Below are 144,179 nucleotides of genomic sequence, written 5' to 3'. Positions count from 1 at the left end.
TTTTGGCCACAACTGTATAAAATAGAATCCTATGGATAATCCTTACAATAATAAGTTCTGATATACTGCACTAGCATTTTCCATGTTATACAACAACAAATAAAATCATCATCTCCTTTTGTGGGGACATCCCTTCAGTAATATGTATTATTTCACAATTCTGAAATGTACCATTAGGTCACTTTTGTTCCTAGGATATTGGCCCTAATTTACACATGTACAACTGAGACCGCATGCTTAAAGGAATGCTCTACTTTGAATTTTCCCTAATTATCAGTAGAGTGTCTTGACAATAAAGTAATCATTAAGGGTCCCCTGCTGGTATCTGTAATGACAGCAAGGTGTTACTGGCGCTGCCCAGGGGGCGCTATCATGGGGCACGTGAATGAGCACAGGCAGAAGGCACACAGTGCACAAGGACCTTAGACTAGAGTTGAGCGACTTTTAGTTTTTTAGGGTCGAGTCGGGTTTCGCGAAACCCGACTATCTCAACAGTCGAGTCGAGTGGAATCGGCCGATTATCGCGAAACGTCGGGGATCGACCGAAACACGAAACCCAATGCAAGTCAATGGGGGAGCATAGTCGGCAGTGAGTGGAGGCCAGGAAAACATGTACAGTGCCCATTTTAATGGCAAAACATCCATTCTTGTTACTGAAGCTTGTCAATCTTAATTTACCTTATAATAATAGTAAGGCATTGGAAACTGGGGGTCATTTGGCTAAAGTTGTGGGGTGTAGGGCTGGTTCAAGTATTTAGTGGGCCCAGGAAATCTGGACCACGTCACAGCAGTGGAGCAGGGAGAGGTAAGTATTTCAACTTTGCAAGTGCTATGATCCTGAGCAAGCAGGGGGGGCCCACTCGTTGGCATTGGCACTGGCACAGGGCCCCTCAAAGTACGGCGGTGTGTTTGCACGGCGGGGGCGCCTCCCACCGGCAGCGACACTTTTGCGTACTATGAGGGGCCCTGTGCCAGTGTCGTCGCCGAGTATTCCTCCCCCCACCTGATAAAGGAACCTGCACTTTCATCTGCACCTTCCTCTTTGTCCCCGTGTAAGGTGGTATGGTATGCGGGAAGAGGAACCTGACTTTCAGCAGGGTCACAATCTTGCTGTGTAGCGTGCACGGGGAATGTTGCATTATGGGTTAATGTGCAGGATGAGGAGGAAACACAGATATAGGCCCAAAGAATAAAGTGGGCTAAATGCAGTTCAAAATTGGTAACAGGACTAACCAGGGGGCATTGCAGTGGAGGACAACTGTAATGAGAGGCTGACACAGAGAGTATGCCCAAATCAGTAAGTAGTCTAAATGCAGTTCAAAATTGGCAACAGTAGTAAACAGGCGGCACAGCTTTGTTCAGTGGAGGAGAACAGCAAGGAGCGGCAGACACCGATAGTAGGCCCCAACCCAACTAGTAGGCCAAATGCAGTCTAACATTAACAACTACTTAACGAAAGTCTGAAAATGGAATTTCAGGACAGGAAACCAGGAGAACAGCAAGGAGCGGCAGACACTGTTAGTAGGCCCCAACCCAACTAGTAGGCCAAATGCAGTTGTACCATTTAACAACTATTTAACAAGAGCCTGAAGATAGAAGCTCAGGAAAGGCAACCTGGAGAACACCTTGGAGCGGAAGACACCGTCTCTACAACCCAGACCCAACTTGTAGGCCTAATGCAGTGTTGTTTCAACAACTACTTAACGAGAGCTAGAAGATCGAAGCTATGGAGAGGCAACCTGGAGAACTGTTATGAAAGGTATTTCAGTACCACAATGGACATAGAGGTCAGCGCACATACAGTGACCTGGCAATAACCCAAAAAACAAGAACGAGCTCTGAGACGTGGGAACTCTGTTGACCGCAATCCCTAATCCTCTCCAACCACACTAAAGGCAGCCGTGGATTGCGCCTAACGCTCCCTATGCAACTCGGCACGGCCTGAGAAACTAGCTAGCCTGAAGATAGAAAATAAGCCTACCTTGCCTCAGAGAAATGCCCCAAAGGAAAAGGCAGCCCCCACATGTAATGACTGTGAGTTAAGATGAAAAGACAAACGTAGAGATGAAACAGATTTAGCAAAGTGAGGCCCAACTTTCTGAACAGAGCGAGGATAGGAAAGGTAACTTTGCGGTCAACACAAAACCCTACAAAAACCACGCAAAGGGGGCAAAAAGACCCTCCGTACCGAACTAACGGCACGGAGGTACACCCTCTGCGTCCCAGCAAGCAGGAAAAAACAAATTGACAAGCTGGACAGAAAAAACAGCAATCAAAATAGCAAAAGAGGAACTTAGCTATGCAGAGCAGCAGGCCACAGGAAAGATCCAGGAGGAAACAGGTCCAATACTGGAACATTGACTGGAGGCCAGGATCAAAGCACTAGGTGGAGTTAAATAGAGCAGCACCTAACGACTTCACCACATCACCTGAGGAAGGAAACTCAGAAGCCGCAGTACCACTTTCCTCCACCAACGGAAGCTCACAGAGAGAATCAGCCGAAGTACCACTTGTGACCACAGGAGGGAGCTGTGCCACAGAATTCACAACAGTACCCCCCCCTTGAGGAGGGGTCACCGAACCCTCACCAGAGCTCCCAGGATGACCAGGATGAGCCATATGAAAGGCACGAACAAGATCGGGAGCATGGACATCAGAGGCAAAGACCCAGGAATTATCTTCCTGAGCATAACCCTTCCACTTAACCAGATACTGGAGTTTCCGCCTTGAAACACGAGAATCCAAAATCTTCTCCACAATATACTCCAACTCCCCCTCCACCAAAACCGGGGCCAGAGGATCAACAGATGGAACCATAGGTGCCACGTATCTCCGCAACAATGACCTATGGAATACGTTATGTATGGAAAAAGAATATGGAAGGGTCAGATGAAAAGACACAGGATTAAGAACCTCAGAAATCCTATACACACCAATAAAACGAGGTTTAAACTTAGGAGAGGAAACCTTCATAGGAATATGACGAGAAGATAACCAAACAAAGTCCCCAACCCGAAGTCGGGAACCCACACAGCGTCTGCGATTAGCGAAACGTTGAGCCTTCTCCTGGGACAAAGTCAAATTGTCCACCACATGAGTCCAAATCTGCTGCAACCTGTCCACCACAGTATTCACACCAGGACAGTCCGAAGATTCAACCTGCCCTGAAGAGAAACGAGGATGGAATCCAGAGTTGCAGAAAAACGGTGAAACCAAGGTAGCCGAGCTGGCCCGATTATTAAGGGCGAACTCAGCCAAAGGCAAAAAGGACACCCAGTCATCCTGATCAGCAGAAACAAAGCATCTCAGATATGTTTCCAAGGTCTGATTGGTTCGTTCGGTCTGGCCATTAGTCTGAGGATGGAAAGCCGAGGAAAAAGACAAGTCAATGCCCATCCTACCACAAAAGGCTCGCCAAAACCTCGAAACAAACTGGGAACCTCTGTCAGAAACGATATTCTCTGGAATGCCATGTAAACGAACCACATGCTGGAAAAACAATGGCACCAAATCAGAGGAGGAAGGCAATTTAGACAAGGGTACCAAATGAACCATCTTAGAGAAGCGATCACAGACCACCCAAATGACTGACATCTTTTGAGAGACGGGAAAATCCATAGAGATATGTGTCCAAGGCCTCTTCGGGACCGGCAAGGGCAAAAGCAACCCACTGGCACGAGAACAGCAGGGCTTAGCCCGAGCACAAATCCCACAGGACTGCACAAAAGTACGCACATCCCGCGACAGAGATGGCCACCAAAAGGATCTAGCCACTAACTCTCTGGTACCAAAGATTCCAGGATGACCAGCCAACACCGAACAATGAACCTCAGAGATAACTTTATTCGTCCACCTATCAGGGACAAACAGTTTCTCCGCTGGGCAACGATCAGGTTTATTAGCCTGAAATTTCTGCAGCACCCGCCGCAAATCAGGGGAGATGGCAGACACAATTACTCCCTCTTTGAGGATACCCGCCAGCTCAGATACACCCGGAGAGTCGGGCACAAAACTCCTAGACAGAGCATCCGCCTTCACATTTTTAGAGCCCGGAAGGTATGAAATCACAAAGTCAAAACGGGCAAAAAACAACGACCAACGAGCTTGTCTAGGATTCAACCGCTTGGCGGACTCGAGATAAGTCAAGTTCTTATGATCAGTCAAGACCACCACGCGATGCTTAGCTCCTTCAAGCCAATGACGCCACTCCTCGAATGCCCACTTCATGGCCAGCAACTCTCGATTGCCCACATCATAATTTTGCTCAGCAGGCGAAAACTTCCTGGAAAAGAAGGCGCATGGTTTCATCACCGTGCAATCAGAACTTCTCTGCGACAAAACAGCCCCTGCTCCAATCTCAGAAGCATCAACCTCGACCTGGAACGGAAGCGAAACATCTGGTTGACACAACACAGGGGCAGAAGAAAAACGACGCTTCAACTCTTGAAAAGCTTCCACAGCAGCAGAAGACCAATTGACCACATCAGCACCTTTCTTGGTCAAATCGGTCAATGGTTTAGCAATACTAGAAAAATTGCAGATGAAGCGACGATAAAAATTAGCAAAGCCCAGGAACTTTTGCAGACTTTTCAGAGATGTCGGCTGAGTCCAATTATGGATGGCTTGGACCTTAACAGGGTCCATCTCGATAGTAGAAGGGGAAAAGATGAACCCCAAAAATGAAACCTTCTGAACACCAAAGAGACACTTTGATCCCTTCACAAACAAAGAATTAGCACGCAGGACCTGAAACACCGTTCTGACCTGCTTCACATGAGACTCCCAATCATCCGAGAAGATCAAAATGTCATCTAAGTACACAATCAGGAATTTATCCAGGTACTCTCGGAAGATGTCATGCATAAAGGACTGAAACACTGATGGAGCATTGGCAAGTCCGAATGGCATTACTAGATACTCAAAATGGCCCTCGGGCGTATTAAATGCAGTTTTCCACTCATCGCCTCGCTTAATACGCACAAGATTATACGCACCACGAAGATCTGTCTTGGTGAACGAACTAGCCCCCTTAATCCGAGCAAACAAATCAGATAACAATGGCAAGGGGTACTGAAATTTAACCGTGATCTTATTTAGAAGGCGGTAATCTATACAAGGTCTCAGTGAACCATCCTTCTTGGCTACAAAAAAGAACCCTGCTCCTAATGGCGACGATGACGGGCGAATATGCCCCTTCTCCAAAGACTCCTTCACATAACTCCGCATAGCAGCGTGCTCAGGCACAGATAAATTAAACAGTCGACCTTTTGGGAATTTACTACCAGGAATCAAATTGATAGCACAATCACAATCCCTATGCGGAGGTAGGGTATCGGACTTGGGCTCATCAAATAAATCCCGGTAATCAGACAAGAACTCAGGAACCTCAGAAGGGATGGATGACGAAATAGTCAGAAATGGGACATCACCATGTACCCCCTGACAACCCCAGCTGGACACAGACATGGATTTCCAATCTAATACTGGAATATGGACTTGTAGCCATGGCAACCCCAACACGACCACATCATGCAGATTATGCAACACCAGAAAGCGAATAACCTCCCGATGTGCAGGAGCCATGCACATGGTCAGCTGGGTCCAGTACTGAGGCTTATTTTTGGCCAAAGGCGTAGCATCAATTCCTCTCAATGGAATAGGACACTGCAAGGGCTCCAAGAAAAATCCACAACGCCTAGCATACTCCAAGTCCATCAAATTCAGAGCAGCGCCTGAGTCCACAAATGACATGACAGAATATGATGACAAAGAGCAGATCAAGGTAACGGACAGAAGAAATTTTGACTGTACAGTACCAATGGTGGCAGACCTAGCGAACCGCTTAGTGCGCTTAGGACAATCAGAGATAGCATGAGTGGAATCACCACAGCAGAAGCACAGCCCATTCAGACGTCTGTGTTCTTGCCGTTTAACTCTGGTCAAAGTCCTATCGCACTGCATGGGCGCAAGCGTCGACCGATCTGAATGGCCAAAGACATAGACTCATTCAGACCAGCAGGCATAGGAAATCCCACCATGACATCCTTAAGGGCTTCAGAGAGACCTTTTCTGAAAATAGCAGTGAGCGCACCATCATTCCACTGAGTGAGTACGGACCACTTTCTAAATTTCTGACAATATACCTTTATTTCATCCTGACCCTGACACAGAGCCAGCAAATAATTCTCTTCCTGATCCACTGAATTAGGCTCATCGTACAGCAATCCGAGCGCCAGGAAAAATGCATCGATATTACTTAATGCAGGATCTCCTGAGGCAAGAGAAAATGCCCAGTCCTGAGGGTCGCCACGCAAAAAAGAAATAACGATCCTAACTTGTTGAACTGGGTCACCAGAGGAACGAGGTTTCAAAGCCAGAAATAGTTTACAATTATTTTTGAAACTCAGAAATTTAGTTCTATCTCCAAAAAACAAATCAGGAATAGGAATTCTCGGTTCTAACATAGAATTCTGAACCACAAAGTCTTGAATACTTTGTACTCTTGCCGTGAGCTGATCCACACATGAAGACAGACCTTTAACCCCTTAGCGACCGCCGATACGCCTTTTAACGGCGGCCGCTAAGGGTACTTAAACCACAGCGCCGTTAATTAACGGCGCTGTGGAAAAAGTCCATAGCGCCCCCCAGAGGCCGATTTTCTCCGGGGTCTCGGCTGCCGAGGGTAGCCGAGACCCCAGAGAACATGATTCGGGGGGTTTTTAACCCACCCCGCATTTGCGATCGCCGGTAATTAACCGTTTACCGGCGATCGCAAAAAAAAAAAAAAAAAAAAGCGATCTCTTTTTAATTTCTCTGTCCTCCGATGTGATCGCACATCGGAGGACAGAGAAAAGGGGTCCCAGGTGGCCCCCCAATACTCACCTAGCTCCCCGATGCTCCTCGTGTCTCCCGGTGGGCGCCGCCATCTTCAAAATGGCGGGCGCATGCGCAGTGCGCCCGCCGGCCGGCACCGAGAGAATCTTTGGGGTCTCGGCTGCCGGGGGTAGCCGAGACCCCAAAGAGCACGATCGGGGTCGGTATTACCGACCCCTGTTTTGCGATCGCCGGTAATTAACTGTTTACCGGCGACCGCAAAAAAAAAAAAAAAAAAAGTAAAGTGTAATTCTCTGTCCTCTGATGTGATCGCTAGTGTTGAGCGATACCGTCCGATATTTGAAAGTATCGGTATCGGATAGTATCGGCCGATACCCGAAAAATATCGGATATCGCCGATACCGATATCCGATACCAATACAAGTCAATGGGACATCAAGTATCGGAAGGTATTCTCATGGTTCCCAGGGTCTGAAGGAGAGGAAACTCTCCTTCAGGCCCTGGGATCCATAGGGATGTGTAAAATAAAGAATTAAAATAAAAAATATTGATATGCTCACCTCTCCGGCGGCCCCTGGACTTCACACTGCTTACCGGGAGGCTTCTTTGTTTAAAAAGCGCGCCTTTCGGACCTGTGAATGACGTCCCGGCTTCTGATTGGTCGCGTGCCGCCCATGTGACCGGCACGCGACCAATCAGAGGCCGCGACGTCATTCGCAGGTCCTCAATTCCTATAATTAGCAGTTTTGTGAATGAGAATGACGTCGCGGCTTCTGATTGGCCGCGTGCCGGTCACATGGGCGGCACGCGGCCAATCAGAAGCCGCGACGTCATTCTCATTCACAAAACTGCTAATTCTAGGAATTGAGGACCTGCGAATGACGTCGCGGCCTCTGATTGGTCGCGTGCCGGTCACATGGGCGGCACGCGACCAATCAGAAGCCGGGACATCATTCACCGGTCCGAAAGGCGCGCTTTTTAAACAAAGAAGCCTCCCGGATAGCAGCGTGAAGTCCAGGGGCCGCCGGAGAGGTGAGCATATCAATATTTTTTATTTTAATTCTTTATTTTCCACATCCCTATTGATTCGATACCGATACCCGATATCACAAAAATATCGAATCTCGGTATTGGAATTCCGATACCGCAAATATCGGCCGATACCCGATACTTGCGGTATCGGAATGCTCAACACTAGTGATCGCACATCAGAGGACAGAGAAATAGGGGGATTCGGGGACCCTAGCATACTCACCTAGGTCCCTGGATCCTCTTGCTGCTCCTCCTGGCCGCCGGCAGCAGAACATGGCGGACGCATGCCCAGTGCGCCCGCCATCTGTCTCCATCTGCCGGCCGGCAGGAGAACAGCAGTTGGGGCTAAAATTAGGGGTAGGGTTAGGGTTAGGGTTAGGGGTAGGGTTAGGGGTAGGGTTAGGGGTAGGGTTAGGTTAGGGTTAGGTTAGGGGTAGGGTTAGGGGTAGGGTTAGGGGTAGGGTTAGGTTAGGGTTAGGGGTAGGGTTAGGGGTAGGGTTAGGTTAGGGGTAGGGGTAGGGTTAGGGGTAGGGTTAGGGTTAGGGGTAGGGGTAGGGTTAGGGTTAGGTTAGGGTTAGGTTAGGGGTAGGGTTAGGGGTAGGGTTAGGGTTAGGGGTAGGTTAGGGGTAGGGTTAGGGGTAGGGTTAGGTTAGGGGTAGGGGTAGGGTTAGGTTAGGGGTAGGGCTAGGGTTGGGGCTAAATTTAGGGTTAGGGTTGGGGCTAAATTTAGGGTTAGGGTTGGGGCTAAACTTAGGGTTAGGCTTCTTTCACACTTACGTCGGTACGGGGCCGTCGCAATGCGTCGGCCCGACATACCGACGCACGTTGTGAAAATTGTGCACAACGTGGGCAGCAGCTGTAGTTTTTCAACACATCCGCTGCCCAATCTATGTCCTGGGGAGGAGGGGGCGGAGTTACGGCCACGCATGCGCGGTCAGAAATGGCGGATGCGACGTACAAAAAAACGTTTCATTGAACATTTTTTTGTGCCGACGCTCCGCCAAAACACAACTGATCCAGTGCACGACGGACGCGACGTGTGGCCATCCGTCACGATCCATCGGCAATACAAGTCTATGGGCAAAAAACGCATCCTGCGGGCACATTTGCAGGATCCGTTTCTTGTCCAAAACGACGGATTGCGACGGAATGCCAAACGACGCAAGTGTGAAAGTAGGCCTAGGGTTAGGGTTGGGGCTAAAGTTAGGGTTAGAGCTGGGATTAGGGTTAGGGTTTGGATTAGGGTTCGTATTAGGGTTAGGGTTGGCATTAGGGTTACGCTTGGGATTAGGGTTAGGTTTGGGATTAGGGTTAAGGTTAGGGTTGTGATTAGGGGTGTATTGGGATTAGGGTTAGGTTTGAGGTTAGGGTTGAGATTAGGATTAGGGGTGTGTTGGATTTAGGGTTTTGATTAGGGTTATGGTTAGGGTTGACAATAGGGTTGTTTTGGGGTAAGGGTTGTGATTATGGTTAGGGTTAGTGATTAGGATTATGGATGAGGTTGGGATTAGGGTTAGGGGTGTGTTGGGGTTAGGGTTGGAGCTAGAATTGGGGGGTTTCCACTGTTTAGGTACATCAGGGGGTCTCCAAACACGACAGCCAATTTTGCGCTCAAAAAGTCAAATGGTGCTCCCTCCCTTCTGAGCTCTGCCGTGCGCCCAAACAGTGGGTTACCCCCACATATGGGGCATCAGCGTACTCGGGATAAATTGGACAACAACTTCTGGGGTCCAATTTCTCTTGTTACCCTTGTGAAAATAAAAACTTGGGGGCTACAAAATCTTTTTTGTGAAAAAAAAAATATTTTTTATTTTCACGACTCTGCATTCTAAACTTCTGTGAAGCACTTGGGCATTCAAAGTTCTCACCACACATCTAGATAAGTTCCTTGGGGGGTCTAGTTTCCAAAATGGGGTCACTTGTGGGGGGTTACTACAGTTTAGGTACATCAGGGGCTCTGCAATCGCAACATAATGCCCACAGACCATTCTATCAAAGTCTGCATTCCAAAAAGGCGCTCCTTCCCTTCCGAGCTCTGCCGTGCGCCCAAACAGTGGTTTACCGCCACATATGGCGCATCAGCGTACTCGGGATAAATTGGACAACAACTATTGCAGTCCAATTTCTCCTGTTACCCTTGTGAAAATAAAAACTTGGGGGCTACAATATCTTTTTTGTGGAAAAAAAAATATTTTTTATTTTCACGACTCTGCATTCTAAACTTCTGTGAAGCACTTGGGCATTCAAAGTTCTCACCACACATCTAGATAAGTTCCTTGGGGGGTCTAGTTTCCAAAATGGGGTCACTTGTGGAGGGTTTCTACTGGTTAGGTACATCAGGGGCTCTGCAGACGCAACATAATACCCGCAGACCATTCTATCAAAGTCTGCATTCCAAAACGGCGCTCCTTCCTTCCGAGCTCTGCCGTGCGCCCAAACAGTGGTTTACCCCCACATATGGGGTACCAGCATACTCAGGACAAATTGGACAACAACTTTTGGGGTCCAGTTTCTCTTGTTACCCTTGTGAAAATAAAAATTTGGTGGCTAAAATATCTTTTTTGTGGAAAAAAAAAATATTTTTTATTTTCACGGCTCTGCATTATAAACTTCTGTGAAGCACTTGGGCATTCAAGGTTCTCACCACACATCTAGATAAGTTCCATGGGGGGTCTAGTTTCCAAAATGGGGTCACTTGTGGGGGATTTCTACTGTTTAGGCACATCAGGGGCTCTCCAAACGCGACATGGCGTCCGATCTCAATTCCAGCCAATTCTACATTGAAAAAGTAAAACGGCACTCTTTCTCTTCCAAGCTCTGCGGTGCGCCCAAACAGTGGTTTGACCCCACATATTGGGTATCGACGTACTCAGGAGAAATTGCACAACAACTTTTGTGGTCTAATTTCTCCTGTTACCCTTGTGAAAATAAAAATTTGTGGGCAAAAAGATAATTTTTGTAGAAAAAATGCAATTTTTTTTTTTCACGGCTCTACGTTATAAACTTCTGTGAAGCACATGGGGGTTCAAAGTGCTCGCCACACATCTAGGTAAGTTCCTTAAGGGGTCTAGTTTCCAAAATGGTGTCACTTGTGGGGGGTTTCCACTGTTTAGGCACATCAGGGGCTCTCCAAACGCGACATGGCGTCCAATCTCAATTCCAGCCAATTCTGCATTGAAAAAGTCAAACGGCGCTCCTTCACTTCTAAGTTCTGCGGTGCGCCCTAACAGTGGTTTACCCCCACATATGGGGTATTGGCGTATTCAGGAGAAATTGCATAACAAAATTTATGGTTACATTTCTGTTTTTACACTTGTGAAAATAAAAAAAATGGTTCTGAATTAAGATGTTTGCAAAAAAAGTTAAATGTTCATTTTTTCCTTCCACATTGTTTCAGTTCCTGTGAAGCACGTAAAGGGTTAATAAACTTCTTGAATGTGGTTTTGAGAACCTTGAGGGGTGTAGTTTTTAGAATGGTGTCACACTTCATTATTTTCTATCATATAGACCCCTCAAAATGACTTCAAATGTGATGTGGTCCCTAAAAAAAAATGGTGTTGTAAAAATGAGAAATTGCTGGTCAACTTTTAACCCTTATAACTCCCTAACAAAAAAAAATTTTGTTTCCAAAATTGTGCTGATGTAAAGTAGACATGTGGGAAATGTTATTTATTAACTATTTTTTATGACATATCTCTCTGATTTAAGGGCATAAAAATACAAAGTTTGAAAATTGCAAAATTTTAAAAATTTTCGCCATATTTCCGTTTTTTTCATAAATAATCGCAAGTAATATCGAAGAAATGTTACCACTAACATGAAGTACAATATGTCATGAAAAAACAGTCTCAGAATCAGCGGGATCCGTTGAAGCGTTCCAGAGTTATAACCTCATAAAGTGACAGTGGTCAGAATTGCAAAAATTGGCCTGGTCATTAAGTACCAAATTGGCTCTGTCACTAAGGGGTTAATGTCCATTGCTACACCTGTGTTCTGAACCACCCAAATGTCTAGGGGAAAAAAAAGGCAAAACAGTGCAAAAAAAAAAAATGGTCTCAGAACTTCTTTTTTCCCTCTATTAAGAATCATTAGTACTTTTGGCTTCCAGTACTGTTATGAAAGGTAATTCAGTACCACAATGGACATAGAGGTCAGCGCACATACAGTGACCTGGCAATAACCCAAAAAACAAGAACGAGCTCTGAGACGTGGGTACTCTGTTGACCGCAATCCCTAATCCTCTCCAACCACACTAAAGGCAGCCGTGGATTGCGCCTAACGCTCCCTATGCAACTCGGCACGGCCTGAGAAACTAGCTAGCCTGAAGATAGACAATAAGCCTACCTTGCCTCAGAGAAATACCCCAAAGGAAAAGGAAGCCCCCACATATAATGACTGTGAGTTAAGATGAAAAGACAAACGTAGTGATGAAATAGATTTAGCAAAGTGAGGCCCAACTTTCTGAACAGAGCGAGGATAGGAAAGGTAACTTTGCGGTCAACACAAAACCCTACAAAAACCACGCAAAGGGGGCAAAAAGACCCTCCGTACCGAACTAACGGCACGGAGGTACACCCTCTGTGTCCCAGAGCTTCCAGCAAGCAGGAAAAAACAAATAGACAAGCTGGACAGAAAAAACAGCAATCAAAATAGCAAAAGAGGAACTTAGCTATGCAGAGCAGCAGGCCACAGGAAAGATCCAGGAGGAAACAGGTCCAATACTGGAACATTGACTGGAGGCCAGGATCAAAGCACTAGGTGGAGTTAAATAGAGCAGCACCTAACGACTTCACCACATCACCTGAGGAAGGAAACTCAGAAGCCGCAGTACCACTTTCCTCCACCAACGGAAGCTCACAGAGAGAATCAGCCGAAGTACCACTTGTGACCACAGGAGGGAGCTCTGCCACAGAATTCACAACAGAGAACACCTTGGAGCAGAAGACACCGTCTCTACAACCCAGACCCAACTTGTAGGCCTAATGCAGTGTTGTTTCAACAACTACTTAACGAGAGCTAGAAGATCGAAGCTATGGAGAGGCAACCTGGAGAAAACCTTGGAGCAGAAGACACCGTCTCTACAACCCAGACCCAACTTGTAGGCCTAATGCAGTGTTGTTTCAACAACTACTGAACGAGAGCTAGAAGATCGAAGCTATGGAGAGGCAACCTGGAGAACACCTTGGAGCGGCAGACACCGTCTCTACAACCCAGACCCAACTTGTAGGCCTAATGCAGTGTTGTTTCAACAACTACTTAACGAGAGCTAGAAGATCGAAGCTATGGAGAGGCAACCTGGAGAACACCTTGGACCGGAAGACACCGTCTCTACAACCCAGACCCAACTTGTAGGCCTAATGCAGTGTTGTTTCAACAACTTCTGAACGAGAGCTAGAAGATCGAAGCTATGGAGAGGCAACCTGGAGAACATCTTGGAGCGGCAGGCAGACACTGTCTCTACAACCCAGACCCAACTTGTAGGCCTAATGCAGTGTTGTTTCAACAACTACTTAACGAGAGCTAGAAGATCGAAGCTATGGAGAGGCAACCTGGAGAACACCTTGGAGCGGAAGACACCGTCTCTATAACCCAGACCCAACTTGTAGGCCTAATGCAGTGTTGTTTCAACAACTACTGAACGAGAGCTAGAAGATCGAAGCTATGGAGAGGCAACCTGGAGAACACCTTGGAGCGGAAGACACCGTCTCTACAACCCAGACCCAACTTGTAGGCCTAATGCAGTGTTGTTTCAACAACTACTTAACGAGAGCTAGAAGATCGCAGCTATGGAGAGGCAACCTGTAGAACACCTTGGAGCGGAAGACACCGTCTCTACAACCCAGACCCAACTTGTAGGCCTAATGCAGTGTTGTTTCAACAACTACTTAACGAGAGCTATAAGATCGAAGCTATGGAGAGGCAACCTGGAGAACACCTTGGAGCGGAAGACACCATCTCTACAACCCAGACCCAACTTGTAGGCCTAATGCAGTGTTGTTTCAACAACTACTGAACGAGAGCTAGAAGCTCGAAGGTATGGAGAAGCAACCTGGAGAACACCTTGGAGCGGCAGACACCGTCTCTACAACCCAGACCCAACTTGTAGGCCTGATGCAGTGTTGTTTCAACAACTACTGAACGAGAGCTAGAAGATCCAAGCTATGGAGAGGCAACCTGGGGAACACCTTGGAGTGGAAGACACCGTCTCTACAACCCAGACCCCACTTGTAGGCCTAATGCAGTGTTGTTTCAACAACTACTTAACGAGAGCTAGAAGATCGAAGCTATGGAGAGGCAACCTGGAGAACACCTTGGAGCGGAAGACACCGTCTCTACAACACAGACCCAACTTGTAGGCCTAATGCAGTGTTGTTTCAACAACTACTTAACGAGAGCTAGAAGATCGAAGCTATGGAGAAGCAACCTGGAGAACACCTTGGAGCAGAAGACACCGTCTCTACAACCCAGACCCAACTTGTAGGCCTAATGCAGTGTTGTTTCAACAACTACTTAACGAGAGCTAGAAGATCGAAGCTATGGAGAGGCAACCTGGAGAACACCTTGGAGCGGAAGACACCGTCTCTACAACCCAGACCCAACTTGTAGGCCTAATGCAGTGTTGTTTCAACAACTACTGAACGAGAGCTAGAAGATCGAAGCTATGGAGAGGCAACGTGGAGAACACCTTGGAGCGGCAGACACCGTCTCTACAACCCAGACCCAACTTGTAGGCCTAATGCAGTGTTGTTTCAACAACTACTTAACGAGAGCTAGAAGATCGAAGCTATGGAGAGGCAACCTGGAGAACACCTTGGAGCAGAAGACACCGTCTCTACAACCCAGACCCAACTTGTAGGCCTAATGCAGTGTTGTTTCAACAACTACTGAACGAGAGCTAGAAGATCGAAGCTATGGAGAGGCAACCTGGAGAACATCTTGGAGCGGCAGGCAGACACTGTCTCTACATCCCAGACCCAACTTGTAGGCCTATTGCAGTGTTGTTTCAACAACTACTTAACGAGAGCTAGAAGATCGAAGCTATGGAGAGGCAACCTGGGGAACACCTTGGAGCGGAAGACACCATCTCTATAACCCAGACCCAACTTGTAGGCTGTTATGAAAGGTAATTCAGTACCACAATGGACATAGAGGTCAGCGCACATACAGTGACCTGACAATAACCCAAAAAACAAGAACGAGCTCTGAGACGTGGGATTTCTGTTGACCGCAATCCCTAATCCTCTCCAACCACACTAAAGGCAGCCGTGGATTGCGCCTAACGCTCCCTATGCAACTCGGCACGGCCTGAGAAACTAGCTAGCCTGAAGATAGAAAATAAGCCTACCTTGCCTCAGAGAAATACCTCAAAGGAAAAGGCAGCCCCCACATATAATGACTTTGAGTTAAGATGAAAAGACAAACGTAGAGATGAAATAGATTTAGCAAAGTGAGGCCCAACTTTCTGAACAGAGCGAGGATAGGAAAGGTAACTTTGCGGTCAACACAAAACCCTACAAAAACCACACAAAGGGGGCAAAAAGACCCTCCGTACCGAACTAACGGCACGGAGGTACACCCTCTGCGTCCCAGAGCTTCCAGCAAGCAGAAAAAAACAAATTGACAAGCTAGACAGAAAAAAACAGCAAACAAATAGCAAAGAGGAACTTAGCTATGCAGAGCAGCAGGCCACAAGAACGATCCAGGAGGAAACAGGTCCAATACTAGAACATTGACTGGAGGCCAGGATCAAAGCACTAGGTGGAGTTAAATAGAGCAGCACCTATGGACTTCACCACAACACCTGAGGAAGGAAACTCAGAAGCCGCAGTACCACTTTCCTCCACCAACGGAAGCTCACAGAGAACCAGCCGAAGTACCACTTGTGACCACAGGAGGGAGCTCTGCCACAGAATTCACAACAGTACCCCCCCTTGAGGAGGGGTCACCGAACCCTCACCAGAGCTCCCAGGACGACCAGGATGAGCCATATGAAAGGGACGAACAAGATCGGGAGCATGGACATCAGAGGCAAAGACCCAGGAATTATCTTCCTGAGCATAACCCTTCCACTTAACCAGATACTGGAGTTTCCACCTTGAAACACGAGAATCCAAAATCTTCTCCACAATATACTCCAACTCCCCCTCCACCAAAACCGGGGCAGGAGGATCAACAGATGGAACCATAGGTGCCACGTATCTCCGCAACAATGACCTATGGAATACGTTATGTATGGAAAAAGAATCTGGAAGGGTCAGACGAAAAGACACAGGATTAAGAACCTCAGAAATCCTATACGGACCAATAAAACGATGTTTAAACTTAGGAGAGGAAACCTTCATAGGAATATGACGAGAAGATAACCAAACCAAGTCCCCAACCCGAAGTCGGGGACCCACACAGCGTCTGCGATTAGCGAAACGTTGAGCCTTCTCCTGGGACAAAGTCAAATTGTCCACTACATGAGTCCAAATCTGCTGCAACCTGTCCACCACAGTATCCACACCAGGACAGTCCGAAGACTCAACCTGCCCTGAAGAGAAACGAGGATGGAACCCAGAGTTGCAGAAAAACGGTGAAACCAAGGTAGCCGAGCTGGCCCGATTATTAAGGGCGAACTCAGCCAAAGGCAAAAAGGACACCCAGTCATCCTGATCAGCAGAAACAAAGCATCTCAGATATGTTTCCAAGGTCTGATTGGTTCGTTCGGTCTGGCCATTAGTCTGAGGATGGAAAGCCGAGGAAAAAGACAAGTCAATGCCCATCCTACCACAAAAGGCTCGCCAAAACCTCGAAACAAACTGGGAACCTCTGTCAGAAACGATATTTTCTGGAATGCCATGTAAACGAACCACATGCTGGAAAAACAATGGCACCAAATCAGAGGAGGAAGGCAATTTAGACAAGGATACCAAATGGACCATCTTAGAGAAGCGATCACAGACCACCCAAATGACTGACATCTTTTGAGAGACGGGAAGATCTGAAATAAAATCCATAGAGATATGTGTCCAAGGCCTCTTCGGGACCGGCAAGGGCAAAAGCAACCCACTGGCACGAGAACAGCAGGGCTTAGCCCGAGCACAAATCCCACAGGACTGCACAAAAGTACGCACATCCCGCGACAGAGATGGCCACCAAAAGGATCTAGCCACTAACTCTCTGGTACCAAAAATTCCAGGATGACCAGCCAACACCGAACAATGAACCTCAGAGATAACTTTATTCGTCCACCTATCAGGGACAAACAGCTTCTCCGCTGGGCAACGATCAGGTTTATTAGCCTGAAATTTTTGCAGCACCCGCCGCAAATCAGGGGAGATGGCAGACACAATTACTCCCTCTTTGAGGATACCCGCCGGCTCCGATACACCCGGAGAATCGGGCACAAAACTCCTAGACAAAGCATCCGCCTTCACATTTTTAGAGCCCGGAAGGTATGAAATCACAAAGTCAAAACGGGCAAAAAACAACGACCAACGAGCTTGTCTAGGATTCAACCGCTTGGCGGACTCGAGATAAGTCAAGTTCTTATGATCAGTCAAGACCACCACGCGATGCTTAGCTCCTTCAAGCCAATGACGCCACTCCTCGAATGCCCACTTCATGGCCAGCAACTCTCGATTGCCCACATCATAATTTCGCTCAGCAGGCGAAAACTTCCTGGAAAAGAAGGCGCATGGTTTCATCACCGAGCAATCAGAACTTCTCTGCGACAAAACAGCCCCTGCTCCAATCTCAGAAGCATCAACCTCGACCTGGAACGGAAGCGAAACATCTGGTTGACACAACACAGGGGCAGAAGAAAAACGACGCTTCAACTCTTGAAAAGCTTCCACCGCAGCAGAAGACCAATTGACCAAATCAGCACCTTTCTTGGTCAAATCGGTCAATGGTTTAGCAATACTAGAAAAATTGCAGATGAAGCGACGATAAAAATTAGCAAAGCCCAGGAACTTTTGCAGACTTTTCAGAGATGTCGGCTGAGTCCAATTATGGATGGCTTGGACCTTAACAGGGTCCATCTCGATAGTAGAAGGGGAAAAGATGAACCCCAAAAATGAAACCTTCTGAACACCAAAGAGACACTTTGATCCCTTCACAAACAAAGAATTAGCATGCAGGACCTGAAACACCGTTCTGACCTGCTTCACATGAGACTCCCAATCATCCGAGAAGATCAAAATGTCATCTAAGTACACAATCAGGAATTTATCCAGGTACTCTCGGAAGATGTCATGCATAAAGGACTGAAACACTGATGGAGCATTGGCAAGTCCGAATGGCATTACTAGATACTCAAAATGGCCCTCGGGCGTATTAAATGCAGTTTTCCACTCATCGCCTCGCTTAATATGCACAAGATTATACGCACCACGAAGATCTATCTTGGTGAACCAACTAGCCCCCTTAATCCGAGCAAACAAATCAGATAACAATGGCAAGGGGTACTGAAATTTAACCGTGATCTTATTTAGAAGGCGGTAATCTATACAAGGTCTCAGTGAACCATCCTTCTTGGCTACAAAAAAGAACCCTGCTCCTAATGGCGACGATGACGGGCGAATATGCCCCTTCTCCAAAGACTCCTTCACATAACTCCGCATAGCGGCGTGCTCAGGCACAGATAAATTAAACAGTCGACCTTTTGGGAATTTACTACCAGGAATCAAATTGATAGCACAATCACAATCCCTATGCGGAGGTAGGGTATCGGACTTGGGCTCATCAAATAAATCCCGGTAATCAGACAAGAACTCAGGAACCTCAGAAGGGGTGGATGACGAAATAGTCAGAAATGGGACATCACCATGTACCCCCTGACAACCCCAGCTGGACACAGACATGGATTTCCAATCTAATACTGGAATATGGACTTGTAGCCATGGCAACCCCAACACGACCACATCATGCAGATTATGCAACACCAGAAAGCGAATAACCTCCTGATGTGCAGGAGCCATGCACATGGTCAGCTGGGTCCAGTACTGAGGCTTATTCTTGGCCAAAGGCGTAGCATCAATACCTCTCAATGGAATAGGACACTGCAAGGGCTCCAAGAAAAACCCACAACGCCTAGCATACTCCAAGTCCATCAAATTCAGAGCAGCGCCTGAGTCCACAAATGCCATGACAGAATACGATGACAAAGAGCAGATCAAGGTAACAGACAGAAGAAATTTAGACTGTACCATACCAATGGTGGCAGATCTAGCGAACCGCTTAGGACAATCAGAGATAGCATGAGTGAAATCACCACAGTAGAAACACAGCCCATTCAGACGTCTGTGTTCTTGCCGTTCAACTCTGGTCAAAGTCCTATCGCACTGCATAGGCTCAGGTTCAAGCTCAGGTAATACCGCCAAATGGTGCACAGATTTACGCTCGCGCAAGCGTCGACCGATCTGAATGGCCAAAGACATAGACTCATTCAGACCAGCAGGCATAGGAAATCCCACCATGACATCCTTAAGGGCTTCAGAGAGACCTTTTCTGAAAATAGCTGCGAGCGCACCTTCATTCCACTGAGTGAGTACGGACCACTTTCTAAATTTCTGACAATATACCTCTATTTCATCCTGACCCTGACACAGAGCCAGCAAATTCTTCTCTGCCTGATCCACAGAATTAGGCTCATCGTACAGCAATCTGAGCGCCAGGAAAAATGCATCGATATTACTTAATGCAGGATCTCCTGACGCAAGAGAAAATGCCCAGTCCTGAGGGTCGCCACGCAAAAAAGAAATAACGATCCTAACTTGTTGAACTGGGTCACCAGAGGAGCGAGGTTTCAAAGCCAGAAATAGTTTACAATTATTTTTGAAACTCAAAAATTTAGTTCTATCTCCAAAAAACAAATCAGGAATAGGAATTCTCGGTTCTAACATAGAATTCTGAACCACAAGGTCTTGAATACTTTGTACTCTTGCCGTGAGCTGATCCACACATGAAGACAGACCTTTAATGTCCATTGCTACACCTGTGTCCTGAACCACCCAAATGTCTAGGGGAAAAAAAAGGCAAAACACAGTGCAAAGAAAAAAAAATGGTCTCAGAACTTCATTTTCCCTCTATTGAGAATCATTAGTACTTTGGGCCTCCAGTACTGTTATGAAAGGTAATTCAGTACCACAATGGACATAGAGGTCAGCACACATACAGTGACCTGGCAATAACCCAAAAAACAAGAACGAACTCTGAGACGTGGGAACTCTGTTGACCGCAATCCCTAATCCTCTCCAACCACACTAAAGGCAGCCGTGGATTGCGCCTAACGCTCCCTATGCAACTCGGCACGGCCTGAGAAACTAGCTAGCCTGAAGATAGAAAATAAGCCTACCTTGCTTCAGAGAAATACCCCAAAGGAAAAGGCAGCCCCCACATATAATGACTGTGAGTTAAGATGAAAAAACAAACGTAGAGATGAAATAGATTTAGCAAAGTGAGGCCCAACTTTCTGAACAGAGCGAGGATAGGAAAGGTAACTTTGCGGTCAACACAAAACCCTACAAAAACCATGCAAAGGGGGCAAAAATACCCTCCGTACCGAACTAACGGCACGGAGGTACACCCTCTACGTCCCAGAGCTTCCAGCAAGCAGAAAAAAACAAATTGACAAGCTGGACAGAAAAAAACAGCAAACAAATAGCAAAGAGGAACTTAGCTATGCAGAGCAGCAGGCCACAGGAACGATCCAGGAGGAAACAGGTCCAATACTAGAACATTGACTGGAGGCCAGGATCAAAGCACTAGGTGGAGTTAAATAGAGCAGCACCTAACGACTTCACCACATCACCTGAGGAAGGAAACTCAGAAGCCGCAGTACCACTTTCCTCCACCAACGGAAGCTCACAGAGAGAACCAGCCGAAGTACCACTTGTGACCACAGGAGGGAGCTCTGCCACAGAATTCACAACAGTAGGCCTAATGCAGTGTTGTTTCAACAACTACTGAACGAGAGCTAGAAGATCGAAGCTATGGAGAGGCAACCTGGAGAACACCTTGGAGCGGAAGACACCATCTCTACAACCCAGACCCAACTTGTAGGCCTAATGCAGTGTTGTTTCAACAACTACTTAACGAGAGCTAGAAGATCGAAGCTATGGAGAGGCAACCTGTAGAACACCTTGGAGCGGAAGACACCGTCTCTACAACCCAGACCCAACTTGTAGGTCTAATGCAGTGTTGTTTCAACAACTACTTAACGAGAGCTAGAAGATCGAAGCTATGGAGAGGCAACCTGGAGAACACCTTGGAGCGGAAGACACCATCTCTACAACCCAGACCCAACTTGTAGGCCTAATGCAGTGTTGTTTCAACAACTACTGAACGAGAGCTAGAAGATCGAAGCTATGGAGAGGCAACCTGGAGAACCCCTTGGAGCGGCAGACACCGTCTCTACAACCCAGACCCAACTTGTAGGCCTGATGCAGTGTTGTTTCAACAACTACTGAACGAGAGCTAGAAGATCCAAGCTATGGAGAGGCAACCTGGAGAACACCTTGGAGCAGAAGACTCCGTCTCTACAACCCAGACCCAATTTGTAGGCCTAATGCAGTGTTGTTTCAACAACTACTTAACGAGAGCTAGAAGATCGAAGCTATGGAGAGGCAACCTGGAGAACACCTTGGAGCGGAAGACACCGTCTCTACAACCCAGACCCAACTTGTAGGCCTAATGCAGTGTTGTTTCAACAACTACTGAATGAGAGCTAGAAGATCGAAGCTATGGAGAGGCAACCTGGAGAACACCTTGGAGCGGCAGACACCGTCTCTACAACCCAGACCCAACTTGTAGGCCTAATGCAGTGTTGTTTCAACAACTACTGAACGAGAGCTAGATGATCGAAGCTATGGAGAGGCAACCTGGAGAACACCTTGGAGCGGCAGACACCGTCTCTACAACCCAGACCCAACTTGTAGGCCTAATGCAGTGTTGTTTCAACAACTACTGAACGAGAGATAGAAGATCGAAGCTATGGAGAGGCAACCTGGAGAACACCTTGGGGCGGAAGACACCGTCTCTACAACCCAGACCCAACTTGTAGGCCAAATGCTGTGTTGTTTCAACAACTACTTAACGAGAGCTAGAAGATCGAAGCTATGGAGAGGCAACCTGGAGAACACCTTGGAGTAGAAGACACCGTCTCTACAACCCAGACCCAACTTGTAGGCCTAATGCAGTGTTGTTTCAACAACTACTGAATGAGAGATAGAAGATCGAAGCTATGGAGAGGCAACCTGGAGAACACCTTGGAGTAGAAGACACCGTCTCTACAACCCAGACCCAACTTGTAGGCCTAATGCAGTGTTGTTTCAACAACTACTGAACGAGAGCTAGAAGATCGAAGCTATGGAGAGGCAACCTGGAGAACACCTTGGAGTGACAGACACCGTCTCTACAACCCAGACCCAACTTGTAGGCCTAATGCAGTGTTGTTTCAACAACAACTGAATGAGAGCTAGAAGATCGAAGCTATGGAGAGGCAACCTGGAGAACACCTTGGAGCGGAAGACACCGTCTCTACAACCCAGACCCAACTTGTAGGCCTAATGCAGTGTTGTTTCAACAACTACTTAATGAGAGCTAGAAGATCGAAGCTATGGAGAGGCAACCTGGAGAACACCTTGGAGCGGAAGACACCGTCTCTACAACCCAGACCCAACTTGTAGGCCTAATGCAGTGTTTTTTCAACAACTACTGAACGAGAGCTAGAAGATCGAAGCTATGGAGAGGCAACCTGGAGAACACCTTGGAGCAGCAGACACCGTCTCTACAACCCAGACCCAACTTGTAGGCCTAATGCAGTGTTGTTTCAACAACTACTGAACGAGAGCTAGAAGATCGAAGCTATGGAGAGGCAACCTGGAGAACACCTTGGAGCGGCAGACATCGTTAGTAGGCCCTACCGAAGTAGTAGCCCCAATGCAGTTTTCAAATTCCTATAGGCTGAAAACCAGACTATTGACGCTCAGCTTTTTTCAGAGGAGGACAGCTGTATTGAGTGGCGCAGACAGACACAGGTAGTAGGCCTTATACAACAAATTTGGCTCAATGCAGTTTAAAAAAGGTTACAGGGGTACACAGGCAGCATTGCTCTGGTCAGTGGAGGACAATTACAATTATGGACCGCAGACAGACTTAGTACGCCTACAATTAAAAAAAGGATGCTCTATGCAATTTAAAATAGGTTGCAGGGGTACACGGACAGCATTGGTCTGGTCAGTGGAGGACTATTGGAAGGAGGGACCGCAGACAGGCTTAGTAGGCCTAACATAACAAAAGTAGGCTGTAGGCACTTTAAAATAGCTTCCAGGGGTACACGGGCAGCAGTGGTGTGGTCAGTGGAGGACTATTGGAAGGATGGACCGCAGACAGGCTTAGTAGGCCTAACATAACAAAAGTTGGCTGTAGGCACTTTAAAATAGGTTCCAGGGGTACATGGGCAGCATTAGTCTGATCAGTGGAGGACTATTGGAAGGAGGGACCGCAGACAGGCTTAGTAGGCCTAACATAACAAAAGTAGGCTGTACGCACTTTAAAATAGCTTCCAGGGGTACACGGGCAGCAGTGGTGTGGTCAGTGGAGGACTATTGGAAGGATGGACCGCAGACAGGCTTAGTAGGCCTAACATAACAAAAGTTGGCTGTAGGCACTTTAAAATAGGTTCCAGGGGTACACGGGCAGCAGTGGTCTGGTCAGTGGAGGACTATTGGAAGGAGGGACCGCAGACAGGCTTAGTAGGCCTAACATAACAAAAGTAGGCTCTATGCACTTGGAATTATCTTGCAGGGGTACACAGGCAGCATTGGTGTTGTCAGCGGAGGCCGATTGTAATGAGTGTCTGACAGTTAGTACTCCCAAAAAATAAATAGATGTTAATGTCTCGCAATACAACAAAACCAAAAAACAAAAGGGTGGCATACTTAGGTACAGGGGTGGGCTCCTCTGCTGTGTTTCAGACCTAGTAATTTGGCGCAAAGTATTTACTGGTGTAAATATAGGACACTGCCCCAGACTATTTTAAGTAGCATCATACATGTCAACACATTGGTATTGTCAGTGTCAGGCATTGAAGGATGTCAGCGCATAGACTAAACATTGGTGGAGCTGTGAGAGATAATTTTGCAAATCGTAGAGCACTGTTTGAGCTGGGGGGGAAACTGTCTTGTGGCTGGCGGTACAGGCCCAGGGCCCCTCATGTTACAACGGTGTGTCTGACGTTGGTTGCGCGCCACCACCGCCAGAGACACTTTATTGTACTATGAAGGACCCAGTGGCAGTGCCGTCGACCAAAAGCGTGCACACCCACCTCTTCAGACAAACGGCACTCTCACGGGTGCTTGCGCCAAGTGGCGAGACCACGGCCCCGTGGGGGGAGTTTGGCCATTTAGGGAGGTGTAAACATGTCGTATGCTGGACAAACAGCTGCTGCAATTACGAGATTGGAAAACTCAGTCAGAGCAGTCCACAAGCAAGACCTTTTCACAGGAAAGCTAGGTGTCAGCCGGGCAAGGTGGGGCAAAATAATTCGAAATCCAGTAGTGGTTCATTTTAATGAAGGTTAGATCATCAACATTTTGGGTAGCCAGACGAGTCCTTTTTTCGGTTAATATTGAACCAGCAGCACTGAATACTCTTTCTGATAGCACACTAGCTGCTGGACAAGCAAGCTCCTGCAATGCATATTCTGCCAATTCTGGCCAGGTGTCTAATTTGGATGCCCAGTAATCAAATGGGAATGACGGTTGAGGGAGAACATCGATAAGGGATGAAAAATAGTTAGTAACCATACTGGACAAATGTTGTCTCCTGTCACTTTTAATTGATGCTGCAGTACCTGTCCTGTCTGCGGTCATAGCAAAATCACTCCACAACCTGGTCAGAAAACCCCTCTGTCCGACGCCACTTCTGATTTGTGCACCTCTAACACCTTTGGTCTGCTGCCCCCTGCAGCTCGTGTGAGAACGATCACCGGCGCTGTGTGCTGGGAATGCCTGAATCAAACGGTCAACAAGAGTTGATTGTTTGGTTGCTAATATTTGTTTCAAGTTCTCATGTGGCATAATATTTTGCAATTTGCCTTTATAGCGAGGATCAAGGAGGCAGGCCAACCAGTAATTGTCATCGGTCATCATTTTAGTAATGCGTGTGTCCCTTTTGAGGATACGTAAGGCATAATCCGCCATGTGGGCCAAAGTTCCAGTTGTCAAATCTGCGGTTGTGCTGGGTTGAGGGGCAGTTTCAGGCAAATATACGTCACTTGTGTCACTCAAAAAACCAGAACCCGGCCTTGCCACGCCACCAATTTCCAGTGGCCCCGGAGAAGCTTCCTCATTAAAAAAATACTCATCCCCATCATCCTCCTCCTCCTCCTGTTCGCCCGCTACTTCATCCTGTACACTGCCCTGACCAGACAATGGCTGACTGTCATCAAGGCTTTCCTCTTCCTCTGCTGCAGACGCCTGCTCCTTTATGTGCGTCAAACATTGCATCAGCAGACGCATTAAGGGGATGCTCATGCTTATTATGGCGTTGTCTGCACTTACCAGCCGTGTGCATTCCTCAAAACACTGAAGGACTTGACACATGTCTTGTACCTTCGACCACTGCACACCTGACAACTCCATGTCTGCTATCCTACTGCCTGCCCGTGTATGTGTATCCTCCCACAAATACATAACAGCCCGCCTCTGTTCGCACAGTCTCTGAAGCATGTGCAGAGTTGAGTTCCACCTTGTTGCAACGTCGATGATTAGGCGATGCTGGGGAAGGTTCAAAGACCGCTGACAGGTCTGCATACGGCTGGAGTGTACGGGCGAACGGCGGATATGTGAGCAAAGTCCGCGCACTTTGAGGAGTGTTATGAACTGGTGATTTAGAACCACAATGGACCTGGTGGTTAAGAGCACACAAAGTGACCTGATAGTTACTAATAACATAGGACGAGCTCTGAGACGTGGGAACTCTGCTGACCGCAATCCCTAATCCTATCACACCACACTAGAGGTAGCCGTGGAGCGCTCCTGACCAGACCTAGGCGCCTCGGCACAGCCTGAGGAACTAGCTAGCCCTGAAGATAGAAAAATAAGCCTACCTTGCCTCAGAGAAATTCCCCAAAGGAAAAGGCAGCCCCCCACATATAATGACTGTGAGTAAAGATGAAAATACAAACACAGAGATGAAATAGATTTTAGCAAAGTGAGGCCTGACTTACTGAATAGACCGAGGATAGGAAAGATAGCTTTGCGGTCAGCACTAAAACCTACAAACAACCACGCAGAGGGCGCAAAAAGACCCTCCGCACCGACTAACGGTACGGAGGTGCTCCCTCTGCGTCCCAGAGCTTCCAGCAAGCAAGACAAACCAATATAGCAAGCTGGACAGAAAAAATAGCAAACAAAAGTAATACAAGCAGAACTTAGCTTATGCAGGGCAGACAGGCCACAAGAACGATCCAGGAGAGAGCAAGACCAATACTGGAACATTGACTGGAGGCCAGGAACAAAGAACTAGGTGGAGTTGAATAGAGCAGCACCTAACGACTTAACCTCGTCACCTGAGGAAGAAACCGCAGCCCCACTCACATCCACCAGAGGAAGCTCATAGACAGAACCAGCCGAAGTACCACTCATGACCACAGGAGGGAGCTTGACCACAGAATTCACAACAGTACCCCCCCCCTTGAGGAGGGGTTACTGAACCCTCACCAGAGCCCCCAGGCCGACCAGGATGAGCCAAATGAAAGGCACGAACCAGATCGGCAGCATGAACATCAGAAGCAAAGACCCAGGAATTATCTTCCTGACCATAACCCTTCCACTTAACCAGGTACTGGAGTTTCCGTCTCGAAATACGAGAATCCAAAATCTTCTCCACTATATACTCCAACTCCCCCTCAACCAAAACCGGGGCAGGAGGATCAACGGATGGAACCACAGGTGTCACGTATCTCCGCAACAACGACCTATGGAATACATTATGGATGGAAAAAGAAGCTGGAAGGGTCAAACGAAAAGACACAGGATTAAGAACCTCAGAAATCCTATATGGACCAATGAAACGAGGCTTAAACTTAGGAGAGGAAACTTTCATAGGAATATAACGAGACGACAACCAAACCAAATCCCCAACACGAAGTCGGGGACCCACACAGCGCCTGCGGTTAGCGAAACGTTGAGCCTTCTCCTGGGACAATGTCAAATTGTCCACTACATGAGTCCAAATCTGCTGCAACCTATCCACCACAGTATCCACACCAGGACAGTCTGAAGACTCAACCTGCCCTGAAGAGAAACGAGGATGGAAACCAGAATTGCAGAAAAACGGCGAAACCAAAGTAGCTGAGCTGGCCCGATTATTAAGGGCGAACTCAGCCAAAGGCAAAAAGGACACCCAATCATCCTGATCAGCAGAAACAAAACATCTCAGATATGTTTCCAAGGTCTGATTGGTTCGTTCAGTTTGGCCATTTGTCTGAGGATGGAAAGCCGAGGAAAAAGACAAATCAATGCCCATCCTAGCACAAAAGGCTCGCCAAAACCTCGAAACAAACTGGGAACCTCTGTCAGAAACGATGTTCTCCGGAATGCCATGCAAACGAACCACATGCTGGAAAAACAATGGCACCAAATCAAAGGAGGAAGGCAATTTAGACAAGGGTACCAAATGGACCATCTTAGAGAAGCGATCACAAACCACCCAAATGACCGACATCTTTTGAGAGACGGGGAGATCCGAAATAAAATCCATAGAGATATGTGTCCAGGGCCTCTTCGGGACCGGCAAGGGCAAAAGCAACCCACTGGCACGAGAACAGCAGGGCTTAGCCCGAGCACAAATCCCACAGGACTACACAAACGAACACACATCCCGCGACAGAGACAGCCACCAAAAGGATCTAGCCACCAAATCTCTGGTACCAAAGATTCCAGGATGACCAGCCAACACCGAAGAATGAACCTCAGATATAACTCTACTCGTCCATTTATCAGGGACAAACAGTTTCTCCGCTGGGCAACGGTCAGGTCTATTAGCCTGAAATTTTTGCAGCACCCGCCGCAAATCAGGGGAGATGGCAGACAAAATTACCCCCTCTTTGAGAATACCCGCCGGCTAAGGCAAACCCAGAGAGTCGGGCACAAAACTCCTAGACAGGGCATCCGCCTTCACATTTTTAGAGCCCGGAAGGTACGAAACCACAAAGTCAAAACGGGAGAAAAACAGCGACCAACGAGCCTGTCTGGGATTCAACCGTTTGGCAGACTCGAGATAAGTCAAGTTCTTGTGATCAGTCAAGACCACCACGCGATGCTTAGCTCCTTCAAGCCAATGACGCCACTCCTCGAATGCCCACTTCATGGCCAGCAACTCTCGATTGCCAACATCATAATTACGCTCAGCAGGCGAAAACTTCCTGGAAAAGAAGGCACATGGTTTCATCACCGAGCCATCAGAACTTCTTTGCGAAAAAACAGCCCCTGCTCCAATCTCAGAAGCATCAACCTCGACCTGGAACGGGAGCGAAACATCTGGTTGGCACAACACAGGGGCAGAAGAAAAACGACGCTTCAACTCCTGAAAAGCTTCCACAGCAGCAGAAGACCAATTGACCACATCAGCACCCTTCTTTGTTAAATCAGTCAACGGTTTAGCAATACTAGAAAAATTATTGATGAAGCGACGATAAAAATTAGCAAAGCCCAGGAACTTTTGCAGACTCTTCAGAGATGTCGGCTGAGTCCAATCATAAATGGCCTGAACTTTAACAGGGTCCATCTCGATAGTAGAAGGGGAAAAAATTAAACCCAAAAATGAAACCTTCTGAACACCAAAGAGACACTTTGACCCCTTCACAAACAAAGAATTCGCACGCAGGACCTGGAACACCATTCTAACCTGCTTCACGTGAGACTCCCAATCATCCGAGAAGACCAAAATATCATCCAAGTATACAATCAGGAATTTATCCAGGTACTCTCGGAAGATGTCATGCATAAAGGACTGAAATACTGATGGAGCATTAGAAAGCCCGAATGGCATAACCAGGTACTCAAAATGGCCCTCGGGCGTATTAAATGCTGTTTTCCATTCATCGCCCTGTTTAATACGCACAAGATTATACGCACCACGAAGATCTATCTTGGTGAACCAACTAGCCTCCTTAATCCGAGCAAACAAATCAGACAGCAGCGGCAAGGGGTACTGAAATTTGACTGTGATTTTATTTAGAAGGCGGTAATCAATACAAGGTCTCAGCGAACCATCCTTCTTGGCCACAAAAAAGAACCCTGCTCCCAATGGCGACGATGACGGGCGAATATGACCCTTCTCCAAGGATTCCTTTACGTAACTCCGCATAGCGGCGTGCTCAGGCACAGACAAATTAAACAGTCGACCTTTAGGAAACTTACTACCAGGAATCAAATCGATAGCACAATCGCAATCCCTATGCGGAGGTAGGGCACTGGACTTGGGCTCATCAAATACATCTTGGTAATCCGACAAGAACTCTGGGACCTCAGAAGGGGTGGATGATGAAATAGACAGAAATGGAACATCACCATGTACCCCCTGACAACCCCAGCTGGACACAGACATTGATTTCCAATCCAATACTGGATTATGGACTTGTAGCCATGGCAACCCCAACACGACCACATCATGCAGATTATGCAACACCAAAAAGCGAATATCCTCCTGATGCGCAGGAGCCATGCACATGGTCAGTTGGGTCCAGTACTGAGGCTTATTCTTGGCCAAAGGCGTAGCATCAATTCCTCTCAATGGAATAGAATACTGCAAGGGCTCCAAGAAAAACCCACAGCGCCTAGCAAACTCCAAGTCCATCAAATTCAGGGCAGCGCCTGAATCCACAAATGCCATGACAGAATAGGATGACAAAGAGCAGATCAAAGTAACGGACAAAAGAAATTTCGACTGTACCGTACCAATGGTGGCAGACCTAGCGAACCGCTTAGTGCGCTTAGGACAATCGGAGATAGCATGAGTGGAATCACCACAGTAAAAACACAGCCCATTCCGACATCTGTGTTCTTGCCGTTCAGCTCTGGTCAAAGTCCTATCACATTGCATAGGCTCAGGTTTATGCTCAGATAATACCGCCAAATGGTGCACAGTTTTACGCTCACGCAAGCGTCGATCGATCTGAATGGCCAAAGACATAGACTCATTCAGACCAGCAGGCATAGGAAATCCCACCATGACATCCTTAAGGGCTTCAGAGAGACCCTTTCTGAAAATTGCTGCCAGCGCACATTCATTCCATTGAGTGAGCACAGACCACTTCCTAAACTTCTGACAATATATCTCTACCTCATCCTGACCCTGACACAGAGCCAGCAAATTTTTCTCTGCCTGATCCACTGAATTAGGTTCATCATAAAGCAATCCGAGCGCCAGAAAAAACGCATCAATATTACATAATACAGGATCTCCTGGCGCAAGGGAAAATGCCCAGTCTTGAGGGTCGCCACGTAATAAAGAAATAATGATCTTAACTTGTTGAACTGGGTCACCAGAGGAGCGGGGTTTCAAAGCCAGAAACAGTTTACAATTATTTTTAAAACTCAGAAACTTAGCTCTATCTCCAGAAAACAAATCAGGAATAGGAATTCTTGGTTCTAACATAGAATTCTGAACCACAAAGTCTTGAATATTTTGTACTCTTGCAGTGAGATGATCCACACAAGAAGACAGACCTTTAATGTCCATCACTACACCTGTGTCCTGAACCACCCAAATGTCTAGGGGAAAAGAAAGACAAAACACAGTGCAGAGAAAAAAAATGGTCTCAGAACTTCTCTTTTCCCTCTATTGAGAAGCATTAGTACTTTGGGCCTCCAGTACTGTTATGAACTGGTGATTTAGAACCACAATGGACCTGGTGGTTAAGAGCACACAAAGTGACCTGATAGTTACTAATAACATAGGACGAGCTCTGAGACGTGGGAACTCTGCTGACCGCAATCCCTAATCCTATCACACCACACTAGAGGTAGCCGTGGAGCGCTTTTGACCAGACCTAGGCGCCTCGGCACAGCCTGAGGAACTAGCTAGCCCTGAAGATAGAAAAATAAGCCTACCTTGCCTCAGAGAAATTCCCCAAAGGAAAAGGCAGCCCCCCACATATAATGACTGTGAGTAAAGATGAAAATACAAACACAGAGATGAAATAGATTTTAGCAAAGTGAGGCCCGACTTACTGAATAGACCGAGGATAGGAAAGATAGCTTTGCGGTCAGCACAAAAACCTACAAACAACCACGCAGAGGGCGCAAAAAGACCCTCCGCACCGACTAACGGTACGGAGGTGCTCCCTCTGCGTCCCAGAGCTTCCAGCAAGCAAGACAAACCAATATAGCAAGCTGGACAGAAAAAATAGCAAACAAAAGTAATACAAGCAGAACTTAGCTTATGCAGGGCAGACAGGCCACAAGAACGATCCAGGAGAGAGCAAGACCAATACTGGAACATTGACTGGAGGCCAGGAACAAAGAACTAGGTGGAGTTAAATAGAGCAGCACCTAACGACTTAACCTCGTCACCTGAGGAAGGAAACTCAGAAGCCGCAGCCCCACTCACATCCACCAGAGGAAGCTCATAGACAGAACCAGCCGAAGTACCACTCATGACCACAGGAGGGAGCTTGACCACAGAGTTCACAACAGAGGAGCAGGTCGGATAACTTTTCAGGAAGCACTGCACCACCAGGTTTAAGGTGTGAGTCAGGCAAGGAATGTGTTTCAGTTGGGAAAGGGTGATGGCAGCCATGAAATTCCTTCCGTTATCACTCACTACCTTGCCTGCCTCAAGATCTACAGTGCCCAGCCACGACTGCGTTTCTTTCTGCAAGAACTCGGACAGAACTTCCGCGGTGTGTCTGTTGTCGCCCAAACACTTCATAGCCAATACAGCCTGCTGACGCTTGCCAGTAGCTGCCCCATAATGGGACACCTGGTGTGCAACAGTGGCAGCTGCGGATGGAGTGGTTGTGCCACTGTGGTCTGTGGACGAGCTCTTGCTTCTGCAGGAGGACGAGGAGGAGGAGGAGGGGGGGCGAACGGCTACAGCCAACTGTTTCCTAGACCGAGGGCTAGGCAGAACTGTCCCAATATTGCTGTCCCCTGTGGACCCTGCATCCACCACATTCACCCAGTGTGCCGTGATGGACACATAACGTCCCTGGCCATGCCTACTGGTCCATGCATCTGTTGTCAGGTGCACCTTTGTACTCACAGATTACCTGAGTGCATGGACGATGCGCTCTTTAACATGCTGGTGGAGGGCTGGGATGGATTTTCTCGAAAAGAAGTGTCGACTGGGTAGCTCGTAGCGTGGTTCAGCGTAGTCCATCAGGGCTTTGAAAGCGTCGCTTTCAACTAACCGGTAGGGCATCATCTCTAACGAGATTAGTCTAGCTATGTGGGCGTTAAAACCCTGTGTACGCGGATGCGAGGATGAGTACTTCCTTTTTCTAACGAGAGTCTCATGTAGGGTGAGCTGGACTGGAGAGCTGGAGATCGTGGAACTAGCGGGGGTGCCGGTGGACATGGCAGACTGAGAGACGGTTGGAGACGGTATTCTTGCCAGTGCCCTAGATGCAGTGTTTCCTACTACGAAACTGGTGATTCCCTGACCCTGGCTGCTTTGGCCTGGCAACGAAACCTGCACAGATACTGCAGGTGGTGCGGAAAATGGTGGCCTTACAGTGACGGAAGGGATGTAGCGTTGCTGACTAGCTTCATTGGCCGAGGGTGCTACAACCTTAAGGGGCGTTTGGTAGTTAGTCCAGGCTTGCAAATGCATGGTGGTTAAATGTCTATGCATGCAACTTGTATTTAGACTTTTCAGATTCTGACATCTGCTTAAGGTAGTTGAACATTTTTGACAGATGACTTTGCGCTGATCAATTGGATGTTGTTTAAAAAAATGCCAGACTGCACTCATTCTAGCATCGGATACCTTTTCAGGCATTGCAGACTAAGCTTCTTTAACCGGATGGCCACGCTGTCCTCCAACTAGTTTTGGCTTTGCCACGCGTTTTGGGCCAGATACGGGCCCGGCAGATGGAACCTGTTGCGATGTTGATGCCTGCTGCGGCCCCTCCTCCTCCGCTTCAGAACTACTGCCGCCTGCACCCTGTTCCCCCAATGGCTGCCAATCGGGGTCAACAACTGGGTCATCTATGACCTCCTCTTTTATCTCATGTGCAACTTCGTCTGTGTTACCGTGTAAGCCGGTGGTATAGCGTTTGTGACGGGGCACCATAGTCTCATCAGGGTCTGATTCTGGATCAGTACACTGCGAGGGCAATGTGGTGGTCTGAGTCAAAGGAACAGCATAGTAATCTGGCTGTGGCTGTGCATCTGTGCACTCCATGTCCGATTCAACTTGTAATGGGCATAGCCTGTTAACTGTTTCACTTTCTAACCCAGGAACGGTATGTGTAAAGAGCTCCATGGAGTAACCCGTTGTGTCGCCTGACGCATCCTTCTCTGTTGTTGTTTTTGCTGAACAGGACAATGGAGCGACTTGTCCCTGAGCGTGAACATCCACTAACGACGCGCTGCTTTTACATTTACCAGTTTCAGAAGATGAGGCAAAAGAGCTAGAGGCTGAGTCAGCAAGGAAAGCCAAAACTTGCTCTTGCTGCTCCGGCTTTAAAAGCGGTTTTCCTACTCCCAGAAAAGGGAGCGTTCGAGGCCTTGTGTAGCCAGACGACGAATCTGGCTCCACAGCTCGAGACTTAGGTGCTATATTGTTTTTTCCACGACCACCTGATGCTCCACCACCACTACCATCATTACCAGCTGGCAATGAATGCCCACGGCCACGACCTCTTCCACCAGACTTCTTCATTGTTTTAAAAACGTAACCAAAGTAACGGAATTTGTTACTGTAAAACAACTTACAAGGTGAACTCAAACTTCTGTAGGATTTAGATATCCCTTTATAGGTGGGTGAGACTGCAAGGAAAATCAGGCACAATGTTACACACTCGGTTTTCTGTGGCACAAAATGAGACAGATGCCACACACACAGGACTGGCACTGAAGCACAAATGCCAATATTAATCTCCCACTATTTTTTTTTTCAGAGAGAATTTAAAAACAAAAAAACAAAAAACAGACAATAGGCTTTCTATGGCCCACAATTTGAGAGAGATGGCACACACGACTGGCACTCAAGCACAAATGCCAATATTAATCTCCCACTATTTATTTTTTTTCAGGGAGAATTTAACCCCCCCCAAAAAAAACAGACACTAGGCTTTCTGTGGCCCACAATTTGAGAGAGATGGCACACACGACTGGCACAGAAGCACAAATGCCAATATTAATCTCCAACTATTTTTTTTTTCAGGGAGAATTTAAAAACCCCCCAAAAAAACAGACACTAGGCTTTCTGTGGCCCACAATTTGAGAGAGATGGCACACACGACTGGCACAGAAGCACAAATGCCAATATTAATCTCCCATTTTTTTTTTTTTTCAGGGAGAATTTAAACCCCCCCCCCCCAAAAGAAAAAAAAACCAGACACTAGGCTTTCTGTGGCCCACAATTTGAGAGAGATGGCACACACGACTTGCACTGAAGCACAAGTGCCAATATTAATCTCCCACTATTTATTTTTTTTCAGGGAGAATTTAAAAACCAAAATAAAAAAAAAACAGACACTAGGCTTTCTGTGGCCAACAATTTGAGAGAGATGGCACACACAACTGGCACTGAAGCACAAATGCCAATATTAATCTCCCAATATTTTTCTTTCAGGAAGAATTTAAAAAACAAAATAAAAAAAACAGACAATAGGCTTTCTGCGGCCCACAATTTGAGAGAGATGGTACACATGACTGGCACTCAAGCACAAATGCCAATATTAATCTCCCATTTTTTTTTTAAAGGGAGAATTAAAAACAAAAAAAAAACAGTATTGCAGACACTAGGCTTTCTGTGGCCCACAATTTGAGAGAGATGCCACACACGCAGGACTGTCACTCTAGCAGAAATGCCAATCTTAATCTCCCACTACTTTTTTTTGTTAGGGAGAATTGCCAAGAAATAAGGCCCAGTATTACACACTAGGCTTTCTGTGCCCCAAAATTGGAGAGAGATGGCACACACAGGACTGGCACTCTAGCAGAAATGCCAATCTTAATCTCCCACTACTTTTTTTTGTTAGGGAGAATTGCCAAGAAATCAGGGCCAGTATTACACACTAGACTTTCTGTGCCCCAAAATTGGAGAGAGATGGCACACACACGACTGGCACTCAAGCACAAATGCCAATATTAATCTCCCACTATTTATTTTTTTTCAGGGAGAATTTAAACCCCCCCCCCCAAAAAAAACAGACACTAGGCTTTCTGTGGCCCACAATTTGAGAGAGATGGCACACACGACTGGCACAGAAGCACAAATGCCAATATTAATCTCACACTATTTTTTTTTTTTCAGGGAGAATTTAAAAACCAAAAAAAAAAAAAAAAAGACACTAGGCTTTCTGTGGCACACAATTTGAGAGAGATGGCACACACGACTGGCACAGAAGCACAAATGCCAATATTAATCTCCCACTATTTATTTTTTTTCAGGGAGAATTTAACCCCCCCCCCAAAAAAAAACAGACACTAGGCTTTCTGTGGCCCACAATTTGAGAGAGATGGCACACACGACTGGCACAGAAGCACAAATGCCAATATTAATCTCCCACTATTTTTTTTTTCAGGGAGAATTTAAAACCCCCCCAAAAAAACAGACACTAGGCTTTCTGTGGCCCACAATTTGAGAGAGATGGCACACACGACTGGCACAGAAGCACAAATGCCAATATTAATCTCCCATTTTTTTTTTTTTAGGGAGAATTTAACCCCCCCCAAAAAAAAAAACAAACAACAGACACTAGGCTTTCTGTGGCCAACAATTTGAGAGAGATGGCACACACAACTGGCACTGAAGCACAAATGCCAATATTAATCTCCCACTATTTTTTTTTCAGGGAGAATTTAAAAACCAAAATAAAAAAAAACAGACACTAGGCTTTCTGTGGCCCACAATTTGAGAGAGATGGCACACACGACTGGCACTCAAGCACAAATGCCAATATTAATCTCCCTTTTTTTTTTAAAGGGAGAATTAAAAACCAAAAAAAAAACAGTATTGCAGACACTAGGCTTTCTGTGGCCCACAATTTGAGAGAGATGCCACACACGCAGGACTGTCACTCTAGCACAAATGCCAATCTTAATCTCCCACTACTTTTTTTGTTAGGGAGAATTGCCAAGAAATCAGGGCCAGTATTACACACTAGGCTTTCTGTGCCCCAAAATTGGAGAGAGATGGCACACACAGGACTGTCACTCTAGCAGAAATGCCAATCTTAATCTCCCACTACTTTTTTTTGTTAGGGAGAATTACCAAGAAATCAGGCCCAGTATTGCACACTAGGCTTTCTGTGCCCCAAAATTGGAGAGAGATGGCACACACAGGACTGGCACTCTAGCAGAAATGCCAATCTTAATCTCCCACTACTTTTTTTTGTTAGGGAGAATTGCCAAGAAATCAGGGCCAGTATTACACACTAGGCTTTCTGTGCCCCAAAATTGGAGAGAGATGGCACACACAGGACTGGCACTCTAGCAGAAATGCCAATCTTAATCTCCCACTACTTTTTTTTGTTAGGGAGAATTGTCAAGAAATCAGGCCCAGTATTACACACTAGGCTTTCTGTGCCCCAAAATTGGAGAGAGATGGCACACACAGGACTGGCACTCTAGCAGAAATGCCAATCTTAATCTCCCACTACTTTTTTTTTGTTAGGGAGAATTGCCAAGAAATCAGGGCCAGTATTACACACTAGGCTTTCTGTGCCCCAAAATTGGAGAGAGATGGCACACACAGGACTGGCACTCTAGCAGAAATGCCAATTTTAATCTCCCACTACTTTTTTTTGTTAGGGAGAATTGCCAAGAAATCAGGGCCAGTATTACACAATAGGCTTTCTGTGCCCCAAAATTGGAGAGAGATGGCACACACAGGACTGGCACTCTAGCAGAAATGCCAATATTAATCTCCCACTACTTTTTTTTGTTAGGGAGAATTGCCAAGAAATCAGGGCCAGTATTACACACTAGGCTTTCTGTGCCCCAAAATTGGAGAGAGATGGCACACACAGGACTGGCACTCTAGCAGAAATGCCAATCTTAATCTCCCACTACTTTTTTTTGTTAGGGAGAATTGCTAAGAAATCAGGCCCAGTATTACACACTAGGCTTTCTGTGCCCCAAAATTGGAGAGAGATGGCACACACAGGACTGGCACTCTAGCAGAAATGCCAATCTTAATCTCCCACTACTTTTTTTTGTTAGGGAGAATTGCCAAGAAATCAGGGCCAGTATTACACACTAGGCTTTCTGTGCCCCAAAAGTGGAGAGAGATGGCACACACAGGACTGGCACTCTAGCATAAATGCCAATCTTAATCTCCAACTACTTATTTTAGGGAGAATTAAAAAAAAAACAAAAAAAAACAAAAGATTATAGACACTAGGCTTTCTGTGCCCCACAATTGGAGAGAGATGGCACACACGACTGGCACTCAAGCACAAATGCCAAGATTAATCTCCCACTATTTATTTCTTTTCAGGGAGAATTAAAAAAAAAAAAAAAAAAAAAAAAAAAAGGGACTGTCCTACAATTACTATCTCCCTGCAGTAATCTCAGCAAGGTATGGCAGGCAGCAAAAACAAGGAGTGGACTGCTGCACTAATTAAATCAAAAGTGTGGACAAACAAACAAGATAGCTGTGCAGAAAGGAAGGAACAACAGGATTTGTGCTTTGAAAAAAGCAGTTGGTTTGCATAGCGGCGTACACACAGCAATGCAGCTATCAGGGAGCCTTCTAGGGCAGCCCAATGAGCTACAGCGCTGAGGAAAAAAAAATGTAGCCTCCACTGTCCCTGCAAACAAAAGGTGGTGTTGGGCAGTGGAAATCGCTACAGCACAAGCGGTTTGGGGGTTAATGGACCCTGCCTAACGCTATCCCTGCTTCTGACGAAGCGGCAGCAACCTCTCCCTATGCTCAGATCAGCAGCAGTAACATGGCGGTCGGCAGGAACGCCCCTTTATAGCTCCTGTGACGCCGCAGACAGCAAGCCAATCACTGCAATGCCCTTCTGTAAGATGGTGGGGACCAGGACCTATGTCATCACGCTGATCACACTCTGCGTCCACCTTCATTGGCTGAGAAATGGCGCTTTCTGCGTCATTGAAACGCGACTTTGGCGCGAAAGTCGCGTACCGCATGGCCGACCCCACACAGGGATCGGGTCGGGTTTAATGAAACCCGACTGTGCCAAAAGTCGGCGACTTTTGAAAATGAACGATCTGTTTCGCTCAACCCTACCTTAGACTAGTGTAGTGAGCACAGGACCTGGCACTGTGCAGTCACGTGACCAGGGGGCAGAGCCACTGCACGTGAGTGCAGGGAAGGACACTGAGCATGAAGAGCACAGGGCAAAGACAGTAAACGTGGTCAAGGAGAGCTGAGAGTCAGAAGCCAGACGAATGCGCAGTACCTAGGGACAAGACAAAGAGTAAACGGGGACATGCCAAGGGGGTCAGATAACCAGGAGAGACAGAGCAGTACAAAAGCAGGATACAGAGGCAGAAGTCAGGGGACAAACCGAATCTTACACAGCAAGGCAAACAAGCACAGAGGCACACGATTAAAGACGAGTCACCTGGGTCAGCTACCACTAACCGAGAATACGAAAGTATCACCAACACTAAATGCAGGTACTGACAACATTAAATAGCCACCCTAAAGCCAAAGAGAGGTGGACTGAATTAACCCTGACCTGACCAGGATGGAGGCGGAACCATTCTGTCCAGAGTCATGACAGCATCTCCAGCAATCAGCTTTAGTACCTATAGTACGTGGTAAAACCTGCCAGTAAGCAGATTTCCTGCAGCGCCACCAGGGTGTAAATTATATATTACACTGTTAGCAATTAAAACAATGAGTTGTTTCTGTAATGCAAGACAAGACAGGTACTCCAGAGTGAGAGATACTCTTTGCTGTTGCTCTCTAGAGTTGGTTACCCTGGTCAGAGGACCTCTGTCACAATACTGTAGCAGGATTTCCCAGGGCTATTGGCTCCTTACCTGTTCCTTGAGCTAGGAGGACCCTGAGCTATTCCCGTACCTGAGATTACCTCTGAAGGTGGATAAGAATACAATAATTAACCAGAGCCAGTATAGGTTTGTAGCAAACAAGTCAAGTCAGACTAATTTCCTTCTATGATGGAATTACTGACTGGGTGGATCAAAGAAATGCAGGAGATATAGTATATCTCGACTTCATCAAAGCATTAGATCAAGTATTTCATACTATCCTTATTGAAAAAATTACCAAGTATGGGTGTCGCAGGGTTACCGCGACAGTGTGGAGCCAGAAGACCACAGCGTCTGATTGCTCCTACTCTGGCGCTGAGAATAAGCACTTCTCCTTCATTTTTTTTTTTTAAATTCGTTTATTGAATTCAGGAAAGATCATACACATTTTGTTTGTATTTATCATTATCCATTGATTACAGGAAATCACCATACATAGCCATGTATAAGATATTATAAGGATAATAAATTGTGCATGTTAATCATTAATGCCTTATTTTAAACCTTAACTGTAACTACATTAACTTCTAATAAAGCCTCTAATACTAACGTAATGCCGCTTACGAAAAAGAGTTCTAAATAAATCCCGCTCTGTTGGTAAATAGTGTCTAGAGAATCATACACCCTTTTCTTATGCGTATATTGAGTCCTTTTAACTTATACAGTATGACAGGATGAATTCCATCTTCCCCATATCTTCTCAAATTTAGTTGGACAACCCCTATTCTGATATAGCGTCCGCTCATACGGAATAATTGAGTTTACTAAGTCAACCCATGCTCTAAGAGATGGACCAGAACCTCCCATCCAACGCAGCGCCAACACCTTTCGTGCCATAAACAGTGACTCCCTCAGAAATATTCCCGTGTGGTGATCCCAAGCCTCCGCCTCCCATACTCCAAACAAACATACCAGTGGCTCAAGTGGAACAGGGATCGACACCAAAGATGTCAATAGTACCGTCACTTCTCTCCAATATTGAAAAATAACAGGACACTTCCATATCATATGGATAAAATCTGCGTCACCAGAGTGACACCTCAAGCAGTCTGATGAATGAAGACGGCCCATTTTAAAAAGACGAGTCGGGGTCAAATAAGATTGATAGATTATATACAGTTGGATCATCTTATTATTGATTGATGGGGAGACCTTAGTTGGAGATTCCAAGATTTCATCCCATTCTTCTCCCAGTGTATCCGGAAGAAGTCTCCCCCACTTTCCCTTAATTGAATCTATGGCAGATTCTTCACCTATGGATATCAGGTAGGTGTATAGAGAGGAAATGAGTCCCTGGGGGCCCTGTGAGTTAAGAATTCCTATTAACGGCAGAGTTGAAATAGCTCGACCCGCACCCGTGTTTCGTACATGTGATTGGAAGGCAGATCTTAGTTGCAGGTAGCGGAAAAATTGAGACTTCGGTATATTATGAGTATTTTGTAATTGTTCAAAAGAAACAAAAACCCCCTGGCTATGTATATTGCTCACCGTGAGAACGCCATGTGATATCCAAAATTCGGTAGACGGGTGACCCAATAATCCCGGAAAGTAACTATTGTTCCATAACGGCATTTCTGCTGCTATATCGACATATTGTGTCACTTTTTTAATTTGTCTCCATATTGATCGTGCCAGGCGGAGCAAAGGAAGCAAACGAGGGACAGCAATTTTCTCCATCTCTAAAAAACCCATCGGGCAATCAACTTTAGCTGAATGTAATATATGGCTTTCAGAGCTAATTTGCATATTCCAGGTGCCTTCTGGGAGAAGCGAAGTCTCCCTAAGCTAGAAGATCGTTGGGTACAGCCGGGACCAGCTGCTTCGAAAGCATCACCAAACCAGGGATTCAAGCTTCAGGAGGCTAATTTGCATATTCCAGGTGCCTTCTGGGAGAAGCGAAGTCTCCCTAAGCTAGAAGATCGTTGGGTACAGCCGGGACCAGCTGCTTCGAAAGCATCACCAAACCAGGGATTCAAGCTTCAGGAGGCTAATTTGCATATTCCAGGTGCCTTCTGGGAGAAGCGAAGTCTCCCTAAGCTAGAAGATCGTTGGGTACAGCCGGGACCAGCTGCTTCAAAAGCATCACCAAACCGCGCGCCTTACGGCACGCGAATTTTTGCCTGTAGGACATTATTGCAAGAGAGCTTGGCTGAGTAGATTACACAAGAAGGAAAACACACAGCAAGTCAGCAGGATCTAGGAGCAACATGGCAGATGTGACAACCTACATGGTGAGCTGCAGCATGTGCTACATGTTCACAGATCGACCAGAAGAAGAATCCAATTTCACCTGTCAGAAGTGTAGACTAGTGGCCCTTTTAGAAGAAAAGGTGCGGGGTCTGGAAGAAAGAATAGCAACTTTGAAACTCATCAAAGAGAATAAAGACTTTCTAGACAGAACAGAAGCATCTCTACTGGTCACAGAAGGTGCAAAAAGTGTCAGAGAACCTCCAAAAGCAGATGAGTGGAAGCATGTGACCAAAAGAAGCAAGAAGACCATGGAGAAATCACCAACCACACAACTGAAGAACCGATATCAAATCTTTGTAGAGGATGAAGATGGCACACCTAAGAATGAAGCAATACCAGCAAGCAAAAAAGAAAAGGGCACACAGCAACAAGTGACAGCAAAAAGTACAGCCAAGAAGCAACGAAGAGTGGTGGTGGTGGGAGACTCACTACTGAGAGGCACCGAAGCAGCCATCTGCAGACCGGACATAACTGCAAGAGAAGTATGCTGCCTTCCAGGTGCGATGATCAAGGATGTGACCGATAGGATACCAAAGCTCTTCAGCTCCAAGGACGTCCACCCATTTCTTCTGATACATGTTGGCACCAATGACACGGCAAGGAAGGACCTACCGACAATCTGCAAGGACTTTGAAGAGTTGGGGAAGAAAGTAAAGGAACTGGATGCACAGGTAGTTTTTTCTTCTATCCTTCCAGTAGACGGGCATGGCACCAGGAGATGGAACAGGATCCTTGATGCAAACAACTGGCTAAGACGATGGTGCAGACAACAAGGATTTGGATTCCTGGACCACGGTGTGAATTACTGGTATGATGGACTCCTCGCCAGAGACGGACTACACCTCAACAAACCTGGGAAACACACATTCGCCAGAAGACTCGCTACACTCATCAGGAGGGCGTTAAACTAGAAGAAGAGGGGACGGGAAGAAAAACATTAGACTCGAACAAAGACGACCCAGGAAAACATACTCAGAAGGGAGGTAAGAACATTTCTAAAACAATCCACAGTGAGGAGATTGGAACAAAACAAAATCCTCTAAACTGCATGCTCGCAAACGCCAGAAGCCTGACAAACAAGATGGAAGAACTAGAAGCAGAAATATCTACAGGTAACTTTGACATAGTGGGAATAACCGAGACATGGTTAGATGAAAGCTATGACTGGGCAGTTAACTTACAGGGTTACAGTCTGTTTAGAAAGGATCGTAAAAATCGGAGAGGAGGAGGGGTTTGTCTCTATGTAAAATCTTGTCTAAAGTCCACTTTAAGGGAGGATATTAGCGAAGGGAATGAGGATGTCGAGTCCATATGGGTTGAAATTCATGGAGGGAAAAATGGTAACAAAATTCTCATTGGGGTCTGTTACAAACCCCCAAATATAACAGAAAGCATGGAAAGTCTACTTCTAAAGCAGATAGATGAAGCTGCAACCCATAATGAGGTCCTGGTTATGGGGGACTTTAACTACCCGGATATTAACTGGGAAACAGAAACCTGTGAAACCCATAAAGGCAACAGGTTTCTGCTAATAACCAAGAAAAATTATCTTTCACAATTGGTGCAGAATCCAACCAGAGGAGCAGCACTTTTAGACCTAATACTATCTAATAGACCTGACAGAATAACAAATCTGCAGGTGGTTGGGCATTTAGGAAATAGCGACCACAATATTGTGCAGTTTCACCTGTCTTTCACTAGGGGGACTTGTCAGGGAGTCACAAAAACATTGAACTTTAGGAAGGCAAAGTTTGAACAGCTTAGAGATGCCCTTAATCTGGTAGACTGGGACAATATCCTCAGAAATGAGAATACAGATAATAAATGGGAAATGTTTAAGAACATCCTAAATAGGCAGTGTAAGCGGTTTATACCTTGTGGGAATAAAAGGACTAGAAATAGGAAAAACCCAATGTGGCTAAACAAAGAAGTAAGACAGGCAATTAACAGTAAAAAGAAAGCATTTGCACTACTAAAGCAGGATGGCACCATTGAAGCTCTAAAAAACTATAGGGAGAAAAATACTTTATCTAAAAAACTAATTAAAGCTGCCAAAAAGGAAACAGAGAAGCACATTGCTAAGGAGAGTAAAACTAATCCCAAACTGTTCTTCAACTATATCAATAGTAAAAGAATAAAAACTGAAAATGTAGGCCCCTTAAAAAATAGTGAGGAAAGAATGGTTGTAGATGACGAGGAAAAAGCTAACATATTAAACACCTTCTTCTCCACGGTATTCACGGTGGAAAATGAAATGCTAGGTGAAATCCCAAGAAACAATGAAAACCCTATATTAAGGGTCACCAATCTAACCCAAGAAGAGGTGCGAAACCGGCTAAATAAGATTAAAATAGATAAATCTCCGGGTCCGGATGGCATACACCCACGAGTACTAAGAGAACTAAGTAATGTAATAGATAAACCATTATTTCTTATTTTTAGTGACTCTATAGCGACAGGGTCTGTTCCGCAGGACTGGCGCATAGCAAATGTGGTGCCAATATTCAAAAAGGGCTCTAAAAGTGAACCTGGAAATTATAGGCCAGTAAGTCTAACCTCTATTGTTGGTAAAATATTTGAAGGGTTTCTGAGGGATGTTATTCTGGATTATCTCAATGAGAATAACTGTTTAACTCCATATCAGCATGGGTTTATGAGAAATCGCTCCTGTCAAACCAATCTAATCAGTTTTTATGAAGAGGTAAGCTATAGACTGGACCACGGTGAGTCATTGGACGTGGTATATCTCGATTTTTCCAAAGCGTTTGATACCGTGCCGCACAAGAGGTTGGTACACAAAATGAGAATGCTTGGTCTGGGGGAAAATGTGTGTAAATGGGTTAGTAACTGGCTTAGTGATAGAAAGCAGAGGGTGGTTATAAATGGTATAGTCTCTAACTGGGTCGCTGTGACCAGTGGGGTACCGCAGGGGTCAGTATTGGGACCTGTTCTCTTCAACATATTCATTAATGATCTGGTAGAAGGTTTACACAGTAAAATATCGATATTTGCAGATGATACAAAACTATGTAAAGCAGTTAATACAATAGAAGATAGTATTCTGCTACAGATGGATCTGGATAAGTTGGAAACTTGGGCTGAAAGGTGGCAGATGAGGTTTAACAATGATAAATGTAAGGTTATACACATGGGAAGAAGGAATCAATGTCACCATTACACACTGAATGGGAAACCACTGGGTAAATCTGACAGGGAGAAGGACTTGGGGATCCTAGTTAATGATAAACTTACCTGGAGCAGCCAGTGCCAGGCAGCAGCTGCCAAGGCAAACAGGATCATGGGGTGCATTAAAAGAGGTCTGGATACACATGATGAGAGCATTATACTGCCTCTGTACAAATCCCTAGTTAGACCGCACATGGAGTACTGTGTCCAGTTTTGGGCACCGGTGCTCAGGAAGGATATAATGGAACTAGAGAGAGTACAAAGGAGGGCAACAAAATTAATAAAGGGGATGGGAGAACTACAATACCCAGATAGATTAGCAAAATTAGGATTATTTAGTCTAGAAAAAAGACGACTGAGGGGCGATCTAATAACCATGTATAAGTATATAAGGGGACAATACAAATATCTCGCTGAGGATCTGTTTATACCAAGGAAGGTGACGGGCACAAGGGGGCATTCTTTGCGTCTGGAGGAGAGAAGGTTTTTCCACCAACATAGAAGAGGATTCTTTACTGTTAGGGCAGTGAGAATCTGGAATTGCTTGCCTGAGGAGGTGGTGATGGCGAACTCAGTCGAGGGGTTCAAGAGAGGCCTGGATGTCTTCCTGGAGCAGAACAATATTGTATCATACAATTATTAGGTTCTGTAGAAGGACGTAGATCTGGGTATTTATTATGATGGAATATAGGCTGAACTGGATGGACAAATGTCTTTTTTCGGCCTTACTAACTATGTTACTATGTTACTATGTTAGAGTTGGGAAGAGATTTCCCGGGCATCCACTCACTTATCATTTTGGCCTGCCCAGCAAGGTAATACAGATAGAAGTCCGGCAAAGCCGCCCCGCCCCCCTGTTTGGGTCTCTGCAGGGTGGATAATTTAAGTTTAGGTCTAGCCTTCCCCCATATGAAGGATGTAGTAAGGGAGTTTAGGGTTGCAAAGAAAGATTTAGGTATTAAAACGGCACTATGTTGAAAACAGTAGCTCAATTTTGGGAGTAAAATCATTTTGATCAGGTTGATACGACCAGCTACAGATAGCGGGAGCTTGTCCCAGGTAGCATATTTAGATTTAACCACGTCAATTAGTGGATATATATTGAGATGTAAATCTAGGTGACTGCGCTGAGTCATATGTATCCCGAGGTACTTAAAATTGGAGACAATGGGCAGCAGCGAGAGGGTTTCAAGGCTTGGCATTGGGGTATGAGAGAGAGGCATCAGAGCAGACTTGTCCCAATTTATATATAGGCCAGAAAACTTACTAAATTTATCAATCATCGTTATTACTTTTGGTAATGTATCTTCTGTCTGGTCCATAAACACCACCATATCATCAGCATAAAGACCCATAGTGTCCACCCGATCAGCAATATGTATCCCTTTAATATCTACAGAGGACCTCATCCGTATTGCCAAGGCTTCTATTGCCAAGGCAAATAAAGCTGGGGAGAGAGGGCATCCCTGGCGAGTTCCCCTATGCAAAGAAAATGGTGCAGACACAGAGCCGTTTACCACCATTCGCGCCCCAGGCTTCGCATATAATGTACCTATCCCTCTCAGAAATTTATTCCCAAACCCATATTTCCGTAGACATGCAATTAGAAAAGACCACTCGAGGGAATCAAAAGCCTTGGCTGCGTCCAGCGAAGCCAATGCCCACTTATTGTCCGGTTCTAGTGAACTATATTGAATAACTGATTGCACCCGCCTGATATTAATAGAGATATTTTTCCCGGGCATAAAACCAGTTTGATCTGGGTGTATGAGATCCAATATGATCGTATTCAGTCTAGTAGCTAGAATTTTCGTATAAATTTTATAGTCAACATTCACCAAAGAAATTGGTCTATATGATCCACAATCTAGAGGATCCTTCCCTTCCTTCCTGAGCACGACAATATTAGCATCATAAAATGTTTCAGGTACAGATTCACCCTCCCATATTCCCCTAAGTACCTTTAGCAATATAGGTGCCAATTTATCACGGTATTTCCTGTAAAATTCAATGGGGAACCCATCAGGTCCCGGGGCCTTCCCAGTAGCCATATCCGCTATTGCATGTTCTACCTCTTCCAGGGTGAATTCAGCCTCCATAAGGGCTCGTTGAGATGGGCTTAGCAAAGGGAATGTTATATCTGATAGATAATCCAAGCATTCATCAACATCAAGACCACTTTTAGACTTGTATAACAAAATGTAGTAATCGTAAAAGCTCTGAAGTATTTTATCAGTAGAGGATACCAACGAGCCATCAGACGCCCGGATCTGCAATATTGTGTTGGAGGTGTTATGTTGCCGCACCAAGAAGGCCAGGAGTGTGCTGGCTTGATTGCCCAGCTCAAAATAGGACTGCCGAGTAAAAAATAGTTTGTGTTTTGACTTAGCATCTGCATGCTGGTTATATAGTCTCTGGGAAGTAAGCCATTCAATTCTATTACTGCTGGACTGATTAGCTATATAAGTGGCCTCTGAGTCTTTTAATCTTTGCTCTATCTCCTCGTCCTCCCTCGCCGTTACCCTCTTGATATAGGAAATAGTTGAAGACAAGCATCCTCTCAGGTATGCCTTCAGGGTATCCTAAAATAAACCAGAGTTTTGGAGTTCCGAATGTGTTAGAGTAAAAATGTTCAACTGATCAACCGTCCTATCACTAGAGTCTATCAATTTCAACCAAAAGGGATTCAATTTCCAGAACCTATTACTATTATCGGATTGCTCATATTTAAGTTTTAGAATAATTGGACTATGGTCCGAGATCCCCCGATTACCATGTTCAATGCTATCCACCCGTAATGCCAACTCACTCGACCCAAATATATAGTCTATTCTAGATAGAGATTGTCTAGTTGACGAGTGGCAGGTGTACCCTCTAACTTCCAGATGATTTATTCTCCATAAATCTAACCACCCGCTCCCGTTCATAAACAATGCTAATTGAGAGGGTTGTTGAGGTAAAGTGTCCCCTGGTGTTACGTCATCCAGTCTCAATCTATCCATGGATTGATTCATAACTAAGTTAAAGTCCCCCATACAAATAACCTTGGCTTCTGGATATTTTAAGGAGAAGCCTAGAGCCATACGGAGGATTGACACATTAGCAGGAGGAGGATTATAGATGCACAACAACACATACTCTCGTGAATTAATAAATGCATGCACAAAAACGAAACGGCCTTCTGGATCACGTCTCGCCTCCCTGGCCTCCCATCTGACCTCCTTGTGTATCAGCAGAGAAACCCTTCTAGAGTAGCTAGTGTGGAATGTGTGCAAGGACCATTGTACCCACGATTTCTGCATACATCGAACTGTGTCCCTTGTTAAATGTGTCTCTATTAGTGCCACAACATGAGGGTGGTATTTTTTTATCTGCGAAAACACCTTAATTTTCTTTCGTGGGGTCTTTATACCTCGTATGTTCCAGGTCATACATATAATTTCAGCCCCCATGTTTACTCTCAAAGGGAAAATTAATGCATATCATTACTATTCGGGTGTAGTTCAGCGGCATCGCACAGAGCAAAGAGTCAGCATTAGCGGCAACTATACTTAGTAAACAACCAAATCTAATACATAAAACCAAATTGAACAAAACTTGAACAATAGGGGAGTATATTTCCATACTCCCACAGTCAAATTGAAAAAGGGATACCCTCACTGGATTCAGTGTCCGGTATTGTTGACATTTCCTGCACCCAGACAGAGAGCTCTATCTATACTGCCATTAGTCAGGGAACCCAGGTCAGGAGTCCTCCGCGTTCGATCCCACACGGGACCGCAACCACTCGATCGCCTCCGCTGGGTCTGTGAAAAATAAGGAGGAGCCCTTATAAATAATACGGAGCCGGGCCGGATAAAGCATAGAGTAGACAATGTTCTTCTCTCTAAGTTGTTTCTTGACATCTATAAATCGTGCCCGCTGCTTTTGAAGCTCCATGGAAAAATCTGGAAAGATCGATATGGTAGCATTATCGAATTTAATGAGGCCCTTCTGTCGCGCCAAGCGAAGGATGGTGTCTCTGTCTCTACAATTAAGGAGACGCGCCAGAAAAGGTCGCGGAGGGGCTCCAGGAGGGAGAGGTCTCGTCGGGACCCTGTGGGCCCTCTCCACCGAAAATGTCGAGGAGAATCCATCTCCCAATGAAGACTTAAGCCATTCCTCCAGAAATTGCTCAGGTTGTTGACCCTCCGACAGCTCCGGGAGACCTATAATTCGGATATTATTGCGGCGCAGCCTATTTTCCAAGTCGTCTGCCTTTTGCTTCCAGGCATTCACGGATCCAGCAGCTTTATTCAGTTTAGCTTCCATAGGGGTGATAGTGTCCTCTATATGAGACACCCTCGTTTCAACCTCTGAGATGCGCCCTCTCATAGCCTGCATGTCATGTCGCAGGCGCCCCACCTCAGTATGCACATCTTCTATTTTCTCCGTGAGAGATGATCTAGTGAGAGATATAGCTTGCATCAACTGTTCTGATGCCTGTTTAAGAGTCAGTTCATCCTCTCCTCTCTCCTCATTACCATCAGAGGGGCGACCTTTGCGCTGAGATGGTGCGGGGTTATTTCTAAGACTGCGCACATTATCAGGAGGATCATCCTTGGCATATTTTTTTAATTTTTCAGCGGCTGCAGCTCCTCTAGGGTGCTGCATGATGAGTGTTCACAAGAAGATTATGCAAAGCGACCTCAGAGGCAATTATGGGGAAGCTCAGAGATAGTCACTGTAACACGCAGGCTGTGTAGTTTCACAGTTACCACCGGGGAAGCAGCTAGAAAGGGGTTAATCCCTGTAGTGTTATGGCACTAGTAGGGACAATGTCCACCCGACAGGGGGGCGCAGGTCCCACTTTTTCAGGGCCCACACTGCACCACCCCTACTTCTTCAGGCACACTCTCACTGCCCAGCACCGCTGATGTAATTAAAAGCGCAACTCCCTATCTGCCAGGGTGTGCGCTATATTAATGGCCGCTGCCCCAGGCATGTATCGACACCTGTCAGTCCTTACCGCTCCTGCGTGCAAGCTCCCCGCCTCACTCTCCAGCACCATTCACCGCCGCTGCTTCCAAGATGAAAGGGATTCAGCAGCGAGCAGCGCCGTGTTCCATGCTCCCTCTCTGCTCCCACGTGCAGGTGCCCCGCTGCTCTCACCAGCGCGGTCAGCCGCCGTTGCCTCCGGGATGATAGGGGGCTCAGCTCCAGCAAAAGGCAGCGCCGCGTCCTGTGCTTCCTGGCGCGTGCTCTGAAAATGGCCGCCGTCACCTGCGGGGATCTCCTGCCCGCTCCGGTTCCCGCGGCTCCCGACTCCACGGATGTCTGTAGCGGTCCCCCAAAGATCCAGAGGGCTCTCTGGTATGTAGGACTCCGATTCGGGTTGGCACCGCTCGGTCCCAATCAGTATTTGTGGCAGATATATCTCAGGATATACGGAGCTCTCTTAAGATGCTTCCGTCTTCTTCGGCTACATAGCCACGCCCCCACTTCTCCTTCATTTTAAATATGCTTATTTCTTCTGGCAGAACAAGGGTTAATCGGCTATGTTGGAAATCCCTGTGGTCACAGCTGAGCTCGTTTAGCCACTCCTTACCCCTTTATAATCTGGGCTCTGTTACAAATCCTTGTCAGAGCAAGCATTTGCAGCATGGCTAATGGAGGGAGTGGAGTTCATATGAGGAGAGTTGGCGGAGTTATCTGTGACTGTTGTTTGGATTGTATGTGTGGTAATTCCCTATCCTTCTCTATTTTGTTTTCCCCCTACCTCCACAACTCGATACTTTCCTCTGCTGTATATGAGTGAATATTTTGCATGTCTGGAGTTTTCTTTTAACCCTTGTTTGTGTTGTCTTGTTTGTGGGGTTGGTGTACTACAGTGCACTGTAGCGCCCCTATTTCTTCTGTGGGGGAAGAGAACAGATGGAGGGCTAACTCGGGAGATAAGGCAAGGGTGGAGGCCCCAGCATCTTCACCTTCAGAAGTATCCCGGGGAACAGGGCGAGCTAGGGCACCCCCTAGTGTTAGGGAAAAGGGAAGTAGCCCCTGGTCCCGGGTCACCCGACAGCTGTGTCATGACAATGGGTTTGACAAGTCTACGGTTAGGTGGATTCATAACTGGCTCAGTGATCGTACTCAAAGCATCCACTGGAAAAGTGTTTCAAGTAGGGTACCACAAGACTCTCCTGGCCCCAGTGTTGTTCAACATTTTTATAAATGATCTAGATAAGGGAACTGAAGGTAAACTAATCAAATTTGCAGACAATGCAAAGCTAGGAGGGATAGCTAACACTAGAGATTACAAAGAAAGGATTCAGAAGCCTCTAGATAAGCTTGAACAATGGCCAGTGACTAAGGGTACCGTCACACAGTGCAATTTTCATCGCTACGACGGTACGATCCGTGACGCTCCAGCGTCGTAACAATATCGCTCCAGCGTCGTAGACTGCTGTCACACTTTGCAATCTATGACGCTGGAGCGATAGTTTCATGACGTATGTGCGATGTAGAAGCCGTTGGTTACTATGCGCACATCGTATACGATATATGTTACACCATGCAATCATGCCGCCACAGCGGGACACTAGACGACGAAAGAAAGTTTCAAACGATCTGCTACGACGTACGATTCTCAGCGGGGTCCCTGATCGCAGGAGCGTGTCAGACACTGCGATCTCGTAACTATATCGCTCGAACGTCACGAATCGTGCCGTCGTAGCGATCAAAATTGCACTGTGTGACGGTACCCTAATAGAATGGTATTTAACAAGGAGAAATGAAAGATTCTACATGTAGGTAAGAAAAATGAAAATTGCATCTATAGAATGGGAGGAATAGAACTAAGCAACAGCACGTGTGAAAAAGACTTGGTTATACTAATAGATCACAGACTGCTCGAGTCAACAGTGTGATGCAGCAGCAAAAAAGGCAAACACAGTTCTAGGCTTCTTTCACACATCTGTGTCTCCGGTACGTGTGGTGACAGTTTTCACACATACCAGAGACACTGACACAAATTCATGTCATTTGTGTGAAATGCATCAGCAGCGGGAAAGAAGCACTACAATAAGCGCTGTTCCCCGGCGGCAGGTGCTGAAGACGGCTCTCATCATTCTCCTCTGCTCTGCCGGCGATTGGAGCAAGCAAAGGAGAATGATGAGAGTTATATTAAAGTCATAATGATGACAGCAGGTGGGGACTCTTGGGACTATTACTCCCATCATCCGACACTTGCTGCCGCTAATAAAAGTGACAGCAGGAGCGGATGATTGGGGTATTCCTCAGCAGCCGACAGCGATATAATGAAATAAATGAATAAAAAACCCAGTGTGGGTTCCCCCCTATTTTCTTTAACCAACCAGGCAAAACTCACAGCTGGAGCAACCCTCAGCTGTCAGATTCAGCTATGTTGGTTGCGAAGAATAGAGGGATCCCCACGCTGTTTTTTAAATTATTTAACGAAATAATTTAAAAAAACGGTGTGGGGACCCCCCCATTTTTGACAATTAGCCTTGCTAAAGCTCACAGCAGGGGGCTGGTATTCTCAGGCTGGTAAGGGGCCTTTGATATAGGCCCCCAGCCTAAAAACATCTATTAGATGTGCCAATTCTGGTGCTTTGCCCGGCTCTTCCCACTTGCCCTGTAGCGGTGGCAAATGGGGTTCATATTTGTGGGGTTGATGTCACCTTTATATTGGCAGGTGACATCAACCCCACGGCTTAGTAATGGAGAAGTGTCGGCGTGGGACAGAACAACGGACAGGTATGGTATATTGTTTTTATTTTACTTTTATTACAGGAGATCGAGGGCTTCAGTGAAATTAGGCGAGGTCCTAAGTATAGTTTCATTGACAATATTAAAGGAGTCTGTGTAATTTTTTTCAATTAAAAGACCATATTCTGGCTGTGTCTATATTTACCATATAACTAGAGGATTAGTAATGGAGAGGTGTCTTATAGACACCTTTCCATTATTAAGCCATGGGCTTGATGTCACATGACAATACAAAGGTGACATCAACCCCACAAATATGAACCCCACTTGCCACCGCTACATGGCAATTGGGAAGAGCAGGGCAAAGCACCAGAACTGGTGCATCTAATAGATGCGCCTTTTCTGGGCAGCGGTGGGCTGCTGTTTTAGGCTGAGGGGGACTATATCATTGCCCCCTTACCAGCCTGAGAATACCAGCCCCCGGCTGTGAGCTTTAGCGAGGCTGGCTGTCAAAAATGAGTGAGACCAATGCTGTTTTTAAAAATTATTTATTTAAATAATTTAAAAAAACAGTGTGAGGACCCCTCTATTCTTGATAACCAACCTTGCTAAAGTTCACAGCTACAAAATGCAACATGTTGCGTTCGGCGCAATGTCAAAGCGACACTAGCAGAGGCATCCACAAACATTCGCATGGCCTGCGTACCCAATGTTAAAGATACAGTAAAGACTAAAAGTTTGGACACTCCTTCTCATTTAAAGATTTTTCTGCATTTTCATCAAAATTGTACATTCACACTGTAGGCATCAAAACTAAGAATTAACACATGTGGAATTATATACTTAACAAAAAAGTGTGAAACAACTAAAAATATGTCTCATATTCTAGGTTCTTCAAAGTAGCCACCTTTAGCTTTCATGACTGCTTTGCACACTCTTGGCATTATCTTGATGAGCTTCAAGAGGTAGTCACCGGAAATGGTCTTCCAACAATCTTGAAGGAGTTCCCAGAGATGCTTAGCACTTGTTGGCCCTTTTGCCTTCACTCTGTGGTCCAGCTCACCCCAAACCATCTCGATTGAGTTCAGGTCTGGTGACTGTGGAGGCCAGGTCATCTGGCATAGCACCCCATCACTCTCCTTCTTGGTCAAATAGCCCTTACACAGCCTGGAGGTGTGTTTGGGGTCATTGTCCTGTTGAAAAAAAAATGATGGTCCAACTAAACGCAAACCGGATGGAATAGCATGCCGCTGCAAGATGCTGTGGTAGCCATGCTGGTTCAATATGCCTTCAATTTTGAATAAGTCCCCAACAGTCACCAGCAAAGCACCCCCACACCATCACACCTCCTCCTCCATGCTTCACGGTGGGAACCAGGCATGTAGAGTCCATCCGTTCACCTTTTCTGCGTCGCACAAAGACACTGTGGTTGGAACCAAAGATCTCAAATTTGGACTCATCAGACCAAAGTACAGATTTCCACTGGTCTAATGTGCATTCCTTGTGTTCTTCAGCACAAAACAAGTCTCTTCTGCTTGTTGCCTGTCCTTAGCAGTGGTTTCCTAGCAGCTATTTTACCATGAAGGCCTGCTGCACAAAGTCTCTTCTTAACAGTTGTTGTAGAGATGTGTCTGCTGCTAAAACTCTGTGTGGCATTGACCTGGTCTCTAATCTGAGCTGCTGTTAACCTGCGATTTCTTAGGCTGGTGACTCGGATAAACTTATCCTCAGAAGCAGAGGTGACTCATGGTCTTCCTTTCCTGGGGCAGTTCTCATGTGAGCCAATTTCTTTGTAGCGCTTGACAGTTTTTGCCACTGCACTTGGGGACGCTTTCAAAGTTTTCCCAATTTTTCGGACTGACTGACCTTCATTTCTTAAAGTAATTGATGGCCACTCCTTTTTCTTTATTTAGCTGCCTTTTTCTTGCCATAATACAAATTCGAACAGTCTATTCAGTAGAACTATCAGCTATGTATCCACCAGACTTCTGCACAACACAACTGATGGTCCCAACCCCATTTATAAGGCAAGAAATCCCACTTATTAAACCTGACAGGGCACACCTGTGAAGTGAAAACCATTCCCGGTGACTACCTCTTGAAGCTCATCAAGAGAATGCCAAGAGTGTGCAAAGCAGTCATCAAAGCAAAAGGTGGCTACTTTTAAGAACCTAGAATATAAGACATATTTTCAGTTGTTTTACACTGTTTTGTTAAGTATATAATTCCACATGTGTTAATTCATAGTTTTGATGCCTTCAGTGTGAATGTACAATTTTCATAGTCATGAAAATACAGAAAAAACTTTAAATGAGGTGTGTCCAAACTTTTGAACTGTACTGTAGGTACACAGGACGCATGCCGGCGTAGGAGGAGCTGAATGGAAGAGGTGTGGCAGTGGGTGGGACTTAATGGAGGAACTACGCAGCCCACCGCAGCTCTGCCCAACGCAAGTTTAAAACCAGGCTAAGGTGATTGCATTTGGTGTGCAGAGCTGTGGAATATGTTTGGGCTAGAGTTGGTGGGAATCGATTTGCTCGATCCCGTCCACTGCTGTGAAAGGTGTTGTGAATTCAGCTTTTGGGCTCCCTCCGGTGGTTGTAGAGGGTAATGCAGTTGTGCCTGGACTGCAGGAGTGGACAGGTGTATCTACTAATTGAAAAACTGCCAGTTGTCCATTGTTTTTGAAGGATTCACTTCCCTGTTGGTCTCTCCAGTTTGCTGTGCTTTTCTACAAAGATAAGTCATGGCTTTGTTTTTGCTGTCCACCTGCTGTGGACCTTATAGTTCTGTGCATATTCATGTTTTTGTCTTGTCCAGCTTTGTATGTGAAGGATTTTTTGCAGCCAAGCTGTGTCTCTGGAGATGCAGATATACCCCCCATGTCTTTAGTCAGATGTGATTTGTATTTTCTGTGGTGGATATTTTCTAGTGTTTTTATACTGACCGCATAGTACTCTGTTCTATTCTTTATTTTTAGCTAGTATGACCTCCTATGCTAAAATCTGATTTCATATCTGCGTATGTTATTTCCCTCTCCTCTCACAGTCAATATTTGTGGGGGGCTGTCTTTCCTTTGGGGATTTTCTCTGAGGCAAGATAGGTTTCCTGTTTCTGTCTTTAGGGGAAGTTAGATCTTAGGCTGTGCCGAGGGGTCTAGGGAGTGTTAGGTACCCCCCACGGCTATTTCTAGTTGCGCTGCTAGGTTCAGGGTTTGCGGTCAGTACAGGGACCACCTTCTCCAGAGTCTTTCTCATGCTGCTCCTAGGCCACCAGATCATAACAATACAACTGGCCAACAATGAGTTAATTGCATCTCAGAAGAAGGGAGGGAAGCTTTTGAGCCATTTTTTTTTCCTTAGCCTGTTTGGTCTGTTCCTCCCTCTTTACCTCTGGGTGGCTACGGAATCTAGTATTAACATGAATGTTCAGGAGTTAGTTTCTCGGGTGGATCAGCTTGCTGCTAGGGTACAGGGTATTCAGATTTTATTGTTCAGACTCCTGCCTTAGAACCTAAGATTTCCACTCCTGATTTATTCTTTGGTGACAGATACAAATTTTTGAGTTTCAAAAATAACTGTAAACTGTTTTTTGCATTAAGACCCCGGTCTTCTGGTGATCCTATTCAGCAGGTTAAAATCATCATATCTCTGCTGCGTGGTGACCCACAGGATTGGGCATTTTCCCTGGAAACTGGCAATCCTGCTTTGCTTAATGTTGATTCGTTCTTTCAGGTATTGGGGTTGTTGTATGATGAGCCTAATTCTGTGGATCAGGCTGAAAAAATCTTGTTAGCCCTGTGTCAAGGTCAAGAAGCGGCAGAATCGTATTGCCAGAAATTTAGAAAATGGTGTGTACTGACTAAATGGAATGAGGATGCCTTGGCGGCAATTTTCAGAAAGGGTCTTCCTGAATCCGTTAAAGATGTTATGGTGGAGTTCCCCACGCCTGCTGGTCTGAGTGATTCTATGTCTCTGGCCATTCAGATTGATCGGCGCTTGCGCGAGCGCAGAGTTGTGCACACTGTGGCGTTGTCCTCTGAGCGGAGCCCTGAGCCTATGCAGTGTGATAGGATTTTGTCTAGAGCTGAACGTCAAACATTCAGGCGTCAGAATAGGTTGTGTTTTTACTGCGGCGATTCTGCTCATGTTATTTCTGATTGCCCTAAGCGTACAAAGAGAATCGCTAGTTCTGTTGCCATCAGTACTATACAACCTAAATTTCTGTTATCTGTGACCTTGATCTGCTCATTATCATCATTTTCTGTCATGGCATTTGTGGATTCAGGCGCCGCTCTGAACTTAATGGACTTAGAATTTGCCAGACGTTGTGGTTTTCCCTTGCAGCCTTTGCAGAGCCCTATTCCTTTGAGGGGCATTGATGCTACACCGTTGGCTAAAAATAAACCTCAGTTTTGGACACAGCTGACCATGCGCGTGGCGCCAGCCCATCAGGAAGATTGTCGTTTTCTGGTGTTGCATAATTTGCATGATGATATTGTGCTGGGTTTTCCATGGTTGCAGCTACATAATCCGGTGTTAGATTGGAAATCCATGTCTGTGACTAGTTGGGGTTGTCAGGGGGTTCATGATCAGGTTTCTTTGATGTCAATTTCCTCTTCCCCCTCTTCTGAAGTTCCTGAGTTTTTGTCTGACTTCCAGGATGTATTCGATGAGCCCAAATCCAGTTCCCTTCCACCGCATAGGGACTGTGATTGTGCTATTGACTTGATTCCAGGTTGTAAGTTCCCTAAGGGCCAACTTTTCAACCTGTCTGTTTCTGAACATACCGCCATGCAAAGCTATATTAAGGAGTCTTTGGAGAAAGGGCATATTCGGCCATCTTCTTCACCGCTGGGAGCGGGGTTCTTTTTTGTTGCCAAGAAGGATGGCTCCTTGAGACCCTGTATTGATTATCGCCTCTTGAATAAGATCACGGTCAAATTTCAATACCCCTTGCCTTTGCTTACTGATTTGTTTGCTAGGATTAAGGGGGCTAGCTGGTTTACTAAGATTGACCTTCGAGGGGCATATAATCTTATTCGTATCAAGCAGGATGACGAATGGAAAACTGCATTTAATACGCCCGAACGCCATTTTGAATACCTTGTGATGCCATTCGGACTCTCTAATGCCCCATCTGTGTTCCAATCCTTCATGCATGATATCTTTCGGAGTTATCTTGATGAATTCATGGTTGTTTATTTGGATGATATTTTGATTTTTTCCAATGATTGGGAGTCTCATGTGAAACAGGTCAGGATGGTATTTCAGATCCTCCGTAGTAATGCTTTATTTGTGAAGGGGTCAAAGTGCCTCTTTGGAGTGCAGAAGGTTTCTTTTTGGGTTTCATTTTTTCTCCCTCATCTATAGAAATGGATCCGGTTAAGGTTCAGGCCATTCATGATTGGATTCATCCCACATCTGTGAAGAGCCTTCAGAAATTCTTGGGTTTTGCTAATTTTTATCGTCGTTTCATTGCCAACTTCTCCAGTGTGGTTAAACCTCTGACCGATTTGATCAAGAAAGGCGCTGATGTGACGAATTGGTCCTCCGCGGCTGTTTCTGCCTTTCAGGAACTTAAACGCCGATTTACTTCTGCCCCTGTGTCGCGTCAGCCAGATGTTGCTCTTCCATTTCAGGTTGAGGTTGACGCGTCTGAGATTGGGGCAGGAGCCGTTTTGTCTCAGAGGAATTCTGATGGTTTCTTGATGAAACCGTGTGCCTTCTTTTCTCAGAAGTTTTCGCCTGCGGAACGCAATTATGATGTCGGCAATCGGGAGTTGTTGGCTATGAAGTGGGCATTTGAGGAGTGGCGACATGGCTTGAGGGGGCCAAGCACCGTATTGTGGTCCTGACCGATCATAAGAACCTGATTTAACTCGAGTCTGCCAAATGGCTGAATCCTAGACAGGCTCGATGGTCCCTGTTTTTCTCCCGTTTTGATTTTGTGGTCTCGTACATTCCTGGTACTAAGAATGTTAAGGCGGATGCCCTCTCTAGGAGTTTTTTTCCTGATTCCCCTGGGGTTCTTGAGCCGGTCGGCATTTTGAAGGAAGGGGTGATTCTTTCTGCCATCTCCCCTGATTTGCGATGGGTTCTTCAGGAATTTCAGGCTGATAAGCCTGACCGCTGTCCTGTGGGGAAACTGTTTGTTCCTGATAGATGGACTAGTAAAGTGATTTCTGAGGTTCATTGTTCTGTGTTGGCTGGCCATCCTGGGATTTTTGGTACCAGAGATTTGGTTAGTAGGTCCTTTTGGTGGCCTTCTTTGTCGCGGGATGTGCATTCTTTTGTGCAGTCCTGTGGGATTTGTGCGTGGGCTAAGCCTTGCTGTTCCCGCGCTAGTGGGTTACTTTTGCCATTACCGGTCCCCGAGAGGCCCTGGACACATATTTCTATGGATTTTATTTCCGATCTTCCTGTTTCCCAAAGAATGTCGGTTATCTGGGTTGTCTGTGACCGATTTTCTAAGATGGTTCATTTGGTGCCTTTGCCTAAATTGCCTTCTTCTTCTGATTTGGTTCTGTTGTTTTTTCAGCATGTGGTACGTTTGCATGGTATTCCGGAGAATATTGTGTCCGACAGAGGTTCCCAGTTTGTTTCTAGTTTTGGCGGGCCTTTTGTGCCAAGCTGGGCATTGATTTGTCTTTTTCTTCTGCATTTCATCCTCAGACAAATGGCCAGACTGAGCGAACTAATCAGACCTTGGAGACCTATTTGAGATGCTTTGTGTCTGCTGATCAGAATGAATGGGTGGCTTTTTTGCCATTGGCCGAGTTTGCCCTTAATAATCGGGCTAGTTCGGCTACTTTGGTTTCGCCTTTTTTTTGTAATTTTGGTTTTCATCCTCGTTTTTCTTCTGGGCAGGTTGAGCCTTCTGACCTTCCTGGTGTGGATTCTGTGGTCGACAGGTTGCAGCAGATTTGGGCTTATGTGGTGGACAATTTGGTGCTGTCTCAGGAGGAGGCTCAGCGTTTTGCTAATTGTCGTCGGTGTGTTGGTTCCCGGCTTCGGGTTGGTGATCTGGTTTGGTTATCTTCCCGTCATGTTCCTATGAAGGTTTCTTCCCCTAAGTTTAAGCCTCGATTTATTGGTCCTTATAAGATTTCTGAGATTATTAATCCGGTGTCCTTTCGCCTGGCGCTTCCGGCCTCTTTTGCTATTCATAATGTCTTCCATAGATCTTTGTTGCGGAAATATGTGGAGCCCGTTGTTCCCTCTGTTGATCCTCCAGCCCCTGTATTGGTTGATGGGGAATTGGAATATGTTGTTGAGAAGATTTTGGATTCTCGTTTTTCGAGGCGGAAGCTTCAGTACCTTGTCAAGTGGAAGGGTTATGGCCAGGAGGATAATTCTTGGGTTTCTGCCTCTGATGTCCATGCCGTTGATTTGGTTCGTGCCTTTCATCGGGCTCATCCTGATCGGCCTGGGGGCTCTGGTGAGGGTTCGGTGACCCCTCCTCAAGGGGGGGTACTGTTGTGAATTCAGCTTTTGGGCTCCCTCCGGTGGTTGTAGAGGGTAATGCAGTTGTGCCTGGACTGCAGGAGTGGACAGGTGTATCTACTAATTGCAAAACTGACTGGGGTATATAGCTTTGCAGGACTCTTTAGTTCCTGCCAGTTGTCCATTGTTTTTGAAGGATTCACTTCCCTGCTGGTCTCTCCAGTTTGCTGTGCTTTTCTACAAAGATAAGTCCTGGCTTTGTTTTTGCTGTCCACCTGCTGTGGACTTTATAGTTCTGTGCATATTCATGTTTTTGTCTTGTCCAGCTTTGTCTGTGAAGGATTTTTTGCAGCCAAGCTGTGTCTCTGGAGATGCAGATATACCCCCCATGTCTTTAGTCAGATGTGGTGATTTGTATTTTCTGTGGTGGATATTTTCTAGTGTTTTTATACTGACCGCATAGTACTCTATTCTGTTCTTTCTTTTTAGCTAGTTTGGCCTCCTATGCTAAAATCTGATTTCATATCTGCGTATGTTAATTCCCTCTCCTCTCACAGTCAATATTTGTGGGGGGCTGTCTTTCCTTTGGGGATTTTCTCTGAGGCAAGATAGGTTTCCTGTTTCTGTCTTTAGGGGAAGTTAGATCTTAGGCTGTGCCGAGGGGTCTAGGGAGTGTTAGGTACCCCCCACGGCTACTTCTAGTTGCGCTGCTAGGTTCAGGGTTTGCGGTCAGTACAGGGACCACCTTCTCCAGAGTCCGTCTCATGCTGCTCCTAGGCCACCAGATCATAACAGAAAGGAGTCTATGATCCCAGATGGAAGCCTTGTGTACGGCCTCTTACCTGTGAGCATAGAAGTTTCTGATTTTGATTATCCACCCTCTTGCAAAGTCATATGTGCCTCATGTCATAATGAAGATGTTGCACCAGGCCATCTAATCAAAAGAGAAACTGTGGATGCAGGTAGGTAAAGGAGAAGGCTGAAGTGAGGAACTGATATTAAGGAGGCTGAGGTGTGGAGCAGAAATGGAGGCTGACGGGAGGAAGAGCTATAAAGGAAATTGAGGTGAAGAACAGATATGAAGGAGGCAAGACTTTAGGAGCAAATATGGAGGCTGACATGAGGAAGGGATATGAAGGAGGCTGACATAAGGAACAAATGTTAAGGAAGTGCAGCGCTCCAGGTTCCTGGTTGTTGCAGTAATATCATTCTCCTCTAGGGGAGAGGGGTGTTACGTTTGGAGGCAAAGGACAACTGAATCCAGGTATCACAAACATGCAACACATTTCATACTCCAGGCCACTAGGGGGAGCTCTGCTCCTATATATTAGGGCACTCCTCACACTCAGGTAAAACTGGTTGCCTGGGGAGAAAGTTAGTTAGTTGCTGTCTAAAGCTGCGTTCACATTAGCGTCTTGTGGTGGTGCATCGGGCGCAGCCGCGGCGACGCATGCGTCATGCGTCCCTATATTTAACATAGGGGGCGCATGGACATGCGTTGTGCTGCGTTTTGCGACGCATGCGGTTTTTTGCCGCAAGCGTGGGGCGCAGAGGACGCAGCAAGTTGCATTTTTTTGCGTCCAATTTTCGGCAAAAAAGGACGCATGCGTCGCAAAACGCTGCATTTTAGCGTGCGTTTTTGTTTGCGTTGTGCGTTGCGTCTCACGTAAATGTGAACGTAGCCTAAGCTTCGCTCAGTGAGTGAGTTGCTGGCTGAGCTTCGCTCAGGTAGTTGGTCCCTGACAGGGGTGGGATCCTGTCAGAGATCAAGGAAGAAGGACACGGAGCTGCGCCTGCCCTGAGAGCTGCAGCTTCCAGAAAGAGACACTGAAGTAGAAGTGTATTGCAGAGAGGGTGAAAGAAGTCGTAGCAAAGGAGTGGATACCAGGAGGGGAACAGCCCTACATAGGCTGCCTCCTTCTGAGGCGCAGGATCCTGGTAGCTGGAACACTGAGGGAGCAACGATCCTTTATGCCTTGCTCCAGAGACCGGTAGGACAGCTATTTTCACGTTACCTGCCCGCCCTACACCCAGGAGGCAAGGTGGCACCCCTTAGAGGCTGGGGCATGATAAAGTCCCTGTAAAATGCCTCAAGCCACCGGTCATAGAGACATAACATCTATGCGGACCTTATGAGAAGCTTAGCAGTAAGGGACTACAACACCACGGTGCTAGAGGAAGGCTTTTATTTCCACCTGGACAAGGGGACTCTGCACTTGCCTCCAAACCGGCCGGACTCTGCCTGCCCTGAGATCCGGTGCCCTGGACTGTGGATGCTGAAGTCTTCAGTAAAGGTAAAGAGACTGCAAGCTTGTGTCCTCGTTCTTCACTGCGCCTTACACCATCCATCATCCACACAATGGGAAGCCCTGGGGACATACTTCACCTGTGGGAAGGTATACCATCTAGCTGCCATAACATCACCCCAGCAGACCCTTTAAAGCAGCGTTGGTCACCCTGACCGAATACCACAAGTGGCGTCACGAACATTCCCCTTAAAGACCTTTCCCTTTTAAACGGACGTCCCAGGGCCACGGACCGGGTCAGCCACCGTGACATCCCCCTGTGAACCGAAGGACCCGGTACCGAGTACCCTGCTGCCCTTGGGGGCGATCCAGAAGCTTATATGAGAAGATATGAAGTAGGCTGAGATGAGGAGCAGATATAAAAAAAAGCTGAGGTGAGGTGCAGATATGAAGGAGGGCAGAGTGAAGAGCAGATATGAAGGAGGGCGACGTATGGAGAAGACATGAAGGAGGCCGATGTAAGGAGCAGATGTGAAGGAGGCCGATGTAAGGAGCAGATGTGAAGGAATCCAACATGAAACAGGCCAATATGAAGAAGGCTGATATGGGAAACCAATATGAAGGTCTGTCGAGAGGAGCAGATATGAAGAACACATGTGATGAAGGCCATTGTGAGGAGCAGATATAAGGAAGTTAGATGTGAAGGAAGTTGAGAAACATATGAAAAAGATGAGGTGAGAAGCAGATATAAAGAAGAGCGAAGTCAGGAGCATATATGAAGGGGTCTGAGGTGAGGGACAGCTATGAAGGAGGCCAATGTGAGGAACAGATATGAGAGGCAGATATAAAGGAGGCAGATATGAATGTGAGGAACAAATATGAAGTGGGCCAATATGAAAGGGACTGATGTGAGGAAAAGAAATGAAACAGGCTGATGTGAGAGGAGGTTAATGTGAGGAGCAGATGTGAGGGAGGCCGGTGTGAGGAGCAGACGTGAGGGAGGCCGGTGTGAGCAGCAAACGTGAGGGAGGCCGGTGTGAGGAGCAGACGTGAGGGAGGCCGGTGTGAGGTGCGGATGTGAGGGAGGCCGGTGTGAGGAGCGGATGTGAGGGAGGCCGGTGTGAGCAGCGGATGTGAGGGAGGCCGGTGTGAGCAGCGGATGTGAGGGAGGCCGGTGTGAGGAGCAGATGTGAGGGAGGCCGGTGTGAGCAGCGGATGTGAGGGAGGCCGGTGTGAGGAGCGGATGTGAGGGAGGCCGGTGTGAGGAGCAGATGTGAGGGAGGCCGGTGTGAGGAGCAGATGTGAGGGAGGCCGGTGTGAGGAGCAGATGTGAGGGAGGCCGGTGTGAGGAGCAGATGTGAGAGAGGCCGGTGTGAGGAGCGGATGTGAGGGAGGCCGGTGTGAGGAGCGGATGTGAGGGAGGCCGGTGTGAGGAGCGGATGTGAGAGAGGCCGGTGTGAGGAGCGGATGTGAGGGAGGCCGGTGTGAGGAGCGGATGTGAGGGAGGCCGGTGTGAGGAGCGGATGTGAGGGAGGCCGGTGTGAGGAGCGGATGTGAGGGAGGCCGGTGTGAGGAGCAGATGTGAGGGAGGCCGGTGTGAGGAGCAGATGTGAGAGAGGCCGGTGTGAGGAGCGGATGTGAGGGAGGCCGGTGTGAGGAGCGGATGTGAGGGAGGCCGGTGTGAGGAGCGGATGTGAGAGAGGCCGGTGTGAGGAGCGGATGTGAGGGAGGCCGGTGTGAGGAGCGGATGTGAGGGAGGCCGGTGTGAGGAGCGGATGTGAGGGAGGCCGGTGTGAGGAGCGGATGTGAGGGAGGCCGGTGTGAGGAGCGGATGTGAGGGAGGCCGGTGTGAGGAGCGGATGTGAGGGAGGCCGGTGTGAGGAGCGGATGTGAGGGAGGCCGGTGTGAGCAGCAGATGTGAGGGAGGCCGGTGTGAGGAGCAGATGTGAGGGAGGCCGGTGTGAGGAGCAGATGTGAGGGAGGCCGGTGTGAGGAGCGGATGTGAGGGAGGCCGGTGTGAGGAGCGGATGTGAGGGAGGTCGGTGTGAGCAGCGGATGTCAGGGAGGACGGTGTGAGCAGCGGATGTGAGGGAGGCCGGTGTGAGGAGCGGATGTGAGGGAGGCCGGTGTGAGGAGCGGATGTGAGGGAGGCCGGTGTGAGGAGCAGATGTGAGGGAGGCCGGTGTGAGGAGCAGATGTGAGGGAGGCCGGTGTGAGGAGCAGATGTGAGGGAGGCCGGTGTGAGGAGCAGATGTGAGGGAGGCCGGTGTGAGGAGCAGATGTGAGGGAGGCCGGTGTGAGGAGCGGATGTGAGGGAGGCCGGTGTGAGCAGCAGATGTGAGGGAGGCCGGTGTGAGGAGCAGATGTGAGGGAGGTCGGTGTGAGCAGCAGATGTGAGGGAGGCCGGTGTGAGGAGCAGATGTGAGGGAGGCCGGTGTGAGCAGCAGATGTGAGGGAGGCCGGTGTGAAGAGCAGATGTGAGGGAGGCCGGTGTGAGCAGCAGATGTGAGGGAGGCCGGTGTGAGGAGCAGATGTGAGGGAGGCCGGTGTGAGGAGCGGATGTGAGGGAGGCCGGTGTGAGCTGCAGATGTGAGGGAGACCGGTGTGAGGAGCAGATGTGAGGGAGGCCGGTGTGAGGAGCAGATGTGAGGGAGGCCGGTGTGAGCAGCAGATGTGAGGGAGGCCGGTGTGAGGAGCAGATGTGAGGGGGAGCGGATGTGAGGGAGGCCGGTGTGAGCAGCAGATGTGAGGGAGGCCGGTGTGAGGAGCAGATGTGAGGGAGGCCGGTGTGAGCAGCAGATGTGAGGGAGGCCGGTGTGAGGAGCAGATGTGAGGGAGGCCGGTGTGAGGAGCAGATGTGAGGGAGGCCGGTGTGAGCAGCAGATGTGAGGGAGGCCGGTGTGAGGAGCAGATGTGAGGGAGGCCGGTGTGAGCAGCAGATGTGAGGAAGGCCGGTGTGAGCAGCAGATGTGAGGGAGGCCGGTGTGAGGAGCGGATGTGAGGGAGGCCGGTGTGAGCAGCAGATGTGAGGGAGGCCGGTGTGAGGAGCAGATGTGAGGGAGGCCGGTGTGAGGAGCAGATGTGAGGGAGGCCGGTGTGAGCAGCAGATGTGAGGGAGGCCGGTGTGAGGAGCAGATGTGAGGGGGAGCGGATGTGAGGGAGGCCGGTGTGAGCAGCAGACGTGAGGGAGGCCGGTGTGAGGAGCAGACGTGAGGGAGGCCGGTGTGAGCAGCAGACGTGAGGGAGGCCGGTGTGAGGAGCAGACGTGAGGGAGGCCGGTGTGAGCAGCAGACGTGAGGGAGGCCGGTGTGAGGAGCAGACGTGAGGGAGGCCGGTGTGAGGAGCAGACGTGAGGGAGGCCGGTGTGAGCAGCAGACGTGAGGGAGGCCGGTGTGAGCAGCAGACGTGAGGGAGGCCGGTGTGAGGAGCAGATGTGAGGGAGGCCGGTGTGAGCAGCAGATGTGAGGGAGGCCGGTGTGAGGAGCAGCTGTGAGGGAGGCCGGTGTGAGGAGCAGCTGTGAGGGAGGCCGGTGTGAGGAGCAGATGTGAGGGAGGCCGGTGTGAGGAGCAGATGTGAGGGAGGCCGGTGTGAGGAGCAGATGTGAGGGAGGCCGGTGTGAGCAGCAGATGTGAGGGAGGCCGGTGTGAGCAGCAGATGTGAGGGAGGCCGGTGTGAGGAGCAGATGTGAGGGAGGCCGGTGTGAGCAGCAGATGTGAGGGAGGCCGGTGTGAGGAGCAGATGTGAGGGAGGCCGGTGTGAGGAGCAGATGTGAGGGAGGCCGGTGTGAGGAGCAGATGTGAGGGAGGCCGGTGTGAGGAGCAGATGTGAGGGAGGCCGGTGTGAGGAGCAGATGTGAGGGAGGCCGGTGTGAGGAGCAGATGTGAGGGAGGCCGGTGTGAGCAGCAGATGTGAGGAAGGCCGGTGTGAGGAGCAGATGTGAGGGAGGCCGGTGTGAGCAGCAGATGTGAGGGAGGCCGGTGTGAGGAGCAGATGTGAGGGAGGCCGGTGTGAGGAGCAGATGTGAGGGAGGCCGGTGTGAGGAGCAGATGTGAGGGAGGCCGGTGTGAGGAGCAGATGTGAGGGAGGCCGGTGTGAGGAGCAGATGTGAGGGAGGCCGGTGTGAGGAGCAGATGTGAGGGAGGCCGGTGTGAGGAGCAGATGTGAGGGAGGCCGGTGTGAGCAGCAGATGTGAGGAAGGCCGGTGTGAGGAGCAGATGTGAGGGAGGCCGGTGTGAGCAGCAGATGTGAGGGAGGCCGGTGTGAGGAGCAGATGTGAGGGAGGCCGGTGTGAGGAGCAGATGTGAGGGAGGCCGGTGTGAGGAGCAGATGTGAGGGAGGCCGGTGTGAGGAGCAGATGTGAGGGAGGCCGGTGTGAGGAGCAGATGTGAGGGAGGCCGGTGTGAGGAGCAGATGTGAGGGAGGCCGGTGTGAGGAGCAGATGTGAGGGAGGCCGGTGTGAGCAGCAGATGTGAGGAAGGCCGGTGTGAGGAGCAGATGTGAGGGAGGCCGGTGTGAGCAGCAGATGTGAGGGAGGCCGGTGTGAGGAGCAGATGTGAGGGAGGCCGGTGTGAGGAGCAGATGTGAGGGAGGCCGGTGTGAGGAGCAGATGTGAGGGAGGCCGGTGTGAGGAGCAGATGTGAGGGAGGCCGGTGTGAGGAGCAGATGTGAGGGAGGCCGGTGTGAGGAGCAGATGTGAGGGAGGCCGGTGTGAGGAGCAGATGTGAGGGAGGCCGGTGTGAGGAGCAGATGTGAGGGAGGCCGGTGTGAGGAGCAGATGTGAGGGAGGCCGGTGTGAGGAGCAGATGTGAGGGAGGCCGGTGTGAGGAGCAGATGTGAGGGAGGCCGGTGTGAGCAGCAGATGTGAGGGAGGCCGGTGTGAGGAGCAGCTGTGAGGGAGGCCGGTGTGAGGAGCAGACGTGAGGGAGGCCGGTGTGAGGAGCAGATGAGGCTGCCGGGCAGGTGGCAGCTCCAGTGTGTGCTGGGCCGTCCCCTCCCTGCCATGTGCTGAGGTGGGAGGTGTATGTGGATGGGATGCAGACCATGGAGCCGGCTCCACTTCCTTGTTTCAGGCCTGGGTGACTTCTCTTCCTGGGCAGCCGCCAATCACCAGTCCTCGCCATGAAGAGACTTTGCCTCCTGCTTCTCCTCACATAGGCCGGCTGCTGCGGATCATGAGCGGTTTGCGGACTGACTGTGGAGTATTCGGCACCCGGTGACTTCCTGCCTCACTGTCGGGAGAGCAGCGGCCCCGCCGGGAGCAGTTACTGAGCGCACAGGCCACAACAGGTAGCCGGGAAGTTTCATCTTTTGCCGGGAGAGCCGGAGCAGGGGGCGCAGGGGGAGGCGTCGCCGGGATGTTCTCTCCTCTGTGCCCCCCGATGCCGGGGACTCAGCCTCCCGGCCTGGCGCTCTCTACCTCCTCCTCAGCGGCCTCGTCAGTGTCCGGGAACCGCCAGAGGCCCCGGGACGTCTCTGGGAGAAGGCGCCGGAGGGACAAGCACAAGCGCAGGAGGCGCCGGCTGCGGGAGCAGGAGGCTCTGGCCACCAGTATGGGCCTAGTGGAGGAGGGAGAGGTCCCGGCCGTGCCTCGGGCGCAGGGGAAGCGGCACCGGGACAGGAAGAAGCGGCGTCGGCGGGACATGCTGCGGAGGATCGGGACTCTGGCCGCCAGCACCGTGGAGTACGACGACGTCAGCTCTCTGTCGGAGGGCGCCCTGTCCGAGGCCGAGCACGGCCCGGGGGGTCACTTCGTTCCGGGGCTCGGACTAGGCCTCATCCCTTCCCCGGCCTCAGATAGATGCTCTTCCCCTCCTGGACTGCATCAGGGCCCGATTTCTCTCCTGCGCCAGGCCGTGGACGGCGGCAGGAGGAAGAGGGGCGCCCAGAGGCAGGAGCCGGGGCCCCGGCGCCTGGAGGACGGCCGCAGCGGAGTAGGCCGCCCCGACCCCCGGAGAGGGAGACTGGGAGTCGGCAGCTTGTTACTGCCCGAGCCGCTGCTGCTCGCCCCGACCTGGAGGCCTCAGGAGGACACGGCGAAGAGAGCGGAGCTGCGGCCCGCGGCCTCGTACAGGCCCAAGCGGGAGGAGGCGGAGGCGCACGGCAAGCAGCCGCCCAAGGCCTACCGAGGGCAGCGGGCGTACAGGGCGTCTCCTCCCGGGAACCACCGCAAGAAATCCGCCAGCCCGGCCCGCTCCCCCAGCCCCGGCTACAGCGGGCACCGAGCAGGCCGCCGCTCCCCCAACTATGACCGGACGGACACGTCGCCCGCCCGCCGCCGGTCCCGGAGCCCGTACAGCCCGGCCAGCAGGTGAGTGCCATTGTGCTAGCCCTGTCCGAGCCTGGGAAAGCTGGGTGCTCCTGCCAGGCTGTGGGGATCAGGTGACAGTGGTATTACTGGGAGCCGGTGCCCCCCACACTGCGGCTCTCGCCGGTGACCCCGCTGATCAGCGCAGCGTACGCCTAGAATTGGTGCCTGGCGCTACACGATGGTCCATGAGACGGAGGGGAGCCGCCAATAGTGAACAGACCCTGGCCACCCGTCACCCAGCTTTCCCGGAAAGAGAAGGGTGCCTGGGATATGCCACCACTGTGTGATCATGGGGTCCGACCACCATGGCCCCGCGCAGCGCCCTCATTACTCCTGTATTCTGCTGGGGCCATGATGGCGGCACACGGTCGGTGATCCGGTGGGCCAGTATTGGCCGTAGTATGACCGTGGGCCTGTGTAATGCTGCTTGTTCAGGTCAGGGGGGATTGCGGCCAAGAAAATATCGTCTCTGTGATTGTGAACCTTCCCTTAAAGGGGATGTGTCCGGTGATTGGCGCTGGCCAGTGGCGGGGAGCACGGATCGCAGCAGGCTGCGGCCAGGTTGAGTTTTCTCGGGAACGCCTGATGTTTCACACACAGTGCTCCTCATGGATCCTCTAGATCAGGGGTCCCTAACTATGGCCTGGGGGACCGTGATGTGTCTGCCGGCTGAGTGACGCTTGTGAGTAGCCCTACGACACGGCTCTGATCATTATACTGCTAATGGGGGCTCTGGGTGTCACTATTGGAGGGGCCGGATGTTTCTCAAGGTAAGACCGGTTAGGGACCACTGCTCTGGTGATGGACAGGTCTCCTGGTGTGTACATTGGGGGACACTCTGCTTTTCCCAGTGCTCCTAGGGGGCATTGACTGGTCTCTCCCTATGGACGTGCGAGGCAGTGACCAGTCAGTCGCCCAGCGTGGCACTGGGAAGTGGCAGCAGCGGTCTGGTCTCCGGCTGTGCTCCCCGGCCAGACCTTTTAGCTGCATTTTCTCTGGAGTGCTGCAGCGATTCAGAGAAAAATAAAGCTTCATTCTTGGGCAGAATAGATCAGATGTCAGGTTCCCTTTAAGGGTGCGTTCACACTGACTTTTTGGAGCAGAAATTCTTTAAAAATGTCATAGTTCACAAAGCCACAAGTTTTGATTGGCTCCCAGACTGCCAGTAGCGCCTTATTCAGGACAGTAATGATCTGACAGCGGTGCCCTGGTTTATTCTGACCAATGCGGCATAACGTAGGCAAGAACCGTGTGTGATCTATTCTAGTCACCAGCAAAGAGTCATGTGGGTGGAGCCACTCCGCAGAAGAGTGTGTGTGAGGTCTAGTTATGTTTTTCTGAATCGGCCATTATATACAGTGTGTATTATTAACCTCTTACTGTCCTGGGTAACAGGATAGTGGCAGTTAGGTTCCCTTTCAAGGAATCTGTCATCAATGTCACTGGTAAAACCATGGCCAGAAAGTTGTTGGCTCATTAATGGCTTTGTGGGCATGTGTTGAAGCTGAAGTTACACTGTAGTCTTCTGCCCTGATTGGCATCCTGATGTACACAGCCAGCACTGATGACACCTGCCGGTTGGCTATCACAGTGGGCATACTAAAAGGAACCGCCAGGATGACGTCTTATTACGTCCCGTTCTACCTCCTAGTAAAGCTGTGATTTTCCCGTGGGGCGTCTAGAGGTGGGTATGAGCCGGACAGGTTACCTTCACCTGTGAGCGAGCTCAGCTGGCCTTGGAAATATTTGGAGATTTATGATATCACATACCTGGCCGTGCACCAAGGAAGAAGATAGTAAGTTAAATGGTAGCAACATGTGTGCAGAATGGCGTGTCTTCTGAGACCCCCATGCTCCCATAATGGGGGACTGGTGTCCCTCAGTTTGGAGCAGCAGCGATCATGCGCAGCCGCTATTGAATTAGGTTTCTAGACTGACGAACATAAACGAATGCGGCGCTCCGCCATCTTCAGCGCACAGCCTGGGCCGTAATTGGGCTTTGTCTACTTGTCAGAATTGCAGCTTTCTCTCGTACCAGCCCTAATGGGGCACATAGAGGCGCCTGGGGTCTTCACTTTCCCACCCTAAGCCTTTTATTCCATACAGAATTTTTGTCTTTTGTTTTTGTACCAATTTCGCGGAGAACAGTGATGTGCCGCATTGGATTCTGTGGGGAGAACTTCCCAAGACTGGATTTTCATACACCAGTCATGACTAAAAAGCCAGCTGGGGTGACGTGAAGTCTGCTCCAATATGACTGCCTTAGATTTGCGGAACAATTTATCCCAGTTTTCCTGTGTATATTTCTCATGATCTTGCTCTTTTTACTTTTTTTTTTTGTAAAGTGCAAAGGTCAATGTAAAAATAAAAGCTGCAACATTTTCGTGCATTTGTGCAATCATAAATTTCCCCCTTGTATATACGGAGCCTTTTTCCCTTAGGGTAAGTTCACACGGGGCGTTTTTGCTGCGTTTTTTGCGAAGTCTCAGCTGTGTTTTACAGTACCAGCAAAGTCTGAGATTTCAGAAATCCCATGCACGCGGTTTTTTTTTTTTTGTTATCAGTATTTTGTGCTTTGCATGTTTTTTTGGGACATAGAGCATGTCACTTCTTTCAGCGGTTTTCACCCATTGTAAGCAATGCCTGATGGGAGAAAAAACAAGTACAGCTGTATATGAAACCCATTTATTTTTGTGATTTTTTTTTTCCCCCCCCCCCCAGGTTTACATTTTGTCTTGTCACCTAAGGATGACAGTTTGGATTAGTACAGTTAAATTAGTGGTGTGTACAAAATAAACATTAGCCAACAAAGGTGTGAGATTGAACAGTGCCTGAGCAACGCAATGGCTGACCAAAGTGTGGAAGTAAAGCCCCCGTCACACACAGCGAGATCGCTGCTGAGTCACAAGTTTTGTGACGCAACAGCGATCTCAGTAGCGATCTCGCTGTGTGTGACACGTAGCAGCGATCAGGCCCCTGCTGTGAGATCGCTGGTCGTGTCGGAATGGCCTGGGCCATTTTTTGATCGTTGAGGTCCCGCTGGGTAGCACACATCGCTGTGTTTGACACCTTACCAACGACCTCGCTGACAGGACGTCCCATTGAATCATCATGAAATAGCATCGTTCTACAGGTCGCTACAGGTCACCGCATCGCTGCTGCGTCGTTGGGGAGATCGCACTGTGTGACATCTCACCAGCGACCACATAGCGACGCTTGAGCGATCCCTGACAGGTCGTATCGTTGTCGGAATCGCTCAAGCGTCGCTATGTGTGACGGGGCCTTTAGTGTCCTACAATCTCAATGCACTGCCAGTGATTAGGTAAATTATTCCAGACCAATTCACCTCCCCCAGCTGTTACATTTGTAGGTGTCTTTTCATGAACATAGGTCTTGTATTGGTGACCTGTGTTCATGCTTCTGTGGTGGACGTAAAACTGAACTTTGGGATCCTGAAAAATGAAGCAAAAACTGCACCAAAACAGGCGTTTTTGACGCTGCTTCTTTTCTGCCAAGCGTGCAGGTTTTTCTGCAGAAAAAAAATGCAGCAAACATGCCTAGTGTGGACTTGGGTGGCATTGTTTCTGGTGCGGATTAGCAATGGAGCATGGCTTGTGGAGTCCTGGAACACAACCTCTGTGCCAGGACATGAAGCCAACTGGTCAGGACAAGTAGAGGGCAGCAGATGATAGCGGATAGCTGGGGAAGGTATCTTCTAGGCCTCCCATCTTGTTCCAGTTAGCTTAGTGACTTGGGTGGGATATGGAGCCGTGTACTTGTAGCACCGACTTATAGATGTTTCTGCATATTGTTGTAGTGTAACCACATTTTGGCTATAACCCTTCTTTTTACAAGATTGGAATACCCAGTTAGGATTATCCAGTAGTCTCCTGTGAATGCCATTTTTGATAATGAGGTAGCTTTTAGATGAATCAGATTTTAGGAATTTACATTTTATGGCTGCTACTTTGTGTAGTGACATATTGTCGTCTATCCTGTATGTTGAGTTGTTACATGTCTAACAGGTGAACTAGTTATGAGCCAGCTGCTAAATCCAGTTGTCACATAGAGCAGTGTCCATGTAACAGCTGCTGGTGTGTGTGCACACTGACCCCTCTAGATAAAGCCCCCGTTATGAGGATAGGGCATCATTAGGAACGTGTCCATGTAATACGTGGATCGCCCATAATAGCGGATGTAACGGCCTCCCTAGCTGCTACTCATTTTCTCAATCTTATGTATAATATATAGGACACGGCAGTTACTGTGCAATAACCTGCAGTTGTATAATGCCTACCTTGTCAGCAGTCCTAGAATAATCTGGGTCATGGAGAGGAAACTGGTAACTAATGTAACTGGTTATATGATACTATATGGTGGCCCGACTCTAACGCATAGGGTATTCTAGAATATGCATGTCCACGTAGTATATTGCACAGCCCACGTAGTATATTGCACAGCCCACGTAGTATATTGCACAGCCCACGTAGTATATTGCACAGCCCACGTAGTATATTGCACAGCCCACATAGTATATTGGCCAGTCACGTATGTAACAGGTTAAAAAAAGACTTAAAATAAAAAATAAACATATACTCCCCTTCTGGGGGGCCCCTTGTAGTCCTGGCGCCTGTGTGCGGTGCACGCGGCAGCTTCCGGTCCCAGGGTTGGTATGAGCGCAGGACCTGTGATGATGTCGCAGTAACATGATTGTGACGTCATGGAAGGTCCTTCTCGCATAGCATCCTTGGCACCGGAGCCTGCCGCTTGCACTGCCGAGGACACCACGCACGTCGGAGGGTGAGAATAACGTTTTTTTTTTTTTTAATTATTATTATTTGTAACATTAGATCTTTTTACTATTGATGATGCATACGCAGCATCAATAGTAAAAAGTTGGTCACACAGGGTTAATAGCAGCGTTACTGGAGTGCGTTACACCGCGGCATAACGCGGTCCATTAATGCTGCCATTAACCCTGTGTGAGCGCTGACTGGAGGGGAGTATGGAGCGGGCACTGACTGTGGGGAGGAAGGAGCGGCCATGTTGCCGCCGGACTGTGCCCGTCGCTGATTGGTCGTGGCAAAACGCCCATGACCAATCAGCGACTTGTATTTCCATTACAGACAGAGGCCACGACCAATGAATATCCGTGACAGAAAGAAAGACAGACAGACAGGTGGAAGTGACCCTTAGACAATTATATAGTAGATACCATGTTCTGATCAAGCTGCATATTCATTTTACATTCCATGCTATATAGATGATTTATTCCTATATATTGATAGTTATAGGCTTACAGCTGTGTGTTAGTAGTAAGAACCCTAATGACCGCGTTAGGAAAAATTAGACTTCTTTCTACTGAAGGCCACAGTCAGACATCTGTTTCTCACCTACAGCTCTGGCAAAAATTAAGAGACCACCACATCAAAACCCTGTCATGGGCAGCCCAAACTCCAGACCTGAACCCCATTGAAAACCTCTGGAATGTAATCAAGAGGATGATGGATAGTCACAAGCCATCAAACAAAGAAGAACTGCTTACATTTTTGCGCCAGAATCAGTGTGAAAGACTGGTGGAAAGCATGCCAGAACGGATGAAAGCTGTGATTAAAAATCATGGTTATTCCACATAATATTGATTTCTGAATTCTCCTGGAGTTAAAGGGCCACTGTCACCCCCCTCCAGCCGTTCTAAACTAAAAGAGCCACCTTGTGCAGCAGTAATGCTGCATTCTAACAAGGTGGCTCTTTTAGTTTTAGGTTCAAGTATACCCCAAATAAAGCGTTTTTATACTTAGCCACAATTCCTGTCTCTAGCCAGGGAGGCGGGTCCTCACTCCCCAGCTCTAACCGCTCCTCTGCCGTCACTCAACTCTTCCTGCAGACTGCGCCTGCGTGGGCATTGCAGCCAGCCACCTTTGGAATCCCCGCCCCGCACTGTGTTATGCATTATGCACAGTGCGGGGCGGGGATTCCAAAGGTGGCTGGCCGCAATGCCAGCGCAGGCGCAGTCTGCAAGCCTGGCTGGGACGTCAGACGGCCAGAGCTTACTGCGTCTGCGCAGCACAGTAGTACACAGCGCAGGCGCCGGTTTTGAAACGTACACAACGCTGAGGGGGCAGCGCAGGAAGAGTTGAGTGACGGCAGAGGAGCGGGTTTGAGCTGGGGAGTGATTACCCGCCTCCCTGGCTAGAGACAGGAATTGTGGCTAAGTATAAAAACGCTTTATTTGGGGTATACTTGAACCTAAAACTAAAAGAGCCACCTTGTTAGAATGCAGCATTACTGCTGCACAAGGTGGCTCTTTTAGTTTAGAACGGCTGGAGGGGGGTGACAGTGGCCCTTTAAAACATTAGTATTCTAAATGATTGTGAATTTGTTTTCTTTGCATTATTTGAGGTCAGATAGCACTATTTTTTTTTTTTGTTGTTGTTTTTTTTTTTTGACCATTTTTCTTTGTCAGAAAAAAATTACAAAATTTATTGCTTGGAAATTCAGAGACATGTTGTCAGAAGCTTATAGAATAAAAGAACAATTTACATTTTACTCAAAAATAAACCTATAAAGAGAAAAATCAGACAAACAACATTTTGCAGTGGTCTCTTAATTTTTGCCAGAGCTGTATGTTTTCTATCACTTTTCGACAATGGAACATGAACCTATTAGGTTGCGTGCCCACAATTCGTAACTTGCAGCACTTTGGCGCAGTGTATGTTCGCTATGTCCAAAGTGCTGCTGTCTATGGACCGCAGGTAAATCAGCATGTGTTCACTGAGCCGTGTGGATTTACTGCATTCATTAGATATAATTTCTGTTGTGACTATTGTCTCCGGAAGAGATACTGACATACTGTGGTCTTGAGACGCGCCGCTTGTCAGTCTCTGTGGGTGATCTGCAGACACATAGTGGGCAGGAGATTTCTATCCCATCCATTATGCTGTCACAGCTGGCGTATAAATACACAGCGTCAAACCCACAGCAACTCCTGATCGTGGGCACATACCCTTAGTCTCTGGGGCTATTCATATGTCCATGTTTTTTGCGGATGGTGCGCAATCCCAGCAGCATATCCATTGCTTATCTGATTCACGGATCAAAATTTCGCATACAAGTTTATGGTCTGTGAAAATCCTACTTCACACGGGGGGAAGGCGATGTCCGTGATTGTAACAGGAGAAGCTTTGCAATCTACTTTTCATATGTCATTCACCAAAGCACTGATACACTGAGGAAAATCGGATGGAAAACACTGACACTCGGACTAATATATGCGATATTAATGAAACAAATCGCGGACGTCTGATGAGGCCAAAGTGGTTTTTCATATTACAAGTTTGATTTTTGATTGTATGGCTTTCAGGTGTAGGTGTTGATGTTAAAGGGAACCTATCGTGTGTTTAAAAAAAAAATGCTATTAACCTGCAGATGTGGGGTTAATGGCGTTCTATCCTAAAGCCATGGTGCCACCGCACTGACAGCCCGGCTGCCGGGAGGAAACGGACTTTATTGCTCCCAGCAGCTTTCAGTCATGGAGGGGCGTCAGGTGCGGCTTCTGTCAATGCTCGGTACATGGTTGGCTTATCAGGGCTTTGCCGGCTGTCAGTGGCGGGTACGGTTACAGCCGCGGAGTGGTTACTGAAGCTGTCTCTGACTGAAAGCTGGAGGCTGGCAGTAGGAGTAAAGTAAACTCCCTCCCGGGCCATTAGTGCGGCGGCCGCATGGCTATAGAACACCAGTAACCTGCACATTCGCTTGACATGATGGGTTCCCTTTAAAAGAATGCTCTGCTAGTGTGGCTTTACATTGCCCGCGAACAAGCCATGTCAGATTGGCCAAGTCAAAAAATGCGCTTAGGCCTCATCCATTCTTCACAAATTTGTTCTATCTGCAATTCACAGAATCATATTTTTTTGTTTTCCTGTGGACCATGTGTCCATGCACAAATCACAGAGACATATCAGGTTGTTTTTTTTTTTTTTTTACTGAAAATCACTGAAACATTGATAGTAAAATAACACCCTGACCAAACACTGAGGACACATGGACCATTTTTTGCGTGAAAAACGGATGTCTGAACAAGGCCTTAAATGGAGATCTGGGCTCTGTGAATCCATGCCATTTCTAAAACAAAGGGGCCCCCTCTGCTGTTCAGAGATGTCTGCTTCTTTTGTCCTCAAGTCCTAGATTTCCATATCTTCAGGCTGTTGCATTCTCCATGTTACTGATGCCCCTTCACTCTAATCTCTACACCCTCTGATGCCTAAATCAATTTCCACAAAATTAGAAAGCAATGTGTGTAAAGGTGCAAATACTTTTTAAGAAAATTCTGTGTATACAATTATCTTAGTTCCATGTCCGGGTAAATGTCAGCCTTTGTTCTGAAAGGTTCCTTCCATGCCTAAATATAGGAATGAGTGATGGGTAATGAAACTGGGATCTTGGTAAATATTGCATGTATGTGTTGTGGATTGATCAGTTTTTCTTTCCATTAGGCGTAATGCAAGATCCCGGAGCCGAAGTCCTTACAAGGCTCGCCGGTCTCGCTCTCGAAGCCGTCATCGAGTTTCCCGGTCCAGAAGCAGGCAGTCGAGCATTTCGCCAAGCACTCTCACCCTGAAGAGCAGTCTAGCTGCAGAACTAAACAAGAACAAAAAAGCTAGAGAAGCTGAGGCTGCCAGGGCCTTGGCAAAGGCTTCCAGCGCTTCCACTCCCACCAAAGGGCAGTCAGATGCTGCCAGTAATGCCCAACAGGCAAACCATGCCAAGGAGCAAAAGAAAACAAAAGTGGACACGACACCAAAAGTGGACACGGCACCATCTCCTACTGCAAAAAGTGACAAAGGTCGAGTCAAAGTCTTAGCCCATACGCCAGCTGTGGAAAGTAACCCAAATGCAGACAAAGCCAAGGCCAGTGGAAAGTCAGGCAAAGCGGACGCCGGTAGAGGGGCTGCCCCTAGTCAGAAAGATAAAGGCAAAGCCCATAAGGCAGCTTCCACAAGCAATGAGAAAGCAAAAAGTTCTGTGTCGTCACCAATATCACTATTGGCACTACCTCTTCCCATAGTTCTATCCAGTGATGCCAACAGGTACGTGTTATACATTATGTACGTCTTGCTTTAGCCATTTTCTCATTATTTTTTTTTTCTTCAATTTTTCATCCCAGTCTTCCAAGAACCATAATTTCTTTTATTTTTCCATCAAAATAGCAATATAAAAAGTTGTTGTGTGTTTGTTTGTTTTTTTTTATTATATGGGACTAGTTGTATTTTTTTTACTGGCACAATTTACAGTAATCCAGTGTGCAGAAAGACAGAATATTTCCATAATGGAATGGAAAAAATGCAATTTATATAAGTTCCTATATTTCATTGTTCACTGTGCAGTGAAAATGTTTTGCTTTATACACAAGAAAAACAGTTTGTCACCGCTGAGAGGCAGGAGGACTCCGGGGGCCATCAGAAGGCAAGTATATCCCTATTTTTTATTTTAATTCTTTTTTTTTTTTTTACAGGAATATTGTACCCAGGGCCTGGAGGAGAGTCTCCTCTCGTCCAGACCCTGGGTACCATCCGCACACGAAGCGCTCACTTTACGCATGGTGGGCATAGCCACATGCTTAAAGTGAGCGTCTCAATGCAATCCTATGGCGGTGGAATCGCCGCGATTCCGCAGAAATAATGAACATGCTGCGGATTTTACCGCTATGCGATTCCGCAACAGGAAAATCCGCAGCATGGGCACAGCAACTGCGGATCCCACAGGAATGCATTTTTAAGCGTTTCTGCTGCGGCAAAAAACACAATGTTGGCACACAACCTCAATAGTGTAACAAGCTAAAGAATCCAAAACCTCAGAATTGCAGTTTTTCAGCCACTGCAACAGTGCAAAAAGAATACGCCAAAATTGTGTCAATAAAAACATCGGCTCGGAGAGAAAAGCAAGCCCTAACACATTCCTATTGAAAAAAATTAGAAATGTTACGGGGTCTAGGAATATTAAGACGGAAGCTATTATATATATTTACACTATTTTTTTTTCACCACTTAGATTAAAAAAAAGATAAAAACTAAAAAAAAAAATCAATTGCATCATTTTTTTTTTGTTGCTGTTGTTTTTTTCCCTGCTTTCCAGTACATCGCATGATAAATTGAATAGTGTCAGTCAAAAGTAAAACTCATCCCGCAAAATGCAAGCCCTCACACGGCTATGTCAACGGAAAAATAGAAGGAAAAACAAAACTGCAAAAACGCTGAATTGCTCGGTCAGGAAGTGGCCAAGGTGTAGAATTGCGGCTTTCAGTACTTGTCGAAGGAAAACTCCAAGCATGAAATGGATCTTAGTGGCCTGTCATGGGGTCTGTACATGCATTGTATCAGGGTGGGAGTTGGGTCACTCATTTCTAACCTCTGTGTTGGTTTCATAATAAAGATTAGAGCTCCAATCCAACTGCTCCATTTACACATACAATCAAATGATACTTGTCTTCTAGATAGCCAGGAATTTAGAGGGGGTGTACACTACTTGGACAACCCTTTAATAAATACAATATTCCCCTGTTTAAAATAGAGAAAAAAATCCATATTCACACCTCGCATCTTTCTGTTGAAGCTCCGATATGATGGGGAAATGTGAGCGCTGCAGCCAATTAGTGGCCACTGACTGGCTACTGTGCTTATGTGGCATAAAAATGTAATTCCAAATCCTGGCACAGACATCATTGGAATGTGCTCGTGTAGGAGGAGTGTCTGCGGTCTTATATATTTATTTATGAGGCTGGGTAATACAGCATGTACGAAGGGGTTGTCCAAGTAGTGAATGGTGTCTTTACCCCCTTCACGACCTTTGATGTGCATTTACGTGAAAGGTTGTGTGCCTGTCTTTGATGCGGGCACGCATGCCAAGCCCACATCTTTCCCCGCACATGATAACTGATATGATCGGCCATCATGTGCCTTAAACAGCCACAGATGGAGTGGCTCGTGGCCGGAATTCATAGGAGAGCTATGGCAAAAGTGATGTAAGTGACCTAAGAGGACAGTAAAATGCGAGGGGAAAAAAACACAAGTTCAAATCCCCCTCCTTTGGCCAATTTAAAAATAAAAAAATACACATTTGGTATTACTGTGTTCGTAAAAGTCTGACTTACCGAAATATAAAGTCGAAGTGCCAGGAAAAAAAAAACACATTCTGACATCGCAACATTGCTATTAAAAGCTATACAAACATTTTATCTACCCCAAAATGGCAACAATTAAAACGTCAGCTCTGGGTGCAAAAACAAGCTCTCACACTGTCCCATGTCCCAAAAAATGAAAACGTGACAGGCCTAGAAGGTGGCGACATAAGCAGGAAAAAAAAATGTTCTTACAAATTTTCCAATTTTTTTTTTCACCACTTAAATAAAACTATACATACTTGGTATCTGCATGCCCATACTGACCTGGAGAATCATATTGGCAGGTTATTTTCACCATATAGTGAACATGGTAAATAAATGATGGAGTTGCACTATTTTTGCAATTTCAATGCACTTGGAATTTCTTTTTTTTCCCTTTTGCCAGTGCATCACATGATAAAAGTAATGGGAAAAAAACAAGTACTCCTGCGGCTATGGGGATGGAAAAATAAAAATGTTATAGCTCTTGGAATAAGAGAAGGAAAACATGAAGCCACCAAAATGAAAAATTGGGTGGTCATGAAGGGGTTAATGGTGCCATTAGCACTGAGCTGTCTGATTTTGGGTTTGCTTTGTCGCATTGGTAACATAATAGGGTCAGCACGCCATTACATTACTTTCACTGTATGTATTGTAGGTTCCTTCATTACGTTAATAGGTTTAAACCCTCGTTAATTCCCCCGTATTTTCCTGTTGTCTCCTAGTTTCAGAGGCTGTATCCCAGGAAAGTCTGTCAAGAAGGAGATGGAGAGAAAGCTTCGGCACCTACTGTCCGACTTACCGCTGCCGCCTGTCTATACTGGAGGTGAAGACATGTCTTGTAGCCCAGAGGGGAAGAAAACGCAAGCGAAGAACAGAAAGAGGCCCAAGTATGAGAACCTCCATCTTTTATCATGCTAGTAATAATTTCCATTAAGGCGTGGACTTTAGACTAGAATGTTATCAAGTGATATATACCTAGCTTTCCGCAATTCCTGCTCTCTGTGAAGAAGCATGGCAGTGTTATTATACGTTAATTGTTCCCTTGCTAGATGGAGACCCTCCCGATCACCTCTCATACTTTACATGGCATTTTCACTTGTTGGCCCATGTGTATTATCCATTGGGGGCTGAAAGAGTTGTGTGTTTTTTCCCTAGAGTTTGTTCCACAGACGCCTGCGGATCACCCACTGACATGCGGCGCATCTTTCCAGAGAACCTGCCATCAGCATTTTATACCCAAGCTAATGTCGTGTGTAATGGTGCTTTAATCAGGAGTAAATCATTACCTTTCTTGTACAAATCCATTTTATGGTTTTATAGAAATACATAATTGAAATTGTCCGCTAATGAATTGTAAGTGCAGTGTGCGGCTCTGTACATCAGCTCTCCCTATTCCCCACTGGCTACATGCCTCCTGTGAGACCGTGCATGCATGTTTTTTACCTGTCACTCGGACAGAAGACAGTCAGCGAGCAGGGAATAGAGAGAGAAGTGGGAGCTGTAAGTGCAGAGCCCGCCCACTGCACTTACAGCTCATTAGCATACAATTTCAATTATGGATTTCTATAGTGGTGTGTATTATATTGTATGGAGGACTATGGGGGTGTATTATACTGTATATAGGACTGTGGGTTGTATTATACTGTATATAGAACTGTGGGGTGTATCATACTGTGTATATAGGACTGTGGGGTGTGTATTCTGTATATAGGACTGTGGGGTGTGTATTCTGTATATAGGACTGTGGGGTGTATTATTCTGTATATAGGACTGTGGGGTGTACTATATGGAGGACTATGGGAAGTGTATTATACTATATGGAGGACTATGGGAAGTGTATTATATTGTATATAGGACTATGGGAAGTGTATTATACTGTATATAGGACTATGGGAAGTGTATTATTCTGTATATAGGACTGTGGGGTGTATCCTACTGTATATAGGACTGTAGGATGTATTATACTGTATATAGGACTGTGGTGTGTATTATTCTGTATATAGGACTGTAGGATGAATTATACTGTATATCGGACTGTGGGATGTATTATACTATATGGAGGACTATGGGAAGTGTATTATATTGTATATAGGACTATGGGAAGTGTATTATACTATATGGAGGACTATGGGGCACATTATATTATGGGGTGTGCATTATACATTATGGAGGACTGTGGTGCCCATTATGCTATGTGGGGGAAGGACTATGTGGTGTGTATTATACTATGAGGAGGGCTATAGGGTGTATGATACTATGTTGAGAACTATGCGGTTCATTATACTAAACTAGCAAAATGGTGCCTATTCATGGAGTGATTGGATTGTTATGCTGGAACAGAAATCATTGTTCTCGGCAGCACCTCGCCCCATGAAAACTGCAGCTAACCTGATACAGTGCGGAGACAGATTGATCTATTAGTGGTCGTTCTGTCCCCATCATTCTTCCTCAGGTGGTGTAGGCCGGGAATGAAACGTGGAACGACTTCATTATTGTCACTCATTCTCGTTTAATGGCCTGAACTCTGCGAATGTAAATACAGCCAAAATGCCATTGTGATGGTGCAATATGACGCGTTTTTACCCCTGCGGATTTCTATAATGGAAGGGTTCAGAAACGCTGCAGTTCCGCACAAAAGAAATGACACGCTACTTCTTTTGATCCGCAGCGGTTTTCATGCGGATTTTTCCACACCATTAGCACAGCATTTTTTTCTATTGATTTACATTGTACTGTAAATCACTGTGCGGAACTGCAGCGTTTCTGCACGGAAAAAAATGCTGCAGATCCGCACTAAATCCGCATCGTGTGCACACAGCCTAAAACAAAACTGGCCCTGACTATACTGCGTGTGGTGGTCTGTAGGGACATATTGTGTGATGTGGAGCTGTTATCAAGGTTTATCTATACTTATTAAATCTAGATAAAGAGAACCAGTCATCAGGATAAACTATCAGCATGTAGGTAAAGGCGCTTAATGCTGATGAATCCTTAATGTGCTTGTTTCTCTCTAGTCCCGTCCACTAAATGTCTGACTGCCAGGTCTCTCACATTTCAGAGACCGGAGGAAGTCAGCAAGCAGGGAATATAGAGAGAGGTGGGAGAGCAGTAAGTGCAGAGCCCGCCCACTGCACTTACAGCTCATTAGCATACAGTTTAAATGATGGAATTCTCTGAAACAGGAAAACGGATTTCTACAGGAAAGGTAAGGATTTACTCAGCATTAAGATCCCTTTACATACATGCTGTTAGTTTCTGGGGTAAAACTGGATGTGGTCGGAGCAATGCTTGGGCCTCGGCCTCTTGAGCTCTGTTCCCTGTGTGACTCGAGGCCATTTTTGGTCCATTTTGTTCTGGTGAATGTGGTATCACATGTATGAACTCTGAACATCTAGAACCTTTAGGAGGAGTTCTGCACCTCATGTTATTTTATCCAGAACGTTGAATTTCCAGGCATTATTTACAAATTGTAATTTGACCGAAATGTATGTTTTGTGCTGCGGGAAGTTCTCCTTCTGATAGGACAGGTTTTTGTGTCACAACTTAAAGAAGACTGCAACGACTGTTTTAATTTTTTCTTTCAACTTTATTAAAGGATCTGTGGTCCTCGCTGTGGTGAAATCCATGAGGATGAAATAGACTGGGGCAAACGTTGTGTGGACAAATTTGATATTATTGGAATTATTGGGGAAGGCACCTATGGACAGGTGTACAAGGCCAGAGATAAAGACACTGGTAAGAATGTGTATGTCAAATAGAAATATTTATCTTTAACTTGTCTTTATTAAAACTTTATTAAAAAGGAAATGTGAGACATTACATAGCAATGCAGTTATAAAATACCACATTAACCCCTTCATGACTGGGGGATTTTTCGTTTTTCCGTGTTCGTTTTTCGCTCCCCTCCTTCCCAGAGCCATAACTTTTTTATTTTTCCGTCAATTTGGCCATGTGAGGGCTTATTTTTTGCGGGACGAGTTGTACTTTTGAACGACATCATTGGTTTTAGCATGTCGTGTACTAGAAAACGGGAAAAAAATTCCAAGTGCGGTGAAATTGCAAAAAAAGTGCAATCCCACATTGGTTTTTTGTTTGGCTTTTTTGCTAGGTTCACTAAATGCTAAAAATGACCTGCCATTATGATTCTCCAGGTCATTACGAGTTCATAGACACCAAACATGACTAGGTTATTTTTTATCTAAGTGGTGAAAAAAAATTCCAAACTTTGCTAAAAAAAAAAAAAAAAAAAATTGCGCCATTTTCCGATACTCGTAGTGTCTCCATTTTTCATCATCTGGGGTCGGTTGAGGGCTTATTTTTTGCGTGCCGAGATGACGTTTTTAATGATAGCATTTCGGTGCAGATACGTTCTTTTGATCGCCCGTTATTGCATTTTAATGCAATGTCGCGGCGACCAAAAAAACGTAATTCTGGCGTTTCGAATTTTTTTTTTCCCGCTACGCTGTTTAGCGATCAGGTTAATACTTTTTTTTAATTGATAGATCGGGCGATTCTGAGCGCGGCGATACCAAATATGCGTAGATTTGATATTTTTTTTATTGATTTATTTTGATTGGGGCGAAAGGGGGGTGATTTAAACTTTTATGTTTTTTTTTATTTTTTTCACATTTTTTTAAACTTTTTTTTTTTAACTTTTGCCATGCTTCAATAGCCTCCATGAGAGGCTAGAAGCAGGCATAGCACGATCGGCTCTGCTACATAGCAGCGATCTGCTGATCGCTGCTATGTAGCAGAATTGCACGTGTGCTGTGAGCGCTGACCACAGGGTGGCGCTCACAGCGACGGGCAGTCAGTAACCATAGAGGTCTCAAGGACCTCTATGGTTACCATTCACAAGCATCGCCGACCCCCGATCATGTGACGGGGGTCGGCGATGCGATCATTTCCGGCCACCCGGCCGGAAGCGGTAGTTAAATGCCGCTGTCTGCGTTTGACAGCGGCATTTAACTAGTTAATAGGTGCGGGCAGATCGCGATTCTGCCCGCGCCTATTACGGGCACATGTCAGCTGTTCAAAACAGCTGACATGTCCCGGCCTTGGTGCGGGCTCACCGCGGAGCCCTGCATCAAAGCAGGGGAGCCGGCATCGGACGGTATAGTACGTCCGATGCCGGTAAGGGGTTAATAGAAAAACATTACAGGTCGTGCAACTTGCTTGTCAAAATTCCCGGTAGTGAGTTTGTAATGATAACTTTTGAGTCATTCGGGATTGAGGCTATCCTCGTGATGAGATGAGGCATAAAGTATGTCATAAGCATAAGGCTAAGATCACACTAGGTGTTTTTTCAGCTTTTTTATGCAAATTTTCAGCTGCATTTTACAGTACCAGCAAAGTCTGAGATTTGAGAAATCTCATGGGCAGCTTTTTTTTTTCAAAATCAAGCATGTCAGTGTTTTTTTTCTCATTGAAATGAATGGGTGGTGAAAAAAAAAAACTCAGGTATCAAGTTTTGCTGCGGGCTTTTTTTTTTTTTTGTGCCAAAATTATGATTCTATAGAATAGGACTTTTCTCTTTCCCCCATGACGGCACCACGGAGAGGGATTCGCCCTCAGGGGCAGGAAACCTACAGGTGAAAAAGGCAGTACCTCTCTCCCACATCAGTTCGGCTTCCTGTCCCTGACTGGGAACCTGCAGCATACCTGATCATCGTGGGATGCCGGGGGTCCATCTGGCCGATCTAGGCAGGGAGGAGCCTAGCCTCGGACCTGGTGGTTTCTTCCGTCCCCGAAGGCCACAATTCCGGGGTCGGCAGGCTCCGTTCGTGGGCAGAGGGAGAGGCAGTGAAGCATGATCCAGTCTGCCTCTCCCTTAGAGACTACTATGGCTGGTAACAGGTGGCGGCGGTCACCTGGCACTATGCCGCGGGTCCACCTGTGGCCAGGAGAGGATGGTGGTGGCTACCTACAAGGAAACACCGCGACTAAAGGGGCATCAGCGGCTGCCCCCGGCGCTTACGACGCTCCCTCCTGAAGGCTGGACGCCGGGAAAGTGAGCCACGTGCGTGCACCGGCCGCAAAGCATCTCTGGGAAATCCAGAGTGCGCAGGCGTGGAGGGTTGTTTCCGGGGCGGCGCGCTGCATTATTGGGTAATTGGTGCTACGGCGTGCCGCCCGCATGGGGGCGATTAAAGGACGGGTATTACGGGATCTGGTGCTCAATTTCACCATGAGTGAGGAAGAGAAACCTGCAGGCTCTGCAGTCCCCTCCAAAGAAGCACCACCAACAGCAGCGCCATCCCCCGCAGCAGCGACAGCAGCAAGGAAACCACCCCTACTCTTGAACTGGTATTCCCCTTACAGCAGGAAGGTAAGTTACCTCCGTGAAAGTTCATCTTCTAAATGGGGTTTATACTATCTTCTTAGGGAAAGAAGTGTACTGGAAAAACCAGGCATAGAGTATGTGTGATTTGTTCTGTGGAGCTACCCACTACGTGGGTGAAAAAGCTCTGTACTGCTTGCATAGAAAATACCACATGTGAAGAGTCCCCAAGATTTGTATTTCTCTTAAAAGAACTGATCAAAACCTAGATGGAAGACGCGCTCAAAGGGGTTAAAAGTTCAAAAAGAAAACGTAAATCCAGACATAGACCGGAATTGAGTTCCAGTGAGGAAGATGGTGGCCGTTCCAGTTCAAACAGCTCACTCTCTCCACCCTCATCCTCTTCATCCTCGGAGGGGGGGGGTCACAATTGCTTCCCTATTGAAGAAACGGATGCCTTAGTAAAGGCAGTTAGAGCAACAATGGGACTGGTAGAGTCTTGGCCCAAAAAAGCAGCACAAGACTTAATGTTTGGTTGCCTAGAGCAAAGGAAACGGAGAGCATTTCCATTAAACGAGAAAATACAATCTTTAATAAAAATGTCCTCTCAACCCCAAAGAGAAAATACCCCTTTGATGATCCTGTCTGTTCTTTCTGGGGAAAAGCGGCAAAATTAGATGTTGCTATTGCAAAATCGTCTAAAAAATTTGCCTTGCCTTTTGAAGACATGGGGACCCTGAAGGACCCCATGGACAAAAAGGCTGAGGTATTTTTAAAAGGCTGTTGGGAGGCTGCCGGGGGAGGATTGAAACTAGCCATAGCCGCTACGTGCATTGCCAGAGCCTTAATAGTGTGGCCAGACCACCTAGAGTCACAATTAAAACATAAATCTCCCAGGGAATCAATTTTGGACTCGGTCTCAATAATGAAAGGATCAGCTGCGTTCCTAGCGGACGCTTCTATAGACTCAGGCTAGCCGCATGGTCTGCCTCTTTTTCGAATACGGCAAGAAGGGCTTTATGGCTCGAGCTGGCCGGGAGACCTACAAACAAAATCCAAGCTATGCTCCATTCCGTGTGAAGGGAATTCTTATTTGGGCCAACCCTAGACGACATTCTTGAAAAGGCAGGGAATAAGAAAAAGGCCTTCCCGGGGTTTCCCAACCAGTCCTATAGACGGCCCTATCGGGGCAGAAGATTTATACACAGGAAGCCCCCTAAAAATCAAAAGGAGGGATGGGAGGACAAAAGATATAAGGGGAAAGGCTTCATGTTCAACAAACCCGAAAACAAAAAACAACCCCAATGAAGGTGTGCCCCAGTTGGGAAGGAGGTTAACCTACTTTCTTCCAGCTTGGGAAAATAGATCGGGGAGCGTATGGATATTAAACATAATAAAAACAGGGCTAAAGCTAAAATTCCACACTGTCCCATCCCATCATTTTGTCATAACCCCGCAAAGGAAAGTAGAGGCCGAACAGCTAGCCCTCCAGAAAGAAATACAGAGTCTTTTAAAGAAGAACGCCCTGCAGGAAGTCCCACATGGGGAGAAAGGCACGGGGTTTTACTCCCCTCTGTTTCTCCGGACAAAACTGGATGGAACTTAAAGGACAATCATAAATGTAAAAAAACTGAACAAATTCTTGGTGACGGAAAGTTTCAAATTGGAGACAATAAAAACATGTGTGAGAACACTTTTTCAGTCTTGTTTCATGACTGTCATCGATTTAAAGGACGCATATTACCATGTGCCCATCCATTTAGATCACCAGAGATTCCTCAGGGTGGCGGTAATGATGCAAGGGGAGTTAAAACATTACCAATTCGGAGCCCTTCCCTTTGGCCTAGCCCATAGCCCCGAGGGTTTTTACGAAACTAATGGCGGAGGTCATGGCTCACATAAGAGAGCAAAATATACTAATAGCTCCATATCTGGACGACATCCTGGTAGTTGGTGAGTCCTCTCTCCATTGCAGTCAACAGTTGGACAAAGTGATGACATCCCTGACAAATCTAGGTTGGATCTTGAACCTAGCAAAGTCCAGAATTACCCCAACCCAAGTACAACAGTACTTAGGAATAACTATAGACTTAATCAGACAAGAATGGCATCTCCCGGGGGTGGAAAATTTGGAACATGACACAACTGTTAGCACAACTGAGCAGATCCCCGGTCATCACCTTGCGCAAAGCAATGTCCATACTAGGATCAATGACAGCCTGTATTCCAGCGGTCCAATGGGCTCAAAGCCATACCAGGGATCTTAAAGGGAGATTTAGAAAAGCACTTAAAAATCTCCTCAAAACCATAATTTATTTTTCAACAAGACAATGACCCCAAACACACTCCAGGCTGTGTAAGGGCTATTAAGAAGGAGAGTGATGGGGTGCTACACCAGATGACCTGGCCTCCACAGTAACCAGACCTGAGTCTATTGAGATGGTTTGGGGTGAGCTGGACCGCAGCGTGAAGGCAAAAGGGCCAACAAGTGCTAAGCATCTCTGGAAACTCCTTCAAGATTGTTGGAAGACCATTTCCGGTGACTACCTCTTGAAGCTCTTCAAGAGAATGCCAAGAGTGTGCAAAGCAGTCATCAAAGCTAAAGGTGGCTACTTTGAAGAACCTAGAATATAAGACATAATTTCAGTTGTTTCACACTTTTTTGTTAAGTATATAATTCCACGTGTTAATTCATAGTTTTGATGCCTTCAGTGTGAATGTACAATTTTCATAGTACATTGCGAAGTATTGCAAAAAACGCTAGTGTGAAAGTAGCCTAAGCGACCAGCTCCATCCTATGTCTTCATCAAGACTGAACAATGCCAATCTTGATGTACTGGGCCCTTTGAGTATAGACTCCTCCAACCAATTCATTGGAAAGATAAGATTTTCTTCTAAAAATATATACAGTGGGAAGTTATACAAGGAGGAATATTTTGTTTTTATTTTTCGGCTGCTGAGATTGTGTAGAAGTTTTTTAGGTCCCAAGCAAATGGCGAAACGTACAAATGTGGTCGGGGGCTTTGAGATGAAGAGGTTTCACTGTTGGAGAACATCTCCTGACCATCTCAGATCTGCATGTGAAACGTGCCTAAATACACGTTGCAGCCTCTGTTCGGAGAGACGTCTGTAAGAAAAAGGAAAATGTTTCCAGCTCACCTTTCAAAAACTGAATATCCTAAATAATTTCTGCCACGTGATGATTTGGTGAGCAGTGGATCTAATTCACCTAATGGATGCTACAATGTAATTATATGGTTAGGAGAAAAAGACCTTTCAGCACTTTTCTTGAAAGATGAAAAAAAAATATCTGAATCTTTTTATTTAAAAAGATTAAAAAAGAAACAAACATCGAAATAGAAAAAGTTACCTTACGAATGCGTCTTGAACTGATACTTTAAATGGTTCTTAGTCATAGCTAAGGGTATTTCTCAATGAATGCAAGAAAAAAGGTTAAATCTTTAGTGACAACCAATTTTTACAATTCTGACCATTGTCACTTTGAGGTTATAGCTCTGGAACGCTTCAACGTATCTCACTGATTCTGAGATTGTTTTATTTCGTGACATAATGTACTTCATGTTAGTGGTAAAATTTCTTTGTGTTTATGAAAAAAATGGAAATTTTGAAAATGTTGCAATTTTCAAACTTTTAACTTTTGTTCCCTTAAATCAGAGAGTCATATTGCACAAAATAGTTAATAAATAACATTTCCACATGTGTACTTTACATCAGCACAATTTTGGAAACTGGTTTGTTTTGTTGGGTCGTTAAAAGGGTTAAAAGTTAACCATCGATTTCTCATTTTTCCAACAAAATTTACAAAACCATTTTATTTAGGGACCACCTCACATTTGAAGTGTTTGGGGGGGGTCAATACAGAAAATACCCAAAAGTGACGCCATTCTAAAAACTGCACCCCTCAAGGTGCGCAAAACCTCATTCAAGAAGATTATTAACCCTTCAGGTGCTTCACAAGAACTAAAGCAATGTGGAAGGGAAGAATGAATATTTTTACTTTTTTCACAATTTCCTTTGGAACCAAACTTTTTTTTTTTTTTAGTTTCACAAGACTATAATGAGAAATGGAAAAGAAAATTTGTTGTGCAATTTCTTCTAAGTACACCCATACCCAGTATGTGAGGGAAAGCCACTGTTTGGGCGTATGGCAGGGCTCAGAAGGGAGCACCATTTGACTTTATAAACTCAAAATTAGCTGGTATCCATGGCAGGTGGCATGTCGCGTTTGGAGATCCCCTGATGTACCTAAACAAGAAGAAAGGAAAAGGGAATATCCAGCACGTCCATCCAGTGTAAGTAAAATATCCAAAATTTATTGAAGCATTTTAAAAAACAATGTTCAATGTTAAAAAAACAAGGTTCCTATGACTAAGGGCGCCGTGGTGCGCCAGAAACGCGTCAGGCAGAGAGAGTCTCCCTCTCTCTTTTTTAATATTGTTTTTTAAAATGCTTCAATAAATTTTGGATATTTTACTTACACTGGATGGACGTGCTGGATATTCCCTTTTCCTTTCTTCTACTTCAGCTGAAATCACCAGCAGGTACTGCACCCACCAGTTGCATTCATTTGCAACGGCTTACAGATGCATATCTCAGCATGTCAAGCTCCTAACTTTTCCTCTCCCCCCCTCCTCTTTTCTTGGATGTACCTAAACAGTGGAACCCCCCCAATTCTAACTCTAACCTTAACACACCCCCTAATCCCAACCCTAACCCCAACACTTTCGTTACCCTAGCCCCAACTCTAACCCTAGTGGAAAAATGGAAATAAATTATTTTTCCCTAACTAAGGCTAAGTTCACATTAGCGTTCGGGGGCTAATTCCTCAAGTTGTATTTTGTGCGGATGGCGGGCGTGTCAAAACGACGCATCAGCATACATCCGCATGTCCTGTGTACCCAATGCTAAAGATAGGTACGCTGAACGCATGCAGTATGCGGAGGACGTACGCAACCCTCCACAAAGCCCCAAACGCAAAAGTGAACCCGCAATAAGGGGGGTTTGATTTACTTTTTTTTTGATCACTGTGATAGTCTCACAGTGATCAAAATGAACCAATAGGAGAAATCTCCTATGGGTGCCGGTCGACTAGCGCACTGCGCATGGGCCTGCCATTTTCTTCCCGGAAGAAGACTCCGTGGGACATCACCAGGGGATGCTCTAGGTACGGGAAGGGGGCTCGGGGGACCCCATTCCTCTCTCCTCTGATATGCTAGATCATATCAGAGGAGAGAGAAATAAATAGGATTTCAGGGTTTTTTGTTTTTTTTTGCAGTCGCCGTTATTCCACGAATAACTGTGTTTGCAACACTGAGGTTGGTAAAAACCGACCCTAATCATGTTCTGATGCTGAGGGGCGCTATACCGTTATGTACCCTTAACTGCCGCTGTTAAAAGGCACGTCATTGATCGTTAAGGGGTTAAAAGGCACACATCATAATTCATTAGTGACACACACCCACTTAACTAACTTGTTTCCCTTTGCATAGCATTGTTTTGAAACTGCTCATACAACTACATTCCGTCAGCAAAGGTAAAAAGCAACAAATAACGTAATAAGCAAAGCCATTATATCAACCAAATAAAATGTGAGAATAGTTGGTAGATCTATATACTGGTTTCTAGAATTAGTTACTAGGATCATAAAGGAATGAATTGTAAAATGTATCATTTTTTTTAATTTTTTCATTATTTTGCACATTTTTCTTTTTCTATTATAGGAATGTGCTCATAGTATGAAAAGGTTTCACCACCAAGCTTTACAAATGTGTTTCTCTTTAATGGTTTAATGGATGTATGTCACCGATACTGATTCTTATGTGTGCATTTACCTGTGGCAAATAAGCCCTCATACAGTTCTGTTCACAAATAAGTTACATCTCACAGATTATAAAAAAGCATTTTTACTGTGAGAGCAGCAAAACTTGAAAAGATTATATGAATCTTGTATAGCTGTAATCACACCAACCTAATGAATAAAGCAATCTAAACACTTATACCGCACAACGAACCGCACAAAAATAAAAAGAATGAATATATAGACAGCCGTACAAGAATAGTTCTTATGTCTCGTAAAAATCAGAGCAAGCCTCAGCTCACATTTATCCTTCGCTCTCCTTTGAGCGCTTACCTCGGGATTTCCATGTAAATCGCCGACGGAACCATTGACTTATGAGGCAGATGAAGTCACTATGGATTCCGTCTGTTCTCTGTTTTGGCGGTGTCCCATCATTTTAGTTATCGCCCACAGTTCAGCGTTCAAGTGTAGGCGATCTCAGATCTGTGGTTGTTCTGGTGCTATTTATCTTTTCAGGCAGACGCCGAATGAAATCCAAGATGTATCTGCCTCATTACAATGAGTGCTTCAGTCGGAGGTTTCATCTGAATTGCATTTTTGTGGGATTAACAGGGAAACCCCCACTTAAAGGGGTACTCCCATCTCAAAGATCGTATCCTAATATGTGGTGGTGATAGTGGCGGTCCAGAAAAAAGCCTGACGTGGATGTTACAAAATAATCACTGCAGCCATAGATTAATTCATTGAGAGGTGAAATTTCTACAATAAAGTCAAAAATAAAAATATTTTTATGAAAAAAACACGCACACACAAAGTACACATTTCATTTTGCTGTGTCTGCTTCAGTGAACACCATAAAAAATAAAGAAATAAATAAAAACTATGCTTTTTCATCCTGACCCGCAAGAAACAAGCCAGCTCAATCAGTAAAAAAATAAGTTATAGCTCTCAGAATAAAGCGATGCAAAACTAATAATTTTTTCTATAAAATTGTTTTTTTTATGTTTTTGCGCTTTTACACAATAAATATATATAAATGGGGTATCCCATGACATCTGAATCGCGTCATTCGGAGATTTAGATGGAAAGCCCAATGTAAGTGCTCCGGGTAGAACGCAGGATAAATGTGATCCCAAATGATATGCAAAATGTTCTCAGTAAAAGCTTCAACTCAATCCACAAAAAAAGCAAGTCCCCATATCTTATCTAGATGTGTGGGGAGTACTTTGCACCCCCAGGTACTCTATGAAAGTTTATGACGTTGAACTGTGAAAATAAAAGTAAAAAAAATCCAATCACGTTTTCCACAAAAAGTTTTTTTTTATCCCTAAGGTTTTTTATTTTCACAAGGGTAACAGGAGAAATTGCACAACAATTGTAGGGGGTGTATTTTTTTCGGAGTACGCAGATACCCCATATGTGGGTGGAAACTACTGTTTGGGCTCACTGCAGGTCTCAGAAAGAATGGAGTGACAATTTGAAACACAGATTTTGATGCAATGGTCTGTGGGTGTCTTGTCTCGTTTGGAGATCCCATGATGTACCTAAACAGTGAATATTCCCTTAAGTGATCCCATTTTGGAAACTAGACCCTTCATGGAATTTATCTAGATGTGTGGTGAGCACCTTGAACTCCAGGTGCTTCACAGAAGTTAATATCTTTTAGCCATGAAAATAAAATAAAATTCTTCCCATAATTTTTTTTATTTTCACAAGGTCAATAGGGGAAAATGGACCAGAAAATTTGTTGTGCAATTTCTATCAAATAAACCAATACCCCATATGTGGCCGAAAACTACTTTTGTGGCACAGTGCAAAACTCATAAGCGAATAAGCGCCATATTGGAGTTAAGATTTTGCTGGATTGGATTGAGGGTGCTATGTCAAATCAAATTGGTAGAGCCCCTGAGGTTGCAGAATAGCAGACCCCCACCCCCCCTGAAATAAGCGATGCCATTTTGGAAACTATACCTCTCAATGAGTTCATCCAGGGGTGCAGTGATCATATTGACACCACAGTTGTCACAGAACTTTAAACCATTTGGCAATGAAGAAATAATAATTACATTTTTACCGCCAAAGTTTTGTTATGGCACCAGATTTCACATTTTCATACTTGGAAATGGGTAAAAATAGCACCAAAATTTGTCCCACAATTTCTGCTGAATGTGGAAATACCTCATATGTGGCTGTACAGTGCTACTTAGCCATACAGACTCAGGAGGGACTATTTTCCTCTTGAAGCCCAGATTTTCTGAGAATAGATTGTGGACTCCATATACAGAACCCTCCACCTTAAGTGACCCCATCTTTTAAATTATACAGGTGTGACAATTGTGATTCCATGGGTGTTTTCCAGAAACAAGCAGGAGTAGATGTTCCTTCGTGAAAATTGCAAACTGCCATTGTAGTCAGCAGTACATTGTAGTTCCCAGTACCTTATGCCCATCTCATGCTTCTGGAGACATGCAGCTGTAAATTAGGCAGGATGTCCTTGCTCCAGAAATGCCAAACATGTGGTGGATGTATAATGTGGTCTAGACACACTGGTGCTCAAAAGAGAGGGAGCATTTGGATTCAGGAGTGTAGAATTTACTATATTCGTTTTGGGGGGACGAGGCTCTATCGCTCCTTTCCAGAGCCTTAGTACTACCATTTAAATGGAATCCACCTATATGTCTGTTAACAAATGACGGACCTGAGTGGGGACTTGCTTTTTTGTGGATTCATTTTGAAGCTTTTATTGTGAACATTTTTCATAACATTTGGGATCACATTTATCCAGCGCTCTCTGCCAGTTTCCATCTAAATCTGAGTAACATGACAGATGAAACCCCTGAGGGAGCCATTGACTATAATTCAGGGGTGTCCTTCCTTTAAGAGGTGCACAAAACGGAGGTCGACAGCGCTTTTATGCATGACTAAAAAGAACATAGGCAGCTACACGACGTCCACAGTCCCTCCATCTTCTGTCGGTGGTTCTCTGTGAATCATGTATTTCAGAGTATTTCCTCATCCCTGTCCTGGAATGCACGGCCTCCTCATCCCTATCCTTGTATGCATGGCCCACATCAAAAAAACATTTAAAAAGAAAAATCCATCCTACTTATCTTCCTGTGCTCCCTCGCAGCGTCTTGTTCGGTGCAAGCAGCTGATTTATGCTTGTAAGCAGCGCATGGCAGGGACGTCATGCGCTGCTTACAAGCAGAGCACAGCTGCTATTCACCTCTATCCACTCCCATGGGAGTTGAGCGAAGTGAATATTCATTTCTCTTTAGTGGGCACATGTGACCGCCCGGCTGCTGCAGCTGACACTATGCGTTACTTAATAGCAATTTAATACTCACTGCACTATAGTTCCCGAGTGGAGAGCAATAAGTATTCCGGCAGCTGTGCTCTGCGACTACTGTGCCCGCTGTTACATAGAAATGAATATTCAATGCCAGTGCAGTGAATATTAATTTCTTTAGCAACAGACTTAAGGCGTGGCTGCTGGCTCCTACCTCTTGTGACCCGTTGCTCCGCCATTGCTGCTCCCCCTCCATCTTCTGGGACCCTCACTGAGTGTAAGGGGAGGGGGGCGTTTTCAGCACAAAAAAAGTGCTGAAAAACTGCTTATACTCCAGTATATACGAGTATATAGTTTATTGGATTAGTTGAGCGTCTGACATGTATGGAGGAGGCGTTTCGGCTCGTGCTCGGAACATGAGCTGACAGGCCACCGTAACTGCGTGACCCCGCAGCCAATTTTCGGGTCATAATGGAGACCATCGGCATAACGCGATCACATTGTTCTGATGGGAGCTTCATCCCTCTGCGATGCTTCTTGATGTCGCTGTAACTATTGACACCGGCATCACAGGGGTTAAAAGCCTGCGATTGGTGCTAGCACCGATAGTGGGTGTCACTGCAAGGTGTCGGCTCTCACATAGAGCTGAAATCCGCACTCGATCGCGGCAGCTCTGTGTGAGCCCATGCGATCATGGTGCCATATATAACTGTTTGCGGGACCTTTGCTCTCGCGGTGCATATTGAGAAAGGGTTAAAGGTTTAAAATGATGAATCTGCATATCATTGATGATCTTGCTCTGATACATGGTCATGTCCTAAATCGTGTGATGCCTGTCTTAAGGTATGTGCACACGATGCAGATTTAGTGCAGAACTGCAGCAGATTTTTCTGCAGCAGAAACGCTGCAGAACTGCACTGTGATCACAGTACAATGTAAATCAATGTGAAAAAAAAAAAAGCTGTGCACATGGTGCAGAAAAATCTGCGCAGAAACGCTGCAGATTTCAAAGAAGTGCATGTCACTTCTTTTGTGCAGTTCTGCAGCATTTCTGCACCCCTCCATAATAGAAATCTGCAGGTGCGTTTTTGATGCGTTTTTTGTGCAGATTTGTGCACAAAAAACGCATCAAAAACGCATAAAAACGCACCTGCAGATTCTGCCAGGAGATGCAGATTTAGTGCAGAACTGCAGCAGATTTTTCTGCACCAAATCTGCATCGTGTGCACACAGCCTTACAGTGGGGGGCTGCTGTTTATTAACATCGGGACTGTATCTTAAACAAGTTTTCCACTACTTGGCCAGCTCTGTCTCATACCCCACTCTATTAAAATAATGAAGCTCCTACTCCCGTGCCAGCGCCGTTCCCACAGTGTCGCCACTCGCTCTCCCCGGGCTCCCGTGCTGCTGTTATGACATGTGACCCCTGCGCCCAGTTAGCGCTGGCATCACAATCTCCACCTTCTGTCAAATAGAACATGAAGAGGAAGTCAGAGAGCAGCGGCAGCAAGGATATCTTCATGTTCAATCCGTACGAAGGCGGGGACAGTGACGCCAGCGCTGATTGGTTGCCGGGCATCACATGTCACAACTGCACGAGAGTCCCGGGGAGAGAGTGTGCTGACATCACAGGAACGGCACGGGACAGGAGTATATCAGCTTTATTATTCTATATAAGCTTTATTATTTTATGGGGGCCAAATGTTTAGATCAAGAAGGGGTTGTCCTACTAGTGGACATCCCCTTTAATGTTTTTTTTTTCCATTGCTGTCTTCGAAGGTCTCTGTTCTTAATGCCTACATTAATTGTTTGTTTTTTTTCTTTTCTGTGCAGGAGAAATGGTGGCTTTAAAGAAAGTTCGTTTGGACAATGAGAAAGAAGGTTTCCCTATCACAGCTATACGTGAAATTAAGATTCTTCGGCAGCTCACACACCAGAGCATTATAAACATGAAGGAGATAGTCACAGACAAAGAAGATGCCGTGGACTTCAAGAAAGATAAAGGTTTAGTGTCTTAACCGCACATTTTGAAGTAGTCTTTTAAATACCAGACTTTCAGTAACTAAAAATCCACAATGTTCATATAATGACTTGGTAGAGTGGAGAAAATATTGAGCATTAACACCCCTTCATGACATGTGACATAAACATACGTCATATGTCGTGTCCCTGTCTTTGATGCAGGCTCACGCTGAGCCTGCATGTTTCTCGGCACATGACAGCTGATTTAATCAGCCATCATGTGCCTATAACAGCAGCAGGTGGAGTGGAGCTCTGACCGCGGCTGTTAATCTGACAAATCCCATTGCCAATCTCTGACAGCGTCATTTAACACTTGCTGACAGGAGTGCGTGTCCTTCCACGCTTCCATAGTAGCGCCCATGACGTGATTGCGGGGAGTCAATGAGTTGTCATGACAGTGGAGGGCCTGCTGAAGATCCCCGTGCCTATCATTACGATCATACTGTGAATTCTGGCCCGTGGCTGGTGTTCGTGAGATTGTGATCAGCACCGCTATGTGTAGCGCAAGTGATCAGATGATCCCAGCTTCAAGTCTCCTGAGGGATATCCAGTAAAAAGTGTAAAGTAAAAGTTTTTTAAAAATACGAAAAAGTTCAAATCAAAAAATACACGTTTTGGTATTGTTGGGTACGTCAAAGTCTGATCTATGAAAATATAAAATAAATCCAATCGGTAAACATCATAACGAAAAAAAAGTCAAAACGCCAGAATTGTGTCCCCCCACATCCACGTTCTCTTCTCTCCTCCAGCTGCCGCAACATTACAATAAAATGCAATAAGAGGCGATCAAAACATCGTATCTTCCCCAATGTGGTATCTGTAAAAAAACATCAGCTCAGGACACAAAAAAATTCTCTCACGTATTCTAAAATGAAAATGTTTCGGGTCTTGGAAAATGGTGACACAAGCAAAAAAAAAATATATACATTTTTTTTATTTCATTTTTTTTTTATTTTTTTTTTACAATTTTCCAATTTTTTTTTTTCACCACTTAAATAACCGTGCATAGGTTGTTTTCGTTTTTAGCTGCATACTCCTACTGACCTGAAGAATCATATTGCCGGAAAACCTTTTTTCTCCTACGCCTCATTGGGGGACACAGGACCATGGGTGTTTTGCTGCTTGCCACTAGGAGGACACTAAGTAAACACAAAGAGTTAACTCCTCCTCTACAGTAGTCCACACGGTAGCCGTAAGTCCCCTGCGGCAGGCACATCAGCACGGTGGCACAGCCATAAGTCCCCTGCGGCAGGCACACCAGCACGGTGGCACAGCCATAAGTCCCCTGCGGCAGGCACACATATGATGCTCTCCATCACCCGGCGCAGGGAGGACTGATTGAGCTGAAGGCTGCACCGAGACATCGGTGAGTAGTCCCCTCCTCATGCTGAAGCGTGGGAGGATGCGGTCCGGGTCCCTGGGGAGAGGCACCGCTGTTTGGTGACAGCGGCGATCGTTCGGTGCTACACCGCGCCCGCCGCCGGCAGCCTGCACAAATTTAGTCCCCGGCTCTTCAGCCTGACTAGGCCGCGTTTGTAATTCCCGCCCACCGCTCAGGCGCTTCTCGTTCTGAATGAGAACAGCCCTGCAAATATCGGGCGCCATCTTGGGACTCCTCTCCTGCGTGGAATTCAGCAGCAAACGCTTCTTCCTTCCTCCCTGGGGACACCGACACAGGACCGTGGGTAAGCTGCTCCTTCCTATAGGAAAACGCTTAACCCCTTTTCTGCATCCACTTCCCTGCGTTTGCAGTATTTTGGAGACACAGACATATACTATGTCTCAATCTAAGGAGGCCAAAAAGGGCAACAAAAAGCACACTGTGTTTTTTACCGCATGTGTCACTTGCAATTCTTCTTTGCCACGTGCTCACACTACTCCTTTGTTCCAGAACTGTGACCCGGCTGGGGTGCAGCCGCCTTCTGCCTCTCCCCCCAATGTCTCCACCGACCCCGTCGGGCCTAACCCTTCTGAGTGGGCCGCTTCCTTGTCACGTTCCATGGATTCATTCGCTAAAGCTCTGGAATCCTTCCGGGGACCCTCTATAAATCAGAACTCCCCTCAGTCGACCGCGACGGAATCCGCCGCCGGTGCAGGGCCGTCTGACCACAGGGGCCGTACTTTACTTCGACAATCTCGGGGTTCTAGGAAAAGGGCCCGTGTCTCGTCCCTTGTGCAGGCTCGAGCTTCAGCATCGGGGAGCTCCACCTCTTGCTCCCCCTCCCCCAAGGGTCGCAGCGTACAGGATTGGGAATACGAGTCAGAGGAGTCTTTAAATCATGACTCCTCGTTAGGTCAGGATACTTTTGACTCCCTCATTGAGGCAGTCAATAAAACACTAATGGTGGACGACGAATCTGTTTCCTCTCAGGAACGCGTCGTATCTTTTAAAAAGACTAAACGCGTCCAAAAGATATTTGCTAATCACCCTGAGTTTCAGGACATTATCCAAAAACACAGGGAACACCCGGAGAAGCGTTTCACGGCTCAAAAAGCCACGGAAGCTAAATATCCTTTCTCCAAGGATATGGTGAAGGAGTTGCTTCCCTCTCCTTCTGTGGATCCTGCCGTATCGCGACTTGCATCCAAAACAGTCTTCTCCCTGTCCGACGGTTCATCAGTCAAAAATCCCTCTAACCGTCAAATTGGTTATCTGGCTCGCTCAGTCTTTGAGGCCTCAGAAGCAGCTCTCCTTCCATCTTTTACAGCTACCTGGGTGGCTAAGGCAATGGGGGCCTGGGCAGAGGTGTTAACCTCTACCGTCCATGGCAGTAATCTCCCCCCAGAGGCGGCCAGACTAGCTAACCAGATAGCTCAGGCCAGCGATTTCGTAGTTAAGGCTTCCATAGATGCGGCTAATTGCGCAGCGCAAGCAGCTGCAAACGCAATTTCCATCAGGAGGGCCTTATGGCTCCGCGATTGGCGAGCAGATTCTGCTTCCAAAAAGTCGCTGACTTCTCTACCTTACCGAGCGGGCCGTTTATTTGGGGAGAAACTAGACCAAATCATTTCTGACGCTACCGGAGGGAAGAGTAAATTTCTTCCCCAACAAAAACCCACCCGGCCTTTTCGGAATCAACAGCAGTTTCGATTCCGGTCCTTTCGTAACGACTCCAGTTGGTCCTCCTCTTCCCCTGGTTCGGAACGACGGGAAAACAGAAATCCCCAGGTCTCATACAGACCAAACCGTTCCTGGAAACCCAGACCGAGACCTTCTGCCCCTAAGCCATCCGCATCCCTTAAACCTTCTACACAATGATTCGTCGACGTGTCCGGCGGACACCGATAGGTGGGCGCCTTCTTTCCGTCAAAATTGGCTCTCGGTCGTTCACGACAAGTGGGTCAGAGAGCTCGTGTCTTCCGGATACAAAATCGAGTTTTCTTCCATCCCCCCTCCGCACTTCTTCCAGTCTTCTCCTCCCAAATCAAGGTCGTCACATCTTCTTCAGGCCATACAGGCGCTTCAAAAGGACGGTGTCATCGCTCCGGTCCCTCGAGACCAAAGGTTCAAGGGATTCTACGCCAACCTTTTCGTGGTCCCAAAGAAGGACGGGACTCTACGGCCCATACTGGATCTCAAACTGCTGAACAAGTTCGTACGGGTCCGACACTTCAGAATGGACTCGCTCCATTCTGTTGTCGCGTCCCTGGAAAAAGGCGAGTTCCTGGCATCGATTGACATCAAGGATGCTTATCTACATATTCCAATTTTTCCCCCTCATCAGCAGTTCCTGCGCTTCGCAGTCCAAGAAGAACTCTTCCAGTTTGTGGCCCTACCCTTCGGACTTGCCACCGCCCCAGAGTCTTCACGAAGGTCATGGCGGTGGTCATGGCCATTCTTCACGCTCGGGGAGTGGTAGTTCTGCCCCATCTGGACGACCTATTAATCAAGGGTTCGTCCCTGTTTGCCTGTGAGGAGTCTGTAAGTATCACCGTGGATTCTCTTTCTCGCCTGGGTTGGAAGATCAACTTCGAGAAATCATCTCCAGTGGCGGCTCAGCAAATCTGCTTCCTGGGCATGATTGTGGACTCTTCCCGCGGGTTAGTCCCTCCAGAGAAGGTCTTATCCTTACAACAGGGAGCGCGCAAGCTCTCCCACCCAGTCCCTCACTCCATTCGCTCCGCAATGCGCATCCTTAGGAAAATGGTTGCTGCGATGGAAGCCGTTCCGTTTGTTCAGTTCCATCTCCGTCCCCTGCAACAGGCGCTTCTGTTAGCCTGGGACAGGAGCCCAGTTTCCCTCGACCGTCGTTTTCGCCTGCCCCCACAGGTCAGGCAGACCCTAAGGTGGTGGATGCTACAGTCGTCCCTGAACCAAGGGAAGTCGTTTCTTCCAGTGCGCTGGTTAATGGTGACCATTGATGCAAGCCTTTTGGACTGGAGCGCAGTTTTCAATTACCACACGTCACAGGGTCGTTGGTCCACAAGAGTCGCGTCTCCCAATCAATATCTTGGAGATTCGAGCGATCACTCATGCCTTACGCAACTTTCACCACCTTCTCACAGGCCATCCCATCAGAATCCAATCCGACAACGCCACAGCTGTGGCGTATATCAACCGGCAAGGGGGAACCCGCAGCAGGGCAGCTACGCTCGAAGCCTCCCACATCCGGCGCTGGGCCGAGACCAATCACTCGCTCATCTCGGCGATCCACATTCCGGGCGTGGAGAATTGGGAAGCGGACTTCCTCGGGCGAGTGGTCCCTCCATCCGGAAGTCTTCCAACAGATTTGCCTTCGCTGGGGGACGCCGGATGTGGATCTCATGGCCTCGAGGTTCATTGCACGGTCCCGCGATCCTTGCGCCATCGGGGCAGATGCTCTGATCCTGTCGTGGCATCGTTTCCAGCTGCCATACATATTTCCACCTCTTCCTCTGCTCCCGAGAGTCATCAAGAAGATCAGAGCAGAGGGGAGACCGGTGATTCTCGTCACGCCAGACTGGCCGCGCTGAGCATGGTACACGGAACTCATCCAAATGGTCGCCGACGTACCCTGGCGCCTTCCAGATCTTCTCTCACAGGGCCCGATTTGCCACCAGAACTCCGGGGCCCTGTCTTTGACGGCGTGGCCGTTGAATCCTGGATTTTAGCCCAAGCTGGATTCTCCCCGGGGGTTTCTTCTACCATGATTCGCGCTAGGAAACCCGTTTCCATGCGCATTTATCATCGCATCTGGCCCATCTTCTTCCCAGGGTGCCATGGACGTGCGCCTTTGTTTTTTTCCATTCCGTCCATTCTGGAGTTTCTCCAATCAGGTTTAGAGTCAGGCCTTGCCCTAAGCTCGCTCAAGGGACAAGTGTCCGCTTTCTGTTCTATTCCAACGAAAGATCGATTTCAGACTGCTGGTTAAGACGTTCATCCAAGGAGTCTCCCGGGTGGTCCCTACCTATAGAATGCCTTTGGCGTCATGGGATCTTGGTTCTCGGAGTTCTTCAGGAGGCCCCTTTCGAACCATTGCAGGACATCTCTCACCCTCCTTTCATGGAAGGTGGTCTTTCTCGTGGCGATTACGTCTATCAGGAGAGTTTCTGAGTTGGCGGCTCTTGCCGACCCCCCCCCCTTCCTGGTTTTTCACCCGGACAAGGTAGTCTTGAGAACCTCTCCCTCCTTCCTACCTAAAATCGTCTCCTCCTTTCATCTAAATGAGGACATTGTATTGCCGTCATTCTGTCCGGCGCCAACCCATCGTATCGAGAAAGCTCTCCATACTCGGGATGTGGTTAGCTCTTCGGTGGTACATATCTTGCACGGCTCCCTTCCGTAAGTCGGATGTCCTGTTTGTGTTTCCAGAGGGACATAGGAAAGGTCTACCTGCCTCAAAGGCCACTATAGCCAAGTGGATTCGCTCCACTGTTCAGGAATCCTACCGCGTCAGGAACACCCCTGTCCCAGGAGGGATAAAGGCGCATTCGACTTGTTCGGTGCTTCTTGGGCCATTCGGCACCAGGCACCCGCACAGCAGCTTTGGTCCAGTCTGCATACCTTTACGAAGCACTATCACATCCATACCCAGGCCTCGTCAGACGCTGCCATTGGCAGGCTGCGGTACCTCAGTAAGCCAGTGGTACATGGGGTTTTAGCAGTGCAATTGCTCCCCACGCAGGGACTGCTTTAGGACGTCCCATGGTCCTGTCCCCCAATGAGGCGTAGGAGAAAAGGAGATTTTTGTGTACTCACCGTAAAATCTTTTTCTCCGAGCCAATCATTGGGGGACACCGCACCCGGCCTGTTAGCTTATTGGCTGTTTGTTGTATTTTTTTTTGTGTTTACTTAGTGTCCTCCTAGTGGCAAGCAGCATAACACCCATGGTCCTGTGTCCCCCAATGATTGGCTCGGAGAAAAAGATTTTACGGTGAGTACACAAAAATCTCCTTTTTTATTTTTTTTTATTTTTATTTTTTTAAGTTTCTTTAAGAACTATGACACTTCAATGCACTTGGAATCTTTACCGCTTTCCAGTGCATCACATGATGTAATGAATGGTGTTACTCAAAAATACAACTCATCCTGCTAAAAACAAGCCCTCGTACTGCAATGGGGACGGAAAAATAAAAAGTTAGGGCTCTTGGAAGAAGGGGAGGGAAAAACGAAAATGGAAAATGGCCATGCGTGAAGGGGTTAAATGTAATCCATGAGCAGTATTTTGCTATTTAAACTGAGAGCAGCTGTAGTGTAAATGTAAGGTAAGAGACCCTGATTCCAGTGATGTCACTTACTGAGCTGCTTGCTGTAGTTTTGAGTCTCCTGCTGATGAACAGTAATTTTTATCACTAGAGGATTAGTTGTCTCGTGCCATGTAGTCTTCCATAATCAGAGCAATGTATAACCCTGCCCCCACCACTAATTGGCAGCTTTCTGCCTATGCCCAATGTACTTAGAAAGCTGCCAATCAGTGATGTGGACAGTGTTATGCAGATCTCAGCATTCAGAGAACCGCTAGATCTGCTGCAGCAAAACTGCAACAAAAAGGCCAATAGGGTACATGTCGCTGGAATTGGGGTCTCCTCAGAACATCATGATGTAGGAGCGATTTCAAAGCAAGAAACCTTTAAGAATAGTTGACAAATGTGTGTGCAGCCTGTACTGGGGTTCGTGTATTGTGAAATGGAGTTTCCATTAGATTGGATCTGAAAACTACTACTACTAACTACTACTGACGGGTACAGTGTTGTCATTGGGGCTCCCCATTATTTGAGTCAAGACTCCGCCCAATTCCATAATATCGTAGATGTTGATGAACAATGACGTCCATGATGAGTTTAAACCCTATGTCATTTGCCTGTTGTATTCACTGACTTGTGCCTTTTTCACGTGCTACAGGTGCGTTTTACCTGGTGTTTGAGTACATGGACCACGACCTCATGGGTCTGCTGGAGTCGGGACTAGTGCATTTCAACGAGCTTCACATTAAGTCTTTCATGAGACAACTTATGGAAGGTTTGGACTACTGTCACAAGAAGAATTTTTTGCACAGAGACATTAAATGCTCAAATATTCTACTAAACAACAGGTATTTCATGTTGAAGTTTGTAGATGTGTTCGCTCGCTTCATTCCCACATTCAGATGCTTTGGCTGCAAGATTCCCACATGCTTCATTTGCAATTAATTGTGATTTCTGTTAACTAATCTCTTTAATGGCCAAACAGCGCAATGATCAGGCGCCGCTTAGACCTTATGTAGACGGCTGTTCTAATCTATGAAACTACTCCTCTGACCCAGAAAGAGTGTGAAACGCACAGCATTGCTGCCCATGGCTATTGTGCGCACTTGTGCCCTGGATGTGTCCTCCTTTTTATCCGAGACAGAATGTTTTGATTTTGATTCTCTCAACATACTCATATGGGGGCTTGTGTTTTTCGTGAGAGGAGTTTTAGTTTTCAATGACTCCATTCATTGTGGCACACAAGGTATTCGAAAGCAGGAAAAAAATCCATGTTTTTTTCCGGCAAATTGATATGTTCCATATAATTCTGACCACTACATTGTTTTTTGTTTTGTTTTTTTGAAAATCCACAAATCTGATAATTTTTTTTTTTTTCCTGTTTACAACTTTTAACATGCAAATTAATTAGTTTTATATTTTAATAAATCAGGATTTAACAGATGCAGCTGCAGCGATATGAAATTGATTTTTATATTCCTTTTCTTTATTTTTTAATGGGGGCAAAAAGGGACGAGAAATTTTTTTTATATTTTCAAAAAAAAAAAAAAAATTTTTTCCAGTCCCTTTTAAGGACTGTGAGCCTTCAGTCGTCTATGAAGAACAGACTGGTCTTAACAGGGACACCATTGTGGCAGCTTAGAGGGTTTGTAACAGACCCCAGCGGTCAATGCAACCCCTTGCCCCTTGACACCCCGCAATCACTTCAAGGTGGGGTTGATGGGCGTGAGGAACAGCATGCCCTCCAGACCGTGCAGATTAAATGCCTTTGGTAGAGATTGACAGTGGCAATTAAGAAGTGGCTGTTAGAGGCAGGTGCTGGCTGTGTAACACAACTAGTGCCTGCTGGGTATGATGCGGGCTCGGCTCCTGAGCCTGCATCTTACACGGACACCAATGTTGGACGGCGACTATGTCCAACATCGAATAGCTAAAGCTTTTCTAGCTACAGCAAACACTTAACCATTACAAATGTATTTGACAGCTAAAAGGGTTAACTGTGAACTAAAACCTGTTTAGCTGCTAATGAAGAACACTGGTCATACAGGTAATCTATATACTGTATAAATGGACCCCAGGAGGCTCCTGATCAGTCTTGTTTTGTATGGCTCTGCCTCCCTCACTGTCAGATGGTGCGCTCCTGAGCCTCCTCTATTCTATACTGCTCGCTCCCCACACGCCAGCCCTGTGTATCGCCAGTGAGGGGGGATATAATGCCCTACGAGGCTATGTGCTTAGTTTATACTGATGAGTAATGGACATCACTACCTTATGTATGGATTTGTATTCCAAAGTATGATAGAGCACCTGTCAGGTCCCCCCTGCCCCCAATCCAGCAGCATTCAGCGACGTGTGATTACTCTCCCTCCCTATCCAGTGCGGTATAGCATAATTCAGCTACATAAATGCTTTAAAAATCCTCTATAACCTCTGCTATTTAATGCTGTGCCTGGTCGATGGGGTGTTAGTTGCCCAGACTAGTCAGCCCTCTTTCCATGTTATTACGCCCCTGTGTATCACGCATGGTGGACTTGACAGGACCCCTTTAACGTTTAATGTATTGTTTGTTAGATCATTCTAATACATTTTAGTTTTAGTTCTCTTCTTTAAAAAAAAAATAAAAAATTTTCCCCTTGAGAACAAACGTCAACATTTGTCCTGTAAGTGAAATTTCCTACGGTGTTGGCTCTCGCCTACGCTGCGTATCCTTATCCACATGTTTTATTTCCTCCAGGGGGCAGATTAAGCTTGCAGATTTTGGACTTGCAAGACTGTACAGCTCAGAAGAAAGGTGAGTTATTGAGCAACATGCAGTAGAAATGAACTGCTTCTGAATGATCCTTCTAGTTTAGTCTAACTTACTTGGAGACTGGTGACAGTCGGTCACATTGTGTTTGGAAGAACTGTACTGTCCTTGGTCTTATAGCGACAAAGGGTTTTCGAAATACAAAACTATTTCAGAATGTAACGTGAAAATGTACTCCATGTTAGGCTGCTATTGTAATGGACATAGGCAGCAATACACTGACTGTGACTCATTGACTTCTGTAGGACAACTTTCTAGGCATGCTCAGATCTGGGCAAAGGTCATTGGGAGGGGAGGAGGTGAGCTGTGAAATCGTCTATTGTAATTCTACTACAAAGTCTAATGTACAGAGCAGGAAATATGAGTCAAGGATCAGACTTTGGGTTAGTGTGACATTTGCAAGAGATCTGTGTTTTTTAATATAGTTAAATGTAAAAATTGTCAACATTTTATTTAATCAAAAATGTAAATAGTCACAGGTTTTAAGTACTGGAATGAATCTATTTGTTTTTCAGCCGACCTTACACAAATAAGGTCATTACGTTATGGTATCGCCCTCCTGAATTACTGCTTGGAGAAGAACGTTATACACCAGCTATTGATGTCTGGAGCTGTGGGTGAGCAGACATGGCCGCTAGTATGACTTAACTGTGCACATATGTTGTATTTTTTCCGAAAACGTGATAGAGGACCTATCTCTTCTGAGAAAAAACAAAAAAAGTGGCAGCAGATTAAATAAGGCTTCCTCAACTACAGATCGATAGCAAATGTAATGATTTCCCTTAGTGTCACACAGGATTTACGATCGTTTTAGCACAATCTGGCAAGAGCCTCTTCTCTGGGAGATCCACCTTTGAGGAGAAAGCCAATCCCATACAGCATATGAATGGTAGATAAGGTTTTGTGGTCAGATCCTGCAGGTTTTATTGTGGACTTAACAATCTGCCATTTTGTCACAGTGTACAGAACATATTGAGAGCCCATTTATCTTTTTTAGAACTCCTCATAGGTAAAATACAAATTTATAGGTGAATTAGTCAGTGAATCTCAATAAACTGCGAATCCACTAAATTCAAAGCAAGGGTACATTTTCCTCACAATCTTCCTGCCAGATGCCTGAACTTTACTACAAATAAATATTAAAGGAACTTGGCAGGGAATGTTGTTCCAAACATCTTTGAAACAAGCTACAGATCTTTTGTGGATGTAAGTTTACACAAATAATTGCTTATTTGGAAATCTAATTGATTACTGGGACCACCCTTTGCCTTCAAAACAGAATTAATTTTTCTGGGTTCACGTGCACACAGTTATGGAAGCAACTCTGCAGAGAGGTTGTTCCAATCAACTGGGAGAACTAACCGCAGATCTTCTGTGGATGGAGGCTTGCACAATTCCTTCTCTATTCCAAGTAAGACCCACTTCCGCCTGGACTACTGAATGCTCTACTATTTGGCCTCCCCCTTACTCGACTTTCCCCTCTTCAGTCTATCCTTAAGGCCGGCGTCACACTGGCGTTTTAAACGGCCGAGTGCAATGCGATAAAAAATCGCATTGCACTCGGACCAATGTTAAGCTATGGGGCAGCTCCCAGCAGCCGACTTTTTGTCGGCCGTTTTCCTCGGTCCGAGACAATCGCAGCATGCTGCGATTGTCTCGGACCGAGGAAAACTCTCGACTCACTCGCACCCATATAAGCCTATAGGTGCGAGCGAGACAGCGCACACCACTCGGATATCATCTGAGGATGTGTGTTATAAGCGGACCCCAGCAATGGAGGAGATGGAGAAATTCATTTCTCCGCCTCCTCCGCAGCTGTGCTCCGATCCTCCCTGTGCGAGAGAATCTGAGCATAGACGCATGACACTCGGCTCCCGCTCTGCTGCGAGCAGGAGCCGAGTGTCATTAGCATCGGATGCAATACGCCAGTGTGACGCCGGCCTAATGCAGCAGCCAGGGTCGTCCATCTGGCTAATCGGTACTCAGATACATCCGCTCTTCGCCAGTCGTTACACTGGCTGCCCATTCATTATAGGATCCAATTCAAAGTACTTGTTCTCACCCACAAAGTTCTCCACAGTGCGGCACCCCCTTACATCTCCTCCCTTATCTCTGTCTATCGGCATAACTGACCACTGCGCTCTGCAAATGACTTTCGACTAACCTCTGCACTAATCCGTACCTCCCACTCCCGACTCCAAGACTTCTCCCGTGCTGCGCCAATCCTCTGGAATGCTCTACCTCAAGAAATTGGGACCATCCACAATTTGCATAGTTTTAGGCGCTTCCTCAAAACACATTTGTTCAGGGCGGCCTACCACGTTCACTAATGAAAGTCATTTTATGTGTGAGTGTGCGTGTGTAGCCCATTCACTATCTCCATCTATCCCTCACCCCCTGAAGATGTCTGGACCATCATTGTAAATATACACCTGTACTTTGTATCTCCCCCACCTCATTGTAGATTGTAACTCTCACAAGCAGGGTCGTCTTATTTTTCTTTAATTATTGTATTGTTAACGTTGTTACTTATGACTGTTGTGTTTTGAAACTGTTAAACTGTAAAGCGCTGCAGTATATGTTGGCGCTATATAAATAAAAATTAAGTACCGTATATACTCGAGTATAAGCCAACCCGAGTATAAGCCGACCCCCTTAATTTTGCAACAAAAAACCGGGAAAACTCATTGACTCGAGTATAAGCCTAGGGTGGAAAATGCAGCAGCTACCGGTAAATGCCAAAAATAAAAATAGATACCAATAAGAGTAAAATTAATTGAGACATCAGTAGGTTAAGTGTTTTTTGAATATCCATATTGAATCAGGAGCCCCATGTAATGCTCCATACAGTTCATTATGGCCCCATAAGATGCTCCATATTAAAATATCCCTCATATAATGCTCCATACAGTTCTTTATGGCCCCATAAGATGCTCCATATACAAATATGCCCCATATAATGCTCCATGCAGTTCTTTATGGCCCCATGCAGTTCTTTATTGCCCCATACATGCTCCATATAACGCTCCATGCAGTTCATTATGGCCCCATATAATGCTCCATACAGTTCTTTATGGCCCCATAGATGCCCCATATAATGCTCCATGCAGTTCTTTATGGCCCCATAGATGCCCCATATAATGCTCCATACAGTTCATTATTGCCCCATAGATGCTCCATATAAAACTGTGCCACATATAATGTTCCATACTGTTCATTATTGCCCCATAGATGCTCCATATAAAGCTGTGCCACATATAATGCTCCATACCGTTCATTATTGCCCCATAGATGCTCCATATAAAGCTGTGCCACATATAATGCTGCTGCTGTAAAAAAAAAAAAAAACAGGCATACTCCCCTCTCGTTGCTGCCCCTCACCATCCCGTCTCTCCGCAGTGACTGTACAGGCAGAGGGCAGCGCGCACACTAATACGTCATCGCGCCCTCTGACCTGAACAGTCACAGCAAGAAGACGGAGCGGCGCCTGGCGGGTGGAACGCGGACAGGTAAATATGAAATACTCACCTGCTCCAGTGCGGTCCCTGGCTCCTTCTCCCGGACAGATGGTCTTCGGGCACTGCAGCTTCTTCCTCTGTCAGCGGTCACTGGTACCGCTCATTACAGGAATGAATATGCGGCTCTACCCCTATGGGAGTGGAGTCCATATTCATTACTTTAATGAGCGGTACCACGTGACCGCTGAACAGAGGAAGAGCTGCGGCACCCGAAGACCATGGGACAGGCAGGGGACAGCGCCAGGAGCAGGTGAGTATGTGACAGTCCTCTCTCCCCCTCACCCGCTGACCATGACTCGAGTATAAGCCGAGAGGGGCACTTTCAGCCCAAAAATTTGGGCTGAAAATCTCGGCTTATACTCGAGTATATACAGTAATCCCATCCTGACTCAGTGGATCCCTGAGGAAGTGGCACTGGTGGCCACGAAACGTGCGTTGGGGACCATCGCCCGACCGCCCCCCCCTACCTCTGTGTAGTGGTAAGTGCTAACACCCTTTTTCCACCACCATACTTAATGGCATTACTATAGAATCCCACTGCTTTGGGGTGACCTTGGTTGGATAGTGTAGGTGCTTTTTCTTATGCATACCATTACAAGGGTATTTACATCTGGGGGAGTGGGGGGATGGGCGCTTTTCCAGCATTCCTGGGACATTCATCCTGTGCTCTAGTCATTAGATAATGTAATATTTTGATATATGTTTTTGTATTATTTATGGCAATTAAAGTTTGTTTTATAAATCATTGCTCTGAATTGCTCTCCTTTTGGCATAAAATGTTCAGTTTGTCTGATTTTTCTCTTTATAGGTATATTTTTGAGTAAAATGTTAATTTCTCCTTCGCCTCATTGGGGGACACAGGACCATGGGTTATGCTGCTGTCACTAGGAGGCTGACACTAAGCTGAGACAAAAAAAGGTTAGCTCCTCCCCTGCAGTATACACCCTCATGCTGGCTTCCAGAGACACCCAGTTCAAGCTTAGTGTCCGTAGGAGGCACACTGTTTTTTGATCTCACGATTTTTTCCTTTTTAACTTTCCTATTCCGGACGAAGGGGGCGACGGATTCTTTCAAGGTCCGATCTCCCCCGAAACAGCAACAGGCGAGCACGGGAGTTTCACCTCACCGTATCCTCTCCTGCGACGCGGGAGCCACTGCCTGAGCTGACCTTTTTTTTGGGCGACGGTCTTTTCCCTAAAAGGGCGCCGATCTCCCCACTTTTTACAGACGAGCACTGGGTTTTACCTCCAGTATCCTCCTCTCCAGCCAGGCTTTTTATTGCCGGACATCTGCCCTGTCCACCAGGTTTTACCCTCGGCTGTACAGAGGCTCTATTTCTGTGGCGTCCGTGCAGACCACACTGCATCACCAATGCTCTTCGTGATTCAGGTGGTGGACGGTTCCTCTCCACCCCCCTGTCTGGGGCTGGTGGATAGAGGCTTCCCAACCCCTGCACCGTCCCTGACATCCTAAGGCACCTCTCACCTCCATGGGTAAGTGTCTCGTGGGGGATGGGGGGGGGATCGCCGGTTTTGCGGTCGGAGGGCTCCTCCTGGGTAGCGCACATCGTGGGCTGAAGCATTCCCCTTTTTTTGGCACTTTGCGGCCGCGCACCAGACCGAAGCCGCAAATTTAGCCCCCGGCTTCGGCCTAGCCGCTGGACGCTGCCGATAGGCTCCACCCCGCCCCCCGGTCCTGGCGCTTCTCGCAGCCTCCGAGATCTCTCTCCTGATCTCGGCGGCCATCTTGGTCCCTCCCTGCACGCCGCAGCTCAGCCCTGCCGCAGCGTCTAGGTGTCACAGCGCCCACGTGCAGCCGGTTTCATCTCATGCAACACAGTTTGCCCTCTCAGGACAACGGGACACAGGACCAGGGTAAGGAGACCTCGTCAGCCTCTCCTCTGCAGCGTCGCCCTCTGCTTCCCTACATTATAGACCCTGTGATCTATTTTTTTGCATTAGAATCATGTCCCAGTCAAGGTCCAAAAAATCCTCTAAGGTGCACACGACCTTTTTTTTCTGCGTGTACCACCTGCCAGGCCCCACTTCCTAGGCCTCAAAGTTCTCCCCTCTGCTCTGCCTGCGATGCTCCATGTGCCCAGGAGCCCTCCACCGCCACCGACTCCGGCGTACCTAGTCCCCCCCCCCCCCCCCCGTGGGTCGCCTCACTTTCACAGTCCGTGGATTTTTTAGCCAACGCCATCAAATCCATTCAAAATCCTCCCGGGGAGCGGGGCAATCCGTTACAAGTGTTAAGAGATCCCTCCATAGCAGGGGAATCGTCGGCCAGCAGGGGCCGCTCTCCCCATAAAGAGGCACGGTCATCCAGAAAACGGATCCGCACTACCTCTCCTGAGCGCTCACCTCGCCACTCAGACTCTGGCAGCTCCACCTCTCGCTCACCCTCTTTGGGGGCTCGCAGCGTTCACGACTCTGAACATGAGTCCGAGGTATCATTGGACCCGGAGGCTCCGGAGTTCAGATCCACGGTTGACTCCCTCATTGTAGCAGTCAATCCCGCGCTTAAGGTGGATGATGACTCTAATTCCGCTCCGGAACACGCGGTCTCTTTTACCAGAACTAAGCGTTCCCACAAATCTTTTGCCTCTCACCCAGCTTTTCTGGACATAGTCAGGCGACACAGGGAGCGTCCAGATAAGCGTTTCTCGGGTAAGAAGGACCTGGTATCAAAGTATCCCTTCTCAGCAGATCTCGTGAAAGACTGGACGGATCCCCCTATAGTAGATCCTCCGGTCTCGCGCCTGGCTTCTAATACGCTTCTCTCAGTCCCGGACGGCGCTTCAATTAAGAGTCCCACTGAACTCCAGCTAGACTCTCTAGCTCGCTCAGTGTATGAGGCCTCAGGCTCTTCCCTGTCCCCCTCCTTCGCTGCGGCTTGGGTGACCAAGGCAATGGTTTCCTGGGCGGATGCTCTAGCGAAATCCATTCATGAACAGGACCTCCCGTCTGAGATGGCGGACCTGGCTAAGCAGTTAGCCATGGCTAGTGATTATGTGATGTACGCATCCCTCGACGCGGCGAATTGCGCAGCATCGGCGGCTTCTAACGCTATCGCTATCAGAAGGGCTCTTTGGCTCAGAGAGTGGCGCGCAGATTCCTCCTCTAAAAAATCTCTGATCTCTCTCCCTTTTCAAAGCGGGCGCCTTTTCGGCGAAAAGCTTGACCAGCTTATTTCCGACGCCACAGGGGGAAAGAGCAAGTTCCTTCCCCAACAGAGGCCCAAGGCGGCTTTCCAGCGCCAGCCTTACTTTCGCTTTCGGCCTTTTCGTACCAGCCCAGCCTAGTCCAATCCTACCGGTCTTCCCAGATCGGACCGATCCGCTCGCACAGACAGAGACGCTCGACCCTCCTTCAGGCCGAATCCTTCCTGGTGCGGAAAACCGAGGCAGTCCAGAACCCGAGGTTCCAGACCCCCCAGATTCCCGTCTCAATGACTCGGGAACGGCGCCAGTCGATACCATCAGAGTAGGCGGACGTCTACTCCTTTTTCAGCAAGCCTGGCTCTCCGTCGTTTCCGACGAATGGGTCAGGGATCTGGTATCGTCTGGCTACAAGATAGAGTTCTCCTCTCCTCCTCCAACTCGGTTTTTCCCCTCTCGTCTCCCCAGTTCGGGAGCTCAGTCTCGCGCCCTTCTTTGCGCCATTCACGCTCTCCACCAGAGCGGGGTCATCATTCCGGTCCCGGAACACGAGAGGTTCAAAGGTTTCTACTCAAACCTCTTCGTCGTGCCAAAGAAGGATGGAAAAGTGCGGCCCATTTTGGATCTGAAACTTCTGAACAAGTGCGTAAGAGTCCGGCACTTCAGGATGGAATCGCTCAGATCGGTCATCTCTTCGATGGAAAGAGGGGAATTCTTGGCCTCGATAGACATCAAGGATGCCTATCTTCACATCCCGATTTTCCCGCCTCATCAAAGGTTCCTCCGCTTTGCCGTTCTGGAGGACCACTTCCAGTTCGCGGCCTTACCCTTCGGTCTTGCCACGGCGCCCAGGGTATTCACCAAGGTCATGGCGGCTGTCATGGCCATCCTTCATTCTTGAGGAGTCGTCGTGTTACCTTACTTAGACGATCTCCTCATAAAGGGTCCGTCTTTTCAGGCCTGCGAGGCAAGCGTCCACATTACCCTGGATTCTCTTTCGCGCCTGGGCTGGTTGATCAACTTGGACAAGTCCTCTCCCGTTCCTGCCCGTCGGATCTCCATTCTGGGAATGATCCTGGACACTTCGAGGGGGCTGGTCTTGCTTCCTCGGTCCAAGGCCCAAGCGCTTCAACAGGGAGCCCGAACGCTATGCCATCCTCGTCCGCGAACCATTCGGTTCGCCATGAAGATCCTGGGAAAAATGGTTGCAGCTATCGAAGCGGTTCCCTTTGCTCAACTCCATCTCCGTCCCTTGCAACAGGCTTTGCTGGACAACTGGGACAGGAGTCTCTCATCTCTCGACCGTCCTTGCCCCCTCTCCCCGCGGGTCAGACAATCTCTCGTATGGTGGACCCTGGGCCCATCGCTTCTCCAGGGGAAGTCCTTTCTCCCGATCCGCTGGTTAGTGGTAACCACCGATGCCAGTCTTCTCGGCTGGGGGGCGGTGTTTCTTCACCACTCTGCCCAGGGCCGTTGGACAGTTCGGGAATCCAGACTCCCCATCAACATTCTGGAGATTCGTACTATCAGACTGGCTCTGAGTCGTTTTCACGCCCTGCTCGCGGGTCACCCAATACGAGTCCAATCGGACAACGTCACAGCGGTGGCTTACATCAACCACCAGGGGGGTACCCGCAGCAGGGCGGCGATGCAGGAAGTCTCTCTCATCCTTCGTTGGGCTGAAACCAACCATTCCATTATCTCTGCGGTGCACATTCCGGGAGTCGAGAACTGGGCGGCGGACTTCCTGAGCCGCCAGGGCCTTGCCTCGGGGGAGTGGGAACTCCACCCAGAGGTATTTCATCAGATCTGTCTTCGCTGGGGGACCCCGGATGTGGATCTGATGGCGTCCAGATTGAACGCCAAGGTCCACAACCTCATTGCACGTTCTCGGGATCCCCAGGCCATAGGAGTAGACGCGCTGATTTCTCCATGGCATCAGTTTCAGCTCTCATACGTGTTTCCTCCCCTTCCCTTACTGCCGAAGGTGATCCGAAAGATCAAGACGGAGGGAGTTCCGGTCATTCTGGTCGCCCCAGACTGGCCTCGTCGTGCTTGGTACGCAAAACTCGTTCAGCTCGTAGCCGACGTTCCCTTGCGGTTACCAGACCGCCCAGACCTGCTTCGCCAAGGTCCGATCTACCACCAGAGCTCAGGGGCCCTACGTTTAACGGCGTGGCTGTTGAAACCTGGATTCTAACTCGTGCCGTTTCTCTCAGCATGTCATTCCCACCATGTTAAGTGCTCGCAAGGCGTCTTTCGCCTCTATTTACCACCGCGTCTGGAAAACTTTCTTCTCATGGTGCAGGCTACGAGGGCACCCTCCGCTCGCTTTCTCTATCCCGCGCATCCTGAATTTCCTTCAGTCTGGTCTGGACTCCGGCTTGGCCCTGAGTTCCCTCAAGGGCCAGATCTCAGCGTTATCCGTGCTGTTCCAGCGTAGGATCGCCGCCAACCTTCAGGTCAAGACCTTCATTCAGGGAGTCTCCCATGTGGTTCCTCCCTACAGGATGCCGTTAGAGACCTGGGATCTCAACTTGGTCTTGGGGGTTCTTCAGGAACCTCCGTTCGAACCCCTTCAAGACGTTCCGCTCTCTGTCCTCTCATGGAAGGTTGCCTTCCTGGTTGCGGTGACGTCCATCAGAAGGGTTTCAGAGCTCGCCGCCTTATCCTGCCGGGCACCTTTCCTTGCCTTTCATCAGGACAAAGTAGTCCTACGTCCTTCCCCGGCGTTTCTTCCGAAGGTGGTCTCATCTTTCCATCTTAACGAGGACATCATTCTTCCCCCCTTTTGCCCGCAGCCCAAACATAGGGTCGAGAAGGCTCTCCATACTCTGGACGTGGTACGGGCTCTCAGGAGGTACATTTCCAGAACGGCTCATTTCAGAAAATCGGACGCCCTTTTCGTGCTCCCGGAGGGTCACAGAAAGGGTTTGGCTGCGTCTAAATCCACGATAGCCAGATGGATTCGATCCGCTATCCAGGAATCCTATCGGGTCAGGGGCAGTCCTATCCCGGCGGGGATTAGAGCTCATTCCACTCGGTCGATGGGTGCTTCCTGGGCCATCCGGCACCAGGCAACAGCGGAGCAGGTTTGCAAGGCCGCAACGTGGTCCAGCCTGCATACTTTCACAAAGCATTACAATGTCCACATTCACTCCTCTGCGGACGCGGCCCTTGGCAGGCGTATCCTGCAGGCGGCCGTTGCGCATTTGTAGTCAGATGGTACACGGAGTTATTTGGTTGTATTGTTTCCCTCCCAGGGACTGCTTTGGGACGTCCCATGGTCCTGTTTCCCCCAATGAGGCGAAGGAGAAATAGGGATTTTTGTGTGTACTCACCGTAAAATCCTTTTCTCCGAGCCACTCATTGGGGGACACAGCACCCACCCTGGTAGCCTTACGGCTCGTTACCTTTTTTTTTTGGTCTTTGACTGTTTGTTTGACATGTTATATTCTAATGTTACTTGATATATTGTTGTTATTATCCTACTGCTTTTGCACTGAACTGGGTGTCTCTGGAAGCCAGCATGAGGGTGTATACTGCAGGGGAGGAGCTGACCTTTTTTTGTCTCAGCTTAGTGTCAGCCTCCTAGTGACAGCAGCATAACCCATGGTCCTGTGTCCCCCAATGAGTGGCTCGGAGAAAAGGATTTTACGGTGAGTACACACAAAAATCCCTATTTTTCATTTATTCTATAAACTACTGACAACATGTCTCTGAATTTCCAAGCAATAAATTTTGTATTTTTTTCTGAAAAGGATAAATGGTCAAAATTTAAAAAAACAAAAAAGAAAAGTGCTTTAAGACCTCAAATAATGCAAAGAACACCAGTTCATAATCATTTAGAAACAACAATACTAATGTTTTAACTCAGGAAGCGTTCAGAAATCAATATTTTGTGGAATAACCATGATTTTTAATTACAGCTTTCATGCGTCTTGGCATGCTTTGCACCAGTCTTTCACACTGATTCTGGGCAAAAATGTAAGCAGTTCTTCTTTGTTGGATGGCTTGTCACTATCCATCATCCTCTTGATTACAATCCAGAGGTTTTCAATGGGGTTCAAGTCTGGAGATTGGGCTGGCAATGACTGGGTTCTGATGTGGTGGTCTCTTAATTTTGGCCAGAGCTGTATAAACATTTCCGGGACACCTTGCTCTTTATGCTTGATGTTGCCCACTTGTTGGTGTCCCTATTGCTGAGGTATATAGGCAAATATTTATCCATCATACAATATTTTCAGGGAGGTAGCTGATTGTAGTCATTGTCCTGCTGCAGAATACATTTTTTGGCTAAAGATAGTCATTAAGATCAGGGATGAGCGAACGTGCTTGGTGATACTCTGATATCACTTGAGTATCTGGGTGCTTGGAAGTGTTCAGCACTCGACGAGCATTGGCTGGTGCTCTGACTTGAAGCTTGAATCCCTGTGTCACATGTTTGGCACCTGCTACACAGCCAGTACACTTGCGGGGATCGCCTAGCAGTGACTAATACCCTAGTCATCTTGGTAGTGATTGGCTGGCGGCATTACCCAATCAGAGGTTATAAAGGGATCGGTGCCGCTATGCTCGGCACACTGACGCCATTGCACAGCTCAGGGACAGTTCTGATTGGAGGGGGGAGAGAGCAGTTATCCAGGGCTGTGTGTGCACAGTGTAAGGGGAACCTGTGAGCAGGATTGTGCTGCGTAACCTACAGACAGTGTCAGGTCAGTGCCATTATACTGATTAAAATGATACCTGGGTTGAGTAAATCCATCTTGTGGTTGTTGTTTAATCTTTATTTTCAGGTAATGAGATTCTCGTGCTGCGGGGAGGCCTGTGGGGGGCTTCATGTGGTGCTCTGATTAGGTATTCATCTAAATGGCTTATGATGGGTCACTGATCCCTCACTGACCTGCCCCCTATTTTACATATTGCATATCTTATTGATTTGAAAAAAAAAATTACATTAATCATGCAGATGGCAGCCGGCGTCATTTTGCTAGAGGGAAAATAATTATCTCCACTAAGATGGTGGCGCCTGTGCAGTAGCGATGGATTAGTGACCTGTCATGAGCCATACAGAGGAATATGTAAGTGGAGTAAAAGTGACACCATTGTTCACCCTGCGATCTGGGAGTCAGAGATGCTTCCAGGAATCTTCCCCATGCTGTTCCACTTCCATTCAACACTTTTTCCATCCATTTCAACATTTTCACTGCCCCCAAACTTCCTTGTAAGGTCTGCCTGAAAAATGCTTGAATTTCACATTGTCTCCCATTATACCTGTTAATCGAAACGAGCATGTTAGTGCTCGCTCATCCCTAATTTGAGATCCATCTTCTTCATAATAGAGAGCAAGGAGTTATGTAAGTGTTTATACGGCTTCAACATCATCACCCTCGTCATCATCATCCAGTTTGTGTGGGATATTGGGAAGGGACAGAAGGATTTGCATAAGCCTACATCACAGAAGATCTGTGGTTAGCTTCAAGATGTTTGGAACAACCTCCCTGTAGAATCCCTACAAAAATACATGTGTACCTAGAAGAATTGATTACGTTAATGCTGTTTTGAAGGCAAGGGATGATCAAACCAAATATTTGATTTAGTTTGCACTTTCGTTCATTCACTTTGCATTTTGCTTATTGATAAAGGTAAACTATTAACACTTGTATTTTTTGAACATATTCTTACTTATACCGGTTTTTGCACAGCCACCTATCACAGTACTGTATGTGTGAAATATTGTAGGATAAATCTGAATATCGTAGTTGTTTAGAGGGACATTTGACCTGTTGAAGGCAACATAAGGAAAACCGCAATAATGTAGTTATTGCCTATGCCTCGTGTCTCGTAGACCATTTCAGAAAGGTCTGAGTTAACATAGTCTTCATACTTTGACAGGTGTATTCTTGGTGAGCTGTTTACAAAGAAACCGATCTTCCAGGCAAATCAAGAATTAGCACAACTTGAACTCATAAGGTGAGGATGGGACATGCTTTTAAAACGTAAGAAAATATCAAAGGGAACCTGTCATGTAAGGAATATGCTATTAACCTGCAGATATGCGTTATTCTGAAGGTGAACAGCACTCTGAAGCCGTGCAGCTGCTGCTGGGAAGAATAGAACTTTATTCCTCCCAGGTTTCAGTTGTAGAGATGCGGCTTAAGTCACCACTCAGTACGTAGTGAGTGCTGGCCGTACCCATGCCCCGACACTGACTGGCAGCTGGCTCTGCACTGAGGAGCCCTCTGGCATTCGGTGCCAGGGCTTTGTTATAGCCGCCGCTCACTATTAGCAGTAACCAAAGCTCCGACCGCGCCTCTAGGACTGAAAGCTAGAGGCTGCTGGGAATAATTAAATTAATTTCCTCCTGGTAGAGCTTTCTGTGCAGCGGGCTGCACAGCTATAGAACACTATTAACCTACAGATTAGCTCCATATCTGCAGCTTAAAGGGAACCGGTCATTAGTTTTGTGACATAGCAGCTAAAAATATCACCTTATTCAGCGTCTGCGCTGCATTCCCTAAATCCTTATATAGCCTCCGGACTCCTCCCCCCGTATACTCTAGAAAACCTTGTTAACTACTCCTGCGCTGTATAGTAATCTTCTCAGTCCGGTCTGATTGGCGTGGTTTCGGGCCACACCATCCCTCCCATTGGCTCGTCGTCCTACTTCATGGATGATGCCTCTTGCGTCATCCACATCACCAATCGACATCTCGCGCCTGCTCAGAAATACCGCATTTCGCACCTGCGCAATATACTTTGCCCAACTGCAGGCCAAGACGAAAAACAGAACTGATATGCACCGACACACGTACTTCCGGCTCATATACCAGAACTTCGTTTGCCAACCCATGCGCACTTCTGTTTTTCAGCTTTGCCCGCAGTTGGGCCAAGCAGTTTGCGCAGGTGCGAAACGCCATATTTCTGAGCAGGCGCGATATGATACATGGCGATGTGGATTGTTATCCATGTCAGGAGGACAGCGAGCAGAAGCCGGAGGAGGGATGCAAAGGCCCGAAACCACGCCCATCGGACGGACTGAGAAGATTACCATACAGCACGGGAGAAATTAAAAATGATTTTCAGGAGTATACAAGGGGAGCCAGGGGATTATATAAGGATTTAGGGAATGCATAGCAGACGTTGAATAAGGTGATATTTTTAGCTGCTATTTCACAAAACTGGTGACAGGTTCCCTTTAACAGCATTTTGGGACATGGCTGATTCCCTTTAAGAGCAATGTATGTATATAGAGACCTTTTGTATTTTCTAATTCATTTGTGGACTGCATTATTTTATTCCACAATCTGTGCCAAGGTCTCATTGGACATGTCACCAATTGTCTAAGTAAATATATTTCTAAAGGTGCTATTGACATGAAATTCTCACCAGATGTCTGTAAGAACTAGTGATGGACAAGCATGCTCGCTTCTCAAGTTTCATTTGGTGCTCTGATACGCACCGAGTATCGTGGGTGTGACAGCCAGAAAACATGCGGGGATTGACTATGTATGGCAGGCAATTCCCACATGTGTTTTTTTTTTTTTTTTTTTTTGCTGCGGAGATTGCCTGTCATTTGGGGCGGAGACTTGATTATGTTGTTCAAGCACCCATGATACTCTGTGTGTACCCGAGCACCCAATGCAGACTTGCGTAGCGAGCACACTCGCTCATCACTTGTAACAAACCATCCAATCCACACGGGTAAAGAAATCAAACTATAAATTCCCATCAGTCAAGTTATATGTAATAATGAGAACTGACACAGGGACCAAATATTAAACGCATGAAGAAAGAGATGTGCAAAAAAGCCATGGAAAGTCATGACCCCTGCTGAAATCTATCAGTAATTAGAAGGCAATCTTGCCTAAAAAAAGTGCCTCATTACCAAAATGCTACACTCGAAATATCTCATGACGGGTAACTAGTGAGCTGTCTCAGGACCTTCGCAACCTTATTGGTGCAAAACCTACTGATGGCATTAGTTACAGAAGAATCTCTAAACTACTGAAGGTTCCAATGTGCACTGTTGAAGCCATAATCTGAAACTGTAAAGAACATAATTTCACCATTAACCGGCTATGAGCAGGTGATCTGTGCAAGATTTCAATTTGAAGAGTGGAAAGAATTATCAGAAGATTTGTCCAAGAGCCAAGGACCACATGTGAAGATCTACAGAAAGACCTGCGTACAAATGTTTCAAGGAAAACAATAAGTAATGTACACAATATCAATAGACTGTATGCACTAAGCAAGGCTTCATTGCTGAACAAAAAGCATGTTCAAGAGCGTTTAACGTTTGCTCATAAACATTAGGCAAGCCTGTAAAATACTGTGAGAATAGAGCCTAGTCAGAGGATTCCAAAATTGAACTCTTTTGATGCCGTGATACATGCCATGTTTGGAGGCCAAAAAGCTTCCGGAGACCCCCTGACAGAACGCACCAGACCCACGCTATTGCATTGCAGTTGTCCAGTAATAAATGTTCCATTTAAATGTTGCTGTCAGAGATTGAAAGCAACACACACAAGAGTATCATGGTTGGAAATCTGCACCAGCCTCGGCTGACTGTGTAAGGCTAGTTTCACACTAGCGTTTACCTGATCTGCGGCAGGCTGCGGACTTCCTCCGTGAAGCCCCGCCCTCCGCCACACCTTCGCTGCTAGCTCCGCCTACATCTGCATGCGGCCCGCGTGCGGCTGTATGCGGATGGTGCCGCATGCGTCGTTTTGACGATATGGAAAAAAAAAATGCTACATGCTGCGTCCTACGCTGGTTGCTGCGTCCTACGCTGGTTGCCGCATCGTCAAAACGACGCATGCGGCACCATCCGCATACAGCCGCATGACCTGCGTACCTAATGTTAAATATAGGTATGCGGGCCGCATGCAGATGTAGGCGGAGCTAGCAGCGGAGGTGCGGCGGAGGGCGGGACTTCACGGAGGAAGTCCGCAGCCCGCCGCAGATCAGGTAAACGCTAGTGTGAAACTAGCCTAATATAGTCGGTACCTCAACTCCTGAACCCCCTCCACACTTGAGGACTCCTTCCCCGGAAGTGAATACAGCATCCTATTAAATCAAGAGTTTAAAGTGTCGCTGATGTTTCAGCACACTTTCCATAAATCGATGTTAAAAATGAAGATACTGTAAAATATGTATAAATAAACACAATGCAAAAATCTGTCTTCAGAGAGGCAGGGATGAGGGATTTTCATTCTCTGAGATCCATCTTGCCCTTTTTCTCCCTACCTCTTGCCCTCTTTCTCTTGCTTCCCCCCTCTCTTGTGCCCTCTGTGGCCCCTCCTGCCCCCTATTCTTTCTCTCCTCTTTCTATCTCTCTGGCAGAATCTCATCTCAAATTAAGTAAACTTCATTTCAAATGTTATTGTATTTTGATGTCTATATGTGCATGTTTCAGTGCTGACTTATGAAACATTATTATTCACAGTGTTTGTCTCATAATGGTCATTGTGACCGAACCGTCACAATAACACACGAAGATGGACTATATATATATTTTGTCTAAGAGTCTGTTTGTAACCGAAATCCCGCGTCGCTGATTGGTCACGCCCGACCGGCCTCGACCAATCAGCGTTCATAAATAAACTACATACGTATACTAGAACGAGAATAACATGAAGGACAGTCTGTGAGGGAAAGGATAACAAGGAGGACATTCTGTGAGGGAGAGAACACCATGGAGGACAGTGTGTGTGAGGGAGAGAACAACATGGAGGACAGTGTGTGAGGGAGAGAACAACATGGAGGACAGTGTGTGAGGGAGAGAATAACATGGAGGACAGTGTGTGAGGGAGAGAATAACATGGATGACAGTCTGTGAGGGAGAGAATAAAATTTTTCCCTGTTTTTAAGTTATCATATGGTAAAATAAATGGTGTCTTTGAAAACTATAAGTCATGCTGTAGAAAACAAGCTGTCATACAGCTATAGATGACTAATAAAGTTTTGACTCTTAAAATAAAGACAGGAGAAAAACATTGGCAGTGTGTCCAATGGATTAAAATATAAATGTAAGCACCAATGTTTATATGAATACTAGATGGTGGCCCGATTCTAACGCATCGGGTATCTACTATATAATCGTCTAATTCTGTCTGTTTGTCTGTAACGGACATCCCACGTCGCTGATTGGTCTTGCCAGCTGCCTGTGACCAATCAGCAAATGCGCAGTCCGGCTGCGAATTGGCACGGGATTTGAACCACGCTTCGCTGATTGGTCGCGGTCGGGCGCGACCAATCGGTGATATTTGCGCGGGATTTAAACACCGCTTCACTGATAATGTATATATTTTACCCGGAAAATCCTGTGTATTCATTGCATTATTCTTAAATCCTCATAAATAAACTACATACATAATCTAGAATACCCGATGCGTTAGAACCGGGCCACCATCTAGTGTAATAATATTTATCTTTGTTCACTTTATTCTGGAGTGGCGGATTTTTTATATTTTGTAAAAAGTAACCTGAATCACCAGGTTGCCTTTATTGTATATGTTAGTAATTTGTAGCCGTGTTTGGCTGTTTTATTTCACTCCAGCAGACATTCACAGCCACCTGTGTTTTTCTTACCAGATGGGTCGGGGACCCCTGTTCTGGAGATGTGGATCACACCTTTGGGATCCACACTTGTCAGACATTCGTGGCATATCCGGACGTTTGTCATAAATGTCCAAAGTGTCCCTTTTTAATTACAATCCTAAACATAGAGAACCTGTAAATGGATGACCAGAAATATGGCTGCATGTGTGTTTTGTCTATATGTTACCGATGATGAATTATTGTAGACTAGTAGTCTTAGATTTCCTTAAGCACTTACCTTTTTCTATTTGTCTGGATTTCTCCCTAAGCCGCATGTGTGGTAGTCCATGTCCTGCTGTATGGCCTGATGTGATAAAGTTACCATATTTCAACACCATGAAACCAAAGAAGCAATATCGCCGAAAACTCAGAGAAGAGTTTGCTTTGTAAGTATAGGCTGAAAGTGTCATCCAGGCTATTTAATGTCAGTGGTACAGAATACAAGCCTTTGCTTTGTTTTGCAGCATACCCACTGCAGCATTAGATTTGTTTGATCATATGCTAGCACTGGATCCCAGCAAACGGTGTACAGCTGAACAGGCCATGCAGTGCGAGTTCCTTCGTGACGTAGATCCATCAAAAATGGCACCGCCCGAGTAAGTAATGCGTAGCACTCCCTTTCACTATTCAGTGGTTTACACCTGTAGATCCATAGGATTATTGCAATGAAATCTGCTTTCTATTGTGTGTATTTTGCTGTTGTGGAAACTTTTCAGTGGATAAATCCTGTGTGGAAATCTCACTCCACAGCAATTCTTAGACAACATATGTGCAACTTAGTGTTGTTCCATTATTTTAGAGCTGTGATGAACGGCCGCGTCACAGACAATATTTAGGAAAACTGAGGGCACAACTAATATAGTGGGATCACCAACTACGCACCTGAGCCAGACATGAGTGTAGGAAGAACAGGAGGTGTGCAATAAAGTTGGGATCACCAAAAATATGTAATATAAATCTTTATTAATGTAACCTGAACAAACAGTAGACATGAAAATGAAAAACTAATAAAGTAATAATAAATAATAATAAAGTACTAATAAAGTTCCTGGTAATCTCCCCCCTCCCACTCCCTGTGCGCCCGCCCGCTGGCATTAAAATACTTACCCAGCTCCCTCGGCGCTTCCATCCTCTCAGCGTCACAGCTCTTCCTGTATGAGCGGTCACGTGGTGCCGCACATTACAGTGATGAATATGCGGCTCCACCTCCCATAGTGGTGGAGCCGCATATTCATTACTGTAATAAGTGGCACCACGTGACCGCTCATACAGGAAGAGCTGCGACGCTGAGAGGATGGAAGCGCCGAGGGAGCTAGGTAAGTATTTTAATGCCAGCGGGCGGGCGCACAGGGGGTGGCAGGGGGGAGATTACCGGGAACTTTATTTTAACAACAAAAAAATTTTCATTTCTTCTCTCCAGCGAACGCTGCTGGGAAGAAGGAATGAATTCTGGATTCAGCACCCAAAGCAGGGGACAGCGCTTAACTCTAGCGCTGTCTCCTGCACGGTGTGTGTGGTACCCAGTCGGCACACGGCTGCCGCACGTGTGCCACGTGAGCACAGAGACACACGGACACGGATAACTCCGGTACCGATTTTTTTTTTTTTCCGGTACCGGAATTATCTGGATGTGTGGGACAGGCCTTAAGGTACCTTCACACATAACGATATTGTTAACGATATCGTTGCTATTTGTGACGTAGCAACGATATCGTTAATGAAATCGTTCTGTGTGACAGCGACCAACGATTAGGCCCCTGCATGGAGATCGTTGGTCGCTGAACAAAGTCCAGAACTTTATTTCGTCGCTGGACTCCCTGGAGACATCGCTGGATCGGCGTGTGTGACACCGATCCAGCGATGTCTTCACTGGTAACCAGGGTAAACATCGGGTAACTAAGCGCAGGGCCGCGCTTAGTAACCCGATGTTTACCCTGGTTACCATGCTAAAAGTAAAAAAAACAAACACTACATACTTACCTACAGCCGTCCGTCCTCCAGCGCTGTGCTCTGCACTCCTCCTGTACTGTCTGTGAGCCGGAAAGCAGAGCGGTGACGTCACCGCTCTGCTTTCCGGCTCACAGACAGTACAGGAGGAGAGCAGAGAAGCAGAGCGCAGCGCTGGAGGACAGACAGTGGTAGGTAAGTATGTAGTGTTTGTTTTTTTTACTTTTAGCATGGTATCCAGGGTAAACATCGGGTTACTAAGCGCGGCCCTGCGCTTAGTTACCCGATGTTTACCCTGGTTACCGGCATCGTTGGTCGCTGGAGAGCGGTCTGTGTGACAGCTCTCCAGCGACCAAACCGCGACGCTGCAGCGATCCGAATCGGTATCGCTGCAGCGTCGCTTAATGTGAAGGGGCCTTTACTGTGGGTTACCTGAGCGAGCTCCTTGGAGGAGGGTGTTGATCCTTATCTGGACACCTCTGGTGCTGTATCATAGCATTTTTTACTTTTTCATTGTTTTTAATTTTCATGTCTACTTTTTGTTCATGTTGTTTTAATAAAGATTTATTTATATTATATATTTTTGGTGATCCTGACATTTTTTTACACACCTCCTTACTTCCTACACTCGCATTACAGACAAGTCGCAGTCTATAGCAGGTGAGTTGTGTGCGACTTGTGGCCAGCAAGTGAATGCAAATGATGCATCGGGCCCTAAATCCCCAAAGAAATAGAATCATTTAGACAGAACCCCTGCTGTATCCATTTACTCAAGGCGCCACTGAGAATTAAGGCCCTTTTTATTATGATTGCTATCAAAAGATGTATTGATGGCCATTAACCCATTATCTACCAATGTCCTTTTTTGGGGACACCTAATCTTTAGCTTCTATCAACTAAGATTTTATAATTTTTATAATTAGGTCCAATTTTTTGTGTTTGTAAAATTAACGTTTTCAAAATAGGAAATCATGTCATTGTCATTTTTTAATTGAATATTGGGACGCCCTTTTCTGAAAAATCCGTACTTGTAAAAATTTTAATTTGGCAAGTAATGGGTTAGTCTGCTGTTTAATGTCTGTTAAACATTTAACTTTATTTTTTTTATACGTAATTGACATTTGTCTATATTGTTTATAAATGTGTGTAATAACTGTATTTTTTATATATATACAGCCTTCCTCTTTGGCAAGATTGCCATGAATTATGGAGTAAAAAGCGAAGAAGACAGAAACAAATGGGAATGGCTGATGATGCAATAGCACCAAAACTACCGAGAAAAGACTTATCTGTAGGTCTGGATGATAGCAGAAATAGCACACCCCAGGGAGCACAGACATCTTCTCAAAAAACTCAGGGATTTCCTGGTGTTGGATTAGGTAAGAAGGACATGTTTAGTATTTGTGCCAAAATCTCTTTGGGGTACCTTTATATGAAGTGATACACTTGGGTACTGCCCTTGTCAGGGTAGGAGCAATTCATGGGGCACGAAAGGGTTAAATCTAGATGATCCCTGTTATATCTGCTCCTACTATTCTGCCTGGAGGAACAGGTCTCATCATGGCACATTGGTGAGATGGAATTCTTTTATATGGACACTGATTTATTGAGCACTTGCACTGCATATTATTGTATTGATGGTGGTCCTTGTGTGTTCATTTTTATTGTAGCTTTTAATTTTACGCAATTATATGATTATCTCTCTGGTAATATTGAGGATGGGATTCATCATGTTCCTAAAACCAGTCAAATGGTTTGACAAGTTCTCACCGTAGATTCCACAATGTATACTGATTGATATTTATACTTTTGTTTTTGAAGGTCTCTTAAGTAGCGGTCAGCAGCTGAATCCGAGTCAAATGGCTATATTGTTTAACTTACTGCAGTCCCAGACGAATGTCAGTATGGCGCAGTTTGCCCAGGTTATGAACATTAAGGTGAACCCTGAAACTGAGCAGCAGCTGAATAATCTGAATCTTCCAGCTGGTATTCTAGCATCAAGTAATAAAGCACCAGAATCTAAAGAAGAGCTCCTTCTCCCAGCTGCAGCCCCCTCTGCCGAGCTGGCTTCCACACCAGCATTGACGTTACCGAAGACCACGGGAGAAGCGTCTCAAACACCTATTCAAAGCACCTTTGCTGTCTTATTGTCTCAGATGTTGAAAGAACAGGAGCAAAAACAAGGTGCTGAGGTAGCCGAGGTGGTCCCTGAGAATAAGGTAGTTGAGGAGACCCTAAAGCCCATGCGACCTCCCAGTCCTGCGCCTACTGGTACGTAATGTGACTGCTTGAACAGTAAAGATAGAAGAAATGTGTAAAGCCAAGCCTTTTCCTGAAACGTCATTTAGTTTTTTGTATGTTAAAATCTAAATGTGGTTCCAGCCAGCTTTTTACAATACCAAAAGGTGTTGATGACCGTCGTTCGTATGTCAGACCTAGAACGCACCATGGAGTATAAAGTAATAGTGTATTGTAAGACTATTAATGTATAGGTATATACATATGTCCATGGTCTTTTTACAGTAGGCCATGCTGCTTGAGTTGACGGCTCTGCAGGTTCTTGTGCTGACTTGTGCGATCACATGTGTCATGGTGGCTCGGGCTGTTCTGCTGTAGTAACATGGCCACTGGAAGGTTCTGTTTTCTGTTACTGTTTAGTATGTGAGTGAGCAGGATACAGCGCAACAGGAGAAACATTTGCTAATAATGGAAGAACACATGCATTATATAATCCAAATGAAGTGTACACCAATTGGCTGGTGCCGTGTGTGAATCCGGCGCTATGTCTCCCATTGCAGCCAATCGGTGGCTACAGATTGGCTGCAGCTCTTCAGTATTCCATCAGAAAAGGTGTCTATGTTGGTATAATGAGAGTTGCAGCCAATAATCACATAATAATCACAGCTACATAATAAAAACAAGTACAATAATCTTAATACAAGTCATAACTGGTACAGGAGGAGAGAGGACCCTGCCCGTGAGGGCTCACAATCTACAAGGGATGGGTGAGGATACAGTAGGTGAGGGTAGAGCTGGTCATGCAGCGGTTTGGTCGATCGGTGGTTACTGCAGGTTGTAGGCTTGTCGGAAGAGGTAGGTCTTCAGGCTCTTTTTGAAGGTTTCGATGGTAGGCGACAGTCTATGTTGTGGTAGAGAATTCCAGAGTAGGGGTGATACGCGAGAGAAATCTTGTATGCGATTATGGGAAGAGGAGATAAGAGGGGAGTAGAGAAGGAGATCTTGTGAAGATCGGAGGTTGCGTGTTGGTAAGTACCGGGAGACGAGGTCACAGATGTATGGAGGAGACAGGTTGTGGATGGCTTTGTGCGTCATGGTTAGGTTCATAAAGTGTCTAAAACACATAAGTATGGTGCAAGTCATAAAAGTTGTTGTTTTTGGTGCAAATTGCATGCATTTAGCCTGACAAATCTCTCCTATTGTCTACAAAAATGTCTACTTTTTTTTTTTTTTTTTCCTTGTTTTAGTTGAAGATGTCAGTGAGGCCATTCTTGAGCCGACTCTGAAAGACCTACCAAATGAACAAAACCTTCCTCATATCTTGCCTCCAGATCAGCGGCCTCCTGAGCCACCAGAACCCCCTCCTGTGGGTGAGGAAGACCTTGATTACCGGACAGAGAGGCAGCAGGTACAGCATTCCAGTGTGCCTGCTGGTGACGACCATGCACAAGTGAAGGCAGCACTCTTAGAGATTATTGCTCATCACCAGGCTCAGGAACAGGACAACATTGGTACAGATTACACTGGGGGGGCATCTTTTCTGAAGGCACCGGACTGCACTGAAAATTTTGGACAAACTTTTCTGCCATCCACATACAGCAGTGACATGGCTGCTAACGTGCCAGGTGTTTCTGTTTTGGAAGGACATCTTGAAAATCACCCTGTCGACAACTACAGTACTTCATCTCACATCAGTACCCAGCTCCCAGCACATCCGCATCCGGCTTTTCCTGAGCCCTTTTGTAACTCTGCCACCACTTACAGGGAAAGCTACCTCAGTGCTGGCTCCATGTTATTCAGTGGTGATAAAGACCACAGATTTGAGTATAGTCAAAGCCCAACAATGCTTTTGGGAAACAATCTCCCTGCAGGGTTGGACAATCGTAACTTGCCAACAAAAATGCCTAATTTTGGCTTCAGCACTAATGTACCAGAACATCTTGGTTTACCCGCTATAATGCACAGACCGGCGTGGGCATCTCCTCACCAGGGTCCCCCCTTCTCTCAAGGACATGGAGGACATATGGGCACCTATGTCAGAGGTCGGGGGAGGGGTTTACCATTCTAATTAATTTCCCCCCTTCCCCTCAGGCTAAATATTTCTATCTGGAATGACTTTTTACTTTTCGTCATGGCTGCATTTTACAGCAGCTGTATAGTAGACTTGATAACTGATTGGACTACAGCTTTATTTTTATGTATAAAATGGTCATGCAATACAACAGCACCCAGTGGGAGGTATGGGGATAACTGCAATTGATTCTGCGTTTGAGAGCTCAATAATTTACACCTGCTAGCGAAAATCTTTATTTTGTACCTTCATTTTTAGTTCGATATTCATTTTAAGGAAATCCGTTTAGTTTTGTCCCCTCGCACTTGCAGAAGTTTTGCAGAATTTAGCACATTCGTGCTTATTTTTTGTACATTTGGACCAATATTTGGTAACGCCAGGGCAGTGCTTTACTTCCTTGATATCTGTTTCTTTGTACTACCTTTTAGTCAAAGGTCACTGTCCATTCTCACAGCTTTGTGTCATTGTGAAATGTGCTCATTACAGACAAAAAAAAATCCTAAACACATTTTCCTTGTGATGCAAACGTTTTATCAACTGTTTTGTTTCCATCAAGTGTAAGGAAATAAACGTTGATTAAAACGCTCAGAAGTCTGATCTTGCATGAGATGTTATGAGTCTCGCACTTGAACTGTGATTCATTCTTAAAATCATATCGCGTGGTGTAATGAATTGCTGTATACCTGCGTACCTTTAAGTGTGCCAAATTAATTCATCTGTACTTTCAACATACTTTGCATAAATCAGTAGTACAGGTAAATACAAGAAATTTTTGTAATATTTCAGATTGGAGAAATTTGCTCCCTTCCATATTTATGGCACTTCTTCCCCTGCCTCCTGGAATAGTCACTCACACTGAAAAACTAGCTCAGATCCCTAATGCTCAGACCAGATAGATCACAGCGGTCACGTGACACAGGCCATTCTGCTCTGTGGGGAAGGGAGGAGCAGGGAGAGGATACAGGCAGAGGTAAACTTTCTAACACATGTTTTACTTCTTTCCAGGGCAGATTCGCATCCACACAGCTCAGCTGTGCTGTATAATTTCTGCCATGCTGTTACTGCTTGTCTCTGTATGCTAAAAAAAATAATATATATATATATATATATATATATATATAGCAGGAATCCAAGTTTGTGTGCGGTTAGGAGACCTCATAGCTCTAATCTCCTTCCACAAGTCTGCAAAGTAGAGAGTCTTGAAAGCAAGGCAAACACAACAGGCGATGATACGAGTGTGTGATCATGCTATCATCGGGAAACGTCCCATATAATAAGCCTGTAACTGGAAAAGTGTGGGACACACTAATGCTCGCACAAAGCTAAACCACTAATCAGAAAATAGTGCCATAGCCCAAATATATAGAAATTCATAGAAAATTGTATTCAATAAATATAAAACAAAGAACATAGGCAGAAAAATGGGGGGTGTGGCGGGATATGTGGCAACACACAGCATGGAAACAAGAAGTACGTACAGTAGCAATCCCCATGTATGAACACGGTATATAGTGACAAATAGAGTACATAAGGCTTAATGTACAGAGAGTTCCACAACAATAATAATATAGCAATGTCACATTTTTAGGTTAGGAACCTACTGTGTACAGATAGAAGTGTAAACATACCAGTGATACTCAGGGGATCGCGCTGCCTCCAAACCCACCCCAACGCGCGTTTCAGTAATATCCTTCTTCAGGGGCGTCTGTAGAGAGTAGAGAGTCTGCAGTGGGGATGTATTCCTCACATACTCACACAGGACAGCTTATTTAGAAGTGTCTTGAAAGTACAGTTACCCTTTTATAGGGGATTGTCACATTTTGGGATATAATATTATTTATGTATTTTGCACCTTTTTGCTTTTACAGGCTCATTGCTTCCCTGCACACTTAACTTTTAATGTGGTCTGTTCCCAGAAAGACATAAAAAAAAGTTACAAACTTTCCTGTTAGACTATCAGAACGAGCCCACTGACCGGAGGAACATGTGACCAAACCTGTCCATCAGCCTCCTCCAATTGTAAAACGCCTCATGAGAAAGCTGCCTTTTTATTGGACCAGGCTGATGGCTCGGTCACATGCTCTTCCACCAGAAGCCATTGTATGGACAGAAGTGCTGGTCCGTGTCTGAGGAAAGCTGCACTAACAAGACCTAGTGGCCAACCCCTTTAACTGTGAATCTGTGGGCTCACTCTGACATTCTTGACAGGAAAGTTTGTGACTTTTTGTCTTTTTCTGGGCTCTTCTCAGCTGATCTTTGGGCACAGACTACATTAAAGTTGAATGTGCAGGAGCAGAATTTTATAATGAAACTTTGCAAAAAATATTTTTAGCCCCAAATACACACATTGAAGTTAAAAAAGAAAAGCCTCAAAATGTGGCCACAACCCCTTTAGGGAACGTGCTCGTCAAGGCAAGCATTGGGGTTTTTTTTTTTTTATAGGGTTCTTTATATATTTTTTCCTGAAATAGGTGGGGAGGATCTTACAGGGAATCTATGAATAGATTAATCCGAGGACTCAAAAAGATAATGCATCAAAGTTGATTTATTAAAGTCACAACCAGTCATATAGGATGCCTTTTTTTTTTTTTTCACCTCATTTTGGCCCTACAAACTGCGGCCACCGCCATTAGGGGCTTATCTACAAATTCTGTAATGCTGTAGATAAGCCCCCGATGTAACCTGAAAGAGAAGAACAACAAGTTAGATTATACTCACCCAGTGGCGGTCCTGGTTTAGTCCAGTCCGATGGGCGTCGCGGTCCGGCGCCTCCCATCTTCATACGATGACGTCCTTTTCTTTTCTCTCTGCCGCCTCCTGCGCAGGCGTAATTCTCTGCCCTGTTGAGGCCAGAGCAAAGTACTGCAGTGCGCTGGCAAAGGTCAGAGAGGCCCAGCGCCTGCGCACTGCAGTACTTTACGCTGCCCTCAAAAGGCCGCAACAGTATGAAGATGGGAGGCGCCGGACCTGCGACGCCCATCGGACCCGGACCGCCCCTGGGTGAGTATAATCTAACCTCTTTTTCTCCTCTTTCAGTTTACATCGGGGGCTTATCTACAGCATTATAGAATGCTATAGATAAGCCCCTGATGGTGGTGGCCGCAGTTTATAGGGCCAAAATGAGGTGACAGATTCCCTTTAAAGCTGTAGGGCACCATTTGAAAAAAAAAGGTTATATAAGTGGACAAACCTTTTAAAGGAGTTAGTAAGTCCTACCCTAGTGTCCTTCTTTGTTGCTTTTGGCTATCATCAGTGTGGGAGCAAGTGCCAGAGAATTCTGCAGCCCTTGATCTCGCACCAAAGACTGTGGCCAAGAAAGCAGAACATCACAGTCTTCTAGGTAAGCCCACGATCTGGACATGAGTAAGAGCAAAAGTTCATAACAGGAGCAGTTCCCATGAGAATACCGCCAGGAGCTCAGTTAACGGACAGCCGAGCCCTACAGCAAGGGTCTCTGTCCCTACCGATTCTGGCTGTTTAACCCTTTAGATGCTGTGGCCAATAGCATCTAGATGGTTATGAGGGGAAGGTGGCGCCCTCTCATTCCGTCAACCTCCCCTTCATGATGTGAACATAAGGTGCTAATGGTTGTAGTGGCTTCCTTGCCTGCCAGTTATTGTGGCCCGAAGGCCCTGCAATAAGCATCAAAGAATATTGGACCCATAATCCGCATACTGATAGCCGTGCATTAAACTCAGATTTTTGGATAATGAAGTGGCTGTTGATGCAGCTCGTGATTTTTCTGCGTGCCACACAACTTGATCGATATGGAAATTATGCATTGTACATGTCCAAATGCCCATCTCGCGCCAATAGCATGTGCTTCTGTTTAGCCCTATTTTTTTTTTCTCCGTGCACGACAGACGCTTTGAAGTGATTCCAGGTTCATGATTTCAGTACACATCTACCCGTTTTGCTGATGGGCACCTGCTATGCTGTTAATTTTTGCATCAATTTCCTTAATATTAATCAACTCCTGGATGTGTGTAACAACAATTGGTGGTAAAAATTGTGTATTGGTTTTTCTTTCCCCCATCAACAGTCCCTTTTGTTACATCACTTCTGCACCAGTTCATGTATACTGTTTTTTTGCTGGAATATAAAAGGCTGGAAATTGACAAGCAAAATTGTCCCATTTCTTTAATGGCCCCTTTTACTATTGTAATTCTTTTGTTCCATTAAATACATCATGTTGGACAAAACCGAACACTGCTACCCTGTGCAACGCCTGCCACCTGCCAGTCTTGTAAGGATACTACGTGTTGTACAGCAGGGTACTCCTGAAATTTGAGGAATATTTTTATCCTAGGACAGGGGTGGGGAACCTCAGGCCCCGGGGCCTTAATGGCCCTCGATGACCTTTTATTAGGCATGCTCTGACCTTTAGCGGCACATGCACACTGCAGTACTTTGCTCTGCCCTTGACAGGGCACACAGAAGCGCGATGCCGGGGATATTGTGTGTAAGATGTGGGACGCGTCATTGACACGCAGTAAAAAGGAGGATGGCACCGCAAGAAGGAAGAATTGACGAACCAGATAAGGAAAGTGACACCCACCTGACTGCCTTATAGGCGAGTATTCTAAAAGGTCTTTCTTGTCTTGGTCACCGGATTGGGTGCATATATGCAGCATATTGGAATGCTGTATATCTGGGCTGAAAGGTGGTGGCCTTGCCTCATGGGACAAACTTGGTGACTGTTTCCCTTTAAGAAAAATAATTACAAATATGTTGCCTTGTATGGGGAACAAAATGCATTTGTATTGACAGCAATTGAGGGGAACTGGAGTTTATCTTGTAGACTTGCAACTAACAGTTTGTAGTTATGGTGGCACCAATGTTTTGTTGGAAAGCTTTCCATCTCAGCCTTTACTTGGAATAGGCAATCCCAGCTACTGTCCTCAATACTGGCCTGATACTTTGGTGAAATCTCAGACTGCCAAATAAAGTCGAGCACTGTACTGTTCTTTGTCCTGCAGTCGTATAGACAATAAATGGAAGTGCACATGCTCGACCTATTCAGATGTGGTTTTGCAGAGCCTCTTTACAGGGATGGCTCGGGATGCCAGTAGTCAGACCCCCAATGATCAGTATGTTATCCCATACGATAGAGGGTACATTTCAATTGTGAACATCACTTAGCTTGCCATAATCATAAAGAGAATTAGATGAGAAATGATCAGTGATAGTTCTCGAGGGTGTGTGCTCTTGTACAGGTGTTGCGGGGGCTTCTGTGACTGTTGCATGTTGGAGGGGCTGTAATTTGGCCAGAAAGCAGAGACTGGACCTGTGACAATGGTAAGTGATGAAGCCAGCATTTTGATAATTGTCGCTAGGCAAAACCTTACATATACAAAAGTGGTAATTATATGCACCGTGCTGAAACAATATTCTTCAATTTACACAAAACTGAGGGCACCATCTCATAGAAAGAAATATGCATGGGATCCTCCTGCAGTATGTCCAATTTAAACCACTAACAACCAAGAACAAGAAAACATACAAGAAAAGCAGGGATCACCATATAAATAGTCAAACTTTATTATTTAGGATAAATACAAAAACGGAAAAGGGAAAAAAATATTTAAAAGCATTTAAAATACATGATTGGTTACAAAAAGAAGGTAGCCAGACACACGGACTGCGTCACAACTAGTAACACCAATGCGAAATATGTGGGATTCTCTAATTCTAGGATGTAGCGCCTAATAAAAATAACACATCCTATAAATAGGAATATTAAAGTGCATATTTCTGCAAAGAGCAAATCACATGTCTTACTCTGTTAGGGATAATCAGGGTTGGCACCAAATCCAACATAGAGGGTTCAAGAGGATACAAGGAAAAAAAGGTGTAATTGCATCACTATCAAGAATTGTTGTACTGATATATGTCAAAGATACCCAAAAGAACTAGGCAGATGCATAAGACCCTCTAGTAAAAATAATGTATATCCAAATTAAATATAACATATGCAGATAAATAGCCTGTAAAATACTTTGCCTGTAACAATTATGGGCCAGCTAGACATGCTCAGAGAACAACCTGCACATGGTGCAATCCACAGGTGTAGACCAGAGTGACGCGTATCGTCGCTATGGTTTATCTGGATATGTTATTTTTAATTTGGATGTACATTATTGTTAGGCTTTTCAGGAAGACTAAGGTAGCAGCCATCCCGGCTGTCCTGACAATTGATCAGCATTCCATTACCATCTTTGTGCAGGGTAGGGGAGTGAATCATGGAGAGTGTATGAGCTGGAGTGTGACTGTTGCAGTCGTACCATATATCTCCCACTGTCAGTGAATGACAGGAGCAACTGGACAATGCTCCAGTTGCTTCTGTCACAGGAAGATGGTGGCTGTGAAACACCGCAAGTATCTGTTTGTTGTGGAGCAAGACCGTTTCACACACTAGCACCTGACATGTAAGTTGCGTGTATGCCACTCATTGGAAACTGGTAAAAAAAAAAATCACGAATTATTTATGTAACCACTTTTGTATTTTCTTCAACATATATAAAATAAAGCATCACCCTACGTGAACAATTTGGAAATAAATATTACCTAACTAAGGCGGCAGTCCATTCTCCTAGATCAGTTTTTCATAAATTTAGGAATTGGTCTCGGTATGTGCACACGCTGCGGAAAACGCTGCGAATCTGCAGCTGCATGTCCGCAGAAGTTTCCCATGAGTTTACAGTTCAATGTAAACCTATGTGAAGCCAAAAACGCTGTACACATGCGCAGAAACGCAGAGGTTTACATTCCGCAGCATGTCACTTCTTTCTGCGGATTCCACAGCGGTTTTACAGCTGCCCTATGGAAAACCGCAGTTGGATAACAGCAGTAAAAACCACAGTAAATCCGCGATAAATCTGCAGCAAAAACGCAGCGTCTTCCACTACACTCAATCCAGCAGATGGACATCCAAGCAGGAGTGTTCACATTTCCAAAAATTATTCGCAGACCGCACCAAAGTGACATCAATTTCACTACAGTATAAATATTATAAGGCTATGTTTCCATGGTCCAGAATGGCAGCGATTTGGACGTAGCGGACACCCGCCACGTCCAAACCACTGCCAGCTTTTGTACAAGCGGTGTTTCCGCATGTGTTCATTGAATCACCGCATCCTATACATAGAACTGTGCTATTTATCTTGCGGAGACTGCGACTCCGCAAGATAAAGATATGCTGCGGTCTATAAAGATGTGCCGCATGTGCGTATATGCAGGTTTGCCATCTGCGTCTTTGTACGCATAGTGGAGATGGGATTTCATAAAATCCCATCCACTATGCTGTAACATCTGGATGCTGCGGATTGGACGCTGTGGCTGTACGCAGCGTCCAATCTGCAGCAAATACGCCACGTGGAAACATACCCTAATAGGGACCGACAGGTCTTCCACTACACCCAATACAGCAGATGGACACCCAACCAGGAGTGTTCACATTTAAACAAATGAGGGCCTTACACCACAGACGTGGCACCAATTTCACGAGAGTAGAAATAGTATAATAGGGACCGACAGGTTTTCCACTACACCCAATACAGCAAATTGACATCCAACCAGGAATGTTCACATTTAAAGTGTATCATCCGAAATAGTCCAGAAATCAGCCAGACGGTAAGACTAATCACTGTCTTCAAAATTTACTTGCCTTTTTCCTCCCCTTCTCTTTAACCATGCTCACATTTTCCCCTACCATTTTTGCTCCGCTAATCCTCACTGTCCTTCGCTAACCCCAAACCCTTGCACCCTCAAACCACATAACTATCTCCCCCTCTCTCTTACCCCCACCTCGCTTCATCTGCAGACCTGCTCTTTACCCTCAGACTTCTCCTACCAAAATATAATATAAGCCGATTACTCTCCTTCACCCACCTGCTTTCCCTTTCTCTGCTCATTCTCAATGCTGGCGACATATCCCCCAATCCTGCCTCCCCCCCCCCCTTCCCTGCCTCATACATCCCACTAATCCTCACCCCTATCCTTCTCGCACTAAGAGAAACCACCGCAATCCCTCACACTTAAAATCTGTGCCACTGCCCCCCACCCCCCTGCTTCCTCTCTGGGGCAATTTGGAGTGCCCGCTCCATCTTCAACCAGTTCCACGTGATCCACGATCTCTTCCCGCACCCTTTCCATCCTGGCCCTCACTGAGATCTGGCTGACGCCCCCTGACACGGCATCCCCTGCAGCACTGAGTTACGGTTGCCTCTAATTTACCCATTCTCCTCACTCTGGCAACAGACATGGCGGAGGAGTGGGTTTCCTTCTTTCAAAAAAACTTCCTTCAACCCTATCAAACCCCCGCCCTCCCTTATCCTCCCTTCTTTTAAGGTTCACTCTGTCCAAATCTACTCTCCCTCTAATCTCCAAATGGCTGTCATATACCGACCACCGGGCTCAGCCACTGCCTTTATCGACCGATTCTCCATCTGGCTTCTTCACTTTCTCTCTGCTGCCATCTCCACCATCATCATGGGTGACTTTAACCCCTTTCTGACATCTGACATACTATCCCGTCGAGGTGGGGTGGGCCCGTATGACCACCGAGGGATAGTACGTCATAGCGATCGGCCGCATTCACGGGGGGAGCGCGGCCGGGTGTCAGCTGACTATCTCAGCTGACATCCGGCACAATGTGCCAGGAGCGGTCACGGACCACCCCGGCACATTAACCCCCGGCATGATCGCAGTGTTCTGGCGGTATAGGGAAGCATCGCGCCGGGAGGGGACTCCCTGCGTGCTTCCCTGAGACCCCCCGGAGCAACGCGATGTGATCGCGTTGCTGCGAGGGTCTCTTACCTCCTCCCTGCAGCAGGCCCGGATCCAAGAAGGCTGCGGGGCTGCATCCGGGTCCTGCAAGAGGAGGCTTACCAGCGCCTGCTCAGAGCAAGCGCTGGTAAGCCTGCAGAGTGCACGTCAGATCGCTGATCTGACACAGTGTACAGCAAAGTGACGGATCAGCGATCTTGCACTGTAACATGATGTCCCCCCTGGGGCAATGTTATAGTGTAAAACGAAAAAATATTCGCATGTGTAAAAAAAAAATCCCCCCCCCCCCCCCCCCCCCCCCAAAAAAAAAATATTGTTCCTATAAATACATTTCTTTAAATAAAAAAAAAAAAACAATAAAAGTACACGTTTAGTATCGCCGCGTCCGTAACGACCCCACCTATAAAACTGTCCCGCTAATTAACCCCTTCAGTGAACACGGTAAAAAAGGCAAAAAACAACGCTTTATTATCATAGTGCCAAACAAAAACTGGAATAACACGCGGTCAAAAAGATGAAGATGGATATAAATAACCATGTTACTGCTGAAAACGTCATCTTGTCCCGCAAAAAACGAGCCGCCATACAGCATCATCAGCAAAAAATTTATAAAAGTTATAGTCCTCAGAATAAAGCGATGCAAAAATAATTATTTTTCTATAAAATACTTTTTATCGTATAAAAGCGCCAAAACATAATTAAATGATATGAGGTATCGCTGTAATTGTACTGACCTGAAGAATAAAACTGTTTTATCCATTTTACCAAACGCGGAACGGTATAAACGCCTCCCCCAAAAGAAATTAATGAATAGCTGGTTTTTGGTCATTCTGCCTCACAAAAATCTGAATAAAAAGCGATCAAAAATTGTCACGTGCCCAAAAATGTTACCAATAAATACGTCAACCCATCCCGCAAAAAACAAGACCTCACATGACTGTGGACCAAAATATGGAAAAATTATAGCTCTCAAAATGTGGTAATGCAAAAAATAATTTTTGCAATAAAAAGCGTCTTTCAGTGTGTGACGGCTGCCAATCATAAAAACCCGCTATAAAAGTAAATCAAACCCCCCTTCATCACCCCCTTAGTTAGGGGAAAAATTAAAAAATGTATTTATTTCCATTTTCCCATTAGGGTTACGGATAGGGTTAGGGCTGGGGCTAGGGTTAAGGCTACAGTTAGGGTTGCGGCTAAAGTTAGGGTTAGGGTTTGGATTACATTTACGGTTGGGATTAGGGTTAGGGGTGTGTCAGGGTTAGGGCTGTGGTTAGGGTTACCGTTGGGATTAGGGTTGTGTTTGGATTAGGGTTTCAGTTATAATTGGGGGGTTTCCACTGTTTGGGCACATCAGGGGCTCTCCAAACGCGACATGGCGTCCGATCTCAATTCCAGCTAATTCTGCGTTGAAAAAGTAAAACAGTGCTCCTTCCCTTCCGAGCTCTCCTGTGCGCCCAAACAGGAGTTTATCCCAACATATGGGGTATCAGCGTACTCAGGACACATTGGACAACAACTTTTGGGGTCCAATTTCATCTGTTACCCTTGGAAAAATACAAAACTTTTTTATTTTCACGGCTCTGCGTTATAAACACTTGGGGGTTCAAAGCTCTCACAACACACCTAGATGAGTTCCTTAGGAAGTTTACTTTCCAAAATGGTGTCACTTGTGGGGGGTTTCAATGTTTAGGCACATCAGTGGCTCTCTAAACGCAACATGGCGTCCCATCTCAATTCCAGTCAATTATGCATTGAAAAGTCAAATGGCGCTGCTTCTCTTCCGAACTCTGCCATGCGCCTAAACAGTCGTTTACCCCCACATATGGGGTATCAGTGTACTCAGGACAAATTGTACAACAACTTTTGGGGTCCAATTTCTTCTCTTACCCTTGGGAAAATAAAAAATTGGGGGCGAAAAATCATTTTTGTGAAAAAAATGATTTTTTATTTTTACTGCTCTGCATTATAAACTTGTGTGAATCACTTAATGCGTCAAAGTGCTCACCATGCATCTAGATAAGTTCCTTAGGGGGTCTACTTTCCAAAATGCTGTTGCTTGTGGGGGGGGGTTCAATGTTTAGGCACATCAGGGGCTCTCCAAACGCAACATGGCATCCAATCTCAATTCCTGTCAATTTTGCATTGAAAAGTCAAATGGCGCTCCTTCGCTTCTGAGCTCTGCCATGCACCTAAACAGTGGTTTACCCCCACATATGGGGTATCAGCGTACTCAGGACAAAGTGTACAACAACTTTTGGGGTCCATTTTCTCCTGTTACCCTTGGAAAAATAAAACAAATTGGAGCTCAAGTACATTTTTTGTGAAAAATAGTTTAAATGTTAATTTTTATTTAAACATTCCAAAAATTCCTGTGAAACACCTGAAGGGTTAATAAACTTCTTGAATGTGGTTTTGAGCACCTTGAGGGGTGCAGTTTTTAGAATGGTGTCACACTTGGTTATTTTCTATCATATAGACCCCTCAAAATGACTTCAAATGAGATGTGGTCCCTTAAAAAATGGTGTTGTAAAAATGAGAAATTGCTGGTCAACTTTTAACCCTTATAACTCCCAAACAAAAAAAAATTGGTTCCAAAATTGTGCTGATGTAAAGTAGACATGTGGGAAATGTTACTTATAAAGTGTTTTGTGTGACATATCTCTGTGATTTAATTGCATAAAAATTCAAAGTTGGAAAATTGCGACATTTTCAAAATTTTTGCCAAATTTCTGTTTTTTTCACAAATAAATGCAGGTAATATCAAAGAAATTTTACCACTATCATGAAGTACAATATGTCACGAGAAAACAATGTCAGAATCACCGGGATCTGCTGAAGCGTTCCAGAGTTATAAGCTCATAAAGGGACAGTGGTCAGAATTGTAAAAATTGGCCTGGTCATTAACGTGCAAACCACCCTTGGGGGTAAATGGGTTAATATCCCTACTGACACCCGCTCCTGGCCCTTACTTCATCTTTGGACTCACTCAGTCAGTGGTCCTCCACAGCCACCCACACAGACGGACATACACTAGACCTCATCTTCACTTGCCTCTGTTTCTTATCTAATCTCACAACCTCTCCCTTCCCCCTCTCTGACCACCATCTACTCACCTTCTCATCCTTGTCCTCCTTACCCGCCTTCCATGTCCAGCCATTACCACATCCTCGCAGAAACCTCACACACACATTTACAGACTTTCAGAGTCTCTTCTACCCCTGTCCTCCATACCTTCATTCCACGAAATGGCCAGCGCCACCGCTTTCTATAACACCACCCTCACATCAGCCATAAACTGTCGCCCCTCTTATGCATGGCAAAGTGCGACAAATCAATAGGCAACCTTGGCATAACAATCTCACCAAAAAACTTCGACAAGCATCCAGGGTTGCTGAGCGGCATTGGAAGAAAACACACCTGCCAGATGACTTCTCTGCTTTCAAGCAAGCTACACTTGCCTTTAAATTAGCCCTCACCTTTGCTAAACACCTATTTCACAAACCTTGTATCTTCAATATCCAACAACCCAAAACAACTGTTCAGCACATTTAACTCTCTCCTCCGCCCCCCCACTGCCACCTCCAACTCCCCTCATCTCTTCCGAGGACTTTGCCACCTACTTCAAAAACAAGATCGACTAAACAAGGCAAACTTTTACTGCTCCATCACCCTAACCACTCCATATACCAGACCTCTGCCCTTCCTTAATAACCTTCCTCTCCAACATCACTGAAGGAGAGCTTACTCACCTCTTTTCCAAAGCACACCTCACCACCTGTGCACTTGACCCAATCCCTTCCCACCTGCTCCCCAACCTCACTAACACGCTCATTCCAGCCCTAACCCATCTCTTCAACCTATCGCTATCTTCTAGTACCTTCCCCTCTGCCTTCAAACATGCCACCATCACACCCATCCTCAAAAAACTAACCTTGACCCAACTGCTATGCCCAGCTATCGCCCCATATCACTGCTCCCGTTTGCTTCAAAACTCCTTGAGCAGCTTGTCCATGCTCAACTTTACTCCCACCTCTCATCTAACGCTCTCTTTGACAACCTCCAATCTGGCTTCTGCCCCCCCACCACTCCACCGAAACTGCCCTGAGAAAAATTATTAATGACTTACAGCCAAAGCTAACAGACAGTTCTCCATACTTCTCCTTGACCTGTCCTCTGCCTTCAGCACAGTCGATCACTGCCTACTGCTACAGATTCTTCCCTTGGCATCAAAGATCCTTGGCCTGTCCTGGATTGCCTCATACCTTTCCGACCACACATTTAGCGTTTCCCACTCCCACACTACCTCCTCATCCCGCCCTCTCTCTGTTGGAGTCCCTCAAGGCTCTGTCCTAGGGCCCCTACTTTTTTCCATCAATACCCTTGTCCTAGGACAACTCAAAGTCCCATGGCTTCCAGGTCCACCTGTATGCGGATGACACTCAGATTTACCTCTCTGGCCCAGATGTCACCTCTCTGCTGTCCAGAATCCCAGAATGTCTGTCAGCCATATCCTCCTTCTTCACCTGTTTCTTCCTAAAACTCAGTGTAGACAAAACAGAACTCATCATCTTTCCCCCATGTCACGTATCCCCCCCTACCTGATCTACCTATTATGGTAAACGGCATTATACTCTCTCCCGCACGTGAAATCGGCTGCCTCGGGGTAACTCTTGCCACCTCCTTTTGCCTCTAACTCAAAAATATTGCCAGAATCCATCCCTTCCTCAGCTCACAATCTACCAAAACTCTTGTGCATGCCCTCATCATCTCCTGCCTCGATTACTGCAACACCCTCCTCTGTGGCCTTCCCGCTAACTCTCTTGCATTGCTCCAGTCTGTCCTCAACTCTGCTGCCCGGCTAATCCACCTCTCTCCTCATTACTCTCCTGCTTCTCCCCTCTGCAAATCTCTCCACTGGCTCCAAATTCCCCGATGAATCCAGTTCAAACTACTAACACTGATCTACAAAGCCATCCACAACCTGTCCCCTCCCTATATCTCTGAACTAATCTCGCAATATTTTCCCTCACATAATCTCCGATCCTCCCAAGACCTCCTATTCTCCTCCACACTTATTCATTCATCACAAACACCTCCAAGATTTCTCCCGAATATCCTTCATCCTCTGGAATTCCACGCCTCAACACGTCCGATTATCCACCACCATCGGATCCTTAAGACGGAACCTGAAAACCCATCTCTTCAGGAAAGCCTATAGCCTACAATAACCATTCTGCAGCCTCCCACCAACCGAGATGCCGCCTCAACACCACCCGAGCTGCCACACCCCCGACCTTCTGTCTTTTCCCCATTAATCCATAGAATTTAAGTCTGCAAGGACAGAATCCTCTCTCCTCTGTACCAGTCTGTCATTATAAATTTGTTTACTGTAAACGGTATCTATAACTCTATGCGTATCCACTTTCTCATGTATGGCACCATGGAATTAATGGTGCTATATAAATAAATAATAATAATAATTTAAATAAATTAGGGTCTTAGACCACAGCAGTGGCATCAATTTCAAATCAGTAGAAATAGTATAATAGGGACTGATATGTCTTCCACTACATCCAATCCAGTAGATGGACACCCAACCAAGAATGTTCACATTTA

At 46.5% G+C, this 144,179-nt stretch overlaps 1 protein-coding gene across 1 annotated transcript; it reads left to right on the top strand.

Annotated features, from left to right (window-relative positions):
- Window positions 1-67,102: 67,102 nt before the first annotated feature.
- Window positions 67,103-130,367, top strand: CDK13 (cyclin dependent kinase 13). The gene is made up of 14 exons (XM_069730212.1): window positions 67,103-68,201; window positions 76,697-77,290; window positions 80,085-80,249; window positions 82,958-83,097; window positions 96,583-96,753; window positions 104,093-104,282; window positions 106,169-106,225; window positions 106,756-106,857; window positions 118,814-118,891; window positions 123,790-123,906; window positions 123,985-124,116; window positions 126,644-126,846; window positions 127,289-127,738; window positions 128,953-130,367. The coding sequence occupies exons 1-14, from the start codon at window positions 67,249-67,251 to the stop codon at window positions 129,771-129,773; spliced, it is 4,173 nt and encodes a 1,390-aa protein (XP_069586313.1). The 5' UTR covers window positions 67,103-67,248; the 3' UTR covers window positions 129,774-130,367.
- The last annotated feature ends 13,812 nt before the right edge of the window (window positions 130,368-144,179 follow it).

Source organism: Ranitomeya imitator, chromosome 6 (assembly GCF_032444005.1).
Source record: "Ranitomeya imitator isolate aRanImi1 chromosome 6, aRanImi1.pri, whole genome shotgun sequence".
Lineage (NCBI taxonomy): Eukaryota > Metazoa > Chordata > Amphibia > Anura > Dendrobatidae > Ranitomeya > Ranitomeya imitator.
This window is presented reverse-complemented; position numbering and strand designations above follow the sequence as displayed.

What these genes read in the sequence shown, in the direction of transcription:
- CDK13 (XM_069730212.1), top strand. Translation starts at nt 67,249, where the DNA reads ATGTTCTCTCCTCTGTGCCCCCCGATGCCGGGGACTCAGCCTCCCGGC. An exon ending in CTATCCAGTGATGCCAACAG is followed by an intron (nt 77,291 to 80,084) that starts GTACGTGTTATA and finishes GTTGTCTCCTAG; the next exon opens with TTTCAGAGGCTGTATCCCAG. An exon ending in CTCAGAGAAGAGTTTGCTTT is followed by an intron (nt 123,907 to 123,984) that starts GTAAGTATAGGC and finishes TTTGTTTTGCAG; the next exon opens with CATACCCACTGCAGCATTAG.